Consider the following 125314-nt stretch of genomic DNA (forward strand, 5'->3'; position numbering starts at 1 on the left):
CGCTTTACATGCTACCTGTGTAAGGAGACGCTAAAAAGGCATATACATCACAGGAGGGGCTGGGGCTCGGACATCACTTGGGGAGGGGAGGGGGCACAGACAGTACTGCTGGGCATGGACAGCACTGGAGGCAGCACACACACAGCACTAAAGGGGCACGAACAGAGCTGTGAGACATGGGCACAACTGAGGAAGCACAGACATCAAAGGGACACAGAGGGCACTGGGGAGGGCAGGAGTCGCACGGCACTGGGGAGGGCAGGAGTCGCACGGCACTGGGGAGGGCAGGAGTCGCACGGCACTGGGGAGGGCAGGAGTCGCACGGCACTGGGGAGGGCAGGAGTCGCACGGCACTGGGGAGGGCAGGAGTCGCACGGCACTGGGGAGGCATGCACAGCACTGGGGAGGGCAGGAGTCACACAGCACTGGGGAGGCATGCACAGCAGGGAGGCAGGAGTCACACAGCACCCGGGAGGCATGCACAGCAGGGAGGCAGGAGTCACACAGCACCCGTAGGCATGCACAGCAGGGAGGCAGGAGTCACACAGCATGTACAGCAGGGAGGCCGGTAAGCTTGCTGCTCTTCTTCTGTGGGACTGGAACCCAGCGCATCCCACAATACCCTGCCCACATAGTACATCCTCAGCACGCTGACTGCTGCCGAAGTACTGCGGTCCCCAGGGGCCGCATAAAAAGTAATCGCAGGCCGGAGGTTTCCCACCCCTGGATTATGTGGTCATGCGATGACGGCCATTGGACCTGTCCTGTGATCACAAGGCGCCAGCACAGCTCCACACTAGTTTAGCCGCGGCTCCATGTGTCTTATATGCATTTTGCCCCTTCTCATACGGATTAGAACACACAGATTTTGCTATAAACATTTATTGCGATTATTTCATTGGGACTTTTTAGATTTGGTTACTGGAGGGAGGAAAGGAGGGGGATCCCTAAAACTGCTGCTGTCACCTAGTCATTATGCTAGGAACAATAAAAGAAAAACAGAAAATGCAGCAACTTATTGAACCTCTTTATGTCTTTTTCATACAGAACAAAGACGAACATAAAAACAAAGCCTAAAATAGTTAAATAGAATATGTACAATGAAATCAAAATACACTTTTACCTGAAATATCAGGGGGGGGGGTTAGAGAAAACAGGATAGGATGTTACAAAGATTTACACAAAACCGCATTTTGGAAAGTGAAAACTGAAGTAAGAGGACCCAAAACGTTCCTCAGGAGGACAGGCTGCGAAACGGGCCAAGGCCTGGACACCAGTAATAAACGTGTTCAGTTCTGGTGGTAAATAAGACGCAAAAGAACAAACCTTCAAAAAAAAAAAAAACAAAAAACGAGAAATATGGATCCAAGTTCCAAATAAAGCGCAGAATAATGCCCACATGTATAAAAAGAAGTCACAAACCAGATATGCAGACGTAGAAACGGGTAAAAGCATTGCCACCTCTGCGGCTGATTGTCGTCAGTGCCCCGCAGTCGTGCCGCGTCCACCTCCTCGGAAAAGCGTCCGTGTTCCTCTGCATCCTACCGCACCGTCTTATTGCTATGATCCAGGGAAAATCAGCTAAGCCCCCCCGTACAAAGTATTAGCAAAGCCTAGAGCTCTCATATAAAGTTTCCATCACCCACCCCCCAAAAAAAAAACAAGAAAAAAACCCCCCTCAGCCATAAAAGGCCACGAAACAAAAAAAAAAAAAAAAAAAAAGTGTAGCTTATGAGAGGAGCGGCTGAGGACACACAGATGGAGATATGCGACGTGCCACGATCATGGCGGCAGAGGTTTCTGGACTTACATTTCATTACAATCACCCTCTGTCCGGCCTGAAATGGCCCCCCCCATCTTAGCGACTGTCACGAACCGCAGCAATCCCAAAAACGGGGCTCTGGCTGGAGCGGAGGTGCAGGTGCTCGGCCCTCTCTCCATTTTCACCTATGGGACTGCTGGATACAGTGGAGCGCTGGTCTCCGCAGACCCATTTTCAGGATCACCGGTGGTCCCAGCGATCAGGACATTATCCACCATCAGTAGGATAAGCGCTAGATTTTTACAGGAATACGCCTTTAAACTATTGAACAACATTGGTTTTCTATCCAAATCCCAGATATGCTCATGGGAAAAAAAAAAAAAAAAAAAAAACAACAGTTCAGAAAGTCGGATCTGCGGTTGTGTAGTGTCACTCAGGCCTTTGGGTCCTATTCGGACAGAAAAAGCTTATTGCTGCAAGAAAAGGACAAGAAGACGAAAGCTTTGCCGCCTCATCTGCAAACGTAAAAGCTTCAGAAGCGGCGACTTCAGCAGTTTTCATTTTGTGCCATGGTCCGGCAGAATCCTACAGAATTAGCCACGGGGGCCCCTGTAAATGCACCAACTACAGCCCTGCGGCAGGAAACTCCTCGCAAAGCCAAAAAGTATCTGTATTCAGTGCAAGCCTAGAGCAGCCTGCGCACCGGGGGTGGACGGTAACATCGGGGGTCTGGATACTGATCTGTTTGGGTCAGTGCTTGAGGGTTGTGCTCTTTTCTCCTCTTCAATCATGTCATCAAATATGTCCCTACGGAGAAAGAAAAGACCTAAAAGCTTCAGATGGGAAATTACAAAACAAGAACACAAATTTATCTCTGCTGCAGTCCTATGTAAAGTGTATGGCGACTACATGGTCAATCCTACGGGGCGGCACAACCAGCTGCTCCATTCACATCCCCCCCCCCCCCCCCCCCCGACTACAATCACAGGGGCTGAAATCCCCCACTCTGGCGATCACTGGGTCTTATTGCCAAAGAAGGGAATTTTGTTACTTACCGTAAATTCCTTTTCATCTAGCTCCAATTGGGAGACCCAGACGATTGGGTGTATAGCTACTGCCTCCGGAGGCCACACAAAGTATTACACTAAAAAGTGTAAGGCCCCTCCCCTTCTGCCTATACACACCCCGTGGGATCACGGCTGCTTCAGTTTTAGTGCAAAAGCAAGAAGGAGGAAAGCCAATAACTGGTTAAACAAATTCAATCCGAAGGAACATCGGAGAACTGAAACCATTCAACATGAACAACATGTGTACCCGAACAACCAAAAATCCCGAAGGACAACAGGGCGGGTGCTGGGTCTCCCAATTGGAGCTAGAAGAAAAGGAATTTACGGTAAGTAACAAAATTCCCTTCTTCTTCGGCGCTCCATTGGGAGACCCAGACGATTGGGACGTCCAAAAGCAGTCCCTGGGTGGGTAAATTAATACCTCAAGTTTGGACTGTAAAAACAGCCCTTCCCTACATGGAGGCAACCGCCGCCTGCAGGACTCTTCTACTTAGGCTGGCATCCGCCTAAGCGTAGGCATGCACCTGATAACGCTTGGTGAAGGCGTGCAGACTCGCCCAGGTAGCCGCCTGGCACACCTGCTGAGCCGTAGCCTGGTGCCGTAATGCCCAGGACGCACCCACGGCTCTGGTAGAATGGGCCTTCAGCCCTGATGGAACCGGAAGCCCAGCAGAACGGTAGGCTTCAAGGATTGGTTCCTTGATCCATCGAGCCAGGGTGGATTTGGCAGCCTGCGACCCCTTGCGCTGACCAGTGACAAGGACAAAGAGTGCATCCGATCGGCGCAGGGGCGTCGTGCGGGAAATGTAGATTCTGAGTGCTCTTCACCAGATCCAACAATGCAAATCCATTTCATATCGATGAAATGGATAAGAACAAAAGGAAGGTAAGGAGATATCCTGATTGTGATGAAAAGGGGATACCACCTTAGGGAGAAACTCCGGAATCGGGCGCAGCACTACCTTGTCTTGGTGAAGCACCAGGAAGGGAGCTTTGGATGACCGCGCTGCTAGCTCGGACACTCTCCGAAGAGACGTGACCGCTACCAGAAAGGCCACTTTCTGTGAAAGTGGAGAAAGTGAAACATCCCTCAGAGGCCCGCAGGGCGGCTTCTGGAGAGCAATTAGTACCCTGTTCAGATCCCATGGGTCTAACGGCCTCAGTACGGAGGGACAATGTGACAAACCCCCTGCAGGAACGTGCGTACCTGAGGAAGTCGTGCTAGGCGCTTCTGAAAGAATACAGACAGCGCTGGAACTTGTCCTTTAAGGGAGCCGAGCAACAAACCTGTTTCCCAACCCGATTGCAGGAAGGAAAGAAAAGTAGGCAATGCAAATGGCCAGGGAGACACTCCCTGAGCAGAGCCCTAAGGTAAGAATATCTTCCACGTACAGTGGTAGATCTTGGCAGACGTCGGCTTCCTAGCCCGTCACATGGTGGCAATGACGTCATGAGATAATCCTGAAGACGCTAGGATCCAGGACTCAATGGCCACCCAGTCAGGTTCAGGGCCGTAGGATTCAGATAGAAAACGGCCCTTGGGACAGTAAGTTTGGCCGGTCTGGTAGTGCCCACGGCTGGCCGACTGTGAGATGCCACAGATCCGGGTACCACGACCTCCTCTGCCAGTCTGGGGCGACGAGGATGGCGCGGCGGCAATCGGAGCTGATCTTGCGTAGCACTCTGGGCAACAGTGCCAGAGGGGGAAACACATAGGGTCGCTGGAACTGCGACCCATCCTGAACTAAGGCGCCTGCCGCCAGAGCTCGTTGATCGTAAGACCACACCATGAAACTCGTGACCTTGGTGTTGTGCCTAGACGCCATTAGGTCGACGTCCGGCCTCCCCCGAAGGCCCCAGATTTCCTGAAACCCGTCCGGGTGCAGAGACCATTCCCCTGCGTCCATACCCTGGCGACTGAGGAAGTCTGCTTCCCAGTTTTCTACGCCCGGGATGTGAACTGCGGATATGGTGGATGCTCTGTCTTCCACCCACATCAGAGTCCGCCGGACTTCTTGGGAGGCTTGCCGACTGCGTATTCTGCCTTGGTGGTTGATGTATGCTACCGCTGTGGAGTTGTCCGACTGAACTCGGATCTGTTTGCATTCCAGCCGCTGCTGGAAGGGTTGCAGGGCAAGATACACTGCTTAGATTTCCAGAACATTGATCTGAAGGGTGGACTCCTGCTGAGTCCACGTACCCTGAGCCCTGTGGTGGAGAAAGACTATTCTCCACCCTGACAGACTCACGTCTGTCGTGACCACCGTCCAGGATGGGGGTAGGAAGGACCTTCCTTTTGACAATGAGGTGGGAAGAAGTCACCACTGAAGAGAGTCCTTGACCGTCTGAGAAAGGGAGACGTTACTGTCTAGGGACGTCGACTTCCCATCGCTTTGGCGGAGAATGTCCCATTGAAGTGGACGCAGATGAAACTGCGCGAAAGGGACTGCCTCCATTGCTGCTACCATCTTCGCTAGGAAGTGCATGAGGCGTCTTAAGGGGTGTGACTGGCCTTGAAGGAGAGACTGCACCCCCGTCTGTAGTGACCGCTGCTTGTCCAGCGGAAGTTTCACTATCGCTGAGAGAGTATAGAACTCTATGCCAAGATATGTCAGTGATTGGGTCGGTGTCAGATTTAACTTTGAAAAGTTGATGATCCACCCGAAACTCTGGAGAGTCTCCAGCGCAACGTTCAGGCTGCGTTGGCATGCCTCTTGAGAGGGTGCGTTGACAAGTAGATCGTCCAAGTAAGGGATCACAGAGTGACCCTGAGAGTGCAGGACTGCTACCACTGCAGCCATGACCTTGGTGAAAACCCGTGGGGCTGTCGCCAGACCTAAGGGCAGGTCTACGAACTGAAGATGCTCGTTTTCTATAACGAATCGCAGCAAACGCTGGTGCTCTGGAGCAATCGGCACGTGGAGATAAGCATCCTGATGTCTCTTGATGCTAGGAAATCTCCTTGAGACCTTGAGGCAATGACGGAGCGGAGGGATTCCATCCGGAACCGCCTGGTTTACACTGCTTTTTGAGCAGTTTTAGGTCTAGAACGGAACGGAAGAGCCGTCCTTTTTTGGCACCACAACCAGATTGGAGTAAAAACCGTGATCTTGTTCCTGAAGAGGAACAGGGATTATCACTCCTTCTGCCTGCAGAAGAGCATCGGCTCGGTCGAGAGGTGGGGAAGTTCTGAAGAATCGAGCCGGAGGACGAGAACAAAACTCTATCCTGTACACGTGAGACAAAATGTGTCTCACCCACCGGTCTTTGACCTGTGGCAGCTAAATGCCGCCAAAGCGGGAGAGTCTGCCACCGACCGCGGATGCGGAGAGCGAGAGAGAGGGCTGAAAGTCATGAGGAAAACCGCCTTGGTAGCGGTTCCTCCGGCTGCCTTCTTTGGTCGTGATTGAGCCCGCCAGGAGTCTGAGCCCCTCTGAGCCTTTTGAGTCCTTTTGGACTAGGAAAATTGGGACCAGCCCGAGCCTGGAAAGGACCGAAACGTCGACTGTCCTTCCTTGGGTTTTGTTTGATCTGGGCTGGTGTAAGGAAGAATCCTTACCCTTGGCCTGTTTAATGATTTCATCCAATCGCTCAGCCAACAGTCTGTCACCAGATAATGGCAAACTGGTTAAGCCCTTTTTGGAAGCAGGAGCTGCCTTCCATTCCCTTAACCCCAAGGGTCTGCGCAAAACCACGGAGTTGGCGTATGCCACCGGCGTACGGCTCGTAGAGTCCAGGACAGCATGAATAGCGTAAGTCGCAATGCATGCGAGGTTAAGGACGCCACCTGCGGCACAGATGTACGTGTGACAGTGTCTATCTGCGCACGACCAGCTGAAATAGCTTGGAGTGCCCATACGGCTGCGAATGCCGGAGCAAACGACACGCCGATAGCTTCACAGACAGATTTCAACCAGAGGTCCATCTGTCTGTCAATGGCATCTTTAAGTGAAGTCCCATCTTCCACTGCAACTATGGAGGATGTCGCGGTGGAGAAAAGCTTGTCTGGATAAGCGTAGTGTTTCTGGACTGCTCCTCTGAGTCAGAGAGGCCCAAAAAGTACTGAATTTACGCTTGGGATACCTGAAATGGAATTTCTCCTGCTGAAGCTGCCTCCTCCACTGGAGGGGCTGAGGGAGAAATATCCACCAGTGTATTGATGGGCGCTATGAGATCATTCACCATGGCGTCCCATTAGGAGCATCCAGAATGAAAGCGGTCTCAGGATCAGAAACCTGACCAGCTACCTCATCATACAGAGAATCCTCTCGCTGAGACCCTGACCAGTGTGTGAAGTCGAGGGTCTCTCCCAGCGAGCTCGCTTAGGCTGTCTGGGACTGTCGTCCGTGTCAGAGCCTTCAGTCTGGGATGTATGGGACCCCCTTGGAGCACGGATTAGTTCCAACTGAGGGAGACCGGGGAGCCTTGATTCAACAATGCCCTTGGTCTGAGTCACCGCCTTGGACTGCAAAGTTGCTAGAATTTTGTTCATAGTCCAAGACATTTTATCAGCAAAAAAACTGCAAACTCTGTCCTCTGGACAGTTTCACAGGTGGCCCTCTCTGGGCCACCACTAGCAGAGACTCTACCCATTAGGGGTTAGTGGAACCTGCCGGTAAAACAGCCTCACGTGCGGTACAGACAGCATAGAAAACCTGTGCCTTGGCCCCCTTGCTCTATGCTGACGACATGCTGTTGTCTCCTCAGAGCTATCTAGGGGTATACCGCCAAGAAGCGACCGTACAGCCACAAGTCTCAGCCGCGCCGCAGCCTCCAGCGCGGCAGTTTCCCACAGATAAACTCACTCAGCTAAGCTGCAGTGAGTATAGTCCAAGCGCGCAGCGCTGTTGTCCTCGGCGCACTAACACGCCCAGCAATGCTGGCGTGTGTCTGTGTATGGTCTTGCAAATATAAGTACAAGGATAAAGTACACAAAAAAACACTGTGGCAATAGTGGGGTCAGCACCAAGGTGCTGCTTACCGCCCGCATAAGCGGGTAAGTGGTCGCCAGAATCCCTTTGCTGGGTCTCCCAGAGCCTGTCCGTTCTCCAGCTTAGATTGCCTGCAGGAATGGCTGCTGGCGTCCTGTGAAGAGGGGCGGGCCGTGGGCGTGCCCCAGACAAGAGCGGGAAACTGGCATCCCCCTGTGCCCAGTGAGAGGGCTGGAGTATGTAAATAAGACTCCAGCCCTCGGCGCTGATCATTGTACAGCGTCTCGCCCCTTCCCTGACTGGCAGGGTTGGGGGCGGGAACGAAACGTAACTAGGCCGCAAAAGCCGGGGACTAGATTTATAAGCGCTGCCGTCGTAAAAGCGCGGCAGCGCGAAAGTCCCCGGCGCACCACAAGTCTCAGCCGCGCCGCAGCTCCAGCAGCGGCTGGCGCGGTAGTTCCCGACACATAAACTCACTCAGCTAAGCTGCAGTGAGTAAAGCCCAAGCGCGCAGCGCTACTGTCCCCGGCGCACTGACACACCCAGCAACGCTGGAGTGTGTCTGTGCATAGACTGTACGGGGACACAGAGTACCTTAACGTTGCAGGGCCTGTCCCTGACGATACTCCGCTCCATTCCAGCAGGATCGCCGGGTCTGTGGATGGAGCCCGGCCTCAGAGCCTGGAGGCCGGTAAGATCCCACTTCACCAGAGCCCTTCAGGGGGATGGGGAAGGAAAACAGCATGTGGGCTCCAGCCTCCGTACCCGCAATGGGTACCTCAACCTTAAACACCCGACAAAAGTGGGGTGAGAAGGGAGCATGCTGGGGGCCCTAGTATGGGCCCTCTTTTCTTCCATCCGACATAGTCAGCAGCTGCTGCTGACTAAAACAGTGGAGCTATGCGTGGATGTCTGACCTCCTTCGCACAAAGCATAAAACTGAAGCAGCCCGTGATCCCACGGGGGGTGTATAGGCAGAAGGGGAGGGGCCTTACACTTTTTAGTGTAATACTTTGTGTGGCCTCCGGAGGCAGTAGCTATACACCCAATCGTCTGGGTCTCCCAATGGAGCGCCGAAGAAATACGTAATTACTTACCGGTAATTTGTTTTTTTTCCGAACCCATGACGGCACCCTTATATCGTGATGCCGTCATAGGGTGAGGGAAAAAGAAGGGAATTTTGTTACTTACCGTAAATTCCTTTTCTTCTAGCTCTTATTGGGAGACCCAGACGATTGGGGTATAGCTACTGCCCTCCGGAGGCCACACAAAGCACTACACCAAAAGTGCAAGGCCCCTCCCCTTCTGGCTATACCCCCCCGTGGTATCACGGGTACTCCAGTTTTAGTGCCAAAGCAAGAAGGAGGAAGCCAACAACTGGTTTAAACAAATTAACTCCGATTAACATCGGAGAACTGAAAAACCGTTCAACATGAACAACATGTGTACCCGCAAACAGCAAAAACAATCCCGAAGGACAACAGGGCGGGTGCTGGGTCTCCCAATAAGAGCTAGAAGAAAAGGAATTTACGGTAAGTAACAAAATTCCCTTCTTCTTCAGCGCTCTATTGGGAGACCCAGACGATTGGGACGTCCAAAAGCTGTCCCTGGGTGGGTAACGAAATACCTCATGTTAGAGCTGCAAAACAGCCCTCCCCTACGGGGATGTCACTGCCGCCTGCAGGACTCTTCTACCTAAGCTGGCATCCGCCGAAGCATAGGTATGCACCTGATAATGTTTGGTGAAAGTGTGCAGACTCGACCAGGTAGCTGCCTGACACACCTGTTGAGCCGAAGCCTGGTGCCGTAATGCCCAGGACGCACCCACGGCTCTGGTTGAGTGGGCTTTTAGCCCTGAAGTAACCGGAAGCCCAGCAGAACGGTAGGCCTCTATAATTGGTTCTTTGATCCATCGAGCCAAGGTGGCTTTAGAAGCCTGCAACCCCTTGCGCGGACCGGCGACAAGGACAAAAAGTGCATCGGAACGGCGCATGGGCGCCGTGCGGGAAATGTAGATCCTGAGAGCTCTCACCAGATCTAGCAAATGCAAGTCCTTTTCATACCGGTGAACCGGATGAGGATAAAAGGAAGGCAAGGATATATCCTGATTAAGATGAAACGAGGATACGACCTTAGGGAGAAACTCCGGAATGGGGCGCAGCACTACTTTGTCCTGGTGGAACACCAAGAAGGGAGCCTTGGATGACAGAGCTGCCAGCTCAGACACTCGCCGAAGCGATGTGATCGCAACAAGAAACGCCACTTTCTGTGACAGGCGAGAAAAGGAAACTTCTTTGAGAGGCTCGAAAGGCGGCTTCTGGAGAGCAACTAGTACTCTGTTCAGATCCCATGGATCCAACGGCCGCTTGTACGGGGGCACAATATGACAGACCCCCTGCAGGAACGTGCGCACCTTAGGAAGACGTGCTAGACGCTTCTGAAAAAACACGGATAGTGCCGAGACTTGCCCTTTAAGGGAGCTGAGCGACAAGCCCTTTTCCAACCCTGATTGCAGGAAAGACAGAAAAGTGGGCAATGCAAATGGCCAGGGAGACACTCCCTGAGCAGAGCACCAGGTTAAGAAAATCTTCCACGTTCTGTGGTAGATCTTAGCAGAAGTTGACTTCCTAGCTTGTCTCATTGTGGCTACCACTCCCTGGGATAAGCCTGTTGACGATAGGATCCAGGACTCAATGGCCACACAGTCAGGTTCAGGGCTGCAGAATTCTGATGGAAAAACGGCCCTTGAGACAGCAGGTCTGGACGGTCTGGAAGTGACCACGGTCGGCCGACCGTGAGATGCCACAGATCCGGATACCACGATCTCCTCGGCCAGTCTGGGGCGACGAGTATGATGCGGCTGCAATCGGATCTGATCTTGCGTAATACTCTGGGCAAGAGTGCCAGAGGCGGGAATACATATGGGAGGCGGAACTGCGACCAATCTTGCACCAAGGCGTCTGCCGCCAGAGCTCTTTGATCGCGCGACCGCGCCATGAATGCCGGGACCTTGTTGTTGTGCCGAGACGCCATTAGGTCGACGTCCGGCACCCCCCAGCGGCGACAGATTTCTTGAAACACGTCCGGGTGAAGGGACCATTCCCCTGCGTCCATACCCTGGCGACTGAGGAAGTCTGCTTCCCAGTTTTCTACGCCTGGGATGTGAACCGCGGAGATGGTGGATGCTGTGTCCTCCACCCAATTCAGAATGCGCCGGACTTCCTGAAAGGCTTGCCGGCTGCGCGTCCCTCCTTGGTGGTTGATGTATGCCACCGCTGTGGAGTTGTCCGACTGGATTCGGATCTGCTTTCCTTCCAGCCACTGTTGAAAGGCTAGTAGGGCAAGATACACTGCCCTGATTTCCAGAACATTGATCTGAAGGGTGGACTCTTGCGGAGTCCACGTCCCCTGAGCCCTGTGGTGTAGAAACACTGCTCCCCACCCTGACAGACTCGCATCTGTCGTGACCACTGCCCAGGATGGGGGCAGGAAGGATCTTCCCTGAGACAATGAGATGGGAAGGAGCCACCATTGTAGAGAGTCCTTGGCCGTCTGGGAAAGAGAGACCTTCCGGTCTAGGGAAGTTGTCTTCCCGTCCCATTGGCGGAGAATGTCCCATTGAAGTGGACGCAGATGAAACTGCGCAAAGGGAACTGCTTCCATGGCTGCCACCATCTTCCCTAGGAAGTGCATGAGGCGCCGCAAGGGGTGCGACTGGCCCTGAAGGAGAGATTGCACCCCTGTCTGTAAGGACCGCTGCTTGTTTAGCGGAAGCTTCACTCTCGCTGCTCGAGTATGGAACTCCATGCCAAGATACGTTAGTGACTGTGTCGGTGACAGATTTGACTTTGGAAAGTTGATGATCCATCCAAAAGTCTGGAGAGTCTCCAGCGTAGCATGTAGACTGAGTTGGCATGCCTCTTGAGAGGGCGCCTTGACAAGTAGATCGTCTAGGTAAGGGATCACCGAGTGTCCCTGAGAGTGCAAGACTGCTACCACCGCCGCCATGACCTTGGTGAAGACCCGGGGGGCTGTCGCCAGACCGAATGGCAGAGCTACGAACTGAAGATGGTCGTCTCCTATCACAAAACGTAGAAAACGTTGATGTTCTGTAGCAATTGGCACGTGGAGATAAGCATCTTTGATGTCTATTGAGGCAAGGAAGTCTCCTTGAGACATTGAGGCAATGACAGAACGGAGGGTTTCCATCCGGAACCGTCTGGCGTGCACGTTTGTTGAGCAGTTTTAGGTCCAGAACAGGACGGAACGAGCCGTCCTTTTTTGGCACCACAAAGAGATTGGAGTAAAACCCTCTCCCTTGTTCCTGAGACGGTACAGGAACCACTACTCCTTCCGCTCTTAGGGAGTCCACCGCCTGCCGCAGGACATCTACACGGTCTGGATGTGGGGAGGTTCTGAAGAACCGAGCTGGAGGACGAGAACTGAACTCGATTCTGTACCCGCGAGACAAAATGTCTGTCACCCACCGGTCTTTGACCTGTGACATCCAAGTGTCGTAAAAGCGGGAGAGCCTGCCCCCGACCGGAGATGCGGAGGGAGGGGACTGGAAGTCATGAGGTAGCCGCTTTGGAAACGGTTCCTCCATTTGCTTTCTTGGGGCGTGAGTGAGCCCGCCAGGAATCTGAGTTTCTTTGCGTCCTCTGAGTCCCTTTGGACGAGGAGAATTGTGTTTTGCCCGAACCTCGAAAGGACTGAAACTTCTGCTGCCACTTTCTCTGCTGAGGTTTGCTTGATCTGGGCTGGGGTAAAGAGGAGTCTTTACCCTTGGACTGTTTAATGATGTCAGCCAATGGCTCGCCAAACAGTCTATCTCTAGATAAAGGCAAGCTGGTTAAACATTTTTTGGAACCAGCATCTGCTTTCCAGTCCTTTAACCACAATGCCCTGCGCAAAACTACCGAATTGGCAGACGCCATTGAGGTGCGGCTGGTAGATTCTAGGACCGCATTGATAGCGTAAGAGGCAAACGCAGACATCTGCGAGGTAAGGTGCGCCACTTGCGGCACCGCTGGATGTATGATAGCATCCACTTTTGCTAAACCAGCTGAAATAGCTTGGAGTGCCCATACGGCTGCGAATGCTGGAGCAAACGACGCGCCGATAGCTTCATAGACAGATTTTAACCAAAGGTCCATCTGTCTGTCATTGGCATCCTTAAGTGAAGCGCCATCCTCCACTGCAACTATGGATCTAGCTGCAAGCTTGGAAATCGGGGGGTCCACCTTTGGACACTGGGTCCAGCGCTTGACCACATCAGGTGGGAAAGGATAACGTGTATCCTTAGAACGTTTAGAGAAACGCTTTTCTGGATGAGCGTCGTGTTTCTGGATTGATTCTCTGAAGTCAGAGTGATCCAACAGAGCACTTAATTTACGCTTGGGATAGAGGAAACGAAACTTCTCCTGCTCTGCCGCTGCCTCTTCTGCTGAAGGGGCTGGGGGAGAAATATCTAACAGCCTATTGATGGCTGAGATAAGATCGTTTACCATGGCGTCCCCATCCGGGGTATCCAGATTGAGAGGGGTTCCAGGATTAGACTCCTGATCACTCTCTTCAGACACATCACAGGGAGACTGATTGCGCTGAGACCCTGAGCAGTGTGATGACGTTGAGGGTCTTTCCCAGCGAGCCCGCTTGGGGTGGCTGGGGCAATCATCTGAGTCATTATACTCATCCTGAGAAGCCGGGGACCCCCTTGCAGTCTGGATTAAATCCAACTGCGGAGGATTAGAGGACATAGACCTCGCCGTGTCCATAGACTGAGCCCCAGGCATGGATTGCAAAGTTTCCAGGATTTTTGCCATAGCCACAGACATATTATCCGCAAAAACTGCAAAGTCTGTCCCTGACACCGGGGCAGGACTTACAAGCGTCTCAGCCTGGGTCACTACCTCTCCGGACTCCGGCTGGCGAAGCAGCACCGGATCTGAGCATTGCACACAATGGGGGTCATTGGAGCCTGCTGGTAGAGCAGCCCCACATGCAGCACACGCAGTGCACACAGCCCTAGCCTTGGCAGCCTTGCGTCTTGTGGATGACATGTTGCTGCCTCCTCAGAGCGATCTGGGGTATTCAGCCAGGAAGCGACCTCACAGTGCAAGAAATCAATAAATATCTATGTCCAGTGACACAGTACACTAATACACAGTAAGGCACTAGAGGGGCCAGCTGAAAAGCCGCTTACCGCCCGCTTAAGAGCGGGTGTGTGGTCCCCCAAAGCCCCTCAGTCTAGGTCTCCCAGAGCCTTGCGTCCTTCCTCCAGCCAGACATGCATGTAATGGCTGCCGGCGTCCTGAGAGAGGAAGGGGGGCGGGCCCTGGGCGTTCCTGACCAAGAGCGGGAAGCCTGCTTCCCTCTGTGCCTAGTGAGAGGGCTGGAGCATGTAAATCAGGCTCCAGCCCTCGTCGCTGCCGTGAAACAGCGTCTCTCCCCTACCCTGATTGACAGGGTGGGGGCGGGAACGATCGGAGCTGCCGGCGTCCTAGGCCCAAAAGCCGGGGACTAGAGTTATAAACGCCCCCGCCGTAAAAGCGCGGTCGGCGTATCCCCGGCGCACCACAAGTCACAGCAGCGCCGCCGGTCCAGTGAGGGTCGGCGCTGCGTTCCCAGAACACAAAGTCCCCCAGATAACTGTAGGAACACCAGCTCAGTGTACGGTCCCCGGCGCACTACAACGCCCAGCCAGCCCGGAGTGCGTCTGTGCCTGCCGGGGACACAGAGTACCTGTATGATGCAGGGCCCGGTCCCTGATGGTACTCCTGCTCGGCATCCACCAGGTTCAACTGGGTCTGTGGATGGAGCCCGGCGTCAGAGCTTTGAGGCCGGCAGGATCCCACTTCCACAGAGCCCCCAAGGGGATGTGGAAGGAAAACAGCATGTGAGGCTCCAGCCCTGTACCAGCAATAGGTACCTCAACCTTACAACACCATCCAGGGGTGAGAAGGGAGCATGCTGGGGGCCCTATATGGGCCCTCTTTTCTTCCATCCGAAATAGTCAGCAGCTACTGCTGACTAAAATCTGTGGAGCTATGCATGGAATGTCTGACCTCCTTCGCACACAAAGCTAAAACTGGAGTACCCGTGATACCACGGGGGGGTATAGCCAGAAGGGGAGGGGCCTTGCACTTTTGGTGTAGTGCTTTGTGTGGCCTCCGGAGGGCAGTAGCTATACCCCAATCGTCTGGGTCTCCCAATAGAGCGCTGAAGAAATCCGTAATTACTTACCGGTAATGTGTTTTTCCCAAACCCATGACGGCACCACGATATAAGGGTGCAGTCGTAGGGTGAGGGAAAAAAAATCACCTAATCTGATGCAAGAATTACCACCAATCCAATGAATGGGGGGGGAGAATTTCTCTTTAGTCTATGGAGACTTAATACCGTCTTTAGGTAACCGCCTTTAACAGACCCCAATTCTTACTTGTGCATGTAGAAAAATATGTAACCGCTACGATCCCGCTCATTCTGTACGGTGGTCTCTTGTGTCCGCGACACCGCCAGGTCGTTGTACGTAAACCACGACTGCTTCTTGGTATCGTACACATCACTGATATAGTGGCCTAAAGAAAAAAAATAACACAAAGCCCAAAACTATTGACTGCAAAAAAACAAAACAAAAATGAAAAATAAAATTAATTCACCTTCAGGGGGAAAAAAAAAAAAATGTACATACCAGAGGAAGAAGAGCTCCCAATATGGCTGACGACGCTGACCAGGCGATAGGAGTGCGGCAGGTCCCCGCTCTGTAAGTTGCACACACAAAGAGCATTATTACTTTAAAAACACAAAAGATGAAATCCTAGTGGAAACATGGAGGCGCAGCTACCTCCGCATTCTTCTTTAGCTCCTCGGCTTCCTCCTCGGTATACTCCATGTCCAGAACCTCTTCATTTCCAGAGTCCTCGTCAGACATTGTTCCGTCCAGAAATGAGCTGTTAAACTCTGTACCGAAGAAAAGACACACGGACACTGGGGTAAGTAACCGTTCCCCCAACTCTCAGCTATGGGGTCCACGTAGCCTCCGTCTGCCAAGACATTGCTGCAGTCACCTTAAAAAGTGGCGACAGATTTCCTCTAAATCATTAAAATAATTTTCTAAACTGCTCATCTATTAATGGCTGCATAAAAAGTGAAAAAACACAAAAGACCATTAACAACGAGCAAGACGTGCAATTTCTAATCAAGTTAGAAGACTCCCCACCACTGACAGCCAGATTGGTTTGTCAGTCTCCGCAAGGAGAAACGTTTTCCCCTTACACCCCCAATATAGCTTCCCATACAGCCAGATCAGATCTCATACTTGGCACTGACGAGGGACAATTATCCCGAAACACGGTGTCTGCAAATTGAGGTTTTGATCTGGCATAAATACTAGGTCACATGAAAAGGCTTGTTAAAGGGCCACTTTTGAGTTTTAGGATTGCTACTTCCAATAGGTGGCGCTAGAGTTCGTCTCCTTCCTCCCTGAAGAGACCATTTGTAATAATCAAGTAGAAACCTGATGTGATCTGCAGCGAGCGAGACCTTCGTAGTTCGAGCAGCACAGTAAGCTATGGAGAGCTCAGGCCGATCATTTTATAGCTCGGGTTTGTCAGCAGTAGCGATCTCTGCAGGTTTTTGTCTTAAAAAGGTTTTTTCAATGGGCTGAGATGTCATGGCCGTGTATCCCAGCCCACAATTGCATCACAGGGGCTCTGCTCGGCTTACAGAAGCAGTGTCCCCCTTCCAACTACTGACTACAGCACAGATGGAAAGGATTGGGGTTGACTTCAAACTTGTGACACTGCATAAAGGTGCCGGATTATGTGCTGCAGCAGACACCACTGCGGATGGTGCAGGCGGAGATCCTGAGCCCGCACCATTAATCTACAGTACAGCGAGGGAAGTGGTAACGCTGCATCACCTTGTAAGCTCAGCTCTGTTGCTCTTTTCAGGTCATCATCTTCTGTCATTTCTCGAGCCTCCTGTAAAAAGAAAACGCAAAACAATGAACACCCCAACAAAAGATCCACTAGCTTCCATTATATCTACACTATCTGCAAACCACTTTTGTAGTCACTGGATCAATTTTCACGTCAATACATATCAAAAAGTAGCTTATACACTAATCTGTATGTTAACAACTGAATAGGAGTGTAAAAGCTCAGCAGGAAGCGAAGCCAGACCTGACGAAGCCTCAAAGAGAAAAAAAGAAGGCCATCATCTTACGTGTTCTTGGAGGGACTGAGCCAACGCTTGCTGCAGCTCCTGCTCCTCCCGCTCCCTCTCCAGCTCATACCGCACCCAGTCTGTGTCGTTCTGGGAGCCGTTTGGGGTCTTATTCTCTTTATTTTCATCAAAATCTTTGGTGAGGTCACTATACGGTGCAGCACCTGGGATAGCAAAAGGGAGAAAAAGGTGTTACTAATGCAGCATATATACAACGAAATGCAGGTCGGTGAGTAAAGGGCGCTTTACATGCTACAATATATCTTACGATGTGTTGGCGGGGTCACGTCGTAAGTGACGCACATCCGGCATCGTAAGTTACATTGTAGCATGTAACAGCTACGTGCGACTGCGATTGAACGGTAAAGAAGGGAATTTTGTTTACTTACCGTAAATTCCTTTTCTTCTAGCTCCTATTGGGAGACCCAGACAATTGGGTGTATAGCTACTGCCTCCGGAGGCCACACAAAGCATTACACTTTAAAAAGTGTAACCCCTCCCCTCTGCCTATACACCCCCCGTGCATCACGGGCCCATCAGTTTTGGTGCCAAAGCAGGAAGGAGAAAACTTATAAATTGGTCTAAGGTAAATTCAATCCGAAGGATGTTCGGAGAACTGAACCATGAACCAAAAGAACAATTCAACATGAACAACATGTGTACACAAAAGAACAAACAGCCCGAAGGGAACAGGGGCGGGTGCTGGGTCTCCCAATAGGAGCTAGAAGAAAAGGAATTTACGGTAAGTAAACAAAATTCCCTTCTTTGTCGCTCCATTGGGAGACCCAGACACAATTGGGACGTCCAAAAGCAGTCCCTGGGTGGGTAAAAGAATACCTCGATAAAAAGAGCCGAAACAACGGCCCCCTCTTACAGGTGGGCAACCGCCTCCTGAAGGACTCGCCTACCTAGACTGGCATCTGCCGAAGCATAGGTATGCACCTGATAGTGTTTCGTGAAAGTGTGCAGACTAGACCAGGTAGCCGCCTGACACACCTGCTGAGCCGTAGCCTGGTGCCGCAATGCCCAGGACGCACCTACGGCTCTGGTAGAATGGGCTTTCAGCCCTAAAGGAATCGGAAGCCCAGAAGAACGGTAGGCTTCAAGAATCAGTTCCTTGATCCACCGAGCCAAGGTTGACTTGGAAGCCTGCGGCCCCTTACGCTGGCCAGCAACAAGGACAAAGAGCGCATCAGAACAGCGCAGGGGCGCCGTGCGCGAAATGTAGAGCCGGAGTGCTCTCCCGAGATCTAACAAGTGCAAATCCTTTTCACATTGGTGAACTGGATGAGGGCCAAAAGAAGGTAAGGAGATATCCTGATTGAGATGAAAAGGGGATACCACCTTAGGGAGGAATTCCGGGACCGGACGCAGAACCACCTTATCCTGGTGAAACACCAGGAAGGGGGCTTTGCATGACAGCGCTGCAAGCTCCGACACTCTCCGAAGTGATGTGACTGCCACTAGGAAGACCACCTTCTGCGAAAGGCGCAAATCGAGATAACCCTGAGGACGCTAAGAGCCAGGACTCAATGGCCACCCAGTCAGGTTGAGGGCCGCAGAAGTCAGATGGAAAAATGGCCCTTGAGACAGCAAGTCTGGTTGGTCTGGGAGTGCCCACGGTTGACCCACCGTGAGGTGCCACAGATCCGTGTACCACGACCTCCTCGGCCAGTCTGGAGCAACGAGGATGGCGCGGCGGCAGTCGGACCTGATCTTGAGTCACACTCTGGGCAGCAGTGCCAGAGAAGGAAATACATAAGGCAGTCGAAACTGCGACCAGTCCTGAACTAATGCGTCCGCCGCCAGCGCTCTGTGCTGGTGGTTGATGTACGTGACCGCCGTGGCGTTGTCCGACTGTATTCGGATCTGCCTGCCCTCGAGCCACCGCTGGAACGCCTTTAGGGCTAGATACACTGCCCTTATCTCCAGAACATTGATCTGAAGGGAGGACTCTGTCGGAGTCCAGGTTCCCTGAGCCCTGTGGTGGAGGAAGACCGCTCCCCACCCTGACAGACTCGCGTCCGTCGTGACCACAGCCCAGGATGGGGGCAGGAAGGATTTTCCCTTCGAGAAAGAAGTGGGAAGAAGCCACCACTGAAGAGAGGTTTTGGCTGCCAGTGAAAGAGACGTTCCTGTCTAGGGACGTCGACCTCCTGTCCCACTTGCGGAGAATGTCCCATTGAAGTGGATGCAGATGAAACTGCGCAAAGGGAACTGCCTCCATTGCTGCCACCATCTTCCCTAGGAAGTGCATTAGCGCCTCAAGGGGTGTGACTGGCCCCGAAGAAGAGAGTGCACCCCTGTCTGCAGCGAACGCTGTTTGTCCAGCGGAAGCTTCACTATCGCTGAGAGAGTATGAAACTCCATCCCGAGGTAAGTCAGTGATTGGGTCGGTGTCAATTTTGACTTTGGGAAATTGATGATCCACCCGAACCTCTGGAGAGTCTCCAGAGCAATGGTCAGGCTGTGTTGACATGCCACCCGTGAGGGTGCCTTGACTAGGAGATCGTCTAAGTAAGGGATCACCGAGTGTCCCTGAGAGTGTAGGCCCGCCACCACTGATGCCATGACCTTGGTGAAAACCCGTGGGGCTGTCGCCAGGCTGAAAGGCAGAGCCACGAACTGAAGGTGTTCGTCCCAGATGGCGAAACGCAGGAAGCGTTGATGCTCTGATGCAATCGGCACATGGAGATAAGCATCCCTGATGTCGATTGATGCTAGGAAGTCTCCCTGGGACATCGAGACGATGACAGAGCGGACAGATTCCATCCGAAACCGTCTGGTTCTCACGTGTCTGTTGAGCAGTTTGAGGTCCAGAACGGGACGGAATGATCCGTCCTTTTTTGGCACCCCGAACAAGTTGGAGTAAAGACCGCGACCACGTTCTTGAAGGGGAACGGGGATCACAACTCCTTCTGCCTTCAGAGTGTTCACCGCCTGAAAAAGTGCCTCGGCTCGCTCGGGGGGCGGAGATGTTCTTAAGAAACGAGTCGGAGGACGAGAGCTGAACTCTATCCTGTAACCGTGAGATAGAATGTCTCTCACCCATCGGTCTTGGACATGTGGCCACCAGGCGTCGCAAAAGCGGGAGAGCCTGCCACCGACCGAGGATGCGGTTTGGTGAGGCCGAAAGTCATGAGGAGGCCGCCTTGGAGGCGGTTCCTCCGGCGGTCTTTGTAGGACGTGACTTAGACCGCCATGCAGAAGAGTTCCTCTGGCCCTTCTCTGACCTGTTGGACGTGGAGGAACGGGACTTGGCTGAGGGCCGAAAGGACCGAAACCTCGATTGTATTTTTCGTTGCTGAGGTCTGTTTGGTTTGGACTGTGGCAAGGACGAGTCCTTTCCCTTGGATTGTTTAATAATTTCATCCAATTGCTCGCCAAACAAACGGTCGCCAGAAAATGGCAAACCGGTTAAGAACTTCTTGGAAGCAGAGTCTGCCTTCCATTCACGTAGCCACATGGCCCTGCGGACTGCCACCGAATTGGCGGACGCTACCGCTGTACGGCTCGCAGAGTCCAGGACGGCGTTCATGGCGTAGGACGAGAAGGCCGGCCCCTGAGAAGTCAAAGACACAACCTGCGGAGCAGAGGTACGTGTGACCGCATTAATCTCAGACAGACAAGCTGAGATAGCTTGGAGTGCCCACACGGCTGCAAAGGCCGGAGCAAAAGACGCGCCTATAGCTTCATAGATGGATTTCATCAGGAGCTCTATCTGCCTGTCAGTGGCATCCTTGAGCGATGAACCATCTGCCACTGATACTACGGATCTAGCCGCCAGTCTAGAGACTGGAGGATCCACCTTGGGACATTGAGCCCAACCCTTAACTACGTCAGAGGGGGAAGGGGTAACGTGTGTCATTAAGGCGCTTAGTAAAGCGCTTGTCCGGAAATGCTCTGTGCTTCTGGACAGCATCTCTGAAGTTAGAGTGATCGAAAAACGCACTCCGTGTACGTTTGGGAAACCTAAACTGGTGTTTCTCCTGCTGCGAAGCAGACTCCTCTATAGGTGGAGTTAGGGGAGAAAGATCTAGCACCTGGTTGATGGACGCTATAAGGTCATTTACTATGGCGTCCCCTTCAGGTGTATCAAGATTGAGAGCAACGTCAGGATCAGAGCCCTGAGCTGCGACCACCGCTTCATCCTCCAGAGAGTCCTCAAGCTGAGACCCCGAACAGCGTGATGAAGTCGGGGAAGGTTCCCAGCGAGCCCGCTTAGCCGGTCTGGGACTGCGGTCCGTGTCGGAGTCCTCACCGTGGGACCTAGGTGTCACCCCAGGAGCACTTTGCTGCGCCGACCGAGGGGGGCCTGGGGGCGATGAACTCACAGTGCCCTGGGCCTGTGTTACCGGTCTGAACTGCAAGGCTTCTAGTATCTTAGCAGACCATCTGTCCATAGACTGAGCCATGGATTGTGAAAGCGACTCAGAGTTTCTCAGCCAAAACTGCAAACTCTGTCCCTGCCACCTGGACAGTGGAAGCCGGCGGTTCTACCTGAGCCGAGGGTCCCACCAGTGCCCGAGGCTCCGGCTGAGTGAGTGTCACAGGGGCCGAGCATTGCACACAATGAGGGTAGGTGGAACCTGCAGGTAACATAGCCGCACAAGAGGTACAGGTTGCAAAATAAGCCTGTGCCTTGGCACCCTTGCTCTTTGCGGACGACATGCTGTTGTCTCCTCTTAGAGTGATCAGTGAGGGTATATAGCCAAAAGCAAATAATGCGGCCGAACAGAAAAAATGTGTACAATATATATATATACATATATACACTTTGGCACCCAAGGGGGACCAGCACCTTGTAACCGGTGTGGCTTACCGACCGCCCAAAGCGGTTTTGTGTTCACCAGATTCCCTGCCTGGGCCTCCCAGAGCTGTGGAGCTCGTTCTGAAATCCTCCACCGGCAGAAGTGAATATAACAATGGCTGCCAGCGTTCTCAGGGGAGGAGGGAGCCGTGGGCGTGACTAAAAGTGCGGGAATCTGGTGCCCCACAGTGCTCAGTGAGGGGGGAGGAGGACACCAAAGTATGCTCCAGCCCTCACTGCCGACGTCCAGTCGGCCGTCCCGCCCTTACCCATGACTGGCAGGCCCGGGGGCGGGAGTTATGGTACTAGGCCGCAGAAGCCGGGGACTAAATTTAATAACGCGGCCGGCAAACAGGCGCGGTCGGCCAGGTCCACAAAAAAACACAGCAGCCGCTGCAGCGTGTGTAACACAGACGCTCCATGCAGCGTCCCCAAGGGGACACAGAGTACCTTATAGATGCAGGGCCTTGTCCCTGATGATTCCAAGTCTCCTGTCCGGCAGATTCCCCCAGGGGCTGCGGATGGAGCCCGGTCCCAGTGCCTGGATGACCGGTTAGGATCCCACTTCTCCCAGAGCCTCTAAGGGATGGGGAAGGAAAACGGCATGTGGGCTGCAGCCTTTGTACCCGCAATGGGTACCTCAACCTTAACAGCACCGCCGACTTAGTGGGGTGAGAAGGGAGCATGCCGGGGGCCCAGGGGCCCTCTTTTCTTCCATCCGATATAATCAGCAGCTGCTGCTGACTAAAATGTGGAGCTTGCGTGAATGTGTGCCTCCTTCAACACAAAGCATAAAACTGATGGGCCCGTGATGCACGGGAGGGTGTATAGGCAGAGGGGAGGGGTTACACTTTTTAAAGTGTAATACTTTGTGTGGCCTCCGGAGGCAGTAGCTATACACCCAATTGTCTGGGTCTCCCAATGGAGCGACAAAGAAAACATTCATTGCACGCACGTCGTTCAATTCCTAAAGAAGGGAATTTTGTTACTTACCGTAAATTCCTTTTCTTCTAGCTCTTATTGGGAGACCCAGACGATTGGGGTATAGCTACTGCCTCCGGAGGCCACACAAAGCACTACACTAAAAAGTGCAAGGCCCCTCCCCTTCTGGCTATACCCCCCCGTGGTATCACGGGTTCTCCAGTTTTAGTGCCAAAGCAAGAAGGAGGAAAGCCAATAACTGGTTTAAACAAATTAACTCCGAGTAACATCGGAGAACTGAAAAACCGTTCAACATGAACAACATGTGTACCCGCAAACAACAAAAAAACATCCCGAAGGACAACAGGGCGGGTGCTGGGTCTCCCAATAAGAGCTAGAAGAAAAGGAATTTACGGTAAGTAACAAAATTCCCTTCTTCTTCAGCGCTCTATTGGGAGACCCAGACGATTGGGACGTCCAAAAGCTGTCCCTGGGTGGGTAAAGAAATACCTCATGTTAGGGCTGCAAAACAGCCCTCCCCTACGGGGGTGTCACTGCCGCCTGCAGGACTCTTCTACCTAAGCTGGCATCCGCCGAAGCATAGGTATGCACCTGATAATGCTTGGTGAAAGTGTGCAGACTGTACCAGGTAGCTGCCTGGCACACTTGTTGAGCCGAAGCCTGGTGTCGTAATGCCCAGGACGCACCCACGGCTCTGGTTGAGTGGGCTTTTAGCCCTGAAGGAACCGGAAGCCCCGCAGAACGGTAGGCCTCTAGAATTGGTTCTTTGATCCATCGAGCCAGGGTGGCTTTAGAAGCCCGCAACCCCTTGCGCGGACAAGCGACAAGGACAAAAAGTGCATCGGAACGGCGCATGGGCGCCGTGCGGGAAATGTAGATTCTGAGTGCTCACACCAGATCTAACAAACGTAAGTCCTTTTCATACCGGTGAACCGGATGAGGACAAAAGGAAGGCAAGGATATATCCTGATTAAGATGAAATGAGGATACGACCTTAGGGAGAAACTCCGGAATGGGGCGCAGCACTACCTTGTCCTGGTGGAACACCAGGAAGGGAGCCTTGGATGACAGAGCTGCCAGCTCAGACACTCGCCGAAGCGATGTGATCGCAACGAGAAACGCCACCTTCTGTGACAGGCGAGAAAGGAAACTTCCTTCAGAGGCTCGAAAGGCGGCTTCTGGAGAGCAACTAATACCCTGTTGAGATCCCATGGATCTAACGGCCGCTTGTACGGGGGTACGATATGACAGACCCCCTGTAGGAACGTGCGCACCTTAGAAAGACGTGCTAGACGCTTCTGAAAAAACACGGATAGTGCCGAGACTTCCCCCTCAAGGAAGCCGAGCGACAAGCCCTTTTCTAACCCCGATTGCAGGAAGGAAAGAAAAGTAGGCAATGCAAATGGCCAGGGAGACACTCCCTGAGCCGAGCACCAGGTTAAGAAAATCTTCCACGTTCTGTGGTAGATCGTAGCAGAGGTGGACTTCCTAGCCTGTTTCATGGTGGCAACGACCCCTTGGGATAATCCTGAAGACGCTAGGATCCAGGACTCAATGGCCACACAGTCAGGTTCAGGGCCGCAGAATTCCGATGGAAAAACGGCCCTTGGGACAGTAAGTCTGGCCGGCCTGGTAGTGACCACGGTCGGCCAACCGTGAGATGCCACAGATCCGGGTACCACGATCTCCTCGGCCAGTCTGGGGCGACGAGTATGACGCGGCTGCAATCGGATCTGATTTTTTGCGCAGTACTCTGGGCAAGAGTGCCAGAGATGGAAACACATATGTGAGCCGGAACTGCGACCAATCTTGCACTAAGGCGTCTGCCGCCAGAGCTCTGTGATCGCGCGATCGTGCCATAAATGCCGGGACCTTGTTGTTGTGCCGAGACGCCATTAGGTCGACGTCCGGCACCCCCCAGCGGCGACGGATTTCCTGAAACACGTCCGGGTGAAGGGACCATTCCCCTGCATCCATACCCTGGCGACTGAGGAAGTCTGCTTCCCAGTTTTCTACGCCCGGGATGTGAACTGCGGATATGGTGGATGCTGTGTCCTCCACCCACATGAGGATTCGCCGGACTTCCTGGAAGGCTTGCCGACTGCGCGTCCCTCCTTGGTTGTTGATGTATGCCACCGCTGTGGAGTTGTCCGACTGGATTCGGATCTGCTCTCTTTCTAGCCACTGCTGGAAAGCTAGTAGGGTAAGATACCCTGCCCCGATTTCCAGAACATTAATCTGAAGGGTGGACTCCTGCTGAGTCCACGTCCCCTGAGCCCTGTGGCGGAGACAAACTGCTCCCCACCCTGACAGACTCGTATCTGTCGTGACCACTGCCCAGGATGGGGGTAGGAAGGATCTTCACTGTGACAATGAGGTGGGAATAAGCCACCATTGCAGAGAGTCCTTGGCCGTCTGGGAAAGGGAGACTTTCCTGTCCAGGGAGGTTGACTGCCCGTCCCATTGGCGGAGAATGTCCCCTTGCAGTTGGCGCAGATGAAACTGCGCAAAGGGAACTGCCACCATGGCTGCCACCATCTTCCCTAGGAAGTGCATGAGGCGCCTTAAGAGGTGCGACTGGCCTTGAAGGAGAGACTGCACCTCTGTTTGCAGTGAACGCTGCTTGTTCAGCGGAAGCTTCACTATCGCTGATAGAGTGTGAAACTCCATGCCGAGATACGTTAGTGATTGAGTCGGTGACAGATTTGACCTTGCCAAATTGATGATCCACCCGAAAGTCTGGAGAGTCTCCAGCGTAACATTCAGGCTGCGTTGTCATGCCTCTTGAGAGGGTGCTTTGACGAGTAGATCGTCCAAGTAAGGGATCACCGGGTGTCCCTGAGAGTGCAAGACTGCTACCACTGCTGCCATGACCTTGGTGAACACCCGTGGGGCTGTCGCCAGACCGAATGGCAGGGCTACGAACTGAAGATGGTCGTCTCCTATCACAAATCGTAGAAAACGTTGGTGCTCCGTAGCAATCGTGGAGATAGGCATCTTTGATGTCTGTTGAGGCAAGGAAGTCTCCTCGAGACATTGAGGTAATGACGGATCGGAGGGATTCCATCCGGAACCGCCTGGCGTTCGCATGCTTGTTGAGCAGTTTTAGGTCCAGAACAGGACGGAAGGAGCCGTCCTTTTTTGGAGCCACAAAGAGATTGGAGTACAAACCCTCGCCCTCGTTCCTGAGGGGGGACAGGGATCACCACTCCTTCTGCTCTTAGAGCGTCCACCGCCTGCAGCAGGGCATCTGCTCGGAGGGGAGGTGGGGCCGTTCTGAAGGATGGAGTCGGAGGACGAGAACAGAACACTATCCTGTGCACGTGAGCACAATGTCCGTCACCCACCGGTCTGTGACCTGTGGCAGCTAAATGTCGCCAAAGGCGGGGGAGTCTGCCATCAACCGCGGATGCGGAGAGAGAGAGCTGAGAGACATGAGGAGACCGCCTTGGTAGCGGTTCCTCCGGCTGCCTTCCTTGGGCGTGATTGAGCCCGGCCGGAATCTGAGCCCGTCTGAGGTTTTGTAGCCCTTTTGCACGAGGACAATTGGGACCTGCCCGAGCTTGGGAAGGACCGAAACCTCGACTGTACGTTTAGGACAGCATTAATAGGGTAAGTCGCAGTGCAGACATTACGGGGTTACGGACGCCTCTGCGGTACAGATGTACATGTGCTCAAGGCCAGCTGCGCAAGAACAGCTGAAAAGGTTAGGTTGCCTATACGGCTGTGAATGCCGGAGCAACCGACACGCCGATAGCCTCCTAGACAGATTTCAACCAGAGTCCATCTGTCTGTGAATGGCATCTTTAATTGAAGCCCCATCTCCAGTGCAACTATGGCTCTAGACGCAAGCCTGGAGATTGGAGAATCCACCTTTGGACCCTAGGTCCAGTGCTTGACCACGTCAGGGGAAAAGGGATAACGTGTATCTTAAAAACGTTTGGAGAAGACGCTTATCTGGTAAGCGTGGTGTTTCTGGACTGCTTCTCTGAAGTCAGCGTGGCCAGAAAAATACTCAATATCCGTTTGAGATACTGAAAAGGGACTTCTCCTGCTGTGAAGCTGACTCCTCCACTGGGGGAGCTGAGGGAGAAAGATCCAACCTTCCATTGATGGACGCTATAGGATCATTCCGTATGGCGTTACCATCCGGTGTATCCGGATCGATAGCGATGTCAGGATCAAAGTCCTGGAGAGCTGCCTTATCATACAGAGAGTCCTCCTGGGACCCCCCCGTTCCAAATGAGGTTGGTCAGGAAGATTGCCCATGGCCTGTCTGGACTGCAAGTCTCTATCTTATGACAATATATCTGTCGAAACTGCAACTCCGTCCCTGTCCTTGGACAGGGATGACAGGTGGTTTCTTTGGCCACGACTAGTAGAGACCCCGGCAGACGAAGTGCTAGAGACCCCGGCAGACGAAGTGCTACAGGGGAGCATGCACACAATGGGACGGTGTCATGAACAGCATCCCATGTAGTAAAAACAGCACTGAAAATCTGTGTTGCTTTTTTGCCGCTGCCGACTAGCCATCTAGAAGTATATAGCCAAGATTGGTGACCGTACAGTGCAATGTATAGCATACAAGCATAAAGTACAAATGAACACTGCAGCACAAGCAATACAAGCAGCATAGAAGCCTGTGCCCTGGCACCTCTGCTCTTCTGCTGCTGTAGACTAGTCATCTAGGGGAATATAGCCCAGAAGAGTGACCATACAGTGCAATGTATAGCATACAAGCACAAGTACAAATGCCCACTGCAGCCCATGCAATACAAGCAGCATAGAAAAAAACCTGTGCCCCAGCACCCTTGGTTTTCTGCTGCTGTAGTCTAGCCATTCCAGGAGAATATAGCTAAGACTAGCGACTGTACAGTGCAATGTATAGCATACAAGTATAAACACAAATGAACACTTCAGTACGTGCAATACAAGCAGCCTAGAAAGCCTGTGCCTTAGCACACCTGCTTTCCTGCTGCTGATGTGTCGCTCCCCAAGCGGGCATATAGCGACCTATGCAGTTAAAATACACATGTACACACTGCAGTATATATTGGGGTCAGCACTATGTGTGCCGCTTACCGCCCGCCTATAAGCGGGTGTATGGTCGCCACCGTCCTGCCTGGTTGCCAAAAGTCCGAGCTCGGACTGCAGTAATGGCTGCCGGCGTCTTCCCCAGCTCGTGTGAGGAGGGGCGGGCCGTGGGCGTGCCCCAAGTCAGAGCGGGAATCCGGCGTCCGACAGTGTGCAGAGAGGGCTGGAGCATGTAAATAAAGCTCCAGCCCTCGGCGCTGCTGATTGCTCAGCGTCTGTCTCCTTCCCTGAGTGACAGGGAGGGGGGCGGGAACGAAGCGGCACTAGGCCGCAGAAGCCGGGGACTGGATTTATAAGCGCCGCCGCCGTAAAAGCGCGGTCGGCGCCCAGTCCCCGGCGAACTACAAGTCCCAGCCGCGCCGCCGCTCCCGGAGCGTCCGGCGCGGTAGTTCCCAATACACAAAGTCACTCAGCAAAGCTGCAGTGACTGGAACCCTTTACTGTCCCCGGCGCACTAGCACACCCAGCAAGTCTGGAGTGTGCTGTGTCTGTGTGTCCGGGGACACAGAGTACCTGTAATGGTGCAGGGCCATGTCCCTGAACGGTACTCCAGCTCCGTATCCAGCAGGTTCAAATGGGTCTGTGGATGGAGCCCGGCGTCAGAGCTTTGAGGCCGGCAGGATCCCACTTCCTCAGAGCCCCTCAGGGGGATGTGGAAGGAAAGCAGCATGTGGGCTCCAGCCTCCGTACCAGCAATAGGTACCTCAACCTTACAACACCATCCACGGGTGAGAAGGGAGCATGCTGGGGGCCCTATATGGGCCCTCTTTTCTTCCATCCGAAATAGTCAGCAGCTACTGCTGACTAAAATCTGTGGAGCTATGCATGGATGTCTGACCTCCTTCGCACAAAGCTTGAAAACTGGAGAACCCGTGATACCACGGGGGGGTATAGCCAGAAGGGGAGGGGCCTTGCACTTTTTAGTGTAGTGCTTTGTGTGGCCTCCGGAGGCAGTAGCTATACCCCAATCGTCTGGGTCTCCCAATAGAGCGCTGAAGAAAATTGAACGTCAGATTGTTCATCGTACCCAGGGCAGCGCACATCGCAGTGTGCGACACCCTGGAAACGATGAACAGATCTTACCTGCGTTCCGCGGCTCCCGCCGGCAATGCGAAAAGAAGGAGGTGGGCGGGATGTTTACATCCCGCTCATCTCCGCCCCTCCGCTTCTATTGGCCGGCTGCAGTCGATGTGACGCCGAACGTCCCTCCCACTCCAGGAAGTGGATGTTCGCCGCCCACATCGAGGTCGAATGGATGGGTAAAAGTGCGTGTGACGGGGGTTACTCGTTTGTGCGACACGTTCAACAAATTGAATGTGCCGCACATACGATGGGGGCGGGTACGATCGCATACGATATCGTATGCTGGATCGTATGGTGTAAAGCAGGCTTAACATAAGCACCCCCTGAATTGGCCACGCTATTTATATACTTAAGATTTTATTAAGAAAACATCCCCGTGTCATGAAAGGAAGAAGGGAATTTTGTTTACTTACCGTAAATTCCTTTTCTTCTAGCTCCAATTGGGAGACCCAGACAATTGGGTGTATAGGCTATGCCTCCGGAGGCCGCACAAAGTATTACACTAAAAGTGTAAAGCCCCTCCCTTTCTGCCTATACACCCCCCGTGCTCCCACGGGCTCCTCAGTTTTGGTGCAAAAGCAAGAAGGAGGAAAAAAATTATAAACTGGTTTAAAGTAACTTCAATCCGAAGGAATATCGGAGAACTGAAACCATTCAACATGAACAACATGTGTACACAAAAAAAACAGGGGCGGGTGCTGGGTCTCCCAATTGGAGCTAGAAGAAAAGGAATTTACGGTAAGTAAACAAAATTCCCTTCTTCTTTGTCGCTCCATTGGGAGACCCAGACAATTGGGACGTCCAAAAGCAGTCCCTGGGTGGGTAAAATAATACCTCGTAATAGAGCCGTCAAACGGCCCCTTCCTACAGGTGGGCAACCGCCGCCTGAAGGACTCGTCTACCTAGGCTGGCATCCGCCGAAGCATAGGTATGCACCTGATAGTGTTTCGTGAAAGTGTGCAGGCTCGACCAGGTAGCCGCCTGACACACCTGCTGAGCCGTAGCCTGGTGCCTCAAAGCCCAGGACGCGCCCACGGCTCTGGTAGAATGGGCCTTCAGCCCTGAGGGAACCGGAAGCCCAGCCGAACGGTAAGCTTCGAGAATTGGCTCCTTGATCCACCGAGCCAGGGTTGATTTGGAAGCCTGTGACCCTTTACGCTGGCCAGCGACAAGGACAAAGAGTGCATCCGAGCGGCGCAGGGGCGCCGTACGAGAAATGTAGAGTCTGAGTGCTCTCACCAGATCTAACAAGTGCAAATCCTTTTCACATTGGTGAACTGGATGAGGACAAAAAGAAGGTAAGGAGATATCCTGATTGAGATGAAAGGGGGATACCACCTTAGGGAGAAATTCCGGAACCGGACGCAGAACCACCTTGTCCTGGTGAAACACCAGGAAGAAGGGAATTTTGTTACTTACCGTAAATTCCTTTTCTTCTAGCTCCTATTGGGAGACCCAGACGATTGATTACGATTGGGTGTATAGCTACTGCCTCCGGAGGCCACACAAAGCATTACACTAAAAAGTGTAAGGCCCCCTCCCCTTCTGGCTATACACCCCCAGTGGGATCACTGGCTCACCAGTTTTAGTGCAAAAGCAAGAAGGAGGAAAGCCAATAACTTGGTTAAACAAATTCACTCCGAGTAACATCGGAGAACTGAAAAACCGTTCAACATGAACAACATGTGTACCCGAAAAAACCCAAAAATCCCGAAGGACAACAGGGCGGGTGCTGGGTCTCCCAATAGGAGCTAGAAGAAAAGGAATTTACGGTAAGTAACAAAATTCCCTTCTTCTTCGGCGCTCCATTGGGAGACCCAGACGATTGGGACGTCCAAAAGCTGTCCCTGGGTGGGTAAAGAAATACCTCATGTTAGAGCTGCGAAGACAGCCCTCCCCTACGGGGAGGCAACTGCCGCCTGCAGGACTCTTCTACCTAGGCTGGCGTCCGCCGAAGCATAGGTATGCACCTGATAATGTTTGGTGAAAGTGTGCAGACTCGACCAGGTAGCTGCCTGGCACACCTGTTGAGCCGTAGCCTGGTGTCGCAATGCCCAGGACGCACCCACGGCTCTGGTAGAATGGGCCTTCAGCCCTGATGGAACCGGAAGCCCAGCAGAACGGTAGGCTTCAAGAATTGGTTCTTTGATCCATCGAGCCAGGGTGGCTTTGGAAGCCTGCGACCCTTTGCGCTTACCAGCGACAAGGACAAAGAGTGCATCGGAGCGGCGCAGGGGCGCCGTGCGGGAAATGTAGATTCTGAGTGCTCTCACCAGATCTAACAAATGTAAATTCTTCTCATACCGATGAACTGCATGAGGACAAAAAGAAGGCAAAGAGATATCCTGATTAAGATGAAAAGAGGATACCACCTTCGGGAGAAACTCCTGAATGGGACGCAGCACTACCTTGTCCTGGTGGAAGACCAGGAAAGGAGCCTTGGATGACAGCGCTGCCAGCTCAGACACTCTCCGAAGAGATGTGATCGCTACCAGAAAAGCCACTTTCTGTGATAGTCTAGAAAGTGAAACCTCCCTCAGAGGCTCGAAGGGCGGCTTCTGGAGGGCAACTAGTACCCTGTTCAGATCCCATGGATCTAACGGCCGCTTGTACGGGGGTACAAGATGACAAACCCCCTGCAGGAACGTGCGCACCTTAGGAAGCCGTGCTAGACGCTTTTGAAAAAAGACGGATAGCGCCGAGACTTGCCCTTTAAGGGAGCCGAGCGACAAACCTTTTTCTAACCCAGATTGCAGGAAAGAAAGAAAGGTAGGCAATGCAAATGGCCAGGGAGACACTCCCTGAGCAGAGCACCAGGATAAGAATATCCTCCACGTTCTGTGGTAGATCTTAGCGGACGTGGGCTTCCTAGCCTGTCTCATGGTGGCAACGACCCCTTGGGATAATCCTGAAGACCCTAGGATCCAGGACTCAATGGCCACACAGTCAGGTTCAGGGCCGCAGAATTCCGATGGAAAAACGGCCCTTGGGACAGTAAGTCTGGTCGGTCTGGTAGTGCCGACGGTTGGCCGACCGTGAGATGCCACAGATCCGGATACCACGCCCTCCTTGGCCAGTCTGAGGCGACGAGTATGACGCGGCTGCAGTCGGATCTGATCTTGCGTAGCACTCTGGGCAAGAGTGCTAGAGGTGGAAACACATAAGGGAGCCGGAACTGCGACCAATCTTGCACTAAGGCGTCTGCCGCCAGAGCTCTGTGATCGCGAGACCATGCTATGAAGGTTGGGACCTTGTTGTTGTGCCTGGACGCCATTAGGTCGACGTCCGGCCTTCCCCAGCGGCTACAGATTTCCTGAAACACGTCCGGGTGAAGGGACCGTTCCCCTGCGTCCATGCCCTGGCGGCTGAGGAAGTCTGCTTCCCAGTTTTCTACGCCGGGGATGTGAACTGCGGGTACGGTGGAGGCCGTGGCTTCCACCCACATAGAATCCGCCGGACTTCCTGGAAGGCTTGCAGACTGCGTGTCCCTCCTTGGTGATTGATGTATGCCACCGCTGTGGAGTTGTCCAACTGAATTCGGATCTGCTTTCCTTCTTCCCTGTGATAATGAGGTGGGAAGAAGCCACCATTGCAGAGAGTCCTTCTGTGAAAAGGATACTTTCCTGTTCAGGGATGTTGACTTCCCGTCCCATTGGCGGAGAATGTCCCAATAAAGAGGACGCAGATGAAACTGCGCAAACGGAACCGCCTCCATTGCCGCCACCATCTTCCCGAGGAAGTGCATGAGGCGTCTTAAGGAGTGCGACTGACCTTGACGGAGAGTCTGCACCCCAGTCTGTAGTGACCGCTGCTTGTCCAGCGGAAGCTTCACTAGCGCTGAGAGGGTATGAAACTCCATGCCAAGATACGTTAGTGATTGGGTCGGTGACAGGTTTGACTTTGAGAAGTCGATGATCCACCCGAACGTCTGGAGAGTCTCCAGCGCAACATTCAGGCTGAGTTGGCATGCCTCTTGAGAGGGTGCCTTGACAAGTAGATCGTCCAAGTAAGGGATCACAGAGTGTCCCTGTGAGTGCAAGACTGCTACCACTGCCGCCATGACCTTGGTGAACACCCGTGGGGCTGTCGCCAGACCGAATGGCAGAGCTACGAACTGAAGATGGTCGTCTCCCATCACGAAACGTAGAAAACATTGGTGCTCTGTAGCAATCGGCACGTGGAGATAAGCATCTTTGATGTCTATTGATGCTAGGAAATATCCTTGAGACATTGAGGCAATGACGGAGCGGAGGGTTTCATCCGGAACCGCCTGGCCTCCACGTGCTTGTTGAGCAGTTTTAGGTCCAGAACGGAACGGAAAGAGCCATCCTTTTTTGGCACCACAACCAGATTGGAGGAAAACCGTGTCTTGTTCCTGAAGAGGAACAGGGATTACCACTCCTTCTGCCTGCAGAAGAGCATCGGCTCGGTGGGGAGGTGGGGACGTTCTGAAGAATCGAGTCGGAGGACGAGAACAGAACTCTGTCCTGTGCACGTGGGCACAATGTCCCTCACCCACCGGTCTGTGACCTGTGGCAGCCAAATGTCGCCAAAGGCGAGCGAGTCTGCTATCAACCGCGGATGCGGAGAGATGAGAGAGCTGAGAGTCATGAGGAGACCGCCGTGGTAGCGGTTCCTCCGGCTGCCTTCCTTGGGCGTGATTGAGCCCCCGGAAACTGAGCCCCTCTGAGGCTTTTCAGCTCTTTTGGACGAGGACAATTGGGACCTGCCCGAGCTTGGGAAGGACCGAAACCTCGACTGTCCTTCCAGGACAGCATTAATAGGGTAAGTCGCAATGCAGACATTGCGAGGTTACGGACGCCCATGCGGCACAAATGTACATATGCTCAAGACCAGCTGTGCAAGAACAGCTGAAAAGCTTAGGGTGCCCATACGGCTGTAAATGCCGGAGCAACCGACACGCCGATAGCCTCATAGACAGATTTCAACCAGAGTCCATCTGTCTGGCATCTTTAAGTGAAGTCCCTCCACTGCAACTATAGCTCTAGCCGCAAGCCTGGAGATTGGAGAATCCACCTTTGGACCCTGGGTCCCGCGCTTGACCACGTCAGGGGGAAAAGGATAACGTGTATCCTTAATACGTTTGGAGAAAACGCTTATCTGGTAAGCGTGGTGTTCCTGGACTGCTTCTCTGAAGTCAGCGTGGCCAGAAAAATACTCAATATACGTTTGAGCTACTGAAATGGGACTTCTCCTGCTGTGAAGCTGACTCCTCCGCTGGGGGAGCTGAGGGAGAAAGATCCAACATTCCATTGATGGACGCTATAGGATCATTCCTTATGGCGTCACCATCCGGTGTATCCGGATTGAGAGCGTTGTCAGGATCAAAGTCCTGATGAGCTACGTCTGCCTCATCATACAGAGAGCCTCCTGGGACCCCCCCCCGGAGCACCGATTTTATTCCCAATGAGGGTGGCCAGGGAGCAATGATCCAGATTGCCCATGGCCTGTCCGGACTGCAATCCCATTGCAACTCCATCCCTGTCCTTGGACAGGGTTGACAGGTGGTTCCTTTGGCCACGTCTAGTAGAGACCCCGGCTGACCAAGTGCTCCAGGGGAGCATTGCACACAATGGGGTTCAGTGCCGTGGAACAGTATCACATGCAGTAAAAACAGCATCGAAAGCCTGTGTTGCTTATATGCTGCTGCCGACTAGCCATCTAGGACATAGAGCCAAGAATGGCGACCGTACAATGCAATGTATAACATACAAGCATAAAGTACAAATGAACACTGCAGCACATGCAATACAAGCAGCATAGAAAGCCTGTGCCTTGGCACCCCTGCTTTTCTGCTGCTGTAGACTAGCCATCTAGGGGAATATAGCCCAGAATATCGACCATACAGTGCAATGTATAGCATACAAGCATAAGTACAAATGAACACTGCAACCCCTGCAATACAAGCAGCATAGAAAAAACCTGTGCCTCAGCACCCCTGCTTTTCTGCTGCTGTAGCCTAGTCATTCTAGGCGAAAATAGCCCAGACTAGCGATCGTACAGTGCAGTGTATAGCATACAAGCATAAATACACATGAACACTTCAGTACATGTAATACAAGCAGCATAGAAAGCCTGTGCCTTAGCACCCCTGCTTTCCTGCTGCTGATGTGTCGCCATCTAAGAGGGCATATAGCCAAAAATAGCGACCTATGCAGTATAAGCATAAAAAAACAAATGGACAAATGCGGTATTTAGTGGGGTCAGCACTTCAGGTGCCGCTTACCGCCCGCCTATAAGCGGGTGTGTGGTCGCCCTAGTCCTGTGCCTGGTTGCCCAGAGTCCGATCTCTCAGCTCGGACTGCAGGAATGGCTGCCGGCGTCCTTCTCCAGCTCGTGTGAGTAGGGGCGGGCCGTGGGCGTGCCCCCAAGTCAGAGCGGGAAACCGGCGTCCCACAGTGTCCAGTGAGAGGGCTGGAGCATGTAAATAAGGCTCCAGCCCTCGGCGCTGCTGATTGACAGGGTGGGGGCGGGAACGAAGCGGAGCTAGGCCGCAAAAGCCGGGGACTGGATTTATAAGCGCCGCCGCCGTAAAAGCGCGGTCGGCGCTAAGTCCCCGGCGCACTACAAGTCCCAGCCGCGCCGCCGCTCCCGGAGCGTCCGGCGCGGTAATTCCCCATACATAAAGTCACTCAGCTAGGCTGCAGTGACTGTAACCCTTTACTGTCCCCGGCGCACTAGCACACCCAGCAAGTCTGGAGTGTGCTGTGCCTGTGTGTACGGGGACACAGAGTACCTGAATGGTGCAGGGCCATGTCCCTGAACGGTACCCAGCTCCGTATCCAGCAGGTTCAATGGGTCTGTGGATGGAGCCCGGCCTCAGGGCTTTGGGGCCGGTAAGATCCCACTTCCTCAGAGCCCCTCAGGGGGATGTGGAAGGAAAGAAGGGAATTTTGTTACTTACCGTAAATTCCTTTTCTTCTAGCTCTTATTGGGAGACCCAGACGATTGGGGTATAGCTACTGCCTCCGGAGGCCACACAAAGCACTACACTAAAAAGTGCAAGGCCCCTCCCCTTCTGGCTATACCCCCCCGTGGTATCACGGGTTCTCCAGTTTTAGTGCCAAAGCAAGAAGGAGGAAAGCCAATAACTGGTTTAAACAAATTAACTCCGAGTAACATCGGAGAACTGAAAAACCGTTCAACATGAACAACATGTGTACCCGCAAACAACAAAAACATCCCGAAGGACAACAGGGCGGGTGCTGGGTCTCCCAATAAGAGCTAGAAGAAAAGGAATTTACGGTAAGTAACAAAATTCCCTTCTTCAGCGCTCTATTGGGAGACCCAGACGATTGGGACGTCCAAAAGCTGTCCCTGGGTGGGTAAAGAAATACCTCATGTTAGGGCTGCAAAACAGCCCTCCCCTACGGGGGTGTCACTGCCGCCTGCAGGACTCTTCTACCTAAGCTGGCATCCGCCGAAGCATAGGTATGCACCTGATAATGCTTGGTGAAAGTGTGCAGACTGTACCAGGTAGCTGCCTGGCACACTTGTTGAGCCGAAGCCTGGTGTCGTAATGCCCAGGACGCACCCACGGCTCTGGTTGAGTGGGCTTTTAGCCCTGAAGGAACCGGAAGCCCCGCAGAACGGTAGGCCTCTAGAATTGGTTCTTTGATCCATCGAGCCAGGGTGGCTTTAGAAGCCTGCAACCCCTTGCGCGGACAAGGACAAAAAGTGCATCGGAACGGCGCATGGGCGCCGTGCGGGAAATGTAGATTCTGAGTGCTCTCACCAGATCTAACAAACGTAAGTCCTTTTCATACCGGTGAACCGGATGAGGACAAAAGGAAGGCAAGGATATATCCTGATTAAGATGAAATGAGGATACGACCTTAGGGAGAAACTCCGGAATGGGGCGCAGCACTACCTTGTCCTGGTGGAACACCAGGAAGGGAGCCTTGGATGACAGAGCTGCCAGCTCAGACACTCGCCGAAGCGATGTGATCGCAACGAGAAACGCCACCTTCTGTGACAGGCGAGAAAGGAAACTTCCTTCAGAGGCTCGAAAGGCGGCTTCTGGAGAGCAACTAATACCCTGTTGAGATCCCATGGATCTAACGGCCGCTTGTACGGGGGTACGATATGACAGACCCCCTGTAGGAACGTGCGCACCTTAGAAAGACGTGCTAGACGCTTCTGAAAAAACACGGATAGTGCCGAGACTTCCCCCTTAAGGGAGCCGAGCGACAAGCCCTTTTCTAACCCCGATTGCAGGAAGGAAAGAAAAGTAGGCAATGCAAATGGCCAGGGAGACACTCCCTGAGCCGAGCACCAGGTTAAGAAAATCTTCCACGTTCTGTGGTAGATCGTAGCAGAGGTGGACTTCCTAGCCTGTTTCATGGTGGCAACGACCCCTTGGGATAATCCTGAAGACGCTAGGATCCAGGACTCAATGGCCACACAGTCAGGTTCAGGGCCGCAGAATTCCGATGGAAAAAACGGCCCTTGGGACAGTAAGACTGGCCGGCCTGGTAGTGACCACGGTCGGCCGACCGTGAGATGCCACAGATCCGGGTACCACGATCTCCTCGGCCAGTCTGGGGCGACGAGTATGACGCGGCTGCAATCGGATCTGATTTTTTGCGCAGTACTCTGGGCAAGAGTGCCAGAGGTGGAAACACATATGTGAGCCGGAACTGCGACCAATCTTGCACTAAGGCGTCTGCCGCCAGAGCTCTGTGATCGCGCGATCGTGCCATAAATGCCGGGACCTTGTTGTTGTGCCGAGACGCCATTAGGTCGACGTCCGGCACCCCCCAGCGGCGACAGATTTCCTGAAACACGCCCGGGTGAAGGGACCATTCCCCTGCATCCATACCCTGGCGACTGAGGAAGTCTGCTTCCCAGTTTTCTACGCCCGGGATGTGAACTGCGGATATGGTGGATGCTGTGTCCTCCACCCACATGAGGATTCGCCGGACTTCCTGGAAGGCTTGCCGACTGCGCGTCCCTCCTTGGTGGTTGATGTATGCCACCGCTGTGGAGTTGTCCGACTGGATTCGGATCTGCTCTCTTTCTAGCCACTGCTGGAAAGCTAGTAGGGTAAGATACCCTGCCCCGATTTCCAGAACATTGATCTGAAGGGTGGACTCCTGCTGAGTCCACGTCCCCTGAGCCCTGTGGCGGAGACAAACTGCTCCCCACCCTGACAGACTCGTATCTGTCGTGACCACTGCCCAGGATGGGGGTAGGAAGGATCTTCACTGTGACAATGAGGTGGGAATAAGCCACCATTGCAGAGAGTCCTTGGCCGTCTGGGAAAGGGAGACTTTCCTGTCCAGGGAGGTTGACTGCCCGTCCCATTGGCGGAGAATGTCCCCTTGCAGTTGGCGCAGATGAAACTGCGCAAAGGGAACTGCCTCCATGGCTGCCACCATCTTCCCTAGGAAGTGCATGAGGCGCCTTAAGAGGTGCGACTGGCCTTGAAGGAGAGACTGCACCTCTGTTTGCAGTGAACGCTGCTTGTTCAGCGGAAGCTTCACTATCGCTGATAGAGTGTGAAACTCCATGCCGAGATACGTTAGTGATTGAGTCGGTGACAGATTTGACCTTGCCAAATTGATGATCCACCCGAAAGTCTGGAGAGTCTCCAGCGTAACATTCAGGCTGCGTTGTCATGCCTCTTGAGAGGGTGCTTTGACGAGTAGATCGTCCAAGTAAGGGATCACCGGGTGTCCCTGAGAGTGCAAGACTGCTACCACTGCTGCCATGACCTTGGTGAACACCCGTGGGGCTGTCGCCAGACCGAATGGCAGGGCTACGAACTGAAGATGGTCGTCTCCTATCACAAAACGTAGAAAACGTTGGTGCTCCGTAGCAATTGGCACGTGGAGATAGGCATCTTTGATGTCTGTTGAGGCAAGGAAATCTCCTCGAGACATTGAAGTAATGACGGATCGGAGGGATTCCATCCGGAACCGCCTGGCGTTCGCATGCTTGTTGAGCAGTTTTAGGTCCAGAACAGGACGGAAGGAGCCGTCCTTTTTTGGAGCCACAAAGAGATTGGAGTACAAACCCTCGCCCTCGTTCCTGAGGGGGGACAGGGATCACCACTCCTTCTGCTCTTAGAGCGTCCACCGCCTGCAGCAGGGCATCTGCTCGGAGGGGAGGTGGGTCCGTTCTGAAGAATGGAGTCGGAAGACGAGAACAGAACACTGTCCTGTGCACGTGAGCACAATGTCCGTCACCCACCGGTCTGTGACCTGTGGCAGCTAAATGTCGCCAAAGGCGGGGGAGTCTGCCATCAACCGCGGATGCGGAGAGAGAGAGAGAGCTGAGAGACATGAGGAGACCGCCTTGGTAGCGGTTCCTCCGGCTGCCTTCCTTGGGCGTGATTGAGCCCGGCCGGAATCTGAGCCCGTCTGAGGTTTTGTAGCCCTTTTGCACGAGGACAATTGGGACCTGCCCGAGCTTGGGAAGGACCGAAACCTCGACTGTACTTTTAGGACAGCATTAATAGGGTAAGTCGCAGTGCAGACATTACGGGGTTACGGACGCCTCTGCGGTACAGATGTACATGTGCTCAAGGCCAGCTGCGCAAGAACAGCTGAAAAGGTTAGGTTGCCTATACGGCTGTGAATGCCGGAGCAACCGACACGCCGATAGCCTCCTAGACAGATTTCAACCAGAGTCCATCTGTCTGTGAATGGCATCTTTAATTGAAGCCCCATCTCCAGTGCAACTATGGCTCTAGACGCAAGCCTGGAGATTGGAGAATCCACCTTTGGACCCTAGGTCCAGCGCTTGACCACGTCAGGGGAAAAGGGATAACGTGTATCTTAAAAACGTTTGGAGAAGACGCTTATCTGGTAAGCGTGGTGTTTCTGGACTGCTTCTCTGAAGTCAGCGTGGCCAGAAAAATACTCAATATCCGTTTGAGATACTGAAAAGGGACTTCTCCTGCTGTGAAGCTGACTCCTCCACTGGGGGAGCTGAGGGAGAAAGATCCAACCTTCCATTGATGGACGCTATAGGATCATTCCGTATGGCGTTACCATCCGGTGTATCCGGATCGATAGCGATGTCAGGATCAAAGTCCTGGAGAGCTGCCTTATCATACAGAGAGTCCTCCTGGGACCCCCCCGTTCCAAATGAGGTTGGTCAGGAAGATTGCCCATGGCCTGACTGGACTGCAAATCTCTATCTTATGACAATATATCTGTCGAAACTGCAACTCCGTCCCTGTCCTTGGACAGGGATGACAGGTGGTTTCTTTGGCCACGACTAGTAGAGACCCCGGCAGACGAAGTGCTAGAGACCCCGGCAGACGAAGTGCTACAGGGGAGCATGCACACAATGGGACGGTGTCATGAACAGCATCCCATGTAGTAAAAACAGCACTGAAAATCTGTGTTGCTTTTTTGCCGCTGCCGACTAGCCATCTAGAAGTATATAGCCAAGATTGGTGACCGTACAGTGCAATGTATAGCATACAAGCATAAAGTACAAATGAACACTGCAGCACAAGCAATACAAGCAGCATAGAAGCCTGTGCCCTGGCACCTCTGCTCTTCTGCTGCTGTAGACTAATCATCTAGGGGAATATAGCCCAGAAGAGTGACCATACAGTGCAATGTATAGCATACAAGCACAAGTACAAATGCACACTGCAGCACAAGCAATACAAGCAGCATAGAAGCCTGTGCCCTGGCACCTCTGCTCTTCTGCTGCTGTAGACTAGTCATCTAGGGGAATATAGCCCAGAAGAGTGACCATACAGTGCAATGTATAGCATACAAGCACAAGTACAAATGCACACTGCAGCCCATGCAATACAAGCAGCATAGAAAAAAACCTGTGCCCCAGCACCCTTGGTTTTCTGCTGCTGTAGTCTAGCCATTCCAGGAGAATATAGCTAAGACTAGCGACTGTACAGTGCAATGTATAGCATACAAGTATAAACACAAATGAACACTTCAGTACGTGCAATACAAGCAGCCTAGAAAGCCTGTGCCTTAGCACACCTGCTTTCCTGCTGCTGATGTGTCGCTCTCCAAGCGGGCATATAGCGACCTATGCAGTTAAAATACACATGTACACACTGCAGTATATATTGGGGTCAGCACTATGTGTGTCGCTTACCGCCCGCCTATAAGCGGGTGTATGGTCGCCACCGTCCTGCCTGGTTGCCGAAAGTCCGAGCTCGGACTGCAGTAATGGCTGCCGGCGTCTTCCCCAGCTCGTGTGAGGAGGGGCGGGCCGTGGGTGTGCCCCAAGTCAGAGCGGGAATCCGGCGTCCGACAGTGTGCAGTGAGAGGGCTGGAGCATGTAAATAAAGCTCCAGCCCTCGGCGCTGCTGATTGCTCAGCGTCTGTCTCCTTCCCTGAGTGACAGGGAGGGGGCGGGAACGAAGCGGCACTAGGCCGCAGAAGCCGGGGACTGGATTTATAAGCGCCGCCGCCGTAAAAGCGCGGTCGGCGCCCAGTCCCCGGCGAACTACAAGTCCCAGCCGCGCCGCCGCTCCCGGAGCGTCCGGCGCGGTAGTTCCCAATACACAAAGTCACTCAGCAAAGCTGCAGTGACTGTAACCCTTTACTGTCCCCGGCGCACTAGCACACCCAGCAAGTCTGGAGTGTGCTGTGTCTGTGTGTCCGGGGACACAGAGTACCTGTAATGGTGCAGGGCCATGTCCCTGAACGGTACTCCAGCTCCGTATCCAGCAGGTTCAAATGGGTCTGTGGATGGAGCCCGGCGTCAGAGCTTTGAGGCCGGCAGGATCCCACTTCCACAGAGCCCCCCAGGGGGATGTGGAAGGAAAACAGCATGTGGGCTCCAGCCTCCGTACCAGCAATAGGTACCTCAACCTTACAACACCATCAACGGGTGAGAAGGGAGCATGCTGGGGGCCCTATATGGGCCCTCTTTTCTTCCATCCGAAATAGTCAGCAGCTACTGCTGACTAAAATCTGTGGAGCTATGCATGGATGTCTGACCTCCTTCGCACAAAGCTTGAAAACTGGAGAACCCGTGATACCACGGGGGGGTATAGCCAGAAGGGGAGGGGCCTTACACTTTTTAGTGTAATGCTTTGTGTGGCCTCCGGAGGCAGTAGCTATACACCCAATCGTAATCAATCGTCTGGGTCTCCCAATGGAGCGCCGAAGAAAGGGGCTTTGCACGACAACGCTGCTAGCTCAGACACTCTCCGAAGAGAAGTGACTGCTACTAGAAAAACCACTTTCTGCGAAAGGCGTGAGAGAGAAATATCCCTCATTGGCTCGAATGGTGGTTTCTGAAGAACCATCAGCACCCTGTTCAGATCCCAGGGTTCTAACGGCCGCTTGTAAGGAGGGACGATGTGACAAACCCCCTGCAGGAACGTGCGTACCTGTGGAAGTCTAGCTAGGCGCTTCTGGAAAAACACAGAGAGCGCTGAGACTTGTCCCTTAAGGGAGCCGAGCGACAAACCCTTTTCCAGTCCAGATTGAAGGAAGGACAGAAAAGTGGGCAAGGCAAAAGGCCAGGGAGAAAAACCCTGAGCAGAGCACCACGACAGGAAAATTTTCCACGTCCTGTGGTAGATCTTGGCGGACGTTGGTTTCCTAGCCTGTCTCATAGTGGCAATGACGTCTTGAGATAACCCTGAAGACGCTAGGATCCAGGACTCAATGGCCACACAGTCAGGTTGAGGGCCGCAGAATTCAGATGGAAAAACGGCCCTTGAGACAGCAAGTCTGGTCGGTCTGGTAGTGCCCACGGTTGGCCGACCGTGAGATGCCACAGATCCGGGTACCACGATCTCCTCGGCCAGTCTGGAGCGACGAGGATGACGCGGCGGCAGTCGGCCCTGATCTTGCGTAACACCCTGGGCAACAGTGCCAGCGGAGGAAACACATAAGGGAGCTGAAACTGCGACCAATCCTGAACTAAGGCGTCTGCCGCCATAGCTCTGGGATCTTGAGACCGTGCCATGAATGTCGGTACCTTGTTGTTGTGCCGGGACACCATGAGGTCGACGTCCGGAACCCCCCAGCGGCAACAGATCTCCTGAAACACGTCCGGGTGAAGGGACCATTCCCCTGCGTCCATGCCCTGGCGACTGAGATAATCTGCTTCCCAGTTTTCCACGCCCGGGATGTGAACTGCAGAGATGGTGGAGGCCGTGGCTTCCACCCACATCAATATCCGCCGGACTTCCTGGAAGGCTTGCCGACTGCGTGTGCCGCCTTGGTGGTTGATGTATGCCACCGCTGTGGAATTGTCCGACTGAATTCGGATCTGTTTGCCTTCCAGCCACTGCTGGAACGCTTTCAGGGCAAGATACACTGCCCGTATTTCCAGAACATTGATCTGAAGCGAGGACTCTTGCTGGGTCCACGTACCCTGAGCCCTGTGGTGGAGAAAAACCGCTCCCCACCCTGACAGACTCGCGTCCGTCGTGACCACCTCCCAGGATGGGGGTAGGAAGGATTTCCCCTTTGATAATGAAGTGGGAAGAAGCCACCACCGAAGGGAAGCTTTGGTCGCCTGAAAGAGGGAGACGTTCCTGTCGAGGGACGTCGGCTTCCTGCCCCATTTGCGTAGGATGTCCCATTGAAGAGGACGCAGGTGAAACTGCGCGAAAGGGACTGCCTCCATTGCTGCCACCATCTTCCCCAGGAAGTGCATGAGGCGCCTCAAGGGGTGTGACTGGCCTTGAAGGAGAGATTGTACCCCTTTCTGTAGTGAACGCTGCTTGATCAGCGGAAGCTTCACTATCGCTGAGAGGGTATGAAACTCCATGCCAAGATATGTCAGCGATTGGGCCGGTGTCAGATTTGACTTTGGAAAATTGATGATCCACCCGAAACTCTGGAGAGTGTCCAGAGTAGCGTCGAGGCTGTGTTGGCATGCCTCTTGAGAGGGTGCCTTGATCAGCAGATCGTCCAAGTAAGGGATCACAGAGTGACCCTGAGCGTGGAGGACCGCTACTACAGTAGCCATAACCGTGTTGAAAACCCGTGGGGCTGTTGCCAGGCCGAACGGCAGTGCCACGAACTGAAGGTGTTCGTCTCCTATGGCGAAGCGCAAGAAGCGCTGGTGCTCTGGAGCAATCGGTACGTGGAGATATGCATCCTTGATATCGATCGATGCAAGGAAATCTCCTTGGGACATTGAGGTGATGACGGAGCGGAGGGATTCCATCCGGAACCGCCTGGTCCTTACGTGTTTGTTGAGCAGTTTCAGGTCCAGGACAGGACGGAAAGACCCGTCCTTCTTTGGGACCACAAACAGGTTGGAGTAAAAACCGTGACCCTGTTGCTGAAGAGGAACAGGGACCACCACTCCTTCTGCCTTCAGAGTGCCCAGCGCCTGCAGAAGAGCCTCGGCTCGCTCGGGAGGCGGGGATGACCTGAAGAATCGAGTCGGGGGACGAGAGGTGAACTCTATCTTGTACCCGTGAGACAGAATGTCTCTCACCCAACGGTCTTTTACCCGTGGCAGCCAGGTGTCGCAAAAGCGGGAAAGCCTGCCACCGACCGAGGATGCGGATTGAGGAGGCCGAAAGTCATGAGGAAGCCGCTTTGGTAGCGGCACCCCCGGTGGTCTTTTTAGGACGTGACTTAGACCGCCATGAATCAGAGTTCCTTTGATCTTTCTGATCTGTTGGGGTATGTTCGGTTTGGGCTGGGGTAAGGATGTATCCTTCCCCTTGGATTGTTTGATGATTTCATCCAAACGCTCGCCAAACAATCGGTCGCCAGAAATTGGCAAACTGGTTAAGCGCTTTTTGGAAGCAGAATCTGCCTTCCATTCCCGTAGCCACAAGGCCCTGCGGAGTACCACCGAATTGGCGGATGCAACCGCCGTACGGCTCGCAGAGTCCAGGACAGCATTAATAGCGTAAGCCGCAAATGCCGACGTCTGAGTGGTTATGGACGCCACCTGCGGCGCGGACGTGCGCGTGGCTGCGTCAATTTTCGCTTGACCTGCTGTGATAGCTTGTAGCGCCCATACGGCTGCGAATGCTGGGGCAAAAGAAGCGCCGATAGCTTCATAGATGGATTTCAACCAGAGCTCCATCTGCCTGTCAGTGGCATCTTTGAGTGAAGCCCCATCTTCCACTGCAAGTATGGATCTAGCCGCCAGTCTGGAGATTGGAGGATCCACTTTGGGACACTGAGTCCAACCTTTGACCACGTCAGGGGGAAAGGGATAACGTGAATCCTTAAGGCGCTTAGAAAAACGCTTATCTGGACAATCATGGTGATTCTGGACTGCCTCTCTGAAATCAGAGTGGTCCAGAAACATACTCTGTGTACGCTTGGGAAACCTGAAAGGGAATTTCTCCTGCTGAGAAGCTGACTCCTCCACCGGAGGAGCTGAGGGAGAAATATCCAACATTTGATTGATGGACGCAATAAGATCGTTCACTATGGCGTCACCATCAGGAGTATCAAGGTTGAGAGCGGCCTCAGGATCAGAATCCTGATCAGCTGTCTCCGCGTCATCAACCAGATATTCCCCCCGCAGAGACCCTGAACAATATGAAGATGTCGAGGGAATTGCCAACCGAGCTCGCTTAGTCGGTCTGGGGCTGGGGTCTGTGTCAGAACCCTCAGCCAGGTATCTATGAGAATCCCCGGGGGGACATTGTTGGTCCAACTGAGGGGGGCCAGGGAACAATGATTCAACAGTGTCCCTGTGCTGAGATACCGGTCTGGACTGCAAGGCTTCTAGTATCTTAGCCATAGTCTCAGAGAGTTTATCCGTAAAGACTGCAAACTCCGTCCCTGTCACCTGGATAGTGTTAGCAGGTGGTTCCCCCTGGGCCCCCCCTTAAACATGGCAGCGGCGGTCAGCGCGGTCGTCCCCAAACACAAACACACTCAGCGACGCTGAGTGTGTAATGGCACATTTAACCCGGTCAGCGCCGCGGTCCCCGGTGCACTAGCACACCCAGCAATGCTGGAGTGTTGCTGTGCGCGGTCCCCACGGGGACACAGAGTACCTTAAAGTAGCAGGGCCATGTCCCTGAACGATACCCGGCTCCTATCCAGCAGGCTCCGCATGAGTTGTGGATGAAGCACGGTCCCCGTGCCTGGAGACCGATAGGATCCCACTTCACCCAGAGCCCTAAGGGGAATGGGGAAGGAAAAACAGCATGTGGGCTCCAGCCTCCGTACCCGCAATGGATACCTCAACCTTAACAACACCGCCGACAAGAGTGGGGTGAGAAGGGAGCATGCTGGGGGCCCTATATGGGCCCACTTTTCTTCCATCCGACATAGTCAGCAGCTGCTGCTGACTAATCTGTGGAGCTGTGCTGTGCATGTCTGCCTCCTTCGCACAAAGCAAAAAACTCAGGAGCCCGTGGGAGCACGGGGGGTGTATAGGCAGAAGGGGAGGGGCGTTACACTTTTAGTGTAATACTTTGTGCGGCCTCCGGAGGCATAGCCTATACACCCAATTGTCTGGGTCTCCCAATGGAGCGACAAAGAAAGCCAGAAATGTTTTGGTAGCCCAGATAAAACAGCCCAAATTTGCACGAAAAAAAAAAAAAACGAAAAAAAAAAAAAAACACACCACACAAACGTCAGGTTGTTTAGAAGCAAACACGAGCATTTATGTGGTCAGTACTGCATTGCATTACACCGGGAAAGACATACCGGATTCCTTCACCCCCTTGGATTTTTCTTCCTCTATAACCTCCATATTCTCGGTTTCATGCATGTCGTCATCCCCACCGAATCCGGTGTCCGGACTGCTGGCCAGCTTCTCCTCCTCCTCGTTGTGCAGATGTAGAGATTCCTCCTTTCCGCTCATTTCCATGACGGCCGCTATCATTTCATCATCGTTCATTTCATCAAAGCTTGTATCAGTCAGATCTGGACATTTCTATAAAAACACATGATATGAAGACGTTCCCGTCACCAATTCTAGAGAGATTTTGCTTCTTCTACAGATTTCCATTTCACTTTGTCCGTTCTCACCTTGTCGGGGTCTTCAGACGACTGATCTTTGATTGCACCGATTATTGCCTTCTGGTTTACGCCGCTTCTCTTCAGGACCTCGTCCTCACTCTCAGAGTCTAAGTAAATGGTTATGTTGCTGGTGGATTTAAGGCTTTGTTTCCTGCATCAGTGGGAAAAGAATAAAGCTTCAGTTTAGTTACCCTGATAATTCGGACGGTCAGAACACCAGCGAAGTAATATAGATCAGACATACAAGATCTAAAAGGGATTGTCCAGCAAATCTTTACACAAATAATCGTGGCTGTTTCCCATCCCCTGTCTATAGCTTGTGTGGTATGGCAGATCAGCTGTATAGGCGCAGTTTCTGGCATTTTTTTTGGAACAGGTTTCCTCCTCTATCCACTCCGCATTATGAGCATACACCATTTATAAACCTGAGGATTATTCCGTGGTAATTATTTTTTTCGTTTATGCATAAAACGTTTGAATTCCTAAGAATCGATACACAAGACCCCAATCCCTTTAAGGCCACGTCAGTGATTTGTGGCTGCTGGACGGGAGCAATGAAAGCTTTCTTCTTCCTGACCACTTTCGTGGCTCTTGCTTTGATTAGCCGGCGTGGCACAACATAATGTGTGTCACAAGGTAACAATGATGTCGCGCCACACCAGCTAATGATAGAAACACAGGTATACCGGCAGGCAGGCGACAGCTCGCAGGCGTCCAAACCAGAGACCACAGATCCCTTACGTGGTAGTCCAGGCCCTGCAAATCGATTGACACAACTTTAGTACATTGTGAGCTCCCCCTAGTGGTGGCTGCAAGAAGCTAAAATCATCACTTAAAGCGGTCGTCTGATCTTGCTTTTCAGAGGAGCAGTGTTCCCCGCTTGCTGTAAGGGGGTTCATTCATGATGAAAGACCGGTGGCATTTCCAAAATACGTGCACACTCCCATGCTACAATCAAAAGCAGTTTTGCCTCTGCAGCATTGGATTACTGCAGGGGCACAGAAGCTTCAGATCTGAAAAGCTTTATTACAAAGACCCTGTAAGAACTGCACTCCGTGTCTAGGAGACGGGCACCTCCAGGGGTGACTGCAACCCTGGCAATGAGCTATTCAATTAAAAACACCGTCCATCCTAGAGCACAGAGAGGATTTGCAATGTTGCTGGTTTTAAACTTTAATTTTAACCAAACATTGTCCTACCTCACAGCGGCTGAGCCAATGCTAAAGGAATTCACCATCTGTGACGTTTTTAGTGGTCGGGAATTCCTGCAAAAGAAAAAAAAAATTACTATTAGGAAGTAAATAAATCAATCATTCTTATATAAAAATGTAAAAACTACGCCCTCGTTCTTTCCAGCTCTGCTATAACTTAATTAGATGCAGAAGCTTATGACGTCCGTGTAGAAATAATGATCCAAGTTAATAAGTCAAGACAAAAGACAGACAGACAAGCAAAACTAATACGTACGCCACTGCTTGTGCGCTGCAGCAAAGGGGCACGGGGGGCCGTGTGCTCTCTGTACAGTGGGACGACAAAGTGAGGTACCGGGGAATGATCACTCGCTGGCCAACCTTGTTACTGAGAGACAGCGACACGTTGAAGCTGTATCGTTTAAGGTGAAGAATTAAAACCCTAAAAAATAAATAAATAAATAAAATTAAAAAATACAGATCAAAACAGTATAAAACACTATTAGGGTCACTCAGGTTTGATTTACCCCTTACCTGGGCAAGCGGCTGAATTTGTGTATTACAACGGCAGACTTTCCGTTGCATTTCTCACAGGAATATTCAAGATTTTCCTTCTATAAAATCAAGGTAATAAAATTATATCCATATTATACGTCATCACTTATACACGCGACCACCAACGATTCAGAAATCTTTTGTATGGAGTGGTGGGATTGTTTTGTGCTGAGGCTGAGGGATACACAGTAGTCTCAATTAAAGGTATACACAGACCCTATGGCGGCACTCGTCCCCGGCAAAGCTGATCTGGATCTATTTAATACAGGGAGCCACATTGCCGATGCCGCTATTCACTATATTGTGCTTATTAAGAGCTGAGGACAGGACAAGCCGCTTCTGTCTGCTCCACAGGGTTACTTACTGTCTGACATTCAGGGGCTTTATACCATCATTAAACATTTACAAGGTTCGGGATTTAAGCCCCAAACACAGCAGGTGGTCAATATCAAGAACCAGAGTACAGACTTTAGAAAGCATGGAAATTTATCCCCTTAAAGTCCCGATATCAGAATTTTCACTCCGCAAACTCACCCGGAAAAAGAGGTCAAGTGAATCCTGTATAGACCTGCAGGGAAGCAGTTTCTTTCTCCGGGGAAGGTCGATGGACAGATCATTAAACTGCTCCCGCTTCATGACCTTTTCACCACATCTGGGCACAATACAGAAGACGTTATTAACATGCACTTTTTGGGAACATCCCGAAAACAGTTGTGACTGATGTGGTTTTGCACTCACGTTTTACATATGATTGAATGTTGAGCCTCAAACTCAAAATTGCAAATGACAGGACAAGTAAAGCTGTGGGCCGCAGCAACGTCGACACCGGCTCTGCCTCCGGTTCGGTCATCTTCTGAAGACGGATCGGTCTGCCATTTTTTATTCAGCTTGCCCATGTCTTCCTTCAGCTGATCAAGGCACTGGCTCAAAAATTCATGCGCGTCCTGAAAAGATCATCACATTCATTTACTACTATTGTGAACTAGGAAATCTGCTTGATTGTGGAGAGGAAATGAGAAAACTGACAGATGGAGTCAGCAGCAGCAACACACACACACACCGGATTTTTAGCTTTATAAGATGCACCGGATTATAAGACACACCCCAAATCCAGAGGAAAAAAAAAGGGGAACAAAAAAATATGGGGTCCGTCTTATAATCCAGTGGTGTCTTACCAGAGGAGTGGCGGCAGCGGTGGTGGAGCGGGGGGTTCACAGGAGTCAGGGGCAGTGGTGGAGTAGGGCGATGCTGCGTGCATGCATAGATTGAGCCATCGGCTCAATGACAAGCCAAGAACTCATTTGTGCGGGCATCTTTTTCTTTAAGTCCACTCCAGGGAGATAAATAGGCAGGAGGAGGCACGCCGACTCCATGAGCCATTATTTGAAGCACACACCGCCGCCATTTTCAGAATGCCCATGTCTCACAGCCCGCAGCACAGCGCACCACCTGCAGCATCTCCGCAGCCACCTGTAACCCAGCTGTCACTTAAAAAAATTATTCCATTATCTGAACTGATGGTACATCACTACAATGTTCCATCACTGACTTTTTGGGACAGCACTTAGCAAAGTTCACCAGCAATAAAGAAAATTAAGGGTGATGCAACCCAGATATCTGTCCACACCCTCTACTTCATAATTTCCTCTGGTCACACACTGTATAAGGGACCTTCATTATGACTCCATTGTAGTGAACAGGGTCGGTTGCACAGCAGGTGGCCACAGTGTCACTGAAAACCCTTAGGGGTACTTTGCACGCTGCGACATCGCAAGCCGATGGTAGCGATGCAGAGCGCGACAGTACCCACCCCCGTCGCAGCTGCGATATCTTGTGATAGCTGCCGTAGCGAACATTATCGCTACGGCAGCTTCACACGCACTTAGCTGCCCTGCGACGTCGCTCTGGCCGGCGACCCGCCTCCTTCCTAAGGGGGCATGTCGTTCGGCGTCACACGGCAGCCGGCCAATAGAAGTGGAGGGGCGGAGATGAGCGGGATGAAAACATCCCGCCCACCTCCTTCCTTCCGCATAGCCGGTGGAGGCAGGTAAGGAGATGTTCCTCGCTCCTGCGGCTTCACACACAGCGATGTGTGCTACCGCAGAAACGAGGAACATCGTATCTCCTGATGTAGCGACATTATGGAAATGTCCGACACTGCACAGATCACAGATTTACGCTTTTGCGATCGTTTATCGGCGCATCTATGCTTTACATGTTGCGACGTCGTTACCGGCGCCGGATGTGCGTCACTTTCGATTTGTCCCCGACGATATCGCAGTAGCGATGTCGCAACGTGCAAAGTACCCCTTGGATGGGAACGCAGTACAAAATCCGTATCCCTTCACTAACAAGAGTGGTGCGTATCCCAAAAAACAATTTCCTATTATATCCCCCCTAATATCTCTTCACTTAAGAGAAAAGAAAATTCCTTTAAGGAAGCAAACAAGATTTTGAAGCATTTTTTTTTTTTTTTTTTTTTACCTGAGCCAAAAAAAAAATAGGCCAGACCTTTTCTAGATTTTTACTCACTCCCTTTAGGGCTTCAAAATAGTTCTCTAATAATGTAGCACAATCCAGTAACTATTCGGGCTGCTTTCACAACTAAGCTACGTTGCACCGGTGCCATTTTCTCCAGAGGACTTACATTCTGCATGTAACCTGAAAAGCGCTCGGCTGTGGCGGAGATGGCGCTCTTCACCCTCTTCAGCAGATCTTTCTTCATTTCAGCGCTGCAAACATCTTTCTTGGCCAACAGAAAAGCAAAGCGTCTGCAACAAAGCAGCAATTTAAGAAATAGAAGAAAGATTGCTTACAAACAGTGGGGTTTTTTGTTTCTTTTTATTATTAATAACAGAAGCCGGATCATACCTGATTAATGCATTTAGTGGAATTTTCTTGTAAGGGATGCCTTGCTTAAGCAAATCATTTGCAAAAGGCTGCAGGGAAAACAGTGATTGCAGGATGGAGTTCATGTAGCAGGTATTTCCCAAGTTGGAGAAACTGCAGGTAGGACGAGACTATGATTACTAAAAGTGAAAAATGCAGTGACAAACAGCAATATACTGTACAGATACTGTATGTCCTGGTGATTGAGGGGGCACAGGACCACCACCTCTGGGTGTTTAACATAATCAACCAATAGCCATCGCAGCATTTAGAAGGCTGTGAGGGGGGGGTGGGGGGGGAGGGGAGCAATATTACCCCCATTAAAAAAATGCTGCAAAGTTAAGGGTTAAATTACACGCTCATTTTCTGAATACTGAATGCAAGGTGCTGCATTATATAAGGACATTCTGGGATCGTGACATCAAAATATACCGACCCCTGCAACTGCTGGGGCTGTGGGTGCGTGGAGAGGACCCTCTGCTTGTTCCAGCCGGCGTAGTCTTGGTTTGGTCGCAGTTTCTTCACTGATAAGGGGCTCGGCGGTGTTGGAAGAATAAGACTTCTTTTGGCTGTTGGGGTCTGGGTAGATCCAGGGGTCCTACGTATAAAACAAATGTGTGAATCATGTGTGTACAATGGGCATGCTGCAGGTAAACACTAATGGATCAGTTACCTCCCTATTCTACACTGGTGCATTAAAAGTAGTGAGCAGCATCAGCCCCTCCACTTCCGTACACATCCTGGGAAGTGTTAAGTCACAGGAACATGTTTTTTGTTTTTGAGGCTGTCTAAACCTGGGATTTATCTTATAGTAAATTGTGTCCTATAGTCTGAAAAATACGTAATTTTTTTTTTTTTATAAGAAAAGAAGGGAATTTTGTTTACTTACCGTAAATTCCTTTTCTTCTAGCTCCTATTGGGAGACCCAGACAATTGGGTGTATAGCTTCTGCCTCCGGAGGCCACACAAAGTATTACACTTTAAAAAGTGTAACCCCTCCCCTCTGCTATACACCCTCCCGTGCATCAGGAGCTCCTCAGTTTTGGTGCAAAAGCAGGAAGGAGGAAACTTATAAATTGGTCTAAGGTAAATTCAATCCGAAGGATGTTCGGAGAACTGCAAACCATGAACCAAAAGAACAATTCAACATGAACAACATGTGTACACAAAAGAACAACAGCCCGAAGGGAACAGGGGCGGGAGCTGGGTCTCCCAATAGGAGCTAGAAGAAAAGGAATTTACGGTAAGTAAACAAAATTCCCTTCTTCTTTGTCGCTCCATTGGGAGACCCAGACAATTGGGACGTCCAAGAGCAGTCCCTGGGTGGGTAAAAGAATACCCCGATAAAAAGAGCCGACAACGGCCCCCTCTTACAGGTGGGAAACCGCCCCCTGGAGGACTCGCCTACCTAGACGGACATCCGCCGAGCATAGGTATGCACCTGATAGTGTTTCGTGAGAGTGTGCAGACTAGACCAGGTAGCCGCCTGACACACCTGCTGAGCCGTAGCCTGGTGCAGTAACGCCCAGGACGCACCCACGGCTCTGGTAGAATGGACTTTCAGCCCTGAAGGAATCGGAAGCCCAGAAGAACGGTAGGCTTCAACAATCGGTTCCCTGATCCACCGAGCCAAGGTTGACTTGGAAGCCTGCGACCCCTTACGCTGGCCAGCGAAAAGAACAAAGAGCGCATCAGAACGGCGCAGTGGCGCCGTGCGAGACACGTAGATCCGGATTGCTCTCACTAGATCTAACAAATGCAAATCCTTTTCACATTGGTGAATTGGATGAGGGCAAAATGAAGGTAAGGAGATCTCCTGATTGAGATGAAAAGGGGACACCACTTTGGGGAGAAAGTCCGGGACCGGACGCAGAACCACCTTATCCTGGTGAAATACCAGGAAGGGGGCGTTGCATGACAGCGCTGCTAGCTCACTCTCCGAAGTGATGTGACTGCCACTAGGAAGGCCACCTTCTGCGAAAGGCGTGATAGAGAGACATCCCGCAGCGGCTCAAAAGGTGGTCTCTGAAGAGCCCGTAGAACCCTGTTGAGATCCCAGGGTTCCAGCGGCCGCTTGTAAGGTGGGACTATGTGGCAAACTCCCTGCAGGAACGTGCGGACCTGCGGAAGCCTGGCTAGACGCTTTTGAAAAAACACGGAAAGCGCCGATACTTGTCCCTTGAGAGAGCCGAGAGACAAACCCTTGTCCATTCCAGATTGAAGGAAGGAAAGAAACGTGGGTAAGGCAAACGGCCAGGGGGTAAAACCCTTATCAGGGCACCAGGCTAAGAAGATCCTCCAAGCCCTGTGATAGATCTTGGCGGACGTTGGTTTCCTGGCCTGTCTCATAGTGGCAATGACCTCTTGAGATAACCCTGAGGACGCTAGGAGCCAGGACTCAATGGCCACACAGTCAGGTTGAGGGCCGCAGAATTCAGATGGAAAAGAAGGGAATTTTGTTTACTTACCGTAAATTCCTTTTCTTCTAGCTCCAATTGGGAGACCCAGACAATTGGGTGTATAGCTATGCCTCCGGAGGCCACACACAGTATTACACTAAAAGTGTAAAGCCCCTCCCCTTCAGCCTATACACCCCCCGTGCTGCTACGGGCTCATCAGTTTTGGTGCAAAAGCCAGAAGGAGGAAAAAATTATAAACTGGTTTAAAGTAAATTCAATCCGAAGGAATATCGGAGAACTGAAACCATTTAACATGAACAACATGTGTTATACAAAAACAGGGGCGGGTGCTGGGTCTCCCAATTGGAGCTAGAAGAAAAGGAATTTACGGTAAGTAAACAAAATTCCCTTTTTCTTTGTCGCTCCTAATTGGGAGACCCAGACAATTGGGACGTCCAAAAGCAGTCCCTGGGTGGGTAAATAATACCTCATAATAGAGCCGTAACGGCTCCGTCCTACAGGTGGGCAACTGCCGCCTGAAGGACTCGCCTACCTAGGCTGGCATCTGCCGAAGCATAGGTATGCACCTGATAGTGTTTCGTGAAAGTGTGCAGGCTCGACCAGGTAGCTGCCTGACACACCTGCTGAGCCGTAGCCTGGTGTCGCAAGGCCCAGGACGCTCCCACGGCCCTGGTAGAATGGGCCTTCAGTCCTGAGGGAACCGGAAGCCCCGAGGAACGGTAAGCTTCGAGAATTAGTTCCTTGATCCACCGAGCCAGGGTTGATTTGGAAGCTTGTGTCCCTTTACGCTGGCCAGCGACAAGGACAAAGAGTGCATCGGAGCGGCGCAGGGTCGCCGTACGAGAAATGTAGAGTCTGAGTGCTCTCACTAGATCTAACAAGTGCAAATCCTTTTCACATTGGTGAACTGGATGAGGACAAAACGAGGGTAAGGAGATGTCCTGATTGAGATGAAAAGGGGATACCACCTTAGGGAGGAAATCTTGGCGGACGTTTGTTTCCTAGCCTGTCTCATAGTGGCAATGACCTCTTGAGATAATCCTGAAGACGCTAGGATCCAGGACTCAATGGCCACACAGTCAGGTTGAGGGCCGCAGAATTCAGATGGAAAAACGGCCCTTGAGATAGCAAATCTGGTCGGTCTGGCAGTGCCCACGGTTGGCCGACCGTGAGATGCCACAGATCCGGGTACCACGACCTCCTCGGCCAGTCTGGAGCGACGAGGATGGCGCGGCGGAAGCCCGGCCCTTATCTTGCGTAACACTCTGGGCAACAGAGCCAGAGGAGGAAACACATAAGGAAGCTGAAACTGCGACCAATCCTGAACTAAGGCGTCTGCCGCCAGAGCTCTGTGATCTTGAGATCGAGCCATGAATGTTGGGACCTTGTTGTTGTGCCGTGACGCCATTAGGTCGACGTCCGGCATCCCCCAGCGGCAACAGATCTCCTGAAACACGTCCGGGTGAAGGGACCATTCCCCTGCGTCCATGCCCTGGCGACTGAGAAAGTCTGCTTCCCAGTTTTCTACGCCCGGGATGTGAACTGCGGATATGGTGGATGCTGTGGCTTCCACCCACAGCAGAATCCTCCGGACTTCCTGGAAGGCTTGCCGACTGCGTGTTCCTCATTGGTGGTTGATGTAAGCCACCGCTGTGGAGTTGTCCGACTGAATTCGGATCTGCTTGCCTTCCAGCCACTGCTGGAACGCTTTTAGGGCAAGATACACTGCCCTGATCTCCAGAACATTGATCTGAAGTGAGGACTCTTGCTGAGTCCACGTACCCTGAGCCCTGTGGTGGAGAAAAACTGCTCCCCACCCTGACAGGCTCGCGTCCGTCGTGACCACCGCCCAGGATGGGGGTAGGAAGGATTTCCCCTTCGATAATGAGGTGGGAAGAAGCCACCACCGAAGGGAAGCTTTGGTTGCTTGAGAGAGGGGGACGTTCCTGTCTAGGGACGTCGGCCTCCTGTCCCACTTGCGTAGGATGTCCCATTGAAGAGGACGCAGGTGAAACTGCGCGAAAGGGACTGCTTCCATTGCTGCCACCATCTTCCCCAGGAAGTGCATGAGGCGCCTCAAGGGGTGTGACCGACCTTGAAGGAGAGATTGTACCCCTGTCTGTAGTGAACGCTGTTTGTCCAGCGGAAGCTTCACTATCGCTGGAAGAGTATGAAACTCCATGCCAAGATATGTCAGTGATTGGACCGGTGTCAGATTTGACTTTGGAAAATTGATGATCCACCCGAAACTCTGGAGAATCCCCAGAGTAACGTTGAGGCTGTGTTGGCATGCCTCTTGAGAGGGTGCCTTGACCAGCAGATCGTCTAAGTAAGGTATTGTGGCGCCCCTGACCTGGTCAGGCACCACTGAGTACTGCACCCATGCTGGGGACAGTACAATACAGGTAATCCAGAAGGCTGACCGAGGTGTGACTACACAGGCGCATAGTGATCAGGTCTCACACATGTACCTTTGAGAGGACCCCTGGGGATCCCAGGAGGGGGCAAAGCCTTCACCTCCACTGGAATAGTGGAGGGGGTAAAAAGCCTCCATCTCCACTCAAGGGGTGTGGTAGGAGAGCCTGGTTGCTAGGTGGCGTAGGCAAGAACAGGAGAGGAGGGGCAGTGAGCCGGTTCAGTGTGCAGTTCAGGGGGAGCAGACGTCAGGAGCAGACCCCGGGGGCTGTTGCAGTCTGACAGCGTCCGCGCAGTGGCTACCGACGGGGGAGAACGGTCACCTAGGAGTGCTACCCGAAATCCATCTTCAGCTAAAGAGAGAGCACGGAGTGGGAAGTAAGGAGACTGCTAGGGAGTACCAGGCCCAAACGGGTAGTAGGTCCCAGTGCAGGGATAGATCCACCTTTCCTTGCCAAACCTGCTTGAGGGGGCACTTCATACCCCCAAGATCACACTACAAAGTCCGCAGCCACGTCGCCACAGTTAGGGCCCATAGTTCACAGGAGGCAAGCAGCTGGAGTGTCCTGGCCCAGGCTACAAGCAAACGGACAAAACGAAGGGGAGAGAGGCTTCAGCAACTTCCCTGGGTGACCCCCATAGGGACTAAAAGTCGGGGTTACCCCAAAACGCAAAGGGCTAAGGAAGGCGAGTCGGTAGTCACCCTCATCAGTCAGCCTGAAGGACACCTGGTTCCAACCTGGTTCATCCCAGCTTCGCCCGGGTTACTCACTCTGCCACCTTCTGTGAGTAAAAACCCTGAAAGACATCCTGCTTGTGTGGAGTTATTCTGCGCCTTGTGGTTCTACACCTTTACACAGGGCCCTGGGGCTTGCCTCACTCTCAGGAGGCTATTACAACCGACTGCACCCACCATCAGCCCCAGGCATCCCTTAATCTGCAGTGGCGGTCCCCACTGACCGCAATTCTGAGAGTGGCGTCACGACAAATAGAAGATTTCCTACCGGTGACAGGATCCAGCTGCGTGGAGTCCCTGAAGGTAATGCACCGACACTGCATCAGCGGGGCTTCACAGTATCACTGAGTGACCCTGAGAGTGGAGGACCGTAACTACTGTAGCCATGACCTTGGTGAAAACCCTTGGGGCTGTCGCCAGGCCGAACGGCAGTGCCGTGAACTGAAGGTGTTCGTCTCCTATGGCGAAGCGCAAGAAGCGCTGATGCTCTGGAGCAATTGGTACGTGGAGATAAGCATCCTTGATATCGATCGATGCTAGGAAATCTCCTTGGGACATTGAGGCGATGACGGAGCGGAGGGATTCCATCCGGAACCGCCTGGTCCTTACGTGTTTGTTGAGCAGTTTTAGGTCCAAAACAGGACGGAAGGACCCGTCCTTCTTTGGAACCACAAACAGGTTGGAGTAGAAACCGTGACCCTGTTGCTGAAGAGGAACCGGGACCACCACTCCTTCTGCCTTCAGAATGCCCACCGCCTGCAGAAGAGCCTCGGCTCGCTCGGGAGGCGGAGATGTTCTGAAGAATCGAGTCGGAGGACGAGAGCTGAACTCTATCCTGTAACCGTGAGACAAAATGTCTCTCACCCAACGGTCTTTTACTTGTGGCAGCCAGGTGTCGCAAAAGCGGGAGAGCCTGCCACCGACCGAGGATGCGGTGTGAGGAGGCCGTAAGTCATGAGGAAGCCGCCTTGGTAGCGGCACCTCCGGCGGTCTTTTTAGGGCGTGATTTAGACCGCCATGCGTCGGAGTTCCTCTGATCCTTCTGAGGCCTTTTGGACGAGGAGAATTGGGACCTGCCCGTACCCCGAAAGGACCGAAACCTCAACTGTCCCCTCCTCTGTTGGGGTGTTTTTGGTTTGGCCTGGGGTAAGGATGTTTCCTTTCCCTTGGATTGTTTGATGATTTCATCCAATCTCTCACCAAACAAACGGTCGCCAGAAAATGGCAATCCAGTGAAGCACTTTTTGGAAGCCGAATCTGCCTTCCATTCCCGCAGCCACAAGGCCCTGCGTATTGCCACCGAATTGACGGCTGCAACCGCCGTACGGGTCGCAGAGTCCAGGACAGCATTAATAGCGTAGGACGCAAATGCCGACGTTTGAGAGGTTATGGACGCCACCTGCGGCGCAGACGTATGTGTGAGTGCGTCAATTTGCGCCTGACCAGCTGAGATAGCTTGGAGTGCCCATACGGCTGCGAATGCTGGAGCAAAAGACGCGCCGATAGCTTCATAGATGGATTTCAGCCAGAGCTCCATCTGTCTGTTAGTGGCATCCTTGAGTGAAGCTCCATCTTCCACTGCAACTATGGATCTAGCCGCCAGTCTGGAGATTGGAGGATCCACCTTGGGACACTGAGCCCAACCCTTGACCACGTCAGGGGGAAAAGGGTAACGTGTATCCTTAAGGCGCTTGGAAAAACGCTTATCTGGATAAGCTCGGTGTTTCTGGACTGCCTCTCTAAAGTCAGAGTGATCCAGAAACATACTCTTTGTACGCTTGGGAAACCTGAAACGGAATTTCTCCTGCTGAGAAGCTGACTCCTCCACAGGAGGAGCTGAGGGAGAAATATTCAACATTTCATTGATGGACGCAATAACATCATTCACTATGGCATCCCCATCAGGAGTATCAAGGTTGAGAGCGGCTTCAGGATCAGAATCCTGATCAGCTACCTCCGCTTCATCATACAGAGAGTCCTCTCGCTGAGACCCTGAACATTGTGATGATGTCGAGGGAATTTCATAGCGAGCTCGCTTAGTCGGTCTGGGGCTGCGGTCCGTGTCAGAGACCTCACCCTGGGATCCATGAGACACCCCGGGAAGACATTGCTGTTCCAACTGAGGGGAACCAGGGGGCAATGATTCCACAGTGCCCATGGCTTGAGATGCCGGCCTGGACTGCAAGGCTTCTAATATCTTAGCCATAGTCTCAGAAAGTCTTTCAGTAAAAACTGCAAACTCCGTCCCTGTCACCTGGACAGTGTTAACAGGTGGTTCTCCCTGGGCCACCCTTAGCAGAGGCTCCGGCTGAGAAAGTGCCACAGGGGCCGAGCATTGCACACAATGAGGGTCAGTGGAACCTGCCGGCAGTATAGCCGTACATGCTGCACAGGCAGCATAGTAAGTCAGTGCTTTGGCACCCTTGCTATTTGTGGACGACATGCTGTTGTCTCCTCTGAGCAATACAGGAGGGTATATAGCCACAAATCAACAGTGCACCATACATTGTAAAGTATAGACTATAATCATATAAACTATAAATACACTTCTGCACTAGTGGGGCCAGCACCTCAGGTGCTGATTACCGCCTGCGCAAAGCGGCTGTGTGGGCACCAGAATTCCTGCCTGGGTCTCCCTGAGCTTGTCTCTCCTCTCCAGCGTTAGCAGAGCTGAGAGGAATGGCTGCCAGCGTCCTGAGGAGAGGAGGGGGCCGTGGGCGTGACCCAGAAAAGTGCGGGAACTGGTGCCCCACTGTGCAGAGTGAGGGGGGTGGAGTATGCAAAGCATGCTCCAGCCCTCAGTGCTGCCGACCTGTACAGCGTCCCGCCCTTCCCCTGACTGGCAGGGCTGGGGGCGGGAAGAAAGACACAAACACACTCAGCAACGCTGAAGTGTATAGTGGCACAAATGCAGCCAGCGCTGCTGTCCCCGGTGCACTAGCACACCCAGCAATGCTGGAGTGTTGCTGTGCGCGGTCCCCACGGGGACACAGAGTACCTCCAAGTAGCAGGGCCATGTCCCTGAACGATACTCGGCTCCTATCCAGCAGGGTCCTCAGGAGCTGTGGATGGAGCACGGTCTCCTGTGCCTGGAGACCGAAAGGATCCCACTTCACCCAGAGCCCTAATTGAGGGATGGGGAAGGAAAGCAGCATGTGGGCTCCAGCCTCCGTAACCGCAATGGATACCTTAACCTTAACAACACCGCCGACAAGAGTGGGGTGAGAAGGGAGCATGCTGGGGGCCCTGTTATGGGCCCTCTTTTCTTCCATCCGACATAGTCAGCAGCTGCTGCTGACTAAGCTGTGGAGCTATGCGTGGATGTCTGCCTCCTTCGCACAAAGCATAAAAACTGATGAGCCCGTAGCAGCACGGGGGGTGTATAGGCTGAAGGGGAGGGGCGTTACACTTTTAGTGTAATACTTTGTGTGGCCTCCGGAGGCATAGCTATACACCCAATTGTCTGGGTCTCCCAATTAGGAGCGACAAAGAAATTAATGTCTGCAAAATCTGCTGCATGTGAAGGTACTATAGAATCAATTCACAGGACTTTTGTCCATCGGCCACGGTCAGTAATCTGAGACTACCGGACGGGAGGGCCTGTTGATCTTTCCTACATCCAGGAATTCCCGGTTCTTCTTGGTTAGCTGGCCTGTCTCAACATTGTGGTGCAACGCACACACAAATGCAGCGTTTCACCAGCCTGGCTAACCAAATGAAGAGCTGGGAATGCCCAGGAGATAAAAGGAGAGCCACAGGCCTTCTGTACGGCGCTCAGAGCTCCAACCTGTGGCTGATGGACCAGAGCCCTGAGAATAGCTTCTCTCATCAATAGACAGATACACTCAAGATGATGAAAGATTCATTAGACAGTGAGAAATACCTCTCTGGATATGAATTTCCGGAAGAATAATCTTTTTGAGTCAATCGGCTGCTGTAAAAGGATGAAGACTGTAGCGGCGTTAAACCTTCATAAAAAGAAAAAAAAAAAAAAAAACAAAAACAGCAAATTAGGAATCCACATCCAGCTAGACGTAACTACAGACATGTCTTTTTTTGTGTTTTCTTCTACTCTAATTTTTAATGGTCAACAACTGCATTTTAATTAAAACATTAAGTCAAAAATTGACAATTCTAAAGAAAAAAAAAAGGCAAAACCTCTCTGCAGTGAAGTGTAAAAACTAACTTTGCAAACATGAAGTAATTTTACATTAGAGGTTAATTAAAAATGTCCTATTTTTTTCTGCAGACCTACAGTACATAGTAAAAACACAGACCTGGACGATTTTCTTCCGCCTGCTTCACATTCAGCTGCTTCTCTCGGCTGCTGTTAAGAAATTTGCGGCTGGGATCACTTAATGTTTTGTTGGTGCTGCAAAGAGACAGATAAAAAAAAGATACGAGTATATTAGCTGGTTGAAACCTAAACCAAAAAAAAGGGGCAAGCTCGCCGACTTGAAGGTGAGGACAAATGACCGTGCAAACAAAACCTCCAATCCTGTAAGCGGCAAACAGAATTCGTGCAGTTGTGTCACACGAGCTGGAGGAGAATGGAGATTTTCTAAGATGTTCAAATAGATGGTGAGAAACCAAAATATCCAGGAAAGAAGCTGTCACACATGACCTAACACGGACTTGTCCTGGGTGTCCGCACCCAGCCTGTCCTGACTATTTTACTCCCCAGCGCTCCCAGTATTCATTGATTATGTTTGCATCTGACATGAAACGTTTACTATACAGCTACCAAACGAAAAAACATTTCATTTCTTAAAAGGGAACCAATCACCAGGATTTTCCTATATAACCTAAAGCCAGTGCTATACTGGCACTATCAGGCTGATTCTATACATACAGTGCTATACTGGCACTATCAGGCTGATTCTATACATACAGTGCTATACTGGCACTATCAGGCTGATTCTATACATACAGTGCTATACTGGCGCTATCAGGCTGATTCTATACATACAGTGCTATACTGGCACTATCAGGCTGATTCGATACATACAGTGCTATACTGGCACTATCAGGCTGATTCGATACATACAGTGCTATACTGGCGCTATCAGGCTGATTCTATACATACAGAGCTATACTGGCACTATCAGGCTGATTCTATACATACAGTGCTATACTGGCACTATCAGGCTGATTCTATACATACAGTGCTATACTGGCACTATCAGGCTGATTCTATACATACAGTGCTATACTGGCGCTATCAGGCTGATTCTATACATACAGTGCTATACTGGCACTATCAGGCTGATTCTATACATACAGTGTTGGCACTATCAGGCTGATTCTATACATACAGTGCTATACTGGCACTATCAGGCTGATTCTATACATACAGTGCTATACTGGCGCTATCAGGCTGATTCTATACATACAGTGCTATACTGGCACTATCAGGCTGATTCTATACATACAGTGTTGGCACTATCAGGCTGATTCTATACATACAGTGCTATACTGGCACTATCAGGCTGATTCTATACATACAGTGCTATACTGGCACTATCAGGCTGATTCGATACATACAGTGCTATACTGGCACTATCAGGCTGATTCTATACATACAGTGCTATACTGGCACTATCACAGAGAAAGTTAGAGACGGGTTTTCATATGCCGCGCCAATGACCACCATTCAGAAGATCAGATTAATGTATCTTAGTTTTTTGACCTGTGCAAAAATAAAGGTCAAAAAAAGAGAGAATTTTGTTACTTACCGTAAATTCTTTTTCTTATAGTTCCGTATTGGGAGACCCAGACATTGGGTGTTTAGCTTCTGCCTCCGGAGGACACACAAAGTACTACACTAAAAAGTGTAGCTCCTCCCTCTGAGCTTATACACCCCCTGGTAGCCAGTCCTAGCCAGTTTAGTGCAAAAGCTGAAGGAGAATAGCCACCCACAAGTAGAACCGAGCAAGAACCGGAACAACCGGAGACTCTGTCCACGACAACAGCCGGTGATAACACACGGAACAAGAAAATTGCCAACAGGGAGGGTGCTGGGTCTCCCAATACGGAACTATAAGAAAAAGAATTTACGGTAAGTAACAAAATTCTCTTTTCTCTATCGCTTTCATTGGGGGACACAGGACCATGGGGTGTATGCTGCTGTGACTAGGAGGCTGACACTAAGTGAACATAAAAAGAGTTAGCTCCTCCCTGGCAGTGTACACCCCGAGCCGGAGGCGGTACTATGCCAGTTTTTTGCTTAGTGTCGTAGGAGGCTGAAGTGGGCCCATATCTCTGTGGGCCAACCTCAGCCTAGGCTATTGAGTTTTTTTCGGGCTATACGGCGCCGCTCAGCATTCTCATCGTTCTACGTTTTTTGTCTCTTCTGCAGGGTTAAAGACCCTGCTTCAGAGAGAACTCTCGCCCCAGGGTTGCCTGAGGGCTCGAGACGCCAAGCCCTATCCCCCTCTGGCCCCATGGTACTACCCCAGGGGTTGATTGGGGACCGAGATTAATATTTGATTTAAGGGCACACACTCCCCGTCGACCCCCATGGTACCATCCCAGGGGGTGTTTCTGGTGGAGGTGAAGAGGATTCCCTGAGGATGTCAGACTGTCAACAGCGCAGGAGCGCTCACATCAAGTGGTCCTCTGTCACCAGGCCTCCTCCAGCGTTCACCTGATACCCTGGGCCCAGGCTGAGGTTCTGGCACTGCAGCGCTGCACAGTCTCCATCACGGCCCCTCGGATGATGGAGATGGAGGAGATGGAGATGGAGGAGATGGAGATGGAGGAGATGGAGATGGAGGAGATGGAGATGGAGGAGATGGAGATGGAGGAGATGGAGATGGAGGAGATGGAGATGGAGGAGATGGAGATGATGGAGATGGAGGAGATGGAGGAGATGGAGATGGAGGAGATGGAGATGGAGGAGATGGAGGAGATGGAGATGGAGATGGAGGAGATGGAGGAGATGGAGATGGAGATGGAGGAGATGGAGATGGAGGAGATGGAGATGGAGGAGATGGAGATGGAGGAGATGGAGATGGAGGAGATGGAGGAGATGGAGATGGAGGAGATGGAGATGGAGGAGATGGAGATGGAGGAGATGGAGATGGAGGAGATGGAGAAGATGGAGGAGATGGAGAAGATGATGGAGATGGAGGAGATGGAGGAGATGGAGATGGAGGAGATGGAGATGGAGGAGATGGAGGAGATGGAGAAGATGGAGAAGATGGAGATGGAGGAGATGGAGGAGATGGAGATGGAGGAGATGGAGATGGAGGAGATGGAGATGGAGGAGATGGAGAAGATGATGGAGATGGAGGAGATTATGGAGATGGAGATGGAGGAGATGGAGATGGAGGAGATGATGGAGATGAAGATGGAGGAGATGGAGATGATGGAGATGGAGGAGATGGAGATGGAGGAGATGGAGATGGAGAAGATGAAGATGGAGGAGATGAAGATGGAGGAGATGGAGATGGAGGAGATGGAGATGGAGGAGATGATGGAGATGAAGATGGAGGAGATGGAGATGATGGAGATGGAGGAGATGGAGGAGATGGAGATGGAGGAGATGGAGAAGATGATGGAGATGGAGGAGATTATGGAGATGGAGATGGAGGAGATGGAGATGGAGGAGATGATGGAGATGAAGATGGAGGAGATGGAGATGATGGAGATGGAGGAGATGGAGGAGATGGAGATGGAGGAGATGGAGATGGAGAAGATGAAGATGGAGGAGATGAAGATGGAGGAGATGGAGAAGATGATGGAGATGGAGGAGATTATGGAGATGGAGATGGAGGAGATGGAGATGGAGGAGATGATGGAGATGAAGATGGAGGAGATGGAGATGATGGAGATGGAGGAGATGGAGGAGATGGAGATGGAGGAGATGGAGATGGAGAAGATGAAGATGGAGGAGATGAAGATGGAGGAGATGGAGATGGAGGAGATGGAGATGGAGGAGATGATGGAGATGAAGATGGAGGAGATGGAGATGATGGAGATGGAGGAGATGGAGGAGATGGAGATGGAGATGGAGGAGATGGAGATGGAGAAGATGAAGATGGAGGAGATGAAGATGGAGGAGATGGAGATGGAGGAGATGATGGAGATGGAGGAGATGGAGATGGAGGAGATGGAGAAGATGGAGAAGATGATGGAGATGGAGGAGATGGAGATGGAGGAGATGGAGGAGATGGAGAAGATGATGGAGATGATGGAGATGGAGGAGATGGAGATGGAGATGGAGGAGATGATGGAGATGGAGGAGATGGAGGAGATGGAGGAGATGATGGAGATGGAGGAGATGGAGGAGATTATGGAGATGGAGGAGATGGAGATGGAGGAGATGGAGAAGATGGAGATGGAGGAGATGGAGATGGAGATGGGAGGAGGGAGGAGGGAGGAGAAGAAGAAGAAGAAGAGGCAAAAGCGCGCGTTTTTCTCTTACCAACGGCTCACCTCAGCACAGGCAGGCCGGTGAGCAACAGCATCTTTTCTCTGCGGCTACCTCCAGCTACTCTGAGGCCCCTGCTGACCCGGGAAGGACACAGGCCAGGGTGAGTGCTGCTCCTCATTAGGACCAGCGACACTTTGTACTTTTTTGTTTTTTTTCTTCCAATTTTCTCCTGTCTCCTCCCTAGTGTCTCTAGTAGGAGCCCTAAGCAGCCATGCCTAACTCTAAGTCGTCCCGATCCAAACAGGCCCCCTTCATAATGCATTTTGCGTGCTCATCCTGCAACGAAAAATTCTCCCAAGGCCAGGCTACCTCCCTCTGCGCAGCTTGCACTCCCGATCCGCAGCCCACGCAGATTGCCCCAGACGCCGCCAGCCCCCCCCGTCCACACCGCTACTGCAGCAGTGCAGGACGCATCGGGCCCCAATGCGCCCCCTCCCCCGGAGTGGCTGACTTCTCTCTCCCAGTCGGTGGATTCTCTGTCAAGAGCGTCCTTGACCATCGCGCAAGCTTTGCAGTCACTCCCTACGCTCAGCCATGCCACACAGGTCCAGCCGCCGCAGGACAACAGTTGTGCTGACCCTGACCTGGCTGCTGGAGCGCGGAAGCGAACCCGCACGGTCTCGTCTTCCAATTCCTCCCAGAGGTCTCTCTCCCCTCCAAGACCCGAGCGCCACTCATCTCCGTGACCATCCGATCTCTCCGGAGAAGAGTCAAATGCAGCCTCACTGCTGGACTCGGACCAGGCAGCTGATGTCAGGCGTATGGTGGACAGCCTGGTCTACGCAGTGAATAAGACGCTGAAGCTACAGCCGGACTCTGCCACCGCCCAGAGCTCACAGGTATCTTTCAAACGTGTTAAGCGTGTCCACAGGTCTTTCTGCGATCATCCGGAATTCGCTGAGATCCTCTGCAAGCACAGACAGCAACCGGACAAGACGTTCAACAACGGTAAGTCGATTGACTTACACAATCCCTTCCCCGAGGATCTTAGGAAGGAATGGGCAGGCTCACCGGTGGTCGACCCCCCGGTCTCCCGACTGTCCTCGCATACGGTTCTCTCTCTGCCACAGGGGACATCGCTCCGTGACGCCACGGACCGAAACATTGAGAGATTCGCCCGTTCGGCTTTCGAGGCAGCAGGCGCTGCCCTGTCGCCGGCTTTCGCCACCGTCTGGGTAGCGAAGGCCATGGTGACATGGGCCGACACCCTCCGCAGAGGCCTTCGCTCACAGGATGGCGATCCCGAGCTAGTCAACATGGCAGCGCAGATTGTCCTAGCGGGCGAGTATATCATTAACGCATCTCTGGCGTCTGCCAACTGCGCAGCACAACCGGCCAGCAACATGGTGGCAATCCGCCGGGCGGTCTGGCTCAGAGCCTGGAATGCAGACGCAGCTTCAAAGAAATCCCTTACCGCCCTCCCATTTGCAGGAGACCGACTGTTCGGGGACAGGCTCAAATCAGATCATCGCCGAGGCTACGGGAGGAAAGAGCACTTCCCTTCCCCAGCTGAGGCCAAGACGTATCCCGCGCCGCCAGCCAACCTCAGGTTTTCGACCTTTTCGCAGCTTCAGTTCCACTACACAGCCTAGGAGGAACAGATCCCCACAGAGAAACAGGAAGAACCCGTCCTTCAAAACAAATCCGTCCTGGCGTCCTAGATCACGCCAGCCAGCCAAACCAGCATCTAGATCTCAGCGATACTCCTCCAAATGACTCGTGGTCAGCGCGGACCAGGTGGGGGGGCGCCTGTCTATTTTCCAACACGTCTGGCTGCCCTTGATCACAGACGCTTGGGTCAGAGAAATTTTAGTCTCGGGATACAAGAGAGAGTTCTCATCAATGCCCCCAAGTCGGTTTTTTCTTTCCCATCTTCCCGAGTCAGACGCGCGAGCTCGCCCTTTTTTTTCACGCCATCGAAACTCTCGCCGCTCAGGGGTCGTGGTGCCGGTCCCAGACTCGGAACTGTTCAGGGGAGTCTACTCAAACCTCTTCGTTGTCCCCAAAAAGGACGGCACTGTGCGTCCCGTTCTCGACCTCAAGGTCCTCAACAGGTACGTCAGACCCAGAAAATTTCGCATGGAGTCCCTCCGATCGGTCATTGCCTCCATAGAGGTCGGCGAATTCCTCACCTCTCTGGACATACAGGATGCATATCTTCACATGCCGATTGCACATCAACACCAGAAATTCCTGCTCTTTGCCGTGGCAGACGATCATTATCAGTTTACTGCCCTACTTTTCGGCCTTGCGTCTGCGCCCCGAGTATTCACGAAAGTCATGGCTGCTGCCATGTCGATCCTGCACTCCAGGAGTTCTGGTGATTCCATACCTGGACGACTTGCTGATCAAGGGGTCATCTTTCAACGACTGCCGTCTAAGTGTCCAGGTTACCATCGATACTCTGTCCCGGCTCGGTTGGATCATCAATCGGAAGAAGTCCTCTCGGACCCCGGCCCGTCGGATCACATTCCTCGGCATGGAGTTCGATACCATCCAAGGACGTGTGTCCCTTCCACAGGAAAAGATTGCCTCCCTCCAGAGAGATGTCCAGACCCTCCACCGCTACAGAGCGGTGTCCATACGATTCGGTATGAGGGCGCTAGGTCGGATGGTGGCGGCAATAGAGGCGGTCCCGTTCGCCCGCTTTCATCTTCGTCCTCTTCAGCTATCTCTGCTGCACAATTGGGACAAGTCGCTATTCACCCTGGATCGCAAGATAAAGTTGTCCCCGGAAGTCCGCCGCTCTCTGCTCTGGTGGACCAACAGCCTAAATCTCTCCAAAGGAATGTCATTCGTACCGGTATACTGGCAGACAGTCACCACCGATGCCAGACTTCTAGGCTGGGGAGCGGTGTTCCATCATCACACGGCTCACGGTCAGTGGTCCTCCCGGGAAAGCCGACTCCCGATCAACGTTTTGGAGATCAGAGCAGTCCTTCGAGCCCTGCAAGCCTTTCAGCGCCTTATACAGGGGTCTCCAATCAGAATACAGTCGGGCAACGCCACGGCGGTGGCATACAATCACCAGGGCGGCACGAGGAGCGTCATGGCAATGAGAGAGGTGAAGAAGATCATACAGTGGACAGAGTCGCACAACTCCAGGATCTCCGCGGTACATATCCCCGGCGTGGAAAATTGGGCGGCCGACTATCTCAGCAGACAGGGTCTGGCGTCGGGCGAATGGTCTCTCAACAGAGACGTTTTCGGACAGATCTGCCACAGATGGGGGACTCCGGATGTGGACCTGATGGCATCGCGGTTCAACAATCAAGTCCCACAGTTCATATCTCGCTCCCACGACAAGCAGGCGCTAGGAGTCGACGCCCTCATTCTTCCGTGGAATCACTTCAGACTACCGTTCATCTTTCCGCCGCTGCCACTGATCCCAAGAGTCCTCAAGAAAATCAAGGCAGAGGGCATTCCGGTGATTCTCATCGCCCCAGAATGGCCCAGGCGAGCATGGTTCGCAGAACTCGCACAGCTCATCGCGGACACCCCATGGCGACATCCGGATCGGCCGGACCTGCTGTCTCAAGGTCCGCTCTTCCATCAGAATTCAGGGGTTCTCAATTTGACGGCATGGCTCTTGAATCCTGGCTGTTAGCCCAGTCAGGCTTTGCTCCAGGAGTGATTCAGACTATGATTAGGGCTCGAAAGCCTTCATCTTCGAAGATCTACTACCGCACCTGGAAGGCCTTTTTTCAGTGGTGCAAAGTCAACGGAAATCTCTCCCCGCTAGTTCTGTCACTACCGACGCTACTGGCGTTCCTTCAGGCAGGGTTGCAAGCGGGTCTCTCGCTGGCAACCATCAAGGGGCAGGTTTCGGCTTTGTCTGTTCTTTTCCAACGAAATCTAGCATCACGTCCGCAGGTCAAGACGTTCATCCAAGGAGTCGCTCATCTGAATCCGCCCTATCGGGCTCCGCTAGAGCCATGGGATCTCAATCTGGTTTTAGGATCCCTCCAACTGGCTCCATTTGAACCACTCAAAGAATCTTCAGTCTCACACTTATCCTGGAAAGTGATCTTTTTGGTGGCGGTCACTTCAATCAGGAGAACGTCTGAACTGGCAGCTCTTTCGTGCCGTTCACCTTTTCTTGTTTTTTCACCAGGACAAGGTTGTCCTGCGCCCGTCTCCGGAGTTCCTGCCGAAGGTAGTGTCTCCTTTTCACCTGAATGAGGATATCGTGCTTCCATCTTTTTGTCCGGCACCCACTCGCTCCTTGGAAAGGTCACTACACACTCTGGACTTAGTACGAGCGCTCAGGATTTACGTCTCAAGAACTGCGCCTTTCCGAAATTCAGACAACCTGTTCATCCTGCCTTCTCGTCCCAAGAAGGGCATGCCGGCATCCAAGGCTGCCATTGCCAGATGGACCAGGTCAGCCATTTCGGAGTCCTACCGAATCAGGGACAAGTCCCCTCCGAGAGGAGTAAGAGCCCATTCCACCCGTGCACTTGGGGCGTCTTGGGCAATCAGACACCAGGCTTCAGCCGAGCAAGTCTGCAAAGCCGCAACGTGGTCCAGTCTTCATACCTTCTCCAGGTTTTACAAGGTCCACACCCAGGCATCAGCAGATGCCTGCCTTGGGAGAAAGGTTTTGCAGACGGCCGTCGCACACCTCTAAAAAGGTAGTAAACATGTGTACAGAGCGTTCCTACAGAATTTGTGCTTCGTTTTGGATCTGTAGGACGGCTTATGTACCAACCCAGGGACTGCTTTTGGACGTCCCATGGTCCTGTGTCCCCCAATGAAAGCGATAGAGAAAGAAGGATTTTTGTGTACTCACCGTAAAATCTCTTTCGCTGAGTCTTCATTGGGGGACACAGCACCCACCCCGTTTGGATTGTGAGGTCTTCATTTACCGGATGTTTCCCGATGTTGTTTGCAGGTCACCTTTGTTTCCATCCGGCTATTATATATATACGTGCCATAAGGCACGGTGTGTTTTTCACCACACATTTTTCTCGTGTATTACATTGTTTAGTTATGGTTGTTCAGGTCTCTCCTACTACTGCTTTTGCACAAAACTGGCATAGTCCCGCCTCCGGCTCGGGGTGTACACTGCCAGGGAGGAGCTAACTCTTTATGTTCACTTAAAGTCAGCCTCCTAGTCACAGCAGCATACACCCCATGGTCCTGTGTCCCCCAATGAAGACTCAGAGAAAGATTTTACGGTGAGTACACAAAAATCCTTCTTTTCTTTATCGTTCCTTTGGGAGACCCAGACCATGGGACGTTCCAAAGCTGTCCCTGGGTGGGAATAAACAGAAAAAACTAAGAAGTAGGCGGAGCCTAACTTCACAAGTGGGCGACAGCCGCCTGAAGGATGCGTCTGCCCAAGCTCGCATCTGCCGAAGCATGAGCATGCACTTGGTAGTGCTTCGAAAAGGTATGCAGGCTAGTCCAAGTGGCAGCCTGACAGACTTGTTGAGCCGTAGCCTGGTGCCTAAAAGCCCAAGAGGCACCGAAAGCTCTGGTCGAGTGTGCTTTGATCCCCGGCGGGGGAGGCACCTGAGTACTCTGGTAGGCGTCCGAAATGGTCGACCTAATCCAACGGGACAAGGTCGGCTTAGAAGCAGAGAGGCCCTTACGCCGACCTGTGGTTAGCACAAAAAGAGAGGTGCACCGCCTAAGCGCAGCGGTGCGAGCCACATAAATCCGGAGAGCACGCACCAGATCTAGAGTATGCAGCGCTTTCTCAAAGCGATGAACAGGGGCCGGACAGAAGGAAGGCAAGGAAATATCCTGGTTAAGGTGGAAGGGAGAGACCACCTTAGGAAGAAAGTCCGGGGTCGGACGGAGAACTACCTTGTCTTGGTGAAAAACCAAAAAAGGTGACTCCGAGGAGAGCGCAGCCAAATCAGAGACTCTCCTGAGGGAAGTAATGGCAACTAGAAAGGCCACCTTTTGAGAAAGACGATACAATGAAACCTCCCTAAGAGGCTCAAAGGGGGGTTTCTGCAATACCGTGAGGACCAAGTTAAGGTCCCAGGGATCCAAGGGCCGCCGATAAGGCGGAATGATGTGAGACGCACCTTGCATGAAGGTGCGGATCTGAGCCAGCCGGGCGAGATGCCGCTGGAACAGCACTGAGAGCTGAGACTTGTCCCTTGAGAGTTGAGGGACAATCCTAGCTGCAGACCGGACTGTAAAAAAGACAGAAGGGTCGGCAACGAGAATGGCCAAGGAGAATGGCCGGAAGAGCGACACTTGACGGAGGAAGACTTACGGGCCCGAGTCATAGTGGAGATGACTTCAGGAGGAATACCAGAAGCCGTCAAAATCCAGGACTCAAGAGCCACGCCGTCAATTTGAGTGCCGCAGAATTCGGGCGGAAAAGAAGGGAATTTTGTTTACTTACCGTAAATTCCTTTTCTTCTAGCTCTAATTGGGAGACCCAGACAATTGGGTGTATAGCTACTGTCTCCGGAGGCCACACAAAGTATTACACTTAAAAGTGTAAGGCCCCTCCCCTTCTGCCTATACACCCCCCGTGGGATCACGGGTTCCTCAGTTTTAGTGCCAAAGCAAGAAGGAGGAAAGCCAATAAACTGGTTTAAACAAATTCATTCCGAAGGAATATCGGAGAACTGAAACCATTCAACATGAACAACATGTGTATACAAAAAAACAGGGGCGGGTGCTGGGTCTCCCAATTAGAGCTAGAAGAAAAGGAATTTACGGTAAGTAAACAAAATTCCCTTCTTCTTTGTCGCTCTATTGGGAGACCCAGACAATTGGGATGTCCAAAAGCAATCCCTGGGTGGGTAAAATAATACCGCGTGATAGGGCCGTAAAACGGCCCTTTTCTACAGGTGGGCAATCGCCGCCTGAAGGACTTGTCTACCTAGGCTGGCGTCCGCCGAAGCATAGGTATGCACCTGATAATGCTTAGTAAAAGTGTGCAGACTCGACCAGGTAGCCGCCTGGCACACCTGCTGAGCCGTAGCCTGGTGCCGTAATGCCCAGGACGCACCCACGGCTCTGGTAGAATGGGCCTTCAGCCCTGAGGGAACCGGAAGTCCAGCAGAACGGTAGGCTTCAACAATTGGTTCCTTGATCCACCTAGCCAGGGTGGATTTGGAAGCTTGCGACCCTTTACGCTGACCAGCGACAAGGACAAAGAGTGCATCCGAGCGGCGCAGAGGCGCCGTGCGGGAAATGTAGATCCTGAGTGCTCTCACCAGATCCAACAAATGCAAATCCTTTTCACATTGATGAACTGGATGAGGACACAAAGAAGGCAAGGAGATATCCTGATTGAGATGGAAAGGGGATACCACCTTAGGGAGAAACTCCGGAATCGGGCGCAGAACCACCTTGTCCTGGTGAATGACCAGGAAGGGAGATTTGCATGACAGCGCTGCTAGCTCGGACACTCTCCGAAGAGACGTGACCGCTACTAGAAAAACCACTTTCTGTGAAAGGCGAGAAAGGGAAACATCTCTCATAGGCTCGAAAGGCGGCTTCTGGAGAGCAATTAGAACCCTGTTCAGATCCCAAGGCTCTAACGGCCGCTTGTAAGGAGGGACGATATGACAAACCCCTTGCAGGAACGTGCGTACCTGAGGAAGTCGTGCTAGGCGCTTCTGAAAAAATACAGATAGCGCTGAGACTTGTCCCTTGAGGGAGCCGAGCGACAAACCTTTTTCCAAACCGGATTGCAGGAAGGAAAGAAAAGTAGGCAATGCAAATGGCAAGGGAGAAACTCCCTGAGCAGCGCACCAAGATAAGAATATCTTCCACGTCTTGTGGTAGATCTTGGCGGAGGTTGGTTTTCTAGCCTGCCTCATGGTGGCAATGACTTCTTGAGATAATCCTGAATACGCTAGGATCCAGGACTCAATGGCCACACAGTCAGGTTCAGGGCCGCAGAATTCCGACGGAAAAACGGCCCTTGAGACAGCAAGTCTGGTCGGTCTGGTAGTGCCCACGGTTGGCCTACTGCGAGGTGCCACAGATCCGGGTACCACGACCTCCTTGGCCAGTCTGGAGCGACGAGAATGGCGCGGCGGCAGTCCGACCTGATCTTGCGCAGCACTCTGGGCAACAGCGCCAGAGGTGGGAACACATAAGGAAGCCGGAACTGCGACCAATCCTGAACTAAGGCGTCCGCCGCCAGAGCTCGGTGATCGTGAGACCGTGCCATGAAAACCGGGACCTTGTTGTTGTGCCGAGACGCCATCAGGTCGACGTCCGGCATCCCCCAGCGGCGACAGATCTCCTGAAAAACATCCGGGTGAAGAGACCATTCCCCTGCGTCCATACCCTGGCGACTGAGGAAGTCTGCTTCCCAGTTGTCCACGCCTGGGATGTGAACTGTGGATATGGTGGATGCCGTGTCTTCCACCCACGTCAGAATCCGCCGGACTTCCTGGAAGGCTTGCCGACTGCGAGTTCCTCCTTGGTGGTTGATGTATGCCACCGCTGTGGAGTTGTCCGACTGAATTCGGATCTGCTTGCCTTCCAGCCACTGCTGGAAGGCTTGTAGGGCAAGATACACTGCTCTGATTTCCAGAACATTGATCTGAAGGGTGGACTCCTGCTGAGTCCACGTACCTTGAGCCCTGTGATGGAGAAAAACTGCTCCCCACCCTGATAGACTCGCGTCTGTCGTAACCACCGCCCAGGATGGGGGTAGGAAGGACTTTCCTTTTGACAATGAGGTGGGAAGAAGCCACCACCGAAGGGACTCCTTGGCCGCCTGAGAAAGGGAGACGTTCCTGTCGAGGGACTTCGACTTCCCGTCCCATTGGCGGAGAATGTCCCATTGTAGTGGACGCAGATGAAACTGCGCGAAAGGGACTGCCTCCATTGCTGCTACCATCTTCCCTAGGAAGTGCATGAGGCGTCTCAAGGGGTGTGACTGGCCTTGAAGGAGAGATTGCACCCCTGTCTGTAGTGAACGCTGTTTGACCAGCGGAAGCTTCACTATCGCTGAGAGAGTATGAAACTCCATGCCAAGATATGTTAGCGATTGGGTCGGGGTTAGATTTGACTTGGAAAAGTTGATGATCCACCCAAAACTCTGGAGAGTTTCCAGCGCAACGTTCAGGCTGTGTTGGCATGCCTCTTGAGAGGGCGCCTTGACCAGCAGATCGTCTAAGTAAGGGATCACAGAGTGTCCCTGAGAGTGAAGGACTGCTACTACTGCTGCCATGACCTTGGTGAAGACCCGTGGGGCTGTCGCCAGACCGAAAGGCAGGGCTACGAACTGAAGGTGTTCGTCTCCTAAAATGAAGCGTAGAAAACGCTGATGCTCTGGAGCAATCGGTACGTGGAGATAAGCATCCTTGATGTCTATTGATGCTAGGAAATCTCCTTGAGACATTGCGGCGATGACGGAGCGGAGGGATTCCATCCGGAACCGTCTGGTTTGCACGTGCTTGTTGAGAAGTTTTAGGTCCAGAACGGGGCGGAAAGACCCGTCCTTTTTTGGTACCACAAACAAATTGGAGTAAAAACCGTGACCTTGCTCCTGAAGAGGAACAGGGGTCACCACTCCTTCTGCCTTTAGAGTGCACACCGCCTGCAGAAGAGCATCGGCTCGGTCGGGCGGTGGAGAAGTTCTGAAGAATCGAGTTGGAGGACGAGAACTGAACTCTATCCTGTACCCGTGGGACAGAATGTCTCTCACCCAACGGTCTTGGACCTGTGGCAGCCAAATGTCGCCAAAGCGGGAGAGCCTGCCACCGACCGAGGATGCGGAGAGAGGAGGCCGAAAGTCATGAGGAAGCCGCCTTGGTAGCGGGTCTTCCGGCTGTCTTTTTTGGGCGTGACTGAGCCCGCCAAGAATCTGAGCTCCTCTGATCCTTTTGAGTCCTTTTGGACGAGGAGAATTGGGACCTGCCCGAGCCTCGAAAGGACCGAAACCCCGACTGTCCCCTCTGTTGGGGTTTGTTTTGTCTGGGTTGAGGTAAGGATGAATCCTTACCCTTGGACTGTTTAATGATTTCGTCCAATCTCTCACCAAACAGTCTGTCACCAGAAAATGGTAAACTGGTTAAGCACTTTTTGGAAGCAGAATCTGCCTTCCATTCCCTTAACCACAATGCTCTGCGTAAAACCACGGAGTTGGCGGACGCCACTGCCGTACGGCTCGTAGAGTCCAGGACAGCATTGATAGCGTAAGACGCAAATGCCGTCATTTGAGAGGTTAAGGACGCTACTTGCGGAACAGATGTACGCGTGACAGTGTCAATCTGCGCAAGACCAGCTGAAATAGCTTGGAGTGCCCATACAGCTGCGAATGCAGGAGCAAACGACGCGCCGATAGCTTCATAGATGGATTTCAACCAGAGCTCCATCTGTCTGTCAGTGGCATCTTTAAGTGAAGCCCCATCTTCCACTGCAACTATGGATCTAGCCGCAAGCCTGGAGATTGGAGGATCCACCTTTGGACACTGGGTCCAGCTCTTGACCACGTCAGGGGGAAAGGGATAACGTGTATCCTTAAGACGTTTGGAGAAACGCTTGTCTGGATGAGTATGGTGTTTCTGAACTGCTTCTTTGAAGTCAGTGTGGTCTAGAAAAGTACTCAATTTACGCTTGGGATACCTGAAATGGAATTTCTCATGCTGTGAAGCTGACTCCTCCACTGGAGGAGCTGGGGGAGAAATATCCAACATTTTATTGATGGACGCTATGAGATCATTCACTATTGCGTCACCATCAGGTGTATCCAGATTGAGAGCGGTCTCAGGATCAGAATCCTGATCAGCTACCTCTGCCTCATCATACAGAGAGTCCTCCTGCTGGGACCCTGACCAGTGAGATGAAGTCGAGGGCCCCTCATAGCGAGCTCGCTTAGGCTGTCTGGGGCTGTCGTCTGTGTCAGAGCAGTCACCCTGGGAAGTATGGGACACCCCCGGAGCACGGATTTGTTCCAAATGAGGGAGGCCAGGGAGCAGTGATTCAACCGTGCCCATGGTCTGAGGAACTGGTCTAGACTGTAAAGTTTCCAGGATTTTAGCCATAGTCACAGACAATCTATCAGCAAAGACTGCAAACTCTGTCCCCGTCACCTGGACAGTATTCACAGGTGGTTCTCCCTGGGTCACCTCTAGCAGAGGCCCCGGCCGAACAAGTGCCACAGGGGCCGAGCACTGCACACAATGGGGGTCAGTGGAACCTGCCGGTAGAGTAGCCTCACATGCGGTACAGGCAGCATAGAAAGCCTGTGCCTTGGCACCCTTGCTTTTTGCGGACGACATGTCGTTGCTCTGAGCAATCTAGGAGGGTATATAGTCCAGAATCACCAGCGACCGAACAGTGCAATGTATAGCATGCAAGCATAAAAATACAATAGTACACTTCGGCACTAGTGGGGTCAGCACCAGAGGTGCCGCTTAACGCCCGCTCAAAAGCGGGTGTGGTCGCCAGAATCCCGTGCCTGGGTCTCCCAGAACCTGTCTCCCCTCTCCAGCTCAAACTGCATGCAGGAATGGCTGCCGGCGTTCTGTGAAGAGGGGCGGACCGTGGGCGTGCCTCAGACAAAAAGCGGGAAACTAGCGTCCCACTGTGCTCAGTGTGAGGGCTGGAGTATGTAAAGTAGACTCCAGCCCTCGGCGCTGACGTTCTGTACAGCGTCCCGCCCCTTCCCTGACTGGCAGGCCTGGGGGCGGGAACGAAACGAAACTAGGCCGCAAAAGCCGGGGACTCTAGTAATAAGCGCGGCCGTCAAATATGCACGGCCAGCGCGGAAGTCCCCGGCGCACCACAAGTCCCAGCCGCGCCGCAGTTAAAACTGACAGCAGCGGCCGGCGCGGCAGTTTCCAAAACATTAACTCGCTCAGCAAGCTGAAGTTAGTGTGGCACAAGCGCGCTGTTGTCCCCGGCGCACTAACAGACTCAGCCATGCTGCAGTGTGTCTGCGCGCGGTCTGTACGGGGACACAGAGTACCTTGACGTAGCAGGGCCCTGTCCCTGACGATACTCAGCTCCATATCCAGCAGATTCCCCAGGGGCTGTGGATGGAGTGCGGTCTCAGTGCCTGGAGACCGGTAAAATCCCACTTCACCCAGAGCCCTAAGGGGGATGGGGAAGGATGCAGCATGTGGGCTCCAGCCTCCGTACCCGCAATGGGCACCTCAACCTTAACAAACACCGCCGACGAAAGTGGGGTGAGAAGGGAGCATGCTGGGGACCCAAGTATGGGTCCTCTTTTCTTCCATCCGACATAGTCAGCAGCTGCTGCTGACTAAACAGTGGAGCTATGCGTGGATGTCAGCCTCCTTCGCACAAAGCTTGAAAACTGAGGAACCCGTGATCCCACGGGGGGTGTATAGGCAGAAGGGGAGGGGCCTTACACTTTTAAGTGTAATACTTTGTGTGGCCTCCGGAGACAGTAGCTATACACCCAATTGTCTGGGTCTCCCAATAGAGCGACAAAGAAACGGACCTTGTGAGAGCAGGTCTGGACGGTCCGGAAGATGCCACGGCATCTCTACGGACAGTTGGAGCAGGTCCGGATACCAAGCTCGCCTGGGCCAGTCCGGTGCAATGAGGATGACTCGACGGCCCTCCATTCTGATCTTGCGCAGGACTCTGGGCAAGAGAGCTAGAGGGGGAAACACGTAGGACAGACGAAACTGGGACCAGTCTTGAACCAGAGCGTCCGCGGCGAAGGCCTGAGGATCGTGGGAGCGAGCCACGTAAACCGGAACCTTGTTGTTGTGACGGGATGCCATTAGGTCCACGTCCGGAGTGCCCCACTTGCGGCAGATTGACTGAAACACTGCCGGGTGCAGAGACCACTCGCCACCGTCCACGGATTGACGGCTGAGATAATCTGCCTCCCAGTTTTCTACGCCAGGGATGTGGACTGCGGATATGGTGGACTTGGAGTCCTCCGCCCATTGAAGAATGCGTTGGACCTCCAACATTGCCAGGCGGCTGCGTGTCCCGCCTTGGTGATTGATGTAGGCAACCGCTGTCGCGTTGTCTGACTGGACTCGAATGTGCCTGCCCGCCAAAAGGTGGTGAAAGGCTAGGAGAGCTAGAAGCACAGCTCTGGTTTCCAGCACAATGATTGAAAGGGCTGACTCGGACGGAGTCCAAGTGCCCTGTGCTCGGTGGTGGAGACATACCGCTCCCCAGCCGGAAAGGCTGGCATCCGTGGTGAGGATCACCCAGGACGGAGTCAGGAAGGAGCGCCCTTGGGACAGGGAGAGGGGTCGAAGCCACCACTGAAGAGAGCTCCTGGTCCATGGCGACAGAGCCACTAACCTCTGTAAGGAGGAAGGCCGCTTGTCCCAACAGCGGAGAATGTCCAGCTGCAGAGGACGCAGATGGAACTGGGCAAAGGGAACCGCTTCCATTGACGCCACCATTTGACCCAGCACCTGCATCAGGCGCCTGAGGGAATAACGGCGGGGCCTCAGGAGAGAGCGCACCGCTAGCCAGAGAGACTGCTGTTTGATTAAGGGCAGCTTCACAAGTGCCGGCAAAGTCTCGAACTGCATCCCTAGGTACGTGAGACTCTGGGTCGGAGTCAGAGTGGATTTGGGAAGATTGACAATCCACCCGAATTGGGCTAGGGTGGCGAGAGTTAGCGAAACACTCCGCTGACAGTCTGCGCTGTATGTACCCTTGACCAGAAGGTCGTCCAGATAAGGAAGCACTGCTAACCCCTAGAGGTGCAGGACCGCAACCACTGCTGCCATGACCTTGGTGAATACCCGAGGGGCCGTGGCTAACCCGAAGGGGAGAGCCACGAATTGGAAATGATCCTCTCCTATCGCAAAACGTAACCAACGCTGATGTGACACTGCGATTGGCACATGCAGATAGGCATCTCTGATGTCGATGGATGCCAGGAAATCCCCTTGGGTCATTGAGGCAATGACTGATCGCAGAGACTCCATGCGAAAATGCCGCACCCGGACATGCTTGTTGAGAAGCTTGAGATCCAGGATGGGCCGGAAGGTACAGTCCTTTTTTGGAACTAGGAAGAGATTTGAGTAAAAACCTCTGAACCGTTCCTGAGCGGGAACTGGGACAATCACTCAGTTTGCCTGCAAGGACGCCACGGCCTGCGAGAAAGCGGCGGTCTTCGAGCAGGGGGGAGTTGAGAGAAAAAAAGAGAATTTTGTTACTTACCGTAAATTCTTTTTCTTATAGTTCCGTCATGGGAGACCCAGACCATGGGTGTATAGCTACTGCCTCCGGAGGACACACAAAGTTACTACACTCAAAACGTGTAGCTCCTCCCTCCTAGCATATACACCCCCTGCTAGCCAGTCCTAGCCAGTTTAGTGCAAAAGCTGAAGGAGGACATCCACCCACAAGAAGAGACAGAGTAAAATCCGGAAGAACCGGAACCTCTGTCTACAACAATAACAGCCGGTGAAGACACACGGAACAAGAAACCTGCCAACAGGCAATAGGGAGGGTGCTGGGTCTCCCATGACGGAACTATAAGAAAAAGAATTTACGGTAAGTAACAAAATTCTCTTTTTCTTTATCGTTCCTATGGGAGACCCAGACCATGGGACGTTCAAAAGCAGTCCATGGGTGGGAATAAACAGACAACTGAGAAGCAGGCAAACCCAACTTCACAAATGGGCGACAGACGCCTGAAAGATGCGTCTGCCCAAGCCCGCGTCTGCCAAAGCAAGAGCATGCCTTGGATAGAGCTTCGAAAAAGTATGCAGACTAATTCGAGCTGCAGTCTGACAGACCTACTGAGCCGTAGCCTGGCGTGAAAGCCCAAAAGGCACCGACAGGTCTGATCAAATGTGCTCTAATCCCCGGCGGGGAAGGCACTTGAGTACACTTGTAGGCCTCGGAAATGGCCGACCTAAGCCAACGAACCAGGGTCGGCTTAGATGCCGAGAGACCGCTACGCTGACTAGCAGTCAGTACTAGAGAGAGGTGCACCGCCTAATAACGGCGGTGCGAGACACATAGATCCGGGGCGCCCGCACCAGATCCAGGATATGCAACGCTTCCTCAAAGCGATGAACAGGAGCCGGACAAAAGGAAGGCAGGAAAATTGCCCCGGATAAGGTGGAAGCTGTAACCACCTTAGGGAAAAAAGTCCGGAGTCGGACGGAGACCACCTTGTCTTGATGCAAAAGACCAAAAAAAAAAGGGGGTGACTCAGAGAAAGTGCCGCCAGAACTCCCTGGCGGGAAATTATAGCCACTAGAAAGACTACTTTCTGTGAAATATGAAACAAAGAAACCTCCCTAAGAGGCGCAAAGGGGGGTTTCCGGGAACCGGGAGGACCGGATTAAGGTCCTAGGGCTCCATAGGCCGCCGGAAAGGCGGAATGATGTGAGAAGCGCCCTTAAAGGAGCGCACCGGAGCCAGCCGGACGATACGCCGCTGGCACATACTGACAGAGCCGAGACCTGTCCCTTAATGAGGGATAGTCCTAGCTGTAGACCGGACTGTGGAAGGGACAGGAGGGTCGGCAAGGCTAAAAAGGTCCAAGGACACTTTGGAGCTCGAGTCATAGCGGAGATGACTTCAGGAAGGATACCAGAAGTCGCCAAGATCCAGGACTCAATAGCTACGCCGTCAATCTGAGAATCCAGAATTCTGACGGAAAAGAAGGGAATTTTGTTTACTTACCGTAAATTCCTTTTCTTCTAGCTCCAATTGGGAGACCCAGACAATTGGGTGTATAGCTTCTGCCTCCGGAGGCCACACAAAGTATTACACTAAAAGTGTAAAGCCCCTCCCCTTCAGCCTATACACCCCCCGTGCTGCTACGGGCTCATCAGTTTTGGTGCAAAAGCCAGAAGGAGGAAAAAATTATAAACTGGTTTAAAGTAAATTCAATCCGAAGGAATATCGGAGAACTAAAACCATTTAACATGAACAACATGTGTATACAAAAACAGGGGCGGGTGCTGGGTCTCCCAATTGGAGCTAGAAGACAAGGAATTTACGGTAAGTAAACAAAATTCCCTTCTTTGTCGCTCCTAATTGGGAGACCCAGACAATTGGGACGTCCAAAAGCAGTCCCTGGGTGGGTAAATAATACCTCATAATAGAGCCGTAACGGCTCCGTCCTACAGGTGGGCAACTGCCGCCTGAAGAACTAGCCTACCTAGGCTGGCATCTGCCGAAGCATAGGTATGCACCTGATAGTGTTTCGTGAAAGTGTGCAGGCTCGACCAGGTAGCTGCCTGACACACCTGCTGAGCCGTAGCCTGGTGTCGCAAGGCCCAGGACGCTCCCACGGCCCTGGTAGAATGGGCCTTCAGTCCTGAGGGAACCGGAAGCCCCGAGGAACGGTAAGCTTCGAGAATTGGTTCCTTGATCCACCGAGCCAGGGTTGATTTGGAAGCTTGTGTCCCTTTACGCTGGCCAGCGACCAGGACAAAGAGTGCATCCGAGCGGCGCAGGGTCGCCGTACGAGAAATGTAGAGTCTGAGTGCTCTCACCAGATCTAACAAGTGCAAATCCTTTTCACATTGGTGAACTGGATGAGGACAAAACGAGGGTAAGGAGATGTCCTGATTGAGATGAAAAGGGGATACCACCTTAGGGAGGAATTCCGGAACCGGACGCAGAACCACCTTGTCCTGGTGAAACACCAGGAAAGGAGCTTTGCATGATAACGCTGCCAACTCAGACACTCTCCGAAGTGAGGTGACTGCTACTAGAAAAACCACTTTCTGCGAAAGGCGTGCGAGCGAAATATCCCTCATTGGCTCGAACGGTGGTTTCTGAAGAACCATCAGCACCCTGTTCAGATCCCAGGGTTCTAACGGACGCTTGTAAGGAGGGACGATGTGACAAACCCCTTGCAGGAACGTGCATACCTGTGGGAGTCTGGCCAGGCGCTTCTGAAAAAATACAGAGAGCGCAGAGACTTGGCCCTTAAGGGAGCCTAGCGACAAACCCTTTTCCAATCCGGATTGAAGAAAGGACAGAAAAGTGGGCAAGGCAAATGGCCAGGGGGAAAACGCCTGAGCAGAGCACCACGACAGGAATATTTTCCACGTCCTGCAGTAGATCTTGGCGGACGTTGGTTTCCTAGCCTGTCTCATAGTGGCAATGACCTCTTGAGATAATCCTGAAGACGCTAGGATCCAGGACTCAATGGCCACACAGTCAGGTTGAGGGCCGCAGAATTCAGATGGAAAAACGGCCCTTGAGACAGCAAATCTGGTCGGTCTGGCAGTGCCCACGGTTGGCCGACCGTGAGATGCCACAGATCCGGGTACCACGACCTCCTCGGCCAGTCTGGAGCGACGAGGATGGCGCGGCGGCAGTCGGCCCTGATCTTGCGTAACACTCTGGGCAACAGTGCCAGAGGAGGAAACACATAAGGGAGCTGAAACTGCGACCAATCCTGAACTAAGGCGTCTACCGCCAGAGCTCTGTGATCTTGAGATCGAGCCATGAATGTTGGGACCTTGTTGTTGTGCCGTGACGCCATTAGGTCGACGTCCGGCATCCCCCAGCGGCAACAGATCTCCTGAAACACGTCCAGGTGAAGGGACCATTCCCCTGCGTCCATGCCCTGGCGACTGAGAAAGTCTGCTTCCCAGTTTTCTACGCCCGGGATGAGAACTGCGGATATGGTGGATGCTGTGGCTTCCACCCACAGCAGAATCCGCCGGACTTCCTGGAAGGCTTGCCGACTGCGTGTCCCACCTTGGTGGTTGATGTAAGCCACCGCTGTGGAGTTGTCCGACTGAATTCGGATGTCAGCAATTGGACCGGTGTCAGATTTGACTTTGGAAAATTGATGATCCACCCGAAACTCTCGAGAATCTCCAGAGTAACGTTGAGGCTGTGTTGGCATGCCTCTTGAGAGGGTGCCTTGACCAGCAGATCGTCTAAGTAAGGTATCACTGAGTGACCCTGAGAGAGTGGAGGACCGCAACTACTGTAGCCATGACCTTGGTGAAAACCCTTGGGGCTGTCGCCAGGCCGAATGGCAGTGCCGCGAACTGAAGGTGTTCGTCTCCTATGGCGAAGCGCAAGAAGCGCTGATGCTCTGGAGCAATTGGTACGTGGAGATAAGCATGCTTGATATCGATCGATGCTAGGAAATCTCCTTGGGACATTGAGGCGATGACGGAGCGGAGGGATTCCATCCGGAACCGCCTGGTCCTTACGGGAGAGCCTGCCACCGACCGAGGATGCGGTGTGAGGAGGCCGTAAGTCATGAGGAAGCCGCCTTGGTAGCGGCACCTCCGGCGGTCTTTTTAGGGCGTGATTTAGACCGCCATGCGTCGGAGTTCCTCTGATCCTTCTGAGGCCTTTTGGACGAGGAGAATTGGGACCTGCCCGCACCCCGAAAGGACCGAAACCTCGACTGTCCCCTCCTCTGTTGGGGTGTTTTTGGTTTGGCCTGGGGTAAGGATGTTTCCTTTCCCTTGGATTGTTTGATGATTTCATCCAATCTCTCACCAAACAAACGGTCGCCAGAAAATGGCAATCCAGTTAAGCACTTTTTGGAAGCCGAATCTGCCTTCCATTCCCGCAACCACAAGGCCCTGCGTATTGCCACCGAATTGGCGGCTGCAACCGCCGTACGGCTCGCAGAGTCCAGGACAGCATTAATAGCGTAGGACGCAAATGCCGACGTTTGAGAGGTTATGGACGCCACCTGCGGCGCAGACGTACGCGTGAGTGCGTCAATTTGCGCCTGACCAGCTGAGATAGCTTGGAGTGCCCATACGGCTGCGAATGCTGGAGCAAAAGACGCGCCGATAGCTTCATAGATGGATTTCAACCAGAGCTCCATCTGTCTGTCAGTGGCATCCTTGAGTGAACCCTCATCTTCCACTGCAACTATGGATCTAGCCGCCAGTCTGGAGATTGGAGGATCCACCTTGGGACACTGAGTCCAGCCCTTGACCACGTCAGGGGGGAAAGGGTAACGTGTATCCTTAAGACGCTTGGAAAAACGCTTATCTGGACAAGCTCGGTGTTTCTGGACTGCCTCTCTGAAGTCAGAGTGGTCCAGAAACATACTCTTTGTACGCTTGGGAACCTGAAACGGAATTTCTCCTGCTGAGAAGCTGACTCCTCCACTGGAGGAGCTGAGGGAGAAATATCCAACATTTGATGTATGGACGCAATAAGATCATTCACTATGGCGTCCCCATCAGGAGTATCAAGGTTGAGAGCGGCTTCAGGATCAGAATCCTGATCAGCTACCTCCGTTTCATCATACAGAGAGTCCTCTCGCTGAGACCCTGTACATTGTGATGATGTCGAGGGGATATCATAGCGAGCTCGCTTAGTCGGTCTGGGGCTGCGGTCCGTGTCAGAGACCTCACCCTGGGATCCATGAGACACCCCAGGAAGACATTGCTGTTCCAACTGAGGGGGACCATGGGACAATGATTCCACAGTGCCCCTGGCTTGAGATGCCGGCCTGGACTGCAAGGCTTCTAATATCTTAGCCATAGTCTCAGAAAGTCTTTCAGTAAAAACTGCAAACTCCGTCCCTGTCACCTGGACAGTGTTAACAGGTGGTTCTCCCTGGGCCACCCTTAGCAGAGGCTCCAGCTGAGAAAGTGCCACAGGGGCCGAGCATTGCACACAATGAGGGTCAGTGGAACCTGCCGGCAGTATAGCCGTACATGCTGCACAGGCAGCATAGTAAGTCTGTGCCTTGGCACCCTTGCTATTTGTGGACGACATGCTGTTGTCTCCTCTGAGCAATACAGGAGGGTATATAGCCAAAATCAACAGTGCACCCCACAGTGTAAAGTATAGCCTATAATCATATAATCTATAAGTACACTTCTGCACTAGTGGGGCCAGCACCACAGGTGCTGCTTACCGCCTGCGCAAAGCGGTTGTGTGGGCACCAGAATTCCTGCCTGGGTCTCTTTGAGCTCGTCTCTCCTCTCCAGCGTTAGCAGAGCTGAGAGGAATGGCTGCCAGCGTCCTGAGGAGAGGAGGGAGCCGTGGGCGTGACCCAGAAAAGTGCGGGAACTGGTGCCCCACTGTGCAGAGTGAGGGGGGTGGAGTATGCAAAGCATGCTCCAGCCCTCAGTGCTGCCGTCCTGTACAGCGTCCCGCCCTTCCCCTGACTGGCAGGGCTGGGGGCGGGAAGAAAGAGACTAGGCCGCAAAAGCCGGGGACTCGAGTTATAAGCGCGGCCGCCGTATAAGCGCGGTCGGCGCGGAAGTCCCCGGCGCACTAACAGTCCCAGCCGCGCCGCAGTGATACCCATGGCAGCGGCGGTCAGCGCGGCAGTCCCCCTACACAAACACACTCAGCGACGCTGAAGTGTATAATAGCACAAACGCAGTCAGCGCTGCTGTCCCCGGTGCACTAGCACACCCAGCAATGCTGGAGTGTTGCTGTGCGCGGTCCCCACGGGGACACAGAGTACCTCCAAGTAGCAGGGCCATGTCCCTGAACGATACTCGGCTCCTATCCAGCAGGGTCCTCAGGAGCTGTGGATGGAGCACGGTCTCCTGTGCCTGGAGACCGAAAGGATCCCACTTCACCCAGAGCCCTAATTGAGGGATGGGGAAGGAAAGCAGCATGTGGGCTCCAGCCTCCGTACCCGCAATGGATACCTCAACCTTAACAACACCGCCGACAAGAGTGGGGTGAGAAGGGAGCATGCTGGGGGCCCTGTCATGGGCCCTCTTTTCTTCCATCCGACATAGTCAGCAGCTGCTGCTGACTAAGCTGTGGAGCTATGCGTGGATGTCTGACCTCCTTCGCACAAAGCATAAAAACTGATGAGCCCGTAGCAGCACGGGGGGTGTATAGGCTGAAGGGGAGGGGCTTTACACTTTTAGTGTAATACTTTGTGTGGCCTCCGGAGGCAGAAGCTATACACCCAATTGTCTGGGTCTCCCAATTAGGAGCGACAAAGAAAACGGACCTTTTGAGAAAAGGTCTGGACGGTCCGGAAGATGCCATGGCAACCTAATGGACAAAAGGAGCAGGTCAGGGTACCAAGCCTGCCTGGGTCAGTCTGGAGTAAGAGAATGACCCGACGGCCCCCCTTTACTGATCTTGCGCAGGACTCTGGGCAAGAGGTAGAAACGAAGCTGGGATCAACCATGAGCCAGTGTGTCTACCGCAAAACCTGAGGATTGTGGACCACGGTTGGACAGCTGAAATAGTCTGCCTCGCAGTTTTGACATCTAGGATGTGGGCTGCGGATACGGTGGACTAGGAGTCCCTTGTCCACTGAAGAATGTTGAGGCGCCAAGATTGCCAGGCGGCTGAGTGTCCCGCCCTGGAAGTCGATGTAGGAAAACGCTGTCACGTTTTCCGACTGGACTCGAATGTGCCTAGCCGCCAACAGATGGTGAAGGCTTAGAGAGCTAGAAAAAGAGCTCTGATTTCCAGCCTATTGATCCAGAGGGCTGATGCGGACAGAGTCCAAGCGCCCTGCGCTCCACGGTGGAGATATACTGCTCCCAAGGCGGAAAGACCAGCACCCTGGTGAGGATCACCCGGGACGGGGCCAGGAAGGAGCGTCCATGAGACAGAGTGGCCGAAACCACCACTGAAAACGAGCCCCTGGTCAGTGGCAAAGCCACCACCCCGTGGAAGGAGGGAGTTCGCGTGTACAGCGGAAAACATCCAGTCTCAGAGGACGCAGGAGAAACTGGGCAAGGAATCGCTTCCATTGACGCCACCGTCTGACCAGCACCTGTATTTGGTGTCTGATAGAACGACGTCGACCGCCAGCGGAGGGACTACTGATCGACTAAGAGCAGCTTCACAAGAGCCGACAGAGTCTCGAATTGCGTCCCTGAGAACCTCTGGTTTGAAGTCAGAGTGGGCCTGGACAGAATGACAAGCCACCCGAATAGATTAGAGTGGTGAGAGTAAGCGAAGTACTCTGCTAAGAGTCTGCACTGGATGAAGCCCCGAGAAGAAGGCCGTCCAGGGCAAACGATCACTGCCAATCCCTAGGGGTGCAGGACCTTAATCACAGCAGCCCCAATGAGAATACTCGAGGGGCCGTGGCTAACCCCAAGGGAAGAGCCACGAATTGGACCACTCCGATGGCAAAACGTAGTCAACGCTGGTGTGAAACTGCGATTGACCCCTGCCGAAAAGCATCTCTGATGCCGATGGCTGCTAGGGAATCTCCTTGGGTTCTTGATTGATCCGGTGAAAAAAAACACACGGAACAAGACCGAGGCTCCATGTGAAAACGCCACACCTGACCATGCTGAAAAAGCTAAAAGATCTAGGTCGGAAGGCACCGCCCTCTTCGGGGACTAGAAATAGATTTGAACAAAAATCTCAGAACCGTTCCCAGTCGAGAACCGGTACAATTACTCCATTGGCCTGCAAGAAATGCCACGGCCTGTGAGAAGGCGGCGGCCTTGGAGCCGGGAGGTGACAGAAAAAAATCTGTTTGGCGGGTGGACAGAAATCCATCCTGTAGCCATGGGAGATATGATCCCGCCCCCACTGAACGGAGACGTGGTAGAACCATACGTCGCCAAGTGGAGAGAGCCTGCCACCGACCAAGGAGGTGGTTGGCGTGGCTAGATAGCTCGGAGGAAGCTGACTCCGTGGCAGCATCTCCTGCGGTCTTTTGAAGACGCAGCTTCAAGCTATTTGGTTCTATGAACCAAGGCCGAGCTAGAGGACGATCAGATGGAGGAACGGAAACCACCAAAAACTCAACTGATTCCTGTCCTGGACAGGTTCCCTGGTTTAGGTTTGTGGCAAGGAAGAACTCTCACCGCCAAGAGCTTCCTGAATTTCATCCAGTTGGTTCCGAAGAGACTGGTCCCACCAAAGGGGAGCCCAGCAAGGAACCCCTATAGAGGCATCTGCTTTCCATTACCGAAGCCACAGGAGCCTGCGGATAGCGAGGAAAGTAGCCAAGACCACCGCCGTGCGGTGTCCAGCATGGCAGACCTGGCATAGGATGAAAAGACTGAAGTCTGGAAGTTCAGGCAACCGTTTTGGGCATAGAGTCCCTGTGAGGGAATGCATCTCCTCCAGACAAGCAGAGAAGGTACAAAAGAACCGCACTGCCGTAAAGCTGAGGAGAACGAAGCTGCTGCCGCCCCAATACCGACTTGGCCCAAGGACAACCGGGCGGACCGCAAAACCTTAAGTGAGGAGCTAACAGCCACTGACATAACGGTCCGGGCTGAGCCACCTGAGGTGACTGAGCCCACTTCTTGACCACCATTGGTGGACAGGGGAAACACAGTCCTCAGAATCACGCTTCATGGGAAGCGACTGTCAGAGCGGACCCTGGGCTTGGTCATAGGGGCCTGAAAACTGGAGTGGTTAAGGAACACACTTTGTGTTCTCCTAGGTAAGGTAACTCCGGCGGATTGGGGTCCAGTACAAAATTAATGTACCGTGGGAGCCCTATAGAGGTGCCGTCAGCCACTGATACAACTATCCGGGCTGAAAGTCTGGACACTGGAGGGGCCACGTTTGGCGAATGAGTACACTCCTTGACCACCTCTGATGGGAGGGGGAAACAGGCCGCAGAACCCCGCTTTGGGGTCTGCAGGACAGGCTGTGAGCTTGGACGCAGCAGGCTGAAAACTGGAGTGGTTAAAGAACACACTCCTCGTCCTGTTAAAGGAATACTGATGCCTTTCTGCCAGCGGGGAATACTCCCCTGATACGGGCGGATGGAGGTCCAGTACAAGTATAATGGACGCAATCCAATCATTCGGCTCTGCGTCACGTACGGACGGATCAATGTACATAAAGTAGCGTCCGAGCCCCTGGTAGAGACATCCTCCTCGTCCAGTGAGTCAGCTCGTAATCGGAGCTGCGGGACGGGGAAGGACAGGGGACCCTGCGTCTCCCTGTCAGGAGGACGGGGTCTGAGCCCAGAAGGAGAGTCCTTTGTGAGCTTTATTGAGCGAGCTGAAGCAGAAAACGCCCTGAGAGGGGTGCTGCATGCTCAGCAGATGCCAGGACAGCCGACCCCTGGAAATAGGATTCCCTCAGGGGTCAGCCACCGAAACCGGAGCAGATGGAGGGGCCACTAATTAGCAATCATTCGGCTCTGCCTCCAAGCTGAGGGGCCACCATGGTTATGAGCTCGGTACAGCCGTACGAGACTACCTGCAGTGCATAATAAAAACAACCTGCAGCCCTGCTCTGTGAGACATGCTGCAGAGGTGGGGGCTCTGTCAAGACTGGCCCCCAGCATATATAAACCGATAAAACAAGCAGCTGCACAACCGGAGGTTGTGGCTGCCAATCGTTTAAACAGACATGTCTGTGCCCCCTGGTCCCTCAGCCCAGGTCCCCACTTGTCACACAGTGGAATCTCTGTGCCTATACAGGCACAGAGAACGCCGAGAAAATGGCGACCGGAGCGAGGAGAGGGGGCGGGGCCTACTCTTAGAGCGGCAAAAGGATTCCCTCAGTGAGGTAGCCAGGGGAGGGAATCTTTCCTCAATGAGGAGTGTCCCTTCCCTTGTGCTGCGCAGCCGCTGGGCGGAGCTACACTGCCTCTCTGCATGACTGACATGCAGAGACAGTGGAAACCGAAACTAGGCCTCAGGCGAAGCCGGGGCCTAGAGTAAAACATGCGGCCGGCGTGCAGGCACCATCGGCGCGGTTCTCCAGTGAAAACTGGAGAACCGGCCGGAAATGTTAACACCAAACATAAAACACACTCCCCCAATAAATAAACATAAAGGACCCCTGGAAAGACCACTTTCTGTGGTAATAACGTCTCATATACTTAGCTTGAGACGCAGGTTGCCAGGTTCCTGGGGGATGATAGCTCCGTCCAGCAGGGTCCTGCAAAAGGGCTGCGGATGGAGACCGGTCTCCTGCAAAGCAGTGAGAACCGTGTTGGCTCCCACTTCAAGCCAGAGCCCCAGCATGGGATGGTGAAGGAGCGCGGCATGAAAGGGATACAGCCCTGAAATCAACCTTAACAGCACCGCCCAGTGGGGTGAGAAGGGACATGCCGGGAGTCCAGACTGGACCCGCTTTTCTTCCAAATCTTTGTCCAAAAGGAAAAATCAAAAATCAAAATCAGAGAATGCATGTGTGTGTGACCTCCTGAAACACAAAGCATTAAACTGGCTAGGACTGGCTAGCAGGGGGTGTATATGCTAGGAGGGAGGAGCTACACGTTTTGAGTGTAGTAACTTTGTGTGTCCTCCGGAGGCAGTAGCTATACACCCATGGTCTGGGTCTCCCATAGGAACGATAAAGAAAATCTGTTTGGAGGGCTGGAAGAGAATTCTATCCTGTAGCCGTGAGATATGATGTCTCTCACCCACTGATCGGAGACTTGCTTTAACCAAGCGTCGCCAAAGTGGGAGAGCCTGCCACCGACTAAGGACGTGGCTGGAGCGGGCAGAGAGTCATGAGGAGGCTGCCTTAGTGGCAGAACCTCCTGCGGTCTTCTGCAGACGCGCTTTTGGGCGCCAGTTGGATTTCTGATCCTTGGCTGAGTTAGCGGACGAGGCGGAAGGCTTAGAGGATGACCAGTTGGAGGAACGAAAGGAACGAAACCTCGATTGATTCCTACCCTGGGCGGGTTTCCTGGTCTTGGATTGTGGCATGGAAGTACTCTTCCCGCCAGTAGCTTCTTTAATGATTTCATCCAGCTGTTCACCAAACAGCCGTGAACCAGCAAAAGGGAGCCCAGCAAGAAACTTCTTGGAAGAAGCGTCTGCCTTCCACTCTCGAAGCCACAAAATCCTGCGGATAACAAGAGAATTAGCTGAAGCCACCGCAGTGCGGTGAGCAGCCTCTAGCATGGCAGACATGGCATAGGATGAAAAAGCTGAAGCTTGGGAAGTTAAGGTAACCATCTCAGGCATAGATTCCTTGGTGAGGGAATGCATCTCCTCTAGAGAAGCAGAGATGGCTTTGAGAGCCCACACTGCTGCAAAAGTCGGGGAAAACGCGGCCCCCGCAGCTTCATACACAGATTTGGCCAGAAGGTCAATCTGACGGTCAGTGGAATCCTTAAGTGAGGTGCCGTCAGCCACCGACACAACGGTCCGGGCTGAGAGCCTAGACACTGGGGGGTCTACCTTTGGGGAGTGAGACCACTCCTTGACCACCTCAGGTGGAAATGGAAACCGGTCATCAGAACCACGCTTTGGAAAGCGTTTGTCAGGGCAGGCCCTGGGTTTGGTCACAGCGGTCTGAAAACTGGAGTGGTTAAAGAACACACTCCTCACTCTCTTAGGCGAGGTAAACTGATGTTTTTCTGCCAAAGAGAGTTGCTCCTCTGATACTGGCGGATTGAGATCCAGCACAGAATTAATAGAAGCAATCAAATCACTAAGATCTGAGTCACCCTCAGAGAAATCGATGGGATACATGGCCTCAGAGCCCCCCGTGAGGGCATCCTCCTCATCTTGAGAGTCAGCTCTTGAGACAGAGCCGTGGGATGGGGAGGGGGAGGAAACCCTGCGCCTTCTCTTAGAAGGACGGGGTCTGGGATCAGATGATGAATCCTCCGTGAGCTCTGATGGACGGAGGTCAGAGGATAGGAGTCCTCTGTCAAGAGTATTAGAGGCACCCTGTGAGGGAGGCTGATGCATATTCATCAAAGTCCTGGACAAAAGTCCCATGGACTCAGCAAATGACTGGGATATGGACCTAGAAAAGGACTCTACCCAGGTCGGGGGTTCAGCCATAGGTGCAGCAGCAGCCTGAGAGACCACTGGGGGTGAGACTCCAGGCTGTGGCACCGCCAAGTTAGAGCAAACATCACAATGTGGATAAGTGCTCGGCTCAGGCAGCAGGAGCTTACATGCAGTGCATGCAGAATAAAGCTTTGGAGCCTTGCTCCTTGTGTGAGACATGCTGCTGGAGTGGGGGCTCTGCAGAGAATGAACCCCAGGGAGAACATACAGAGGTCCACAACCGGAGACCGGCTGTGGCTTACCAGACCGCTGAGCGCGGTGTTGTGTGCCCTCCAGATCCCGAAGCGCGGTCCCCCAGAGCGCAGCACCTCAGCAGAGATGCAGAATGCAGGATGTCCCAGAGCAGAGTGAACTCTGCCTGAGAAATGGCCGCCGGAGCGAAGAGAGGGGGCGGGACTAGGGGCATTCCTATAAAAGAGCGGGAACTGGAGGGCTATAGAGACCTGCCGGGAAGGAGGGACGCCCCAGCAGAGGGGAGTGTCCCTCCCCTGTGTAGAACGGCCGCCGGGAGGAGCCGAACCTGTCCCTTTGCATGAGTGACATGCGAGGGCAGGAAAACGAAACTAGGCCTCCGGCGAAGCCGGGGCCTAAATTTAAGCGGCGAGGCCGACAAGCAGGCACCATCGGCGCGGTTCTCGGGCAAAAGCTGGAGAACCCGCCGGAAAAGTTAAAAACAATCACATACAGCATACTCTCCCCTTACAATAAAGAACCGGGACCCCCAACATAAACGTCTTAGGTACTTCGCTGCTGAGACGCAGGGCCATGTCCCTGGGAATGAGTGCTCCGGTCCAACAGAATCCTCAAGGGGCTGTGGATGGAGACCGTGCTGGCTCCCACTTCAAGCCAGAGCCCAAAAGGGATGGTGAAGGAGCGCGGCATGTAAGGCTTCAGCCTTGTAAATCAACCTTAACAACACCGCCGACACAGTGGGGTGAGAAGGGACATGCCGGGAGTCCAGACATGGACCCGCTTTTCTTCCAACTCTTTCCAAAAGTCAAACAAATCAGATGAGAATGCATGTGTGGATGTATGCCTCCTGAACACAAAGCAATAAACTGGCTGGGACTGGCTACCAGGGGGTGTATAAGCTCAGAGGGAGGAGCTACACTTTTAAGTGTAGTACTTTGTGTGTCCTCCGGAGGCAGAAGCTAAACACCCATGGTCTGGGTCTCCCAAAGGAACGATAAAGAAATAAAGATACATTAATCTGATCTTCTGAATGGTGATCACTGGTGCGGCATATGAAAACCAGTCTCTACCTTTCTCTGTTATCTGCCGTTTGGGTTGCTGCTGCCGTGGTCTATTTCTACATGCGATTACATCTGGTGAGTAGTATTACTCCCCCCCTGCACCCCGCACATATTGGGGTATTCATAGTTATGCCCTCCCCCCAATAGAATTAGCATGAGTATTATACAATCAATTTAATTTTTCACTAGCAGGACCTGTGTGAGGTCATACCCATGTGACCTTCTGGTCACATGGGTATGACCTCACAGGTCCTGCTAGTGAAAAAGTAAAAGAAAGCAAAGAAGAGTGTCACCTATACAAAGTAAAGGCCAGCATACGGTCCATCAGCTTTAATACATGGCTGACAGACCGTGCTCTCACAATGGTTGACAGCTGGGATTGTCCTGAAAATCGATGGAGCTTGACAAATGGAGTAAGAACTTTCCGGCAACATTATTAGTCGCAATATTATATATATACATATAAAACAAAAGAGCTGATGAGTTAGAAGTAACAGCCAAGCAAATCAAAGGCAAAATGCCCCAACAGTCTCCTAACCGCAACATACGTAGAAGAATCATTCTCTTTAGGGTAATCTTCAATCTCTGGACTTGACAGTAATCGCTTCCTTTTTTCACTCCTGCGAGTGTGAAAAATAGTTTAAATTGACCCGGGAAAAACCCAAGTCACCTACCTGCATGGATGCCCCCCGCACAAAAACAAATAACAGCTAATGTATCACTCATGCGATGCGGATATACTTTGCCTAACATTCAATGATATATTATATCTATATTTCATGCCCTACAGGACTTGCTCACTAAGTACCTGGTTTCCATCAGGCCCGTCCTGTGTGGAGTCGAGGTCGCGGGAGTATTCCGGTTCGGAGTCATGTTCTTCGGTGAGGTCTTTACCGGGATTCTCCCATTATTGTTTAATGGCTTTTTTACTGGCGTTTCATCTTTGCTGTCGAAGCTCACTCTCTTGGTTGGAGTCTTAAAAATATAACAGTATGAGATTAGGAAAACTAACATATGTAGTATTTACAAGACTAGAAGATGTGGGGTGCTCATTATTAAAGCTCTTTCGCCCCATCAAAAATAAAACAATTGGTAGTGCCACTCTGTGTTTAGCTACTTTGCCTTTATATGCTCTTGCCTTAGGCTACTTTTACACTGCGTTTTGCCTTACGTTTAGTGGTCCCGTCAGGGCATCCGTCCGAACAGTCCCTCCCCCACCCCGCAAAGCGTGTTTCGGATTCATGCGCCGACAGGGCCATTGACTGTAATGGAGCAGACTACGTTAGCGTGTGCTCTGTTTTGTATTATTTCCGGGCATAAATGTTTTCTGCAGACGGACACCAAAATGCCGTTTGAAAGGGGTCTTACTGTTACATCTACGGCTTTCTCAATAATCAGCTAGGCTCCGGTTGGTGGTGTACCCTGCTGAGGTCATTATTTTGCTTAGGTGCAGCATCATTCACCTATGGTTTTCTGTGTCTCCCAACAAAGGCTCTGAGAAAAGGGGCGTGAATATTTCTTTTAAACGTCCGCCCCCTCAAACTTTTTAATGCTTTTACTAGTCCTTTTAGATTATGTGAAGCTGCGATCTTCTGATCGTGCTTCCCTGGTCTATACAGCAGCCGGCATTCAGAGGAAGCTCATCATGACAGGGGTCATCAGCTGACCCCCGATGTACTGACAAAACCAATGATGCGTTCCCCACCAGCGCATGTTAAATCCCGCTGTCAACAATTGATAGCTAGATTTCACGAGTTAACAGTAGCAGGTGGATCTCCGATCTGCCCGCTGATATTAGAAGCACTTCTGATCAGATCGCCGACATGTGCAGAAAAGTACACAATCTATGATGTACTAGTCTGTCATAGATCATGAAGGGTGTTAATACAAGTGCAAATATGCATTAGTATTACACTGATATGAATATGGCCTAGAGAGCCTTTTACCTGGCTTCTGTTAGTCAATGGTCTGATGCTCTCCCTCTGAATACTTCTGTTCCCCAGGATGCCTCCGAAGCTTGCGGACCCTTGAGTGGGTTTCACTGATAAACAGATTACAGCAATAGTGAAGAAGTGACGACCGTACCAAACAATCATAAATGAATGTCTGCATCAATAGGAAAGTCTATGGAGCTTTCACAGTTTATCAATATAGTAAAACTAACACAAAATATGTAAATAATAATAAAGAAAAAAAAAAAAAAAAAAAAGAAGGTTACACACCTTACATTTCATTAGTAACATGAAGTCACAATGATGACCTTACCAGTTTGTGCCTTTTCATGGGTGATGAGCTCCAGGAGGTGTTTCAGCTGCTCGGCGTCCTTGCTCAGGGCCTTATCAATAGTGAGAGAACTGGAATCTTTCATAGTGAGCATAAGTCGGGACAGTATCCCGCCCGCCGGCTTCAGGACGATATTTTTGATGTTCTGATTAAGCTGCAGACGAGAGATAATAATGATCTCAATAAAACAGTCAGCTCAGTACACAAAAAAACAAGCCCTCACACAACGATCGATGCAAATATTAAAATGTCTCAAAGAACAGCGACAAAAGCAGAATTTTTTTTCACCAAAAAAAAAAAAAAAAAGTTACGGTTCTTGGAAGAAAGTGAAGATGCAATGACGAAAAATCGACGTATCGAGAAAGAATAAGCTGTTAAGAAGGGAAAAAAAAAGGGGCCATTGTTATAAATAGCAAATTTTGGGGCTTTTTGGACACCAGTCTCCTTGCATACAATGGACAATAAAATAAATAAATAAAAAAAAAAAAACAGGATCTGCTTGCGTCAGTGAATAGGAAGCATAAGACGAACCTGAAATTTAGATGGCGCCCCACCGGCTTTGAAATTCACGATGAGGGTGAACTTGTTGTCCTTTTCGATGACCTCACACTCGCCCTCTTTCCATTTTGACGTCCCCATATTCAGGCAGTGAATGCGGATTGAGCCGTGCAAAGACAGCGAGGCCATTTTGGATTAAGGCAGGCGTCCCCCCCTCAAGGAAAAAAAAAAAAGAAAAAAGAAAAAAAAAAAAAAAAAGACGACCTGGGGGGGAAAAAAAAAAATAACTACATGTCAAACTGTGAAAAGAATAAAGAAAAAGAGGAGGCAAAAGAGAAAAATAGAAAGTGATAAAATACGGTAAAAGAAGGGAATTTTGTTTACTTACCGTAAATTCCTTTTCTTCTAGCTCCTATTGGGAGACCCAGACAATTGGGTGTATAGCTTCTGCCTCCGGAGGCCACACAAAGTATTACACTTTAAAAAGTGTAACCCCTCCCCTCTGCTATACACCCTCCCGTGCATCACGGGCTCCTCAGTTTTGGTGCAAAAGCAGGAAGGAGAAAGCTTATAAATTGGTCTAGGGTAAATTCAATCCGAAGGATGTTCGGAGAACTGAAACCATGAACCAAAAGAACAATTCAACATGAACAACATGTGTACACAAAAGAACAACAGCCCGAAGGGCACAGGGGCGGGTGCTGGGTCTCCCAATAGGAGCTAGAAGAAAAGGAATTTACGGTAAGTAAACAAAATTCCCTTCTTCTTTGTCGCTCCATTGGGAGACCCAGACAATTGGGACGTCCAAGAGCAGTCCCTGGGTGGGTAAAAGAATACCTCGATAAAAAGAGCCGAAAAACGGCCCCCTCTTACAGGTGGGCAACTGCCGCCTGAAGGAGTCGCCTACCTAGGCTGGCATCTGCCGAAGCATAGGCATGCACCTGATAGTGTTTCGTGAAAGTGTGCAGACTCGACCAGGTAGCTGCCTGACACACCTGCCGAGCCGTAGCCTGGTGTCGCAATGCCCAGGACACCGACGGCTCTGGTAGAATGGGCCTTCAGCCCTGCAGGAATCTGAAGCCTAAAAGAACGGTAGGCTTCAAGAATCGGTTCCTTGATCCACCGAGCCAAGGTTGACTTGAAAACCTGAAATCCCTTACTCTGGCCCGCGATAAGGACAAGAGCGCATCAGCCCGGCGCAGGGGCGCCGTGCGAGAAATGTAGAGCCGGAGTGCTCTCACCAGATCTAATAAATGCAAATCCTTTTCACATTGGTGAACTGGATGCGGACCCAAAGAGGGTAAGACGATATCCTGATTGAGATGAAACGGGGATACCTTAGGGAGAAAGTCCGGGACCGGACGTAGAACCACCCTATCCTGGTGAAACACCAGGAAGGGGGCTTTGCATGACAGCGCTGCTAGCTGAGACACTCTTCTGAGTGACGTGACTGCCACTAGGAAGGCCACCCTTTGCGAAAGGCGAGATAGAGAGATCCCGCATCGGCTCGAAAAGTGGCTTCTGAAGAGTCGTCAGCACCCTGTTAAGATCCGAGGGTGTTAACGGACGCTTGTAAGGCGAGACCGGAAAGCGCCGATACTTGTCCCTTGAGAGAGCCGAGAGACAAGCCCTTGTCCATTCCGGATTGAAGGAAAGAAAGAAAAGTGGGCAAGGCAAACGGCCAGGGAGTAAAACCCTGATCAGAGCACCAGCATAAGAAGATCCTCCAAGTCCTGTGATAGATCTTGGCGGACGTTGGTTTCCTGGCCTCTCTCATGGTGGCAATGAAATCTGGAGATATCCCTGATGACGCTAGGAGCCAGGACTCAATGGCCACACAGTCAGGTTTAGAGCCGCAGAATTCAGAAGGAAATATGGCCCTTGAGGCAGCAAGTCTGGTCGGTCTGGGAGTGTCCACGGTTGACCCACCGTGAGGTGCCACAGATCCGGGTACCACGACCTCCTCGGCCAGTCTGGAGCAACGAGGATGGCGCGGCGACAGTCTGACCTGATCTTGCGTAACACTCTGGGCAGTAGTGCCAGAGGAGGAAATACATAAGGCAGTCGAAACTGCGACCAGTCGTGAACTAGCGCGTCTGCCGCCAGAGCTCTGTGATCCTTGGACCGAGCCATGAAGCCGGGACTTTGTTGTAGTGCCGAGACGCCATTAGATCGACGTCCGGCGTTCCCCAGCGGCAACAGATCTCTAGAAACACGTGCGGGTGAAGAGACCATTCCCCTGCGTCCATGCCCTGGCGACTGAAAAAATCTGCTTCCCAGTTTTCTACGCCCGGGATGTGAACTGCGGAGATGTTGGAGGCTATGGCTTCCGCCCACAGCCGAATCCGCCGAACTGCTCGGAAGGCTTGACGACTGCGTGTGCCGCCCTGGTGGTTGATGTACGCAACCGCCGTGGCGTTGTCCGACTGAATTCGGATCTGCCTGCCCTCCAGCCACCGCTGGAACACCTTTAGGGCTAGATCCACTGCCCTTATCTCCAGAACATTGATCTGAAGGGAGGACTCTGTCGGAGTCCAGGTTCCCTGAGCCGAGTGGAGTCCCCCCCCTGACAGACTCGCGTCCGTCGTGACCACAGCCTCAGCTGGGGGCCGGAAGGATTTTTCCTTCGCCCAGGAAGTGGAAAGAAGACACCACTGAAGAGAGGTTTTGCTGCAAGGGAAAGAGAGACGTTCTTGTCTAGGGACGTCGACCTCCTGTCCCATTTGCGGTGTCCGATAGAATCGGACGCAGACGAAACTGCGCAAGGGAACTGCCTCCCTTGCTGCCACCATCTTCCTGAGAAAGTGCATGAGGCGCCTCAAGGGGTGACTGGGCCCGAAGGAGAGATTGCACCCCTGTCTGTAGTGAACGCTGACTATGCAGCGGAAGCTTCACTATCGCTGAGAGAGTATGAAACTCCATCCCGAGGTAAGTCAGTGATTGGGTCGGTGTCAGTTTTGACCTTGGAAATTTGATGATCCACCCGAACCCCTGGAGAGTCTCCAGAGCAATGGTCAGGTTGTGTTGACATGCCACCCAGGAGGGTGTCTTGACTAGAAGATCGTCTAGGTAAGTGATCACCGAGTGGCCCTGAGAGTGTAGGACCGCCACCACTGCTGCCATGACCTTGGTGAAGACCCGTGGGGCTGTCGCCAGGCCGAATGGCAGTGCCACGAACTGAAGGTGTTCGTCCCTGATGGCGAAACGCAGAATGCGTTGAAGCTCGGGTGCGATCGGCACATGGAGATAAGCATCCTTGATGTCAATTGATGCTAGGAAGTCTCCTTGTGACATCGAGGCTTCAGAGTGTTCACCGCCTGAAAAAGTGCATCGGCTTGCTCGGGGGCGGAGATGTTTTGAAGAAATGAGTCGGAGGACGAGAGCAGAGCTCTATCCTGTAACCGTGAGACAGAATGTCTCTCACCCATCGGTCTTGGACATGTGGCCACCAGGCGTCGCAAAAGCGGGAGAGCCTGCCACCGACCGAGGACGCGGTCTTGGTGAGGCCGAAGTCATGAGGAAGCCGCCTTGTGACTTAGACCGCCATGCAGAAGAGTTCCTCTAGCCCTCCTCTGACCTATTGGACGTGGAGGAACGGAACTTTGCTGAGGACCGAAATGACCGAAACCTTTGGACTGGGGCAAGGACGAGACCTTTCCCTTGGACTGTCTAGTAACTTCATCCAATTGCTCGCCAAACAAACGGTCGCCAGAAAATGGCAAACCGGTTAAGAACTTCTTGGAAGCAGAGCCTGCCTTCCATTCACGTAGCCACATGGCCCTGCAGACTGCCACCGACTTGGTGGATGCTACCGCTGTACGGCTCGCAGAGTCCAGGAACGGCGTTCATGGCGTAGAACGAAAAAACCTACGCCTGAGAAGTGAAGGACACAACCTGCGTGGCAGAGGTATGTGCAACCGCAATAATCTCAGCCTGAGAAGCTGAGATAGCTTGGAGTGCCCTCACGGCTGCGAAGGCTGGAGCAAAAGATGCGACTATGGCTTCATAGATGGATTTCATCATAAGCTTTATTTGCCTGTCAGTGGCATTCGTGAGAGATGGACATCTGCCACTAATACTACGGATCTAGCCGCCAGCCTAGAGACTGGAGGATCCACCCTGTGACACTGAGCCCAACCCTAAACAACGTCAGGGGGGAAAAGGGTAACGTGTGTCAATAAGGCGCTTAGTAAGCGCTTGTCCGTAAAGTTCTGTGCTTCTGGACGGCCCCTCTGGAGTTAGAGTGATCGAAACACGCACTCCTGATGAAGTCGGGGAAGGTTCCCAGCGGGCCCGCTTAGCCTATCATAGGCCGCGGTCCGTGACGGAGTTCTCACCGTGGGATCTGGGTGTTACCCCAGGAGCCCCTTGTTGTACCGACCCAGAGGGACCCGGGAGCGATGAACTCACAGCTCCCTGGCCCTGTGTTATCGGTCTGGACTGCAAGGCTTCCAGCATCTTAGCAGACCCTCTGTCCATAGACTGAGTCCTGGAATGTGAAAGCTACTCAGGGATTTGCTGATTCCAACATGCAAACTCTGTCCCTGTCATCTGTGCAGTGGAAACCGGCGGTACCACCTGGCCGAGGGTCCCACCAGTGCCGGAGGCTCCGGCTGAGTGAGTGCCCCCGGGGCCAAGCATTCACAAGAGGTACAGGTTGTAAAATAAGCCAGTGCCTTGGCACCCTTACTCTTTAAGAGCAGACAACAGCATGTCGTCCGCAGAGTAAACAGTGAGGGTATACAGCCAAAAGCAAATAATGCTGCCGAACAGTGAGATCATATACCATATAAATAAACACATATTATAATATATATATATATATATATATATATATATATATACACACTGCGGCACCAAGGGGGGTCAGCACCTGAAAAACTGGTGCCTCACAGTGCTCAGTGAGGGGGAAGGAGGATACCAACGTATGCTCCAGCCCTCCCTGCCGACGTCCAGTCGGCCGTCCCGTCGTTACCCCTGACTGGCAGGCCCGAGAACGGGAGTATATGGTACTAGGCCGTAAGAGCCGGGGACTAAATTTAAAAACGCGGCCGGCAAACATGGCGCGGTCGGCGCGGTAGTCCCAGTCTCACAAACCACTCAGCAACCGCTGCGGCGTTTGTAACACAGATGCTGCATGCACCGTCCCTCAGGGGACACAGAGTACCTTATGATGCAGGGCTCTGTCCCTGATGATGTCCAGTCTCCTGTCCGTCAGAATCCCCCAGGGGCTGCGGATGGAGCCCGGTCCCAGTGCATGTCGATCGGTTAGGATCCCCCTCTCCCAGAGCAGTGGAGCAGATTCTGAGATCCTCCACCGGCAGAATTATAACAATGGCTGCCGGCGTTCCGAGGGGAGGAGAGAGCCGTGGGCGGAACCGCAAAAGTGCGGGAACCTGGTGGCCCATAGTGATCAGTGAGGGGGGCGGAGGACAGCGAAGTGTGCTCCAGCCCTCACTGTCGGCATCATACCGACCGTCCCGCCTTTCTCCCTGACTGGCAGGCTCAGGGGCGGGAGTTTAACAGACTAGGCCGCAAAAGCCGGGGACTAAAGTAAAAACCGCGGCCGGCAAACAGACACGGTCGGCGCGGTAGTCCCAGACAAAAAATCCACACCGCAGTCGCAGCTGCGTCTGAGGCCAAGGTGCTTCATGCACCGTCCCAACGGGGACACAGAGTACCTGAAGATGCAGGGCCATGTCCCTGACGATACTCCGTCTCCTGTCCGGCAGATTCCCCCAGGGGCTGCGGAGGGAGCCCGGTCCCAGTGGCTGGATGACCGGTTAGGATCCCACTTCCCCAGAGCCCCTAAGGGATGGGGAAGGAAAACGGCATGTGGCTCCTGCCTGTGTACCCGCAATGGGTGCCTCAACCTTAACAGCACCGCCGACTCAGTGGGGTGAGAAGGGAGCATGCCGGGGGCCCTGTTAGGGGCCCTCTTTTCTTCCATCCGATATAATCAGCAGCTGCTGCTGACTAAAATGTGGAGCATTGTGTGCATGTGTGCCTCCTTCAACACAAAGCATAAAACTGATGAGCCCGTGATGCACGGGAGGGTGTATAGCAGAGGGGAGGGGTTACACTTTTTAAAGTGTAATAACTTTGTGTGGCCTCCGGAGGCAGAAGCTATACACCCAATTGTCTGGGTCTCCCAATGGAGCGACAAAGAAAAAATAAAATCTGGATTTACTTAAAGGGAAATCTTTAAAGAAGGCTGTCAAGGCACCAAAGTAAAAGGAAAAAAAAAAAAAGAAAAAAAAAAAAGTGTAGGCATTGATTGTTTGAAAATAATGAACTCTCCTCCCAATTGCCCCGCTATGCAGTGCGGGCCTCTCTAGAGGTTGGCAAGTCCCACCATATTGCTTCCAGAGGCAGCAAAGGCCTCCAGACTGCCCTGCGCTGGATCTGAGGGGGTACGCATTAAGGGATAACCCCTGCTACAGGACACGTGATGGCATGTTTGTCCCATTTGCAACTAAGGGCTTATTGAATACAACCCTCCCTCCTAATCACCAACATGTTTGCTTACCCATGAAGCCCAGCCTGTGGCTTCATAGGAAATTAATCATTTCACTGAACTGCTAACCTGTCCTTTACAAACGATCGCAAAATCAAGTCACAACAGACCAGAGCAAAGCGCAGCGACCCAAACAAAAGGGCTGAAAATAGTGTTCCACGGGCCACACTATGCCCTACCCCACCCACCACACCACTATCACTGCTAGCTGTATCTTCAGGATGCGGATAGCAGTGAATATGGGGAGGGGGGGGGGGCCCTCGCGTCGTCCACAGGGGACTATGTATATGGGGATGTAAGAATAAATTCTGCAGAATATTAAGTGATACAATTAACTCCTTAACGACCAATGATGTACTAGTACGTCATCGATTATCTCGCGGTAATCACTGCCGGCTGTTGCGGTGTGACGGCGGTGATCCCCGCACGTCTGCTGATTTGAACAACAGCCATGTGGGTCTAACAGACTCACGCCTGCTTGCCACTTGGATCGCGCTGTCAAAATCTGACAGATTTAAGTGGCCGCGGCGTGGATTGCGCGGTTTCCCGCTGCCATCGGCAGCCTTGTGACGCCATCACGGGGAGGCTATGGTTGCCATGGATCATGTGATGATCCGTCGCCATCATGACATACTTCTTGTAAGAGCCAATAGAGTGGTGGCTCTTAAAAGGAACAGTGCATTTTTGCTGATCAGAGGTGTGCACCTCTTATCAATAGAAATACACAAGCGATCAGACTGCTGATCCATAAAGTCCCCTAGGGGGCCTGACTAGTAAAATTAAAAAAAAAAGTTCAGATCACCCCCCCATTTGCCTCATTGAAATGTAAACAATATATACAGATTAGGTATAGCTGCATTCAGAAATGCCTGATCAAAATATAAAAATCAATTAATAATATTAATTCATTAATTTATATGGCGCTATTAATTCCACAGCGCTTTACATACATTGGTAACTCCGTTCCCATTGGGGCTCACAATCTAGAGTCCCTATCAGTATGTTTTTGGAGTGTGGGAGGAAACCGGAGAACCCGGAGGAAATCCATGCAAACACGGGGAGAACATACAAACTCCTTGCAGATGTGTCCTAGGTGGGATTTAAAACCCAGGACCCCAGACTGCAGTGCTAACCACTGAGCCACCACAAGACTGCAGTGCTAACTACTGAGCTATTGTGCCGCCCAATCTGATCGGTAAACGTGACGAGAAAAAAAAAAACAAAACGCCAAAATTACTTTTTTTTTGTCGCTACAGAAGTTTTTTAAAATGCAATAACAGGCAATCAAAATGTAGCTTCTGCGCAAAAATGGATTTAAACCGTCAGTTCAAGACGCAACAAATAAGCCATCGCTGAGCCATAGAGCCTGAAAAATGAGAAAGTTATGGGGTCAGACATTGTCAACAAAAGCGCAGTTTTTTGGGGGGGAAAAACATCTACATTTTTTTTTTCACTCCTTAGGGCTGGTTCACACTAAGCGACAGCGACAACGATGTCGATGGTACGTCACCATTTTCTGTGACGTAACAGCGACCTTGTAAGTCGCTGTTATGATCGCTGCTTAGCTGTCAAACACAGCAGCCGAAGCAGCGATCATAACCGCGAGAGCAGGGAGCCGCGCACACTGCTTAGCGCTGGCTCCTTGCTCTCCTAGCTACAGTACGCATCGGGTTAATTAACCCGATGTGTACTGCAGCTACATGTGCAGAGAGCCGGAGCCAGCAGCACTGGCAGCGTGAGAGCTGCGGAGGCTGGTAACTAAGGTAAATATCGGGTAACCACCTTGGTTACCCGATGTTTACCCTGGTTACAGCTTTCCGCAGCTGCCAGATGCTGGCTCCTGCTCGCTTCATTTCGTCGCTCTCTCGCTGTCACACATAGCGATCTGTGCGTCACAGCAGGAGAGCGCCTTTGAAGAAAACAAACCAGGGCTGTGTGTAACGAGCAGCGATCTCGCAGCAGGGGCCAGATCGCTGCTCAGTGTCACACACAGCGAGATCGCTAATGAGGTCACTGTTGCGTCACCAAAACCGTGCCGTAGCAGCGATTTCGGTAGCGATCTTGCTATGTGTGAAGCACCCCTTAGATAAAAGTAAACCTATACATGTTATGTGTCTATTAAGTTGCACCAACCTGAGGAATCACAGCGACATCAGTTTTACCACATAGTGAATAAAATACCCCTAAAACTATCGTGCACACTTTCTTTTTGCAATGTCACCGTTTTCCAGTACACTATGTGGTAAAACTAATGGTTCCATTCAAAAGTACAACTCGTCCTGCAAAAACATAAGCATTAAAAAAAAAAAGTTACAGCTCTCGGAAAAAGGGGAGCAAAAAACAAAGATAAAAAAAAAAAATGGAAAAATCGCTCGGGGGTGAAGGGGTTAAGACACTGCAGTCTAACAATAAAATCCCAAACAATCATCATCTGCTCCAACACAGTATTAATAAGCGCTGCAGCCGATCCGGGGGAGGGTGTTTAAGCCGCTGCCACTGCTCGGGGGGTATACAGTATACAGGGGGGTCCGGAGTGACAGACAGAAGGGTTTGGGTTTTTTAACCATTTCCCCTCGGGTGGAGGAGTTTGGGGGTGTTTGTTGCAGCTTTTCAGCGCATTATGTGGTATCCTGGAGATTCGCCTTGATAACTGAAGAGGCCGGAAAACGAGAAGTTAGAGTAAAAGGAAGAGGAACTGTTTACAACATGGAGGGGTTCGGCCCTCGGCCTGCTGCTCCTTGTAGTGCGCCCCGGCCGCGGTAACAGTGACAGGGCGCCGGACATCACCCCGGACACCGGAGCCAGCACCGGCCCCCTCAGGCACTCACCGTCTGCGGGCTCCCTCCGCCCGGCGGCCCGAGCCTTCGGCCTGGAACACGTACCACACACTCACACGATTTGGCGGGAACCTCCTAGCGAAGGGACGTGAGGAACGAAGCGACGCACTTGGCGTATGACGTCACCACGCAGCGCACCTTGATGACGTTGCTGCGTTGTTCTTGCCCAAGCGCGCATGCTGATTACGTCACTTCCTACTGTTATCCTTTTCTGGGGACGTAGATCACGTACGCAGGTGACGTGAGGAGGCGGGGTTCCGGGTTGTGGAGGCGGGGTTCCGGGTTGTTGTGGAGGGGGGGACGGAGCGGGAGAAGACGGCGGAGAGCCTGAGGAAGGCCGCCAGACATGCACAGCCTGGCCACGGCGGCGGTGAGTGCAGCAGCGGGAGGAGGGAGAGGGGCGGCTGCGGGCCCGAGGAGCACGGCCAGGTCCGGGGAGGCGGCCAGTCCTGCAGCCGGTATTCCAACAGTTACAAGGCTGCCACTCACATGCTGGGGGTTGTAGTCTTGTCCCAGGCTCGTAGTAGTTACTGCTACATACTGTTCTCCAATGTTGCCCCGACAACTGTAAAAATGGCGGAAACTGGTTGAAATAGCTAAACAATGGCAGACTGCTGCATATGGCAGAGGATAATCTCCTGCTGTATGCATCAGTAGAGCAGGATTTGCAGTTTTACATAATCTTACATGTAACAAAGCTCTGCACACATTAGTTATTCCAAACCTGTTTTGGAGAAGTGTAGGAGGGTTGAGCTCTGAAAGGGCCCAGTACAGGAACCCTATTCCCTCATAGACTGTAAGCTTACGGCCCTCACTCCTCTTGGTATCTGAATTTTGTTATTTTGTATTGTCTCATTGTATGAACATGTCCCCTCTGAATTGTAAAGTGCTGCAGAATATGTTGGCGCTATATAAATAAAAATGTTATTATTATAGAGCTGTATAGATGATCACATAGGAAGGTGAAACTTCTCAGGAGCAGGCAGGGGAGAGGGGCCTGCAGCACTGAGGAGGGGCAGGAGCTGCTGGAAAATGGAGCTATAGCAGATAAGAAAAGGACATTTAAGCTTAAAATTACTATTCTATTTGCTATAGCACCTACATATTCCACAGCACTTTACAGTAAGCAGAGGCATGTACAGACTATAACGACAAAGTAACGCACAGTTCAGCAGTTACAGGAGTAGTGAGGAACAATCCATGAGGAAATAGGAGGACACAATAGGTAGAATGCACTTGTCATGTCCGGTCCGGCCATCATTATAATAAATAGGGGGTTTTCATATAAAGCTGCAGGGTCCGTCATCAGCCGGGATCAGTCTAATACAGTCACCAAGTGCTGCTGGGTGCATGGAGGATGTGGAGGCGGATGGATAGGAGGGAGCAGATTATAATTAATATTTACAAGGAGGAGAGAGTTAGGTTAGTAAGTTGAGGTGATCGGCTAACTTAAGAGATGTTTTTATAGTTCTCTTACAAATATGGTGGCTAGATATTAGTCTATTGTCCGAGGTTGCGCATTTCAGAAAGCTGGTGCAGCACGAGGTTCAGTTTATGGAGGATGTTAATCTTAAATCCAAAAATTCCCGAATAGGGAAAAAAAAAGCGACACTCACCATTGGTAATATACACAACTTTATTCTTCAGGCAATCCTAGCATACAGGTAAGGCAGAGGGATGGGTCAGGGGATGTCAGGACAATTGCCGTTTTGCTCAACCAAGTCCGCGCTTCAACAGGTCCCCTGAAAGGACCTGTTGAAGCGCTGACTCGGTCGCACGAAACGGCCGATGTCCCCTGACCTATCACTCTGCCTTACCTGTATGCTATGATGGACTGAAAAATAAAGTTGTGAATATTATTAATGGTGAATGCCGCACTTTTTTTTTCCTTTTCTGGAATTTTGGATTAAAGACTTATGCTTTATGTGCTGAGCACCAGCATTGTTTGCATATACAGAGCATGCTGCTGGTAGTGCTGATTTCTTTTTTTTGTCTTCTACTTTGCAAAGCATTGGATGTTAGTCTTAGGTCAGATGCAGAATGGAGAGCATGGGTGGGGGATAGACAGAGGTGAGTGAGGAGATGTAGGGTGGAGCAGAACAGTGTAGAGCTTTATGGGGTTAGAGGTTGTATTGTGCTCTGTAGCAAATGGGTAACAAGTATAATGACTGGCACAAAGTGGAGGCGTCAGTGAAGCAGCTGGATAGCATTATGACCCTGGCTGCCATAATCAGGACAGATTGGAGAGGAGAAAGTTTGGTTAGAGGGAGACCGGTCACTAAAGATTTGTAGCAGCCCAGATGAGAACGAATAAGGGCACTAATAAGTGTTTGCTCTTTCAAAAGGTGAGAAATTATGGGATTCTGGAGATGTTTTTAAGATGCAGGTGAAATGAGCCAGTGAGTGATTGTATATGGGGAATAAAGGAAAGTTCTGTGTCAATTATATCTCATGACAGTGAGCGGCTGCAGGAAAACCACCCAAGACAATTGCAATATGTGGTCAGATAGCAGAAAAATGGGAACACAAGTTCAGTTTTGGAGAGATTGTTTCATATAGGAGGGAAGACATGATGTTAGAGACAGCGAACAGTCCCTGGTGTTTTGTATTAAGGTGGGGTTGATGTGAGGAGACGATGTGTATAATTGGGGTCGTCAGCACAGAGATGATACTGGAAACCGAATCTGCTGTGAAAGGACGGTCAGAGAGGTAGGAGAACAAGGATAGAGCAGTGTACTTGAGCCTGATAGAGCACGGTGCACAGTGAGGAGCAGCTGGTGATCCAATGTGTCTCGGAGGGGATAGGTGTGTAACACTGGACGCACCAAGGGAAATACAAGGGTAGAAGAGAGCGTCTGTGCTGGGATTATTCTTTATCTTCACAATATTGGGCTTTGTGAATAATGTGATTTTTGGGAATGACCCTTGTAATAATAATAATAATAATAATAGCTGCTTAATACATTGTGAGTCCTAGATGTGGTTGTTTCAGTGCAGGTAAAGAGTCCTGGGATTAGGGGAGTAGTTGTGGACACCTGAATGAGTCTGGTAATACATGCTCGCTCAGCGGAGTGTGCATAGCATAGAGGAGAGGAGCCAGACGCTTCCATTCCCTCCAGATACCACAGGCAGCTGCTAATCTCCTGGCTGGACTGAGGCTGATGTTGAACTCTGCAGAATGTGGATTCACCTTGTGCTTTTGTTTTTGGTCTTCTCGTGTAGCCTGTGCCGGCAGCATTAGCACAAGTCGACAGAGAGAAGATCTATCAGTGGATCAATGAGTTATCGAGCCCGGAGACGCGTGAGAATGCCCTGCTGGAGCTGAGCAAGAAGCGCGAGTCTGTCCCGGACCTCGCCCCGATGCTGTGGCACTCGTTCGGCACAATCGCAGCACTGTTACAGGTTTGCCTCTCTTTTTAGATGTTTATTTAGATTTACTGTTTAATTGACCATGAAGCGTTCCTCTAATTCTCATCTACTTTCTGCAGGAAATTGTAAATATCTACCCATCCATCAATCCTCCGACCCTGACAGCGCATCAGTCTAACAGAGTGTGTAACGCGCTGGCCCTGCTGCAATGTGTGGCTTCTCACCCGGAGACCAGGTATCCAACTCCTGCAGACTGAGGCATCAGCCCCACGGTCATGTTAAAGGGGGTTTCTGAGACATTTAGAACTTAAACTGCAGGGGGTTCTGTATATGAAAATTCAAATCTTCTTCTTCAGATAAGTCTCCAGCGCTAATGCTCCGGAGTTCCCTGCCGGTCTTTATTTTCCTTGGGTAATGATGTGTTGTACATGAATGTGGCCAGTGTAGCCAGTCTCTAGCCCCTGTGATCATGTACCAGAGCACGCAGTTATGTGAAGATGATGCTGCTGGCATGCCTCCTCCTAATATTCCATTTCTTTCCTCGTTGATCCAGGTCGGCTTTTCTTGCTGCGCACATTCCCTTGTTCCTCTATCCTTTCCTGCACACAGTCAGCAAAACGCGGCCTTTTGAATATCTCCGTCTGACCAGCCTGGGCGTCATTGGTAAGAAGTGACCTCCCCTTAATGTTGCACTGTCCCTTGTTTGGAGCAGGATAATAAATGTTTTCATTAATATTTGTATTCACTCGCCAGTAATGGGGTGTATACGGATATAATATGGAGGAAGATGTCCCCTGTCCTCCATCTGTCAGCCGGAACAGACCCCTCAGTGACCAGCTACACTTTTTTTTTTTATTTATTTTTTATGTATTTATTTATTTTTATGCTCTTTATTTCAGCAGGCAGTTTTATTCTTTCATTAATGCAGCTGTTTTTTTTTTTTTTTTTTTTTTTTTTTTATTCTTTGATGGTTTGGGACTTTTTTTTTATTTCTTTACTATGTGCCTAAAAACAAACAGTTGCTAACAGAGGCAACTACCTGCCTGTTGTATCTGGCATCAGCTCACCGGGGTCACTGACTGGTCCTGCTGGCAATTCATCTGCTCCACATCAGTCAACAGAGCAGCTCTTCTTCTTCCAGGCTGCTCTGTTGTCAGCGTGTGACTGCCAGTGTCATGCTGATTTACAGCTAGCTTCCCGCAGTTATCGGGGATCGGCAGTCACGCCCCATCAGCAGAGCAGATGAGAAACCGCTGCTCTGTCAATATGAGGTCGGGCGGAAGCCGCTAAATCACTGGTAGGAGCCGTCTACACCTGGTACAACAGGCTGCTGGTATTTAGCAACTACCTGGCTACTAGTTCTTGAGCATAGTGTAAAACAGGGGTGTCCAAACTAATTTTTACATAGGGCCACATCAACATTATTTTTGCCTTCAAAGAGTTGCTTGTAATTGTAAGGGCTTATGCAGATCTCCATGGAGGGAGGGACGAGAATCAGGAGTATAGCTGGAGGGATGAGAAGCAGGAGAGGACAGAGGAGTATAGCTGGAGGGATGAGAAGCAGGAGAGGACAGAGGAGTATAGTTGGAGGGATGAGAAGCAGGAGAGGACAGAGGAGTATAGCTGGAGGGATGAGAAGCAGGAGAGGACAGAGGAGTATGGCTGGAGGGATGAGAAGCAGGAGAGGACAGAGGAGTATAGCTGGAGGGATGAGAAGCAGGAGAGGACAGAGGAGTATAGCTGGAGGGATGAGAAGCAGGAGAGAGGACAGAGGAGTATAGCTGGAGGGATGAGAATCAGGAGAGAGGACAGAGGAGTATAGCTGGAGGGATGAGAAGCAGGAGAGAGGACAGAGGAGTATAGCTGGAGGGATGAGAATCAGGAGAGAGGACGGAGGAGTATAGCTGGAGGGATGAGAAGCAGGAGAGGACAGAGGAGTATAGCTGGAGGGACGAGAAGCAGGAGAGGACAGGGGAGTATAGCTGGAGGGATGAGAAGCAGGAGAGAGGACAGAGGAGTATAGCTGGAGGGATGAGAAGCTGGAGAGAGGACAGAGGAGTATAGCTGGAGGGATGAGAAGCAGGAGAGAGGACAGAGGAGTATAGCTGGAGGGATGAGAAGCTGGAGAGGACAGAGGAGTATAGCTGGAGGGATGAGAACCAGGAGAGGACAGAGGAGTATAGCTGGAGGGACGAGAAGCAGGAGAGAGGACAGAGGAGTATAGCTGGAGGGACGAGAAGCAGGAGAGGACAGAGGAGTATAGCTGGAGGGATGAGAAGCTGGAGAGGACAGAGGAGTATAGCTGGAGGGATGAGAAGCAGGAGAGGACAGAGGAGTATAGCTGGAGGGACGAGAAGCAGGAGAGAGGACAGAGGAGTATAGCTGGAGGGACGAGAAGCAGGAGAGGACAGAGGAGTATAGCTGGAGGGACGAGAAGCAGGAGAGAGGACAGAGGAGTATAGCTGGAGGGATGAGAAGCAGGAGAGAGGACAGAGGAGTATAGCTGGAGGGATGAGAATCAGGAGAGAGGACAGAGGAGTATAGCTGGAGGGACGAGAAGCAGGAGAGGACAGGGGAGTATAGCTGGAGGGATGAGACGCAGGAGAGGACAGGGGAGTATAGCTGGAGGGATGAGAAGCAGGAGAGAGGACAGAGGAGTATAGCTGGAGGGATGAGAAGCAGGAGAGGACAGAGGAGTATAGCTGGAGGGATGAGAAGCAGGAGAGAGGACAGAGGAGTATAGCTGGAGGGATGAGAAGCAGGAGAGAGGACAGAGGAGTATAGCTGGAGGGATGAGACGCAGGAGAGGACAGGGGAGTATAGCTGGAGGGATGAGACGCAGGAGAGGACAGGGGAGTATAGCTGGAGGGATGAGAAGCAGGAGAGAGGACAGAGGAGTATAGCTGGAGGGATGAGACGCAGGAGAGGACAGGGGAGTATAGCTGGAGGGATGAGACGCAGGAGAGGACAGGGGAGTATAGCTGGAGGGATGAGGATCAGGAGAGAGGACAGAGGAGTATAGCTGGAGGGATGAGAAGCAGGAGAGAGGACAGAGGAGTATAGCTGGAGGGATGAGAAGCAGGAGAGAGGACAGAGGAGTATAGCTGGAGGGATGAGAAGCAGGAGAGAGGACAGAGGAGTATAGCTGGAGGGATGAGAAGCAGGAGAGAGGACAGAGGAGTATAGCTGGAGGGATGAGAAGCAGGAGAGAGGACAGGGGAGTATAGCTGGAGGGATGAGAAGCAGGAGAGAGGACAGAGGAGTATAGCTGGAGGGATGAGAAGCAGGAGAGAGGACAGAGGAGTATAGCTGGAGGGATGAGAAGCTGGAGAGAGGAGATTGTTAGAGGCTAGATACTGGGAATGAACAGGGGTAGACAGTGAATGCAGAGCACGCCTGTCAATCAGGGGAAGTATGACCGCACAGTCAGGGAGTTTGCTGACCTGTGACCTCCGGGCTGTGTCCTGGCTGGTGATAGTGGTGCACGCTCAGTATGCGCATGTACAGCACACCGGGACCGTAAGCTTCATACAATGTGTGCAGAAAAGAGTTCAAACTGTGATCTAAATATCTGCAAAAATATCCCCCAGTAACGGCTCCCCACAAAACAGTATTAGATCATTTTGTGAGGCCATGATAGATCACTTCTATTATCACCAGTGGAGATCTATTGACACATTTATTTTTGATATTGTTTCTAAAAGTGCAGAAGACTTTGTAGTATGTTTTTGTGAGCAGCTGCGAGTGTCGACGAGGAATAAATGAGCATTTCTTTGTCGCTCCATTGGGAGACCCAGACAATTGGGTGTATAGCTTCTGCCTCCGGAGGCCACACAAAGTATTACACTTTTAAAAAGTGTAACCCCTCCCCTCTGCCTATACACCCTCCCGTGGATCACGGGCTCCTCAGTTTTATGCTTTGTGTGGAAGGAGGCTGACATCCACTCATAGAAAAAAACAAAAGATTTATCATACATAGTATGACAGAAGAAAAGAGGTCCCCTATGGGGTCCCCGGCATGCTCCCTTCTCACCCCACTATGTCGGCAGTGTTGTTAAGGTTGAGGTACCCATTGCGGGTACAAAGGCTGGAGCCACATGCCGTCTCCTTCACCATCCCTTATGCGGCTCTGGGAGAAGTGGGAGCTTCATCGGTCATTCACATGCTGAGACCGTGCTCCATCTGCAGCCCCTGGTGGAACCTGCTGGACCGGAGCATTTTCATCCCCAGGGACCGGGCCCTGCACCTTCAAGGTACTCTGTGTCCCCATGGGGGGACGGTACGGGGAGAGAGGTCGCCTCTCTCCCCAGTAGCGCCGTCCGTTGGTTTTTCATCGGACTTCCGCGCCGGCCGTGCCTGCTTGTCGGGCACGGCCTTAAATTTAGTCCCCGGCTTCATCGCGGCCTAGTCGCGAAAAATCCCGCCCCCGGGCCTGCTTGTCAGGGGGAAGGGCGGTATTACCGACAGAGGGCTGGAGCATCTTTGCACGTCTCCCATCCCCTCTCATGGACCACTATGGGGCCTCCAGATTCCCGCCTTTTGCCGGCGCCGCCCATGGCTCCACTCCCCCCTTGAGAGCTCCGGCGGCCATGTTTTTCATTCTGCCGGTGTATGCTGCAGCAGCACAGCTCTACAGCTCTGGGGGACCCACGACAGGGAATCTGTAGGACACCAGCGGTTGGTAAGCCACACCGGTCACCCGGTGCTGGTTCCCCTAGGGTGCCGTGATATATATATATCTACATATATTATATATATTCGGAACGGCTGTTTAACCCTTTCCCATATACCCTCAGTGGTCGCTCTCCTAAGGGACACTTATTGCTTACAGCATGTCGTCCACAAGAAGCAAAGCCCTTAAGACACAGGTTTTTTTCGCAGCCTGTACCTCTTGTGGGGCTATGTTGCCTGCGGGATCCACCTACCCTCACTGTGATCAATGCTCGACTCCTGCCACGCTTGCTCAGCCGGAGCCTAGGGCACTTGTGGGCCCCTCGGCTCATGTAGATCCCCCTGCTCCCCCTGAGCAGTCTGCAGGGACAGAGTCACCGTCATTGGCCTCTTTCGCTGAGAAACTCTCTCAGTCACTCTCTCAATCCATTGCACTGTCTATGGACAAATGGTCTTCTAGGCTCCTGGAGGCATTGCAGTCCAGACCGGGCTCTTCACAGGCCCCGGCCCCTGTTAGTTTGTCTCCTCCAGGGCCTTCTCGGTCCGCGCCGCAGCGCGCTCCCAGGATAGCCCCTAAGTCCCAGGCGGAGGACTCCTGCCCGGATCGCAGTCCCAGACCGGCTAAGCGGCCTCGCTGGGAATCTTCTCCGGCCTCCTCACGCTGCTCTGGATCTCAGCTGGAGGACTCTCAGGATGACGAGGCGGACGTGGGAGCTCAGGGCTCTGACCCTGACTTCGCCCTCAACCTTGATACCCCTGAGGGGGACGCCTTAGTAAATGATCTTATTTCGTCCATCAACCAGGTGTTGGATCTCTCTCCCCCCGCCTCCACCGGTAGAGGAGTCGGCTTCTCAGCAGGAGAAACACCAATTTCGATTCCCCAAACGTACGCGCAATACGTTCTTTGATCACTCTAACTTCAGGGACGCTGTCCAGAAGCCCAGAGCGGTCCCGGACAAGCGGTTTGCTAAAAGGCACTCTGACACGCGTTATCCCTTTTCACCTGAGGTCTTTAAGGGCTGGGCGCACTCACCCAAGGTGGATCCTCCAGTCTCTAGATTGGCTGCTAGGTCCGTTGTGTCTGTTGCCGATGGCTCATCCCTGAAGGATGCCACTGACAGGCAGATAGAGCTCTTGGTGAAATCTATTTATGAGGCCACGGGCGCGTCTTTCGCCCCGGCCTTTGCGGCTGTGTGGGCACTCCAAGCAATCTCGGCATGTCTGACTGAGATTAATGCTGTCACGCGGAATTCTGCTCCGCATGTTTCTTCCTTGACCTCTCAGGCATCAGCATTTTCGTCCTACGCCATGAACGCCGTCCTGGACTCTGCTAGCCGTACGGCTGTAGCATCCGCTAACTCCGTGGCAGGCCGCAGGGCCATGTGGCTGCGCGAATGGAAAGCAGACTCTGCTTCCAAAAGGTTCTTAACTGGTTTGCCTTTTTCTGGCGAACGTTTGTTTGGCGAACGGTTGGATGAGATTATTAAGGAATCCTCGGGAAAGGACTCTTCCTTACCCCAGTCCAAACCTAAGAGACCTCAGCAGAGAAAAATCCAATCGAGGTTTCGGTCCTTTCGTCCCTCCGCCAAGCCCCAATCCTCTTCGTCCAACCGGCCGGAGAAAGGCCAGAAGAACTCCTATGGGTGGCGGTCCAAGTCACGCCCCCAAAAGTCCGCAGGAGGCACTGCCTCCAACACGGCCTCCTCATGACTCTCGGCCTCATCTACCCACATCCTCGGTCGGTGGCAGGCTCTCCCGCTTTGGCGACGCCTGGTGGCCACATGTTCAAGACCGATGGGTGAGAGACATTCTGTCTCATGGTTACAGGATAGAGTTCAGCTCTCGACCTACGGCTCGTTTTTTCAGAACCTCCCCACCCCCCACACAGGCAGACGCACTGTTTCAGGCGGTGGACGCTCTAAAGATGGAAGGAGTTGTGATTCCCGTTCCCCTTCAGGAACGTGGTCGCGGATTTTACTCCAACTTGTTCGTGGTGCCAAAAAAGGACGGGTCTTTCCGTCCCGTTCTGGACCTCAAGCTGCTCAACAGACATGTAAGAACCAGACGGTTTCGGATGGAATCTCTCCGCTCGGTCATCGCCTCGATGTCACAAGGAGACTTCCTAGCATCGATCGACATCAAGGATGCTTATCTCCATGTGCCGATCTCACCCGAACACCAACGTTTCCTGCGTTTCGCCATCGGGGACGAACACCTCCAGTTCGTCGCATTGCCCTTTGGCCTGTCGACAGCCCCACGGGTCTTCACCAAAGTCATGGCATCCGTCGTGGCGGTCCTGCACTCTCAGGGCCACTCGGTAATCCCATACTTGGACGATCTCCTAGTCAGGGCCCCTTCTGGGGTGGCGTGTCAACGAAGTCTTACCGTCACTCTGGCGACTCTCCAGCAGTTCGGGTGGATCATCAATTTCCCGAAATCCAAGTTGACGCCGACCCAATCACTGACTTACCTCGGGATGGAGTTTCATACCCTTCCAGCGTTAGTCAAGCTACCGCGGGACAAACAGCTTTCTCTGCAGGCGGGGGTGCAGTCACTTCTTCGGAGTCAGTCACACCCCTTAAGGCGCCTCATGCACTTCCTGGGGAAGATGGTTGCAGCTATGGAGGCAGTGCCCTTCGCGCAATTCCATCTACGGCCACTCCAATGGGACATTCTTCGCAAATGGGACAAGAGTTCGGCTTCCTTCGACAAGAACGTCTCTCTTTCACTTGCAACCAAAACATCACTTCAGTGGTGGCTCCTACCCACATCTCTGTCTCGGGGAAAATCCTTCCTCCCCCCAACCTGGGCTGTGGTCACCACGGACGCGAGCCTGTCAGGTTGGGGAGCGGTTTTTCTCCACCACAGGGCTCAGGGAACCTGGACTCCAATAGAATCGTCCCTTCAGATAAGGGCAGTATATCTAGCCCTATTGGCTTTCCATCGGTGGCTGCAGGGCAGGCAGATCCGAATCCAGTCGGACAACGCCACTGCCGTCGCCTACATCAACCACCAAGGCGGCACTCGCAGTCGTCAAGCCTTCCAGGAAGTCGAGCGGATTCTGCAGTGGGTGGAAGTCACAGGCTCCACCATCTCCGCAGTTCACATCCCGGGCGTAGAAAACTGGGAAGCAGATTTTCTCAGTCGTCAGGGCATGGACGCGGGGGAATGGTCTCTTCACCCAGACGTGTTTCGAGAGATCTGTCGCCGCTGGGGAACACCGGACGTCGATCTCATTGCATCGAGACACAACAACAAGGTCCCGGCCTTCATGGCACGGTCTCAGGATCACAGAGCTCTGGCAGCGGAGCTGGCTGGCTCCCTGTCTGTCTGTGCGGGCGGGCGAATGGCTCCCTGTCTGTCTGTGCGGGCGGGCGAATGGCTCCCTGTCTGTCTGTGCGGGCGGGCGGCTGGCTCCCTGTCTGTCTGTGCGGGCGGGCGGCTGGCTCCCTGTCTGTCTGTGCGGGCGGGCGGCCGGCTCCCTGTCTGTCTGTGCGGGCGGGCGGCTGGCTCCCTGTCTGTCTGTGCGGGCGGGCGGCTGGCTCCCTGTCTGTCTGTGCGGGCGGGCGGCTGGCTCCCTGTCTGTCTGTGCGGGCGGGCGGCCGGCTCCCTGTCTGTCTGCGGGCGGCCGGCCGGCTCCCTGTCTGTCTGTGCGGGCGGCCGGCTCCCTGCCTGTCTGTCTGTCTGTCTGTGCGGGCAGCTGGCCGGCTCCCTGTCTGTCTGTGCGGGCGGCCGGTGGCGCTGCGGGTGTCCCAGATGGTCTGTCGGCAGTGCGGGCTTCAAATGATGGCCACCTGGAGTCAATATGTGCACTTTATCTTTTATTTTTTTACTTTTTTTTATCTCTAAATTTGGGGTGCGTTTTATAATCCGGTGCGTCGTATAAAAGAAAAAGTACCGGAATTAAAAAGGTGTTAAAAATACTGATTCTTGTGATTTATTATTATTAAACATTTGATTAGGATGAGACTGTATTTAGAAAATCACGCTTCACAATATGCTCCTGCTGAGATCCCATCTACAGTAGAATCCCCCTATACAAATGTAACCAAGAACACAAGTGACACATTTGCGTTTTGTTTTTTTTGAAAAATGTATAAAATATTTAATATATTTTTCCTGAGATCGACCATCAAAATTTAGAATTTGACTCCTCAAAAACAAAATATCATCATTACAAACATAGTGTTGTGACCCATCAGACTAAAGCCTGACTTTATCTTCTTTCTAGCCTGAGACATGATACAAAATGTAGAATTATACAAGGCCAAAATTCAGGTTTTATGAAAACTCGAGGAATCTATAAAACATGAACTAATGAACATACAAATTCAAAACTTTTATTTTTAATTCACTAAAGTAGCTTTTCAAAAACACCAAAGACTATAAATATCCCAAGATGTCAGGTAATAAAAAAAAAAAAATCGGATTTGGATCACTTGGAATGGAGTGATTCACCGGAGATCCTCTTATAACCTTTGTCTGGTACCGTGAAAAAAAAAAAACACTAGTTGTAGCAATCTGTGTGGGGTGACGTTGACTCCGTGGTACCAGACAAGGGTTAGGCATTAACATACGTGATGTGTGTGGCTGTAACATTTGCCGCTGGCGCAGCGTGCAGCCGTCCTGCCGTCCGTTCATAGGTCCCTAGTGCCTGTTGCACAGTCACCTTGATATGTCAGGCGTCCGTCTTGATAGTGGCACGGTCAGTCTTGTCTACGTCAATTGTTCCCGCTCGTTGGAGTTGGATTATTATTAGATGATCATCTGCTGCAGGAGACAGAGGCAAAGGCTCATTCTAGAACCACCTCACACGTCGCCATGATAATGCACATTGGCGATCATTAAGGGGTTAACTATAAGAAGTCCCCAGGGTGCTGCTTAATCACTAGAGCTCATTCCGCTCTTAGTAATGTTATATTTCCTTCCAGGCGCTCTGGTGAAGACGGATGAACAAGAAGTCATCAACTTCCTCCTCACAACAGAAATCATCCCCCTGTGTCTGCGGATTATGGAGTCTGGAAGTGAACTCTCCAAAACGGTAGCGTGGCCTCTCCCCTCCCGTCTTGTACCCGCCTCTCCCCTCCCGTCTTGTACCCGCCTCTCCCCTCCCGTCTTGTACCCGCCTCTCCCCTCCCGTCTTGTACCCGCCTCCCCCCTCCCGTCTTGTACCCGCCTCCCCCCTCCCGTCTTGTACCCGCCTCCCCCCTCCCGTCTTGTACCCGCCTCTCCCCTCCCGTCTTGTACCCGCCTCTCCCCTCCCGTCTTGTACCCGCCTCCCCCCTCCCGTCTTGTACCCGCCTCCCCCCTCCCGTCTTGTACCCGCCTCTCCCCTCCCGTCTTGTACCCGCCTCTCCCCTCCCGTCTTGTACCCGCCTCTCCCCTCCCGTCTTGTACCCGCCTCTCCCCTCCCGTCTTGTACCCGCCTCTCCCCTCCCGTCTTGTACCCGCCTCTCCCCTCCCGTCTTGTACCCGCCTCTTCCCCTCCCATCTTGTACCCAATCATGGCGGCAGCTTTTATTGATCCTCGGTCTCAGCGGTGTCTCATCGCACACATGGCCGAGAGCCGGTCATTTCTTCATAGTACTTTGTTTCCTTTCTTTAAGGTGGCGACGTTCATTCTCCAGAAGATCCTGCTGGACGACACCGGCCTGGCCTACATCTGTCAGACGTACGAGCGCTTCTCGCACGTGGCAATGATTTTGGTAAGATGACAATGGGCGTTGGTCTTGTTAAGATAAAGGCAAACTCCAGGAAAGTTGCACATTTTATATAGTTGATTATAAAGACCTTCAGACTTCAGCTATTCTGTGGCAGATGCCAAATATCCATTGACGTGCCTATGACGTCTAGTCAGGACATAACCTGATATTAAGTGAATGTATTGTTGACATTAAATCCTCCTTTTTTTAATCTATTCTCCTTTTTAGGGTAAAATGGTGCTGCAGCTGTCTAAGGAGCCGTCTGCCAGGCTGCTGAAGCACGTTGTGCGCTGTTACCTGCGCCTCTCCGACAATCCCAGGTAAGCGTTCTTTTTTGCTCATTATGTGACTGGAGAGCCGGCTTATCATTTTGTTACTTCTAAATGATTTCAAATAATGGTTACATTGATAAAAAAAATAAACACATTAAAATAACGAGATGCTGGTATTTTGGGCCTCTGAATTCTCTCCATAGATATAAAGCTACACCATAAATTCTTGGCTGCCTTCTGCCACCGCTAGGGGGATAGTCTTTTAAGGCCCCCTTCACACATCCGTGATTCCGATACGTATGACGTGCATTTTCAAATGTAACAGAGGCACGGACATACGCAGACCCATTAAAATCAATAGTCTATTTACATATCCATGTTTTTTCATGGGCGTGTCTGTGTGTTCTGCTTGGAGACAAGTCGGTTTTTCTCCAGCAGCACCGATGTGGCATGGACCTCGCACTGATGTGATCCATGTAACGTCGTTGTGACACGTACTGGAGAAAACACGTTTCTTTGAAATAAAATGATTTTTTTTTTTTTTTTTTTATACTCACCTGTCTCCGGCGCTGCTGTCTCTGGCGCTGCTGTCACTTGCTTCCAGGCCCGCTCATTATGTTCATGCATATTCACTGCACCGCGGACCAAGAAGCAGGAGACAGCAGGGCCAGAGACTGTAGCACCAGGGACAGGCGAGTAAAAATCTCCTGCCAAAATCAAGGCACACGGATGGTCATACGCACCTTCAACACAGTCCGTGCGAAACGTGCGTTTTTATCATGGATGTGTGAAGGGGGCCCTAAAGGGAGTGTTCGTCCATCTCCCTTGCAAAATGGTCAGCAGATTTAACAGAACCAAGCACTCAAGGGTTAAATAATCTTGCATTTCTCCGCTGTATTGCAGAGCACGCGAGGCCCTGAGACAATGTCTTCCTGACCAGCTGAAGGACACCACATTCGCCCAGGTACTGAAGGACGACACCACAACCAAACGCTGGCTGGCTCAGCTGGTTAAAAACCTACAAGAAGGTCAAGTCACAGACCCCCGGGGGATCCCACTCCCTCCTCAGTGACCTCCTAAGCGATGCAGCAGTGCTGGTGAGCGCAGCTTCTGTGACGGCAGCAGTGCTGGTGAGCGCAGCTTCTGTGACGGCAGCAGTGCGCGATTCTGTCTTCATCTGATCAGTCGGCTTCTATTTACTGAAGACCTTTCCTGGCCCAGATGTCTCCCCCCGCCCGTTCTCAGACCGGTGAGGTTTTTGTAACGAGGGACTCCGGCGTTCTTGTTGATCAAGAAGTGGCCGCTTTAGGAACTCCTCCTGGATCTTCAGGTCTCTGGGCCGCAGTGATCTAGTGTCATGTTTACAGACTGCTACCATATAATGGAGTCACCGGACCCACTGCAGAACCGGGACGCCCTCCTCGTCTGCTGCCTGACAAAGCTTCTAGCTGTGAAACAACTTTACAAGGAAAAAAAAAAAAGAAATAAAAATTATATATTTTTCACAACGGAGATGTTAAATAATGCGTTAGTTTGCAGAAAAGTACACAAGGTGTTCTAAAATAAAAAATTCTGCTTTCTTCATTTGTTGCAGGTTTTAATAAATACTGGACCCAGACATCGGCTGTCCTTCATTTTATTTTTCCTTCTAACCCCTTAAAGGGGAATTCCACGCTAAAAGAAAAGTCTTCAATCTGTTAAATCATAAATCATGTTTGTGTATCATGCATGTATTCACTGCATATATAAGATCCGCTCACGTGCGGTCAGGATGGTGACCAGATTCTCATCCGGCCTCTAAGTGCACCTGTGATTCAGGTGAGCGTTCATGAGGAATATCCCTGATTCCTTACACCCAGAATAAGAAGGTGAATCCGTTCCCTGCTCCTCTGTAGTTCCCTGGTCTGCCAGGATGAAATCCTTTAGACCTGCAGGTTTTTATTTTTTCCTACCTATAAGATTTCTTGAAGAGCCTCCTGTATTGGGGCCAGCTCCCCGGCCACAGAGTCCTACTGGCAAGGTAAGGAGTCTTCCGGTAGCCTGAAGGTGCGGGCCTCTTCCGGTAGCCTGAAGGTGCGGGCCTCTTCCGGTAGCCTGAAGGTGCGGGCCTCTTCCGGTAGCCTGAAGGTGCGGGCCTCTTCCGGTAGCCTGAAGGTGCGGGCCTCTTCCGGTAGCCTGAAGGTGCGGGCCTCTTCCGGTAGCCTGAAGGTGCGGGCCTCTTCCGGTAGCCTGAAGGTGCGGGCCTCTTCCGGTAGCCTGAAGGTGCGGGCCTCTTCCGGTAGCCTGAAGGTGCGGGCCTCTTCCGGTAGCCTGAAGGTGCGGGCCTCTTCCGGTAGCCTGAAGGTGCGGGCCTCTTCCGGTAGCCTGAAGGTGCGGGCCTCTTCCGGTAGCCTGAAGGTGCGGGCCTCTTCCGGTAGCCTGAAGGTGCGGGCCTCTTCCGGTAGCCTGAAGGTGCGGGCCTCTTCCGGTAGCCTGAAGGTGCGGGCCTCTTCCGGTAGCCTGAAGGTGCGGGTGTCCACTTTAGGTACCATTTTGACCACAACATTGCTGATCATCCCTGAGGGCCCGAGGCTTGGGAGATTTCCTTTCCTAGGTCCACTTCCAGCCCTGAGGTAGCTCCTTGGGAGTTACATTTCCCCAGACTCCTGCTCCGTGTCCTCCTGTCTCACAGACATCATTACTATTCTTGCTCTGTAGACCTCCGTCCTCACTTCAGCTGGGCGGGACATCTAGTGACACCCCCACACCCCCCCCCCCCCCCCATTTACTGCTTTTCCTCCAGATACAGTTGGCAAACCTGATCAGATTTTTTTACACTACAAATTATCGTCCAATCTTCTCAGATCCCCGTAGATTTTCCTCTCTTCCGTCTGTATTAATCCAAAATCCCAGGATGAGAGAATTTTACTCCATGGGTGCTAAAAGATCTCCTCTTCAACATCTTCTATATTTGTCACATTTTTTCAGAGTCCAAATAAAAGTAAAGCCTCCACCATCTGGCCAATGTTCACAATCTCCTTCAGCTCACATTTTCCTCGGACCTTTGTGCTCACTCTTCTAGGGATGCGGCAACCTCTTGGGCCGAGACGGCCATTGCTTATAGTGAGCAGATTTGGAAAGCCCCATCGGGTCCTCGTCTGGCTTTTTAAGCACTGTAGACTGGATTTGGGGCATTTAGACTTTTTTTTTTTTTTTTTTTTGGTAGAAGGTAGAGTTGAGCGAGTACCTAACTATTCATACTCGCTATACTCCTAAAGAGTAATGTCTAATACTTGCGTATTCACTCCGAATAGCGTGTGCAATGCAAGTCAATAGTGAATACTCTCATAGTAACAAGTAACCCGAATGCCGTACTATTCGAGTAGTGAATAGTGCAGAATTCGTGTTCTCGTTACATTGCGAGTTTTGCCCATTGACTTCCATTGCACACGCTATTTGAAATGCATACGCGAGTATTCGTATTTGTTAAGAGTATAGCGAGTATAAATAGTTAGGTACTCGCTCATCTCTAGTGGAAAGGTCCTTCGAGCAGGGGGCCTTCTCTGGGGGTTTCTTAGTTTCCTCTCTGTGGTGCTGCCAGCGTGTAGGGGAAAGCAGATAATTACTCTGAATCCCCCTTTCCTGGCAGCACCAGCCCCGTATTCCCTCCCTGCATTCAGTGGACTTTTTAATTACATTCCTGACTTTTCTTTGTCGCTCCATTGGGAGACCCAGACAATTGGGTGTATAGGCTATGCCTCCGGAGGCCGCACAAAGTATTACACTTAAAAGTATTAAGCCCCTCCCCTTCTGCCTATACACCCCCCGTGCTCCCACGGGCTCCTCAGTTTTTTGCTTTGTGCGAAGGAGGTCAGACACGCACGCACAGCTCCACAGATTGGTCAGCAGCAGCTGCTGACTATATCGGATGGAAGAAAAGTGGGCCCATATAGGGCCCCCAGCATGCTCCCTTCTCACCCCACTCTTGTCGGCGGTGTAGTTAAGGTTGAGGTATCCATTGCGGGTACGGAGGCTGGAGCCCACATGCTGCTTTCCTTCCCCATCCCCCTCAGGGCTCTGGTGAAGTGGGATCCTATCGGTCTCCAGGCACTGAGACCGTGCTTCATCCACAACTCCTGGGAGACTGCTGGATAGGAGCCGGGTATCGTTCAGGGACATGGCCCTGCTACTTGGAGGTACTCTGTGTCCCCGTGGGGACCGCGCACAGCAACACTCCAGCATTGCTGGGTGTGCTAGTGCACCGGGGACCGCGGCGCTGACCGGGTTAATATGTGCCATTACACACTCAGCGCTGCTGAGTGTGTTTATGTATAGGGACTGCCGCACTAACCGCCGCTGCCAGGGAAACACTGCGGCGCGGCTGGGACTTGTAGTGCGCCGGGGACTTTCGCGCCGGCTGCGCTTTTACGGCGGCCGCGTTTATTACTAGAGTCCCCGGCTTTTTGCGGCCTAGTTTCATTTCCTCCCGCCCACAGCCCTGACAGGCAGGGGAAGGGCGGGACGCTGCACAGAACGAGCAGCGCTGAGGGCTGGAGCATGCTTTGCATACTCCACCCCTCTCACTGTGCACAGTGCAGGCACCAGCTCCCGCTCTTTCTGAGCCACGCCCACGGCTCCCACCTCTCCTCAGGACGCCGGCAGCCATTCCTGTCAGCTCCTTGGACGCTACAGAGGGGGACAAAGTCTGGGAGACCCAGGCAGGGACTCTGGTGGCCTCACAACCGCTTTAAGCGGGTGGTAAGCAGCACCTGTGGTGCTAGCCCCATTGTGCAGTAGTGTAACATTATATGTTTATGGTATACATATTTTACACTGTATGGTGCACAGTTGATTTCTGGCTATATACCCTATTGTGTTACTCAGGGAAGATAATAGCATGGCGCCCACGAAAGGCAGGGGTGCCAAAACACAGGCTTATTATGCTGCCTGCGCCGCATGTACGACCCCGCTACCGGCAGGTTCCACTGACCCTCATTGTGTACTGTTCGGCCCCTGTGGCACTTACTCAGCTAGAGCCTCTGCTAAGGGGGGCCCAGGGGGAGCAACCTGCTGACACTGTTCAGGTGACGGGGACAGAGTTTGCAAAACTCTCTGAGACTATGGCTAAGATACTGGAAGCCTTGCAGTCCAGGCCGGTATCTCAGCACAGGGACTCTGTTGGTCCAGCTGAGGTGGGCCAGGGAACAAAGATTCAACAATGTCCTCCCGGGGTATCTCATGGATCCCAGGCTGAGGGTTCTGACACAGACCCCAGCCCCAGACCGACTAAGCGAGCTCGCTTGACAATTCCCTTGACATCCTCATATTGTTCAGGGTCTCAGCGGGGGGGAATCTCTAGTTGATGATGCGGACACAGCTGATCAGGATTCTGATCCTGAGGCCGCTCTCAATCTTGATACTCCGGACGGGGACGCCATAGTGAACGACCTTATTGCGTCCATCAATCGTATGTTGGATATTTCTCCCTCAGCTCCTCCGGTGGAGGAGTCAGCTTCACAGCAGGAGAAATTCCGTTTCAGGTTTCCCAAGCGTACACCGAGTATGTTTCTGGACCACTCTGATTTCAGAGAGGCAGTCCAGAATCACCATGCTTGTCCAGATAAGCGTTTTTCTAAGCGCCTTAAGGATACACGTTATCCCTTTCCCCCTGACGTGGTCAAAAGTTGGGCTCAGTGTCCCAAAGTGGATCCTCCAATCTCCAGACTGGCAGCTAGATCCATACTTGCAGTGGAAGATGGGGCGTCACTCAAAGATGCCACTGACAGGCAGATGGAGCTCTGGTTGAAATCCATCTATGAAGCTATCGGCGCTTCTTTTGCCCCAGCATTCGCAGCCGTATGGGCGCTG

General features: G+C 52.3%; 2 protein-coding genes across 3 annotated transcripts; one reads left to right on the top strand and one right to left on the bottom strand.

Moving 5' to 3' along the window:
- Positions 1–892: 892 nt before the first annotated feature.
- USP37 (ubiquitin specific peptidase 37) lies at positions 893–105541 on the bottom strand. Of its 2 annotated transcripts, XM_075317076.1 has the most exons (24): positions 105445–105541; positions 96133–96363; positions 95584–95755; positions 95265–95359; positions 94127–94293; positions 93867–93938; positions 61327–61421; positions 60933–61017; positions 51915–52076; positions 51461–51592; positions 51237–51360; positions 49328–49533; positions 49124–49241; positions 48569–48648; positions 48312–48476; positions 48044–48109; positions 46854–46995; positions 46530–46758; positions 16989–17152; positions 16684–16744; positions 15607–15722; positions 15454–15523; positions 15202–15340; positions 893–2569 (listed from the first exon to the last, which is right to left on the bottom strand). In XM_075317076.1, exons 2-24 carry the CDS (start codon positions 96286–96288, stop codon positions 2437–2439), a joined length of 2949 nt encoding a protein of 982 aa, XP_075173191.1. In that variant the 5' UTR covers positions 96289–96363; positions 105445–105541; the 3' UTR covers positions 893–2436. The 2 variants fall into 2 exon arrangements, with proteins under 2 accessions (XP_075173191.1, XP_075173192.1); XM_075317077.1 differs by lacking the exon at positions 93867–93938.
- A 177-nt stretch (positions 105542–105718) lies between these two features.
- CNOT9 (CCR4-NOT transcription complex subunit 9) lies at positions 105719–121085 on the top strand. Its single transcript, XM_075318774.1, has 8 exons — positions 105719–105823; positions 108676–108855; positions 108942–109057; positions 109376–109485; positions 118425–118534; positions 119100–119198; positions 119424–119515; positions 120371–121085. The coding sequence occupies exons 1-8, from the start codon at positions 105800–105802 to the stop codon at positions 120537–120539; spliced, it is 900 nt and encodes a 299-aa protein (XP_075174889.1). The 5' UTR covers positions 105719–105799; the 3' UTR covers positions 120540–121085.
- The last annotated feature ends 4229 nt before the right edge of the window (positions 121086–125314 follow it).

The sequence above is a fragment of the Anomaloglossus baeobatrachus genome, chromosome 7 (genome assembly GCF_048569485.1).
Source record: "Anomaloglossus baeobatrachus isolate aAnoBae1 chromosome 7, aAnoBae1.hap1, whole genome shotgun sequence".
In the NCBI taxonomy this organism is placed as follows: domain Eukaryota; kingdom Metazoa; phylum Chordata; class Amphibia; order Anura; family Aromobatidae; genus Anomaloglossus; species Anomaloglossus baeobatrachus.

Bases quoted from the DNA above. Each gene is read 5' to 3' on its own strand.
- USP37 (XM_075317076.1), bottom strand. From the start codon at position 96,288: ATGGCCTCGCTGTCTTTGCACGGCTCAATCCGCATTCACTGCCTGAAT. The intron at 51,593-51,914 runs GTCGGTATATTT...TCCTACCTGCAG, and splicing joins CAGCCCCAGCAGTTGCAGGG to TTTCTCCAACTTGGGAAATA. The intron at 15,524-15,606 runs GTAGCTGCGCCT...TGCAACTTACAG, and splicing joins AGCTAAAGAAGAATGCGGAG to AGCGGGGACCTGCCGCACTC.
- CNOT9 (XM_075318774.1), top strand. From the start codon at position 105,800: ATGCACAGCCTGGCCACGGCGGCG. The intron at 109,058-109,375 runs GTATCCAACTCC...TCGTTGATCCAG, and splicing joins GCTTCTCACCCGGAGACCAG to GTCGGCTTTTCTTGCTGCGC. The intron at 118,535-119,099 runs GTAGCGTGGCCT...CCTTTCTTTAAG, and splicing joins GAAGTGAACTCTCCAAAACG to GTGGCGACGTTCATTCTCCA.